Source organism: Lytechinus pictus, chromosome 7 (genome assembly GCF_037042905.1).
Source record: "Lytechinus pictus isolate F3 Inbred chromosome 7, Lp3.0, whole genome shotgun sequence".
Lineage (NCBI taxonomy): Eukaryota > Metazoa > Echinodermata > Echinoidea > Temnopleuroida > Toxopneustidae > Lytechinus > Lytechinus pictus.
In genome coordinates this window covers 7,174,090-7,318,268 of record NC_087251.1, presented here as the reverse complement: position 1 = coordinate 7,318,268, position 144,179 = coordinate 7,174,090, and the positions used below count along the sequence as shown (strand labels likewise).

The 144,179-nt window shown below is 35.3% G+C and overlaps 4 protein-coding genes across 5 annotated transcripts; 2 read left to right on the top strand and 2 right to left on the bottom strand.

Annotated features, from left to right (window-relative positions):
• The first annotated feature begins 24,744 nt into the window (after positions 1-24,744).
• Positions 24,745-40,292, top strand: LOC129265059 (uncharacterized). The gene is made up of 10 exons (XM_064101349.1): positions 24,745-24,762; positions 26,035-26,120; positions 26,917-27,013; positions 27,993-28,572; positions 30,062-30,148; positions 30,556-30,625; positions 31,089-31,198; positions 32,298-32,496; positions 34,220-34,283; positions 35,039-40,292. Exons 1-10 carry the CDS (start codon positions 24,745-24,747, stop codon positions 37,574-37,576), a joined length of 3,849 nt encoding a protein of 1,282 aa, XP_063957419.1. The 3' UTR covers positions 37,577-40,292.
• Positions 40,293-41,890: 1,598 nt separating this feature from the next.
• LOC129265060 (AP-2 complex subunit sigma) lies at positions 41,891-56,513 on the bottom strand. Its single transcript, XM_054903044.2, has 4 exons — positions 56,008-56,513; positions 49,369-49,518; positions 44,473-44,586; positions 41,891-43,957 (listed from the first exon to the last, which is right to left on the bottom strand). The coding sequence occupies exons 1-4, from the start codon at positions 56,110-56,112 to the stop codon at positions 43,796-43,798; spliced, it is 531 nt and encodes a 176-aa protein (XP_054759019.2). The 5' UTR covers positions 56,113-56,513; the 3' UTR covers positions 41,891-43,795.
• A 2,490-nt stretch (positions 56,514-59,003) lies between these two features.
• Positions 59,004-78,429, top strand: LOC129265569 (DNA-directed RNA polymerases I and III subunit RPAC1-like). Its single transcript, XM_064101807.1, has 12 exons — positions 59,004-59,146; positions 64,600-64,893; positions 69,454-69,525; positions 69,923-70,030; positions 70,381-70,513; positions 71,837-71,956; positions 72,494-72,543; positions 73,187-73,319; positions 74,140-74,259; positions 74,750-74,817; positions 75,858-75,906; positions 77,133-78,429. Exons 3-12 carry the CDS (start codon positions 69,508-69,510, stop codon positions 77,255-77,257), a joined length of 924 nt encoding a protein of 307 aa, XP_063957877.1. The 5' UTR covers positions 59,004-59,146; positions 64,600-64,893; positions 69,454-69,507; the 3' UTR covers positions 77,258-78,429.
• A 2,587-nt stretch (positions 78,430-81,016) lies between these two features.
• Positions 81,017-108,393, bottom strand: LOC129265062 (inactive tyrosine-protein kinase 7-like). 2 transcript variants are annotated; one of them, XM_064101806.1, is made up of 12 exons: positions 108,226-108,393; positions 106,061-106,348; positions 98,167-98,335; positions 95,909-96,036; positions 92,040-92,333; positions 91,287-91,420; positions 89,668-89,803; positions 88,843-89,115; positions 88,147-88,413; positions 87,112-87,462; positions 86,126-86,358; positions 81,017-85,623 (listed from the first exon to the last, which is right to left on the bottom strand). In XM_064101806.1, the coding sequence occupies exons 2-12, from the start codon at positions 106,167-106,169 to the stop codon at positions 85,048-85,050; spliced, it is 2,670 nt and encodes an 889-aa protein (XP_063957876.1). In that variant the 5' UTR covers positions 106,170-106,348; positions 108,226-108,393; the 3' UTR covers positions 81,017-85,047. The 2 variants fall into 2 exon arrangements, with proteins under 2 accessions (XP_063957876.1, XP_054759020.2); XM_054903045.2 differs by lacking the exon at positions 108,226-108,393 and having other exon boundaries at positions 106,061-106,373.
• Positions 108,394-144,179: the final 35,786 nt, after the last annotated feature.

Here is a 144,179-nt window from a genome sequence, read left to right as displayed (position 1 = left end):
TTTCAGCTCACGCTACCCGCTCGCATAAAATGTTTATTAGATAAACATCGTGTTTATGGTTCATGTTCATGGGGGGGGGGCGCCATTTTTCGAAAAGTATACGGGGGCACCAAAATCAGGTCGGGCCCTCGGGTGCAAAATCCTGGACACACTCCTGTCTTATCAGATATCTGATCTTGTTTGTGAGAAAAAAAATAAGATGTTCTTAAAACTTCAGACTTTAGTGGGGGCTACCCCCTGAACAAAAAATAAAAAAGTCAGGATTTAGCTACTGGGGAAAATGTGGGTGAAAGTATTGTTTTCGCCCCCCCCCCTAAATTTTGATGCCTCCGCCGCCAATGGGGGGGGGGGGTATAGCAAGCCCAATGCCCAATACTTTAGATAAACTCAGTTTTCGAGAGATCTAAATATTTTTTTTTCAAGAAAACTGAATTATTCGAGAAAAACTATGCATATCAAAATATAAACTATAAGTTTTTTAATTAATAAACTTAATTTATCACTTTGAAAAACCATGTTTATCGAGGTGATAAACAGGAACAGGTTTATCAAAGATAAGCAAAGTTTTTCAAGCGATAAGCTGTAAGTTTTTCAAGGTGATTAACTATAGGTTTTTAAAGAAACTCTGCACATCAATTGAAAATTTTGTTTTTCACTTTGAAAAATTCATTTTATCACAGGAAACCTGTGTTTATCGAGAAAAACCTTGTTTATCATAATCAATGATAAACATAGTTTTCCGCCATCATATAAACTTAAAGGACAAGTCCATCCCAACAAAAAGATAATTTGAACAAAAAGAGAAAAATCTAACAAGCTTAACACAGAAAATTCATCAAAATCGGATGTAAAATAAGAAATTTTGATATTTGAAAATTTTGTTTAATTTCACAAAACAGTTATATGCACATCCTGGTCGGTATGCAAATGATGAGACTGATGACGTCATCCATGAAAATAAGATTTTGATGAAATTTTCAGCAGTACGCTAAATATAGTTTTCTCTATTTATTCATGATGCTATTTAAATCAATTAGCATACATGATTTAATTTATGTAGGATATAATCTATTGTATGCACTGACACAGCAATGCACCTGCCTCACTGCATAACCCATTGAAAGCACTTTAATTCTTGTGTGTAAGCCACCCTCCGGCTACCAATAAATTTTTAAGTATTTACTAGCAGGGGAGAGGGTGGCCTACATAAAAGAACAAAAGTGAGACATTGTTGAAGTCACACCCCACAGTAAGAATTAAAATAAAAAGGCACCCAAACCAAATTAGGGTTGAATCAGCCTTTGATGATAGTCAATAATCATATTCCATCTTTTCTCGACTTCTTCTCGTCTTGATTCCAGGTCACTGGCGTACCGATGGGAGGGGGAGGCTTGGGGCCATCCCATAATTTTTTTCACAAGACAAATAGGATCAAAAAGGGAAAAGAAGTGGAGAGTGGTGAAATATGATATAATATTCTGAAAAGTACGTCAAAATCCATATCACAAAATTTTATTTTTGTATCAAAAAGGTAAATTTTTTGTTCGGTCGTTTCGCTCGCTTCCAACTTTTTTCTCCATGTTAAAATTACTCTACACCCCCCAGCCCCAGCAGGCTATTAGTCACTCGTCACAATAGATGCTTCATTAGAACATATTTTCCATCATATTATTCATCAGCCTCTCAAAAAAAAAACATAATTGCCAGTTGCTCTTTCTCTCAGCTGGCGCCATCGTGCAAGCGACATACAGTACACAATGTTAATGATCTGAAAGATGGAATCACGCTTATGATAGAAAGAAAACGCGTCATATAATAGTGCATTTTTTTCATAAAGTTAATGGTACGAAAAATACTGTATTTTGACTTTCTAAAACACCTGCACCATTCATTAGTAACATGCCTATCCTTTTTTTAAATAAATACTTTGAAGAATATGTCATGGATCAAGAAATACTAATATTAGTGGGAGCATTTCATGATGGACATTAATTTTTAAACCGAAGAAGTATATCCAAAATTGATAGGGATCTGTCAGTGGCTTATTATTATAATATATATGCCCTGTCAGTCAGGCGCGGATCCATGGGGGGGCCGAGGAGGCCCTTGGCCCCCCCCCTTCGGAAAAAAAAAGAAGAGAGGGAAAGAAAGGGAAAAAAGAGGGGAAGAGGGGGAAGAAGGGAAGAAAAAGAGAGAGGAAAGGGGGGAAAGAAAAGAGGAGAGGGGAGAGGGGGAAAGGAAAAGGAGAAAAAAAAAAGAGGAAGAAGGAGGAAAGAAGAGAAGAGAGAAAAAGGGGAAAAGAAGAGGGGAAAAGAGAGAGGAAGAGGGGGAAGGAAGAAGAGGAGAAAGAAGAGAGAGGAAAGGGGGAAAGAAAAGGAGAAAAAAGAGGAAGAGAAGAAAAGAAAAGGGAGGGGGAGGGAGAGGGGGAAGAAAAAAGAGGAAGAGGGGAAAAGAAAAGGAGAAAAAGGAGAGGGAGGAAAGAAGAGAAGAAAGAAAAAAAGAGAAGAAGAGGGGAAAGAAAGAGAAAAAGGAGGAAGAGGGGGAAGGAAGAGAAGAAAAAGGGAGGGGGAGGGGGAAGAGAAAAAGAGGAAGCAGGGAAAGAAGAGGGGGAAGAGAGAAGAAAAGGGAGGGGGAAAGGGGAAAGAAAAGAAGAAGAAAGAAGAGGGGGAAGAAAAGAAGGAAAAAAGGAGAAGAAGAGGGGAAGGAAAGAGAAAAAAGAGGAAGAGGGGGAAGGAAGAGAAGAAAAGGGAGGGGGAGGGGGAGAAAAAGAGAAAGAGGGGGAAGAGGGGAAAAGAGAGAGGAAGAGGGAAAAGGAAAAGGAGAAAAAGGAGAGAGAGAAAGAGGAAAGAAAGAAGAGAAGAAAAAAGAGAGAGAAAGGGGGAAAAGAAAAAAAGAAAAGGAGAGAGGAAGAGGGGGAAGGACGAGAAGAAAAAAAAGAGGAAGAGGAGGAAAGAAAATGATGTTCGAACCAAAATGGCGCCGAAATGATGTTCGAAGGAATGTCAAAATGATGTTCGAACTGGGGACCGAATTGATGTTCGAACGGGGGTGGGGGCGAATTGATGTTCGACGTAGGGGCGCCAAATTGATGTTGGAACTAGGGGGCGCCAAATTGATACTCGAGCTAGGGGGGGGGGGCGAAATGATATTCGAACTAGGGAAGGCAAATTGAGTTCGAAGGGATTTCAAAATGAACGGGGGGGGGGGGCGAATTGATGATCGACCTACATGTAGGGGCGCCGAATTGATATTCGAACTAGGGACGCCGAATTGATGTTGGACCTACATGTAGGGGCGCCGAATTGATATTTGAACTAGGAGGGCGCCGAAATGATGTTCGAAGGGATGATAAAAGGATGTTCGAACTGGGAGCGCCAAATTGATACTCGAACTGGGGGGGGGGGGAATCGATGTTCGAGCTAGGGGGCGCCAAATCGATACTCAAACTAGGGGGCATCGAATTGATGTTCGAACTACGGGGGCGCCAAATTGATACTCGAGCTAGGGGGGCGAAATGATATTCGAACTAGGGAAGGAAAATTGAGTTCGAAGGGATGCCAAAATGATGTTCGAACTGGGGGCCGAATTGATGTTCGAACGGGGGGGGGGGGCCGAATTGATGATCGACCTACATGTAGGGGCGCCGAATTGATACTCGAACTAGGGGGGCGCCGAATTGATGTTCGAACTAGGGGCACCACATTGATGTTCGACCTAGGGAGGCCAAATAGATGTTCGGCGTAGGGGCGCAAAATTTATGTTCGACATCGGGGGGCGCCGATTGAATGTTCGAACTAGGGGCGCCAAATTGATGTTCGAACTAGGAGGCGCCGAATTGCTATTCGAACTTGGGGCGCCAAATTGATGTTCGAACGAGGGGGCGCCAAATTGATGTGAGAACTAGGGGGCGCTGGAATTGTGTATGGGTATGGCTTAAAAAGAGTGCAACTAGTATAAGTTATACAAGTTGCATTCTTTTTAAGCCATATACCTAATTACATAGGTTACAAAGCACATGTTAACATCGTCACGTTCAACACCAATAACAAGCAGGCAATGAATCACCGTGTAGCTAGTTGTAGGTCGGGATAACTTGCGCTCCATAGTTATTTGGAAAGTGGAAATTGATAATAACCGTATATTCAGACCGCCTCGATCACAATACAAGAACTTGTTCAGGCCTTAAGACTATTCGTGTTTTTATTTCCGCATTCATAAATTCCGTCCCGAAGAGACTTCCGAGAAATTCTCGAAGTTCTCGAAGTTACGAGCATGCGCATTATGGTCTGGAAAGCGGGCAAGGCGCGAATTCAAACTCGCCAGTCTGCAACTCATGGCGCCCAGGCGACCACGCCCAACTACAAAGTTCTCAAGTACCATGGCCAGCAAACAATTTTCAGGTTACGAAAATCGAAAAAGAAAAGCGGAGAGGCTAAAGCAAGCTGGCTCCCTAGACAAGTACATCCGCCCAAATTTGAGAGGTAGGAACACATGGTGAAACATGAACATTCATCGATTCAGAGGCGTAACTACGGGGGACATGGGGGGACACGTGCCCCCCCCCCCAATCGGCTGACCCCCCCAAAAAAAAATCACGGGGAAAAGGAGAAAAAGAGGGAGAAAGAAAGAGAAACGTAGTGGGAAAATAGAGATTATTGTTCATTATAAGTTATATTATATCATAACTTTATGAAACATAATTTGCTCAGGGCCTATGTCTTCATTGTTCCTGGTGCTCGCATCGTCTGTTTACCGAGATGTATAATCCTGTTATACTAAAACCTCCCGTTTTCAAGTCAATATACACCAAACTGCCAAACATAATTCCTCGCACTTCGAGTCATTATTGTTTTATGTACAATAGTATGCTTCTTTTTCATGGCTACTTAAAGTGATTGCCCCATTTTAAGGTCTTAATATAAAACATTTCCTGTCCGCGCTTACGTTCGCAGTAGTGGATTGGTGAAATATGTCTGCTCTCCATGAATTCCTAGAATCAGTACTTAAAATGTCCCTTTTTCTAATCTGAATATCACAATTTTTTCAGCTCGCGCTTCGCGCTCGCATCATTTGGTTAGTGAACTACGTATGGTCTTCGTGAATTCCTACAAACAAGCCTTAAAATGCCCCTATTCAGGTCTGAATTTCCTAAATTTTCAGCTCGCGCTTCGCGCTCGCAAGATTTGATTAGTGAGATGGGTATATGTTAATCATGATTACAAGTGCTTTATGTGCATGTTTAGATGTAATTCTAACAAAATCAGCAAGCGCTTATTGGCACTCGCATTAGATGACTATGGTGAGATGTGCATACTCTTAATGAATTCCTAAAATATAGTCCTTAAAATCTTCCTGTTTGGGGGTCAATATTTACAAAAATTTCAGCTCGCGCTTCGCGCTCGCATTATTTAGCGAGACAGGTACGCATCATGATTACAAAAGATTGATTATAATGTCCACTTTTAGGTCTGAATATCAAAAATTTTAAGCTCGCGCTTCGCGCTCGCATTATTTGACCAGTGAGAGACATATCCGTTTAATGGCACTGTCCTTAAAATGTCTCTATTAGGTCAGTATACCTGGCAACTGGGCGCGCTTCGCGCGCTTACTAAGTGACTCAAATTTTTTGCTGGTGCCCCCCAATGCCGTGACCCACGGTACGCCACTGCATCGATTGATAATTTGATGTCTCATTGAGAAGTTAGAATATAGTGAATCCCCAGAAAAAACGAAACCGTAATTCGGTGAAAGTTTTTGCTGCCATAATCATAATTTTTCTTCCTGTGATGTATAAATCGAAATATATGATTTCTTTCTGTCATTTAAAGACCAGTTCAATGGTAATAAAACATGCATGACTGAGTTAGAACAATGGAAATGGTGTTACCAAATTTTCGTTTGCACGTGCAATTTTACGATTTTTCTGGCTTTTACTGCTATCTATTCAATCAAAGTTCATAACTGAAACATCCATTTCTTCTTTTTTCATAATTATGAGACCCTCTTCGTTAAATATGAATGACGCACGGTCGAGAAAAGGTTGCATGAAACATACTTGATTCCCTACCTATTCGATGAATCGTTGGAAAAGAAACATTTCACGTCAAAAAATGATCAGTTATGCCAAATTGAATATTTGTTTCCTTTGAATTATGGCTCAAAACTCATGACCAGTTGACCACCATAGTCATGAATGTATTTCGACCTTAGTGATGTCGGTATGTTATACATTGAACCCTAGGCTATGAGGATAATTGACTGACGGCTATTTTGTTATTTGGGGACTAGATCTATTTATTTAGTTCATATGGGGAGCTAAAAAATCGGCCTTAGAGCTGAGTTCCAGTGTATTTCCTACCCTGCTTTGGGGCCTTCTCATACAATAGTTGACATAGACTCTATGATATTTGACATTTACCAAAAAGAAAGACTGGCAAATTTTGTGCGGACGTCAACATTTTGTGTGTCACTCTGTGGATTTTGCTTGCCAACCGAATATACCCCCCCCCCCAAAAAAAAAAAAGAGCCGTTAATTGCCCACAAGGTCAAAACATTTCTATTGATGTATAATTACCATTACCATTACATACATAATAAAAACATGCATAAAAACATTTTGGACTTAATGATTTCACAGATTCAAGTAATCTATTTCTATAACGGCTTTTGAGGTCATTTTCCAAACGATATTGGATTCGACGTTTTCTTTGTACACTGCAAAATCATCACTACTACATGTCTATGTATTATGAATTATGTATATACCATGTTTATTTAATGTTTGTCGGAAAAATTGTAAATGTTTATACAATGTAATTATGCTTTTTTGAAAATAAGGAACCCTGTGGAAGGGAAAAAAATTGAAAAAAAAATCACCAGTTTGCAGTCAGCTAGTCGGGTAATTCCATGAATATAACAGGGGCAGGGGAAGCGGTGGTTTGGGGGCTTCAGGCCCTCCCCACTTTTGTCAAAACCATGTGCAAAAACGTAAAAATTACCATAATTTTATGAATGTGATTTTTTTGCAGCCCCCCCTCCACTTTGAAAACCGTTGCGCGGCCCCTGTAGAAACTGATGAACCGGCAGAAAGTTAACTTCATTAATTTTGTACTTTGCATGTGAACCAGTTAATGAGGGAACTCTCAATTGGTCTAGGTAAAATACTGTTAAATGAGAAGTCCCCAAAGAAAACGACCAGTCACCGACTGGTGCATATTTCTTTCACAAGCAAACTAAAAATTACTATCCCTACGGAGGGCGTCAAGTAGATCTAAAACACTAAAGAAAAATGCTTAGCACGCCGTATCAACGGCAGGTAATGTTATTTTTAAGTTAGGCCCCCACAATCCCAAATCAACTAAATTAGATCTACTTCAAGTAGGTTTCCAAAAGTTTCAAAACTCCATAAACTCTACATATAAATAAATAAATAAATGAAATAAATGAAATATTATTCACATACAACTAAATCTACATACAAGCTAAAGATCCACTGTATTTCAAGATTATGGTTAATGATTTACATAAACACAATAACGCCAAATGAATTCAAATTACTCAATACATATATTGATATAAAAATAAATATTTACATTTAGCGCATGCTTCCAATTCAAAACACTTTATAATTATATACACTACATGATAGAAAACATCTCAATGTTACTTATACCATCGAACTTGTCACATACACGGCTGTATATAGTTTATATAATACGACGTACATTTTACATATTGTATTTTTTGAAATTGAATACATCTAATGTGGGAGATTAGCTTTAATCTTACACACGCTTTGGAATATCTTATTCTAGTTTTTAATTTTGGTAAGATTTCGATGTTGATGCTCCCAACATTTTCTAAGTTCATTGACCCAGGCGGCCAGGCCTGCAGTGGCCCTAAATTACCTTTGACCATGGTCATGTTACTTTAAACAAACGTAGTCAGGATATTCCGCTATACTTTATTACCCTTGTTTCCAAGTTTCATGAACTATGACATTTCAAAAACTTAACTTTGGTTAAGATTTCAGTGTTGACGCCGTCCCCATCGTCAAAAAGAGGCGCCAATTATAGTCTCGCTCTGCTATATAGGCGAGACAAAAATTATGTTCTGTCCTAGCGACTTTCGTAACATGTTTTAGTAGGGGGCACGTATATAGGCAATTCGTCAATATTTTAATGAGTAATTCGTGAGCTTCACGAGCTGAGCACTCCATAACTCTATTCCTAACAAAAGTCGCTCTTGTTTATTAAAGGCTAAGAAACAAAATATGAATAAGAGTTGTGAATTCTTCTTGCATGAAGGGAAGCACTCTGCACTTTGACAAATGTATGAGAAGCGTCTGATTTTAACTGTTGTTTTTATATTGCTTGCAACACTTAAGCCACTAATCCCAAATGGATTGGAAAATATACTGTTAACAAGTGGAATATAATATTATATATAGGTCCTATGTTTCAATTGGACGGTGAATGGAGTACACGGCCAACAATTATATAACTTTAGCAGTAGTGAGAGTATTATTCTTTGATCTGAGCAGATTGATAAACCGATTTCAAATTACATTTTATACTGACACTGTTTACATTTTGTACTGATACTCTTGATATTTATCAGAACAAATGAGGATTTCTATTCTTAGGTGAATGTTCTCTTATTATTTCTCTATTGGAAAGCCGTTTGAGTAAAAATCGGTCTAGTAGTAAGTCACTAGTTACTAGTAAACGTTTTGCATGTTAGGTGGGTAGACATTCATACCACAACGCATACCATATTCTGAAATAGGATGTGCAGTATACCACCATGTGAACTTAATTGTATATGGATATATTAATATATATTATTTACAGAAATGTAGAAGTTTACTTGCAATATGTAAAGGAATAAATGAAACTTTCATTGTAATGGTGAAAGTTTCGGATGCGTTTTTTTTTTTAACGAATCGTCAAATACTCAAATAACTGAAATAACTCTATGGTTTATATCGTTCCTATATTTTTGTTTCAAGTAGTAATGCGTAAAAGACAGCTAGATACAGTTGATGATACGACACCTTTTCGTTTCCAACCTACAGTGGGAAATCACGTTGTATTTTTTTAAACGAATTCCACTGAAACTATTACGTGGATTTACTCAGGCCTAAACTGCATTGCTATCATTTACATTTCTTGTTACATCTTGAAATAGTTGATGTATACAAGATACATGGGACCTTGGAATTCATGTTTCACTTGTATTGTATGAAAAAGAAAAATAAGAACTTATCGTCCAAAATGATGTGAACTTAAGAGCATTGTTTTCATATTTATATAGACATTGCCAATAAAGTATATTTTTACAGCATATTTATCTTTAGTATCTTATATTTGTTTTATTTACACCGTTTACACGCATTCTGTTTCTTTTGAAAATCTATTTGGAGTATATACAATTTGAGCAAGATTATAAGATACATTTCATACATAACCTTTTGATACTTGATATGATTTTTGCAAAAGCGAAAGATCCAATGTTTGTTGAATAGGATTGACAAGACAACTCACTGTTTTGAATGGATTTCAAGCGAATAACAAAAGATTATATAATATATCCAAACACTTACAGATCTAAGTAGGCAGTGCACTCCCAATTAGTAAATGCTGAGTGCTGACTACTGAGTCTACCTCAACTCTATAATAAAAAGCATGTATATCTTTTAAAGAATATATTACCCAAAATAAAACATTAATTTTTTCTCATGCAGAATATGCAATTTAGTTATTGCACAACCTGTGTTCATACGCGGCGATACAGGGGCGTCATCCCCGTAAGATTTTTCAAGCCCTAAAACAAAAAGTAGAAAAGAAAAAAATGGGGGTACCCAGAAGAACGAAGTATGCCTATACAATGCAAGAGATGTTTCTGTGTGAAGTAACTAGACATTACCCATTCGGCAATGGGAGTCAATATTTTGGCACGATTATTACTTGACTTGAAATTAGGGCCCCCTAAGAAATCCTGGATCCGCGCCTGGCTCCCGCTCATATAATTCTAGCAGGGTCTACTCTGATGAGAAGTTAAACGAGATTGAAAGCATCAAATTGTTAAAATAGAAATCGCTCGCGCTTCGCGCTCGCATTGATTCTTTTTTAAAGTGATATTACATTTATTCATGAACACATCATTATGAAACCATTATTCAATTTCCTCTTCTTCATGTTCCTATGAAGTAAGATAATTTAACATGCATTTAAGGCACTTATGATTGCCTGGGGGGAGGGAAGGGGAGGGGCCGCCATTTTTCCGAAAAGTACACAGGGGCGCCAAAATCAGGTCGAATTTGGGCCCCCCTCCCTACGAAATCCTGGATCCGCGCCTGCTGTCAGTTGTATTTCAGCCAACCAAAATCAAGGAAAGTTTTTTAAAGGACAAGTCCACCCAACAAGAATTTATTTTGAATAAAAAGAGAAAAATCCAACAAGCATAACACTGAAAATTTCACCAAAATCGGATGCAAAATAGGAAAGTTATGACATTTTAAAGTTTCGCTAAGTTTCACAAAACAGTCACATGCACATCCTGTTCGATATGCAAATGAGGAGACTGATGACGTATTCCACTCACTATTTCTTTTGTAGTTTATTACATAAAATATGAATTATTCTAATTTTCTCCTCTTGTCAAGTGAAACAACGATTAATTCCTCCCTGAACATCAAGTTGGTCCTTAATGTCAAATAATTTTATATAAAAAATGAAATATTGTATAATTCAATCAATAAAAAACAAAAGAAATAGTGAATGAAGGACATCATCGGCTATCTCATTTACATGTCACTGATTACTGAATTGTGCATATCTCTGTTTTGTGACAAATAAGCAAAACTGTAAAATATCATAACTTTCTTATTTTAGATCGGATTTTGCTGAAATTTTCAGCGTTATGCAAGTTTCATTTTTCTCTGTTTATTCCAATCAACATTTTCCCGAGTGTACTTGACCTTCAACAATTTGTCTGACAACTTGTCAGATGGCAAATGCGATGAAACGCGCCCCTTTTCTTTTAGAATGGCGATCAGTGTGGGTGCAGGGGTATGGCAAGCCTAAATGCCCAATTATTTAGATAAACTCAGTTTTCGAGCGATCAAAATATTTTTTTCAAGAAAACTGAATCATTCGAGGAAAAATATGCATATCAAATGATAAACTATAGTTTTTTTTTTATTGATAAGCGGAGTGCTTGATTAATTTGATTTATCTCACTTTGAAAAACCATCACGGTTATCGAGGTGATAAACGGGAATTTTCGAGAAAAAAAAACAAGTTTATCAAAGATAAGCCAAGTTTTTCAAGCGATGAATTGTAAGTTTTTCAAGGTGATTAACTCTGCACATCAATTGAAAATTTTAATTTTCACTTTAAAAAATTCAATTTCTCACCGAAAACTTCTGTTTATCGAGGAAAACATTGTTTTGTATAATCATGATAAATATAAAATTTATGCCGTTATATGAACTTAAAGGACAAGTCCATCCCAACAAAGTTTAATTTGAACAAAAAGAGAAAAATCCAACAAGCCTATAACTATAACACTGAAAATTTCATCAAAATCGGATGTAAAATAAGAAATTTGTGACATTTGAAAGTTTTGTTTAATTTCACAAAACAGTTTTATGCAAATCCTGGTCGGTATGAAAATAAGGAGACTGATGACGTCATCCACTCACTATTTCTTTTGTATTTTATTAATATGAAATGTGAAATATTCTAAATTTCCATCCCAACAAAAAAGTTAATATGAACAAATAGAGAAAAATCCAACAAGCTTAACACTGAAAATTTCATCAAAATCGGATGTAAAAAAAAAATTTGTGACATTTTAAAGTTTTGTTTAATTTCACAAAACAGTTTTATGCACATCCTGGTCGGTATGAAAATGAGGCGACTGATGACGTCATCCACTCACTATTTCTTTTGTATTTTATTATATGAAATGTAAAATATTCTAAATTTCTCCTCATTGTCAAGTGAAACCGACAACGATTAATTTCTCCCTGAACATGTAGAATTAGCATTAATTAATACTTATGGTTCAGTCAAGTTGGCCGTCATTGTCAAATGTGTAAAAAAATATGAAATATTGTGTAATTTCAACAATAAAAAACAAAAGGAATAGTGAGTAAAGGACATCATCGGATCTTGTGCGTATCACTGCATTGTGAAAAATTCCAAAATGCCATAATTTTCTTATTTCACCTCCGATTTTGATGAAATTTTCAGCATTATGCTAGATTGGTTTTTCTCTATTTATTCAAATCAGCATTTTCCTGGGATGGACTTAACCTTAAATTCATGACCGAAAGGCATCGTTGACCGCTTGATAATTTAGTTTTCAACAAATCCTGTTTGTCATCTCGATAAACAGGGCTCCCCAAAGTGATGAACTTAGTCTATCTAAAAACTCTGCTTACCAAATTAATTGAAAAACTTCGTTTATGAAAAACAGAGTTTTTCGCCGATAAACTTAAAGTTTATCAACGAAACTAAGCTTATCGAGAGAAAGTATAGTATGTAATACAGAGCTTTGGCTTTGTCATTTATGTCCAGAAAACCTGAAAACATAAAAATAATACTACTATTCTAGTGATTGATACTGCAAGGAATTCATTTATGGCAATGGCTTTCTCTTTTATGAATTGTTTTCTTGTAATTAACATCAAATAAGCATAATTAACTAATTAACATACGTGTGCAACACATTGACATTTTTGTGGATCATCGTATAATTAACATAATTACCGTGATGCGCTGATGACATTTATGTGTTCTATATGCCTAAGTAGATTTCATATTTTGTCAGTTTGTTTTCATCTATCCTGGAAATATGAATAATACAGTTATTCTAAGGTTTTCTACGACGAGGAATTCATTATGACATTAATGTTTCTTTCTAAAAATAAAATCATCGTAACTTGATACCAAAATGCACTAATAAATTAATGCAATATCAATATTTCTTTGTCACTGTTTTATCTTGACCTGAAAACACCAGCAGAGTTTGATTATTCTCATTTTCAAGCTTTTTAGATATAATACAGTGACTAAGAGATCTTATATTGGACATGATATTAGCTCAATATGTTGTGCTTTTTACGGCGCACCCGTCAACTAGTGTCCTCAATGAATTCCTTGTCATAGGTAACCTTATGAGAGCTGCATACATGTTTCCAAGATATTACGGTGACAAAGAATTGTATATGTTATATTAATTGGATTATTATGCTTATTATGCTAATATTAATGATAAAGTAAAAAAAAAAGAGAGAGAACTAGTCTTATAAACGAATTCCTTGTCACGGAAAACCTATAGCCCCTATAGACCAACTTATTTATCAGGGATTAGGGGGTCATGCTATTTAGCTCATTATGCTAATTACGGTGATTACGATGATTACATTACTTAGAGATAAAAAGGTCATAAATGCATTCCTTGTCACGGGAACCCTTAGAAAAAAGCCGAAAAAAGGGTAGGGGAAGGTGGGGGCAAGTTGAGCCACCACCCCAAGGCCAGAGGTTGTGGTGGTGTCATGTATGGATGACCCATTACATAACCTTTATCCCCACCACATTGTTATCAACTTTGAAACAAAAAGTACTTTTTAAAGGGAAAATTACAAACTTCAGCCAAAAAAGTAAAAAAGGGTGTGAAATATATCAGTGCTTTTTACCCACACACGTCTTTAAATATAACAAAGACATACGAACAATATTGTTAGCCCAGGTATGGATTATCATTCTTTTCATAGTCTTTTACATGACGGATGCATAAGAAATGTGTGGATGTGAAAATATCGCATTAAGTTCAGACGGGGGTAATTTGAGCCAGCCAACATGGGGCAAGTTGAGCCATGGTAATTCTTATATGGTAATGTGTAATAAAAAAATAAAAACCCTTAAAAAGCCATTGATATGCAGGCAGAAAGGAGCAAATTCACATGACAGTATTTTTTTTATTTTTAGAGGGTGTTAGTATTTAATAGAGAATTAGCAAGTGAAAAGACTTGAAATAAAAAATTGACATGCTGGTTCTTCCCGCATACAATTTGTACATAGTTTTTGTGGCTCAACTTACCCCAGAAGGTGGCACAACTTACCCCACAGACGGGGCAAGTTGAGCCATTTGACATCGTTTTTTTTTTCAAAGGTGACAATGACTTTCAACGTGGGGGTATAAAGTTATTTATAGGTGAAAAATATTTCCTAAGAATTAAATTTAAAGGCAAGGTAGGGCCTACTTATTACTACAAGATTATTTGTCATATCAATTCTAACATGCAAAATGTAAAAAGTGTCACAACTTACCCCGGCCGCCTTCCCCTATGTGTTTTACTTATAGTCATACCTCGGTCACATTTGTTCTACGGCGGCCGTACGTCGAGTTGAAAACAGCCGTTTTAACATTTTTGTACCAGCTACAAATAGGCGGTTTCAATTAAAATTAATAAAACGGCTGTTTCGACTCGCCGTCCCTCGCCGTACGGCCGGCGTAGAGCAAATGTGACCGAGGTATTATGGATACTTCTGGATGCTTCTGAAAGCATGCAGGGCAAAGACGCAAAGACTCTATATTCAGCTCCAAATTCTGATCCTCTTTAGGTTGGCCGGATCATGTCCTGGCGGGTCAGCGTCCATTCTCGAAGCTGTGGACACTCGGTGCATTTACTAATTCATTACTTAGACTATTCCAATGTTTCCTCATTCTTATAATATGTAAAATGAATTCTTATGTTTCTCAGTTACTGACTTCGGAATGTACAATTTTTTTATCATGACCTCTGGTTTCAGAATTTGTATCATATAAAAACTATGCTATACGGGGGCCGCGGAAGCGGGGGGGGGGGGGGCTGGGTGCTTCAGCCCCCCCCCCCCACTTTTTTTTCCAAAACTGTGTTCAAAAGCGAAAAAATGACCCTAATTATGATTGTGATTTTTTGCATAGTCAGCCCCCCCCCCCACTTTTGGCTCAACCCCCCCACTTTGAAAACCGTTCCGCGGCCCCTGAATTATGCGAATTAAAACAAAATTGCCCAAGGTTGCTAGGGTGACAACCAAGATAAATTTACTTCAAAACCAACTAGATTAAAATCAACCAAACAGACTTTTAATTTCCACGGCCTATTTACTGGCGTTTACACATAGAGGTATTAGTATATATCTATGCGTTTACATTACATATTTTACACAACAACAGTCTTGTGAAATAGGACCCCAGTTTCGCTAGCCAATCAACGGGCTAGCAGTTGATATGCGTGGGATTTTCAAACTTGCAGTGTACACAAATGAAGGTCGAACTCGCAATAACTTCATCTGAAACATGACGTTTTCTTGGGAATTAGACAACGTGGATGCCTTACAATGTGTGGTAAAACGAGATCTGAAATGTTCAGGTATCAGAATTTCTAAGAAGAAGGATGTACACAAAAATCATCAAGCACAAGTAAGTCCAAATTTATAGCTCGCAAGGTCTTGCTGTGACAGGGATTGGGGATGAGGTGTGGTCCCAAGTATTGCAATCCGTGTGTGTGTGTGTGTGGACGAACGCTCGGCCCGGCCTCCTACATCACGTATCTTTGACTTTAAAAGTTTAGACTTTACAAGTCTGCGCACCTAAGTCCTAACGTCGATTTGAGTTAAGATTTAACATGAATTTTTTTTTTCACAAAATCTTTCAGTTGATAATTTTCCTTATCTTATTACTGAGGCTGAGCAGTGGCGTAACACTAACAGCATGAACAGGCGGGGGGGCAGGGGGGGGCAAGCTGCCCCCCCTGGCGGATTTCACCGGGAAAATAAAAGAAAAACGGGAAAAAGAAGAAAAGGAGAGAGAAAGAAAGGGAAAGGGGAAGGAAAGGGGAAAAGGAAAGGAGGAAAAGGAAAGGGAAAGGGAAAAGAAAACGAAGAAAAAACTCATTTTTTTTCATGGAAAAGGAAGGAAAGCGGGAAAATCTACGAAAGAAGAACATTTGAGAAAGTACAAATCATTCCGAAATAGGCCTATGTAATGCAATAACACGGTGGGAAATAAATTAAAAGATGACAAAATGGCAAATAATAGCGGGAAACGAAGATAGAATGTAATTAGGCTAATCAAAAGCTAAATTGGAAAACAAAGAAAAGGGACAAGAAAAAAAAAACATAACACGACCGGGCTGCCGATGATTGAAATTAAAGAGCGGAAAGAAAGATGAACTGCGTACAACATTGTGCTATGTATAAGCTTGCTAAATTTTATGCAAATAAGCTACCGGGGCTTTGCCCCAGACCCCACGCAGTAGGGGCTCTTCATTTATAACCTTCAATTGGCTATATAACGCCCCCCCCCCCCCCCCCCCCCGTTCAATCAATTTCAATTACTGGCATACAGGCGCGCGGGGGGTCTTGGTTCCACACCCAAGAGGAAATAAAAGAAATTATAGGAGACAACGTGTAATGAAATGAATGGAAACAATAAAATGTGTTATTTGCTGAATATAATGGAAAATCTATCACATAATTAGAATTTAATTTCAAAAGGCAATTTTTTTTTTTCAGCTCGCTTTGCACGCTGGCGACTTTTGCGCAACTGGGTTGAATAAATGTGCTGTGTAAAAGCTATATTCTGTATATGCCCGCGATTTGATTAAAATAGCGGCAATCTGCGAGGTTTAAATGGCTTTGATATCAAGAAGTTCCGGGGGCTCCGCCCCGGACCCCAACCGCATGGTTGCGTATGGAATGGTTGGGTCATGGCCCCAAAAAGTTCTACAAACAAGAACAAAAAAGGAGGAAAGAAAAGCAAAGGAAAAGTGTAGGATATGATTTTATTTACTGAATATAATGTCAAAAAATAGCTCAGAGTTAGATTCTCATGAAAAGGTGATTTTTCTCGCTCGCTTCGCTCGCTCGGGACTTATATAAAGCAGCTTTTTAGCACATGTGCTATACTGCGCCCACAGTTCACAGTGGCGTACAGACCACAAAAAAGGAATCTAAAGAGAGAAGAGTTAAATATATTATTAATTGGATATCATGTCAAAATCTATCACAAAATTGGATTTTTGTATTAAAAAGGCCAAAATTTTTGCTCGCTCGCTCGCAATAAAAAAAAAGAAGATAAATCCTGCCCGATACGCAATATCCGGCCTTCTCAAAATAGTCCCCTCATTACACAATTACGCCTGTTCATACCATGATGTGACCGGGAAATTTTTGGCTCTTGCCCCCCCTGGCCACCGACCCCTGTTACGCCGCTGAGGCTGAGCTGAGTAGTGTCTAGTGTCTTTGACTTAGTGAACCAAACTTAAACTTAAAGTTCCAAACTGTCAAACACTGACTGAAACAGATCTATCCAGTAATCAGTACTAGGCCTATCTGATTCTCTCATAAAAATTTGAGAGAAATACCGGTAGATCTATCTATGAATAATGATCTAGACCAAAACAAAGCTTCGCTTCGGTCTCTGTTACTGTTAGTGTATGATGGGGTGTCCAAACTTCGCGCACTTTTCAAAAATATTCATCAGGCTGATTTTTTTTCACAAAATATTCATAATTCATACAAAAAGAATTCAAGAAATAGTTACCACATTGACGGCAAGATCGTAAAGTATAAAATCATGGACGAAAATGTGAAGTAGGTCAAGGGCTTTCGCCGGTATCGCGATCTCAAAATTCTATTCCGATCGGCAAATGCGCGCTGTGCTGGAAAACCGTTCAGAAAAAGTGTGACCTAACTTCGCGGACCAAAGTTTTTGTGGAGATTTAAACAGAAACTCAAGCTGAAAAAGTGAAAAATTTATATCAGATTGATGGCAAAATGCTATAGAATCGGTTAGTACAATATTTAACTCACATTTTTGATGATTTATGCTTGCAAAATGGTGATATCGTGATGCTTGTTGAGAATATCAGATTTCTTCAAAACGGGCGCTAACGGCGACAAATTTGCCGATCTTTTGCCAATATTTTCATGAATACTGAACTCATCCTAAAGAAACTTACACCAAAGGGTAATTTTAGGTCGCTTTTCACGTTGGTGATGTCAGATTTTAAGGATATTGGCTAGTTTTTTAGATAATGACCGTCCGCGAAGTATGGACACGCGCGAAGTTTGGACTCACTGCCATACTGTTATGTTGGTTGTTCCGCTGAACATGTTGTTGGCTCCACTCACCAAATACAGAGTCAGAGACCAAAGTTCTAGCTCGATCTGTAGGATGGGGGGTTGGGTGTCCGGACACGTAACAGAAATGAAGCCTTGTTTTTATCTCAGGAATAAACCAAAAATATAGGTTGAATAGTTTTTTTTCACCATCAATATTTGTTCTTTATAATATTTTCTTATATTCTGTGCTAAAAAGAATTAAAGACATTGCTTGTAAACTTTTCAAAATTGAGAGTAAAAGTCATGTGTCCGGACACACAACCACTGGGTATACTACAGGGACTCAAAAGCCATATGTTTATGTATTAAGTTCGGATAAAACAGGGAAGTGAAGTTGCGCGACAGCCGAAGTAAGTCACTGTTTTTCCCCTTTTGGGTGCATTTCAGGCCAAAACAGAATAATAATCTAAGACTTTATTTTGGTACAGTTCTTTTTATATTTTTTATGAAATAAAGACAAAAATCGATGAGCCCCGTCGGGGGATTTTGCATTGTTAACCCCCTTCGGCTGCACGATAGCGAGCCGTCTGTGTACGAGGAGAAATTAAAAAAAAATTTTTTTAAAAACTCTTCGAAACAGACGGCTGCCAGCTGTCTACAGTAGATCTAGACAGCTGGCAGCCGTCTGTTTCGAGGAGTTTTTTAACATTTTTTTATTTTTCAAATTTCTCCTCGTACACAGACGGCTCGCTATCGTGCAGCCACCATTAGGGGACTTACAATGCAAAATCCCCCCGTCGGGGCTCTTCAATTTTTGTCTTTAATGAATCAAACTTTTGAAAATTAACGCGACCGAAATGCAAATTAATATTCCCTCTTGGCATTAATTGCCAAAAAACGGGGAAAATCAAGTTAAAAGGAACAAAAACAGTGACTTACCTCAGCTGTTGCGCAACTTCACTGCCCTGTTTTATCCGAACTTAATACACATAAACATATGGCCATTGAGTCCCCTGTACAGATCGCGCTAGAACTTCGGTCTCTGTATTTGGTGAGTGAAGCCAACGGAGTTCAGCTGAACAACCAACATAACAGAGACCGAAGCTTTTGGTCTACGGTAGATCTAGCCTTGAGGACTCCATGATGATGTTTTTTTAATATTTTGACATATACTTCTTCATCATGGAGCCTTGACACTCTTCCCATAGAAGGGTAATTCCTAGACAGCTGGCAGCCGTCTGTTTCGAGGAGTTTTTTAAAATTAATTCTCCTCGTACACAGACGGCTCACTATCGTGCAGCCACCATTAGGGGGTTAACAATGCAAAATCCCCCGACGGGGCTCATCGATTTTTGTCTTTATTTCATAAAAATATATAAAAAGAACTGTACCAAAATAAAGATTATTATTCTGTTTTGGCCTGAAATGCACCCAAAAGGGGAAAAAACAGTGACTTACTTCAGCTGTCGCGCAACTTCGCTTCCCTGTTTTATCCGAACTTAATAAATAAACATATGGCCATTGAGTCCCTGTACAGATCGAGCTACAACTTTGGTCTCCACAGATCGAGTGGAGCCAACGGAGTTCAGCGGAACAACCAACATAACAGAGACCGAAGCTTTTGGTAATAAGCAGAAGCGAGACCTACATTTAGACACCCGGGGCCCGTTTCTCAACACATGGACAAGTTAGTCATATCTTTATCCACCAACCACAGAGTTAGTCCCAATCTTACTAAACCTGTTTCTCGAAAGGCTTCCTAACTAGAATACCTTGATATCGATACTATCGGTAAAAAGAGCAGACGAGACGTAGCCTTAGTCACAAAATAGCATAATTTTCAAAAAGAAAAATTATGACAAAATTGCAAATATTGGGATGAATTGGGAAATAAATCTTTTCAAAATAATAGCACAGGTGAATTATGCATCATACATACTTAGACCATGAAGACTGGAGCATTCAATTGCAGAGAAAATTAAATTATGAATAATTAATTTCATGACTAAAAAATCACTTGTGGACGTTGAGATGGGTACCCCTAGGATATCCAATTCTAATAGTTTATGAAAGTAAACCATAAGGGTTTTCTTTGTAAATGATGATAATTATACGGTCTTTTACGATTCCAAACGTCATCAAAATATAGTTTAACGAAACATTTTAAATCATTGATACCGAAACATATGATAATGACAAATTATATGCATAAATTAAAGATAGAATTTATCCAACTGTTAATAGGGGTCTGAAAACAGCAAATACGAGTTCAGTTATGGATGGCCTGACGTGATAGAATCTTTATCGATTAAATTATTTTACTATTTCAAAATGAATGGTTTTGTGGCGTTATACCAACAGTTTTTATATTTTCTTTGTATTACAATTATTGAATGCATTAACCCACTTTTTTTGTGATGTAATTTCAATCTCTGTGATTGATTACGTAAGATTATAATTTTAAAATTTCTAGGCACTTTTGCATGTCATAGTCTACCCACGTGACGCCACTACGTCATTAAGAAAGAAGTTATGACGGGTTCGGAGGTGTCATAAATATTTAGTGAGGTTGTTGTACCTGATCTTGGTAAAGAGGGCTTCGTGAAACGGTTAGCGGACAAGTAATTCACTATCTCCGATTTAGTCAAGAAGTTAGACTTATGACGGTGTTGAGAAACAGGCCCCCGGATGGATTTCCCTAGGAAATCCATAGTTAGAGGGTGAAATCGGTTTGTACGGGTGAATTTTATTGATATTTACGCATTACATGTAGGCGTTTGAAGGTTACAAAAATTGGTTAATAAAAAAGTGAAAATTTTAAGGTTTCTTACCAGACCGATCTCGTGTAGATCCATCGATTTGTTTGTCAACAAAGCAAATACAATCAGTCTGACCCTTGAACCGCTTTGTTATGACGTACATTCGATTAGCGATGTTACAAAATGCCGTTTTGAAGAACAATTTATAGATACAAATTATTATTTAACAAATACTAAAATTTAATACGTGATTATAAATAATTATTATAATAATTTTTTTTTTTTTTTACAAAATGATAATTTATTGAGAAAAATCATCTTTATATGTCTCTATTTCATTTTTTGCATAATTCATGAATATTATCAATCTTTGTTCGGCCTTTATTTATCTTATTTCTCAGGTGATATTTTCTTGACGCCGATGTATAAATTAAGGAAGTTTTTTTTTCCTTCGGGCGATGGTCATTTTTCGACTTCACAAATGTGTCACATATGGCCCTCAAAACTTAAAGTTTAAACACAAGGCGATGTCGGACTAATGAGTCATAATTACTGAGTTGAATCGATTTTAAAATTGGTGTTCGATCGATGTCATCGAGCGTCGGTGCAGATTGTGCAAAATCGGTGCATCAAAAAAAAAATGACAGTGTGATCGAAGAAAAGAAATGTGGCCGTTTCGTTTGGTACACACAATCATCAAAATAAAGAGTAATGTCTAACTTAACTACTACTTACTTTATTTATATTCCCCCAAAATGAAACCTATTGTGACTGTAATTATGATGCCTAGATCTATTCGCCATTAATTTGAAGTTTATTTTGATCCTACAGTAGTTTGAGTTTTAATTACTCGTCTGTTCGTACTGAGATAATTTATGCACGTTGCACGATGAATTCATGAATGGAATTTATCATCATCGATCGCGCATGCGTACTGCTTTAATCAAACCAGATCAAAATTGATCTGAAAAGGAATATTATGACGCGATCAATGTAAAATAAACCTTGCTTATATAAGTTATGACCATAGAATATCATTTAATCGTAATATTCTAACAATAATTTGCATATAATAATTTTTATATAAATTTAGAGCTTGATGTGAAACATTTGTATTTCGTTTCCATTTTAATGACGGACATCAAAAATTCGTGATCGAGAGATGAGCTGCACTTGTCTAAAAAAATATGTCAAGATTGATTCTCAAACATCGTCTTTGCAGAAACTCTTCTCACTATCGTAATATCACCATACATGTAGAATACCATTTTACATGACAAAGCAGAGAAAATGACGTATGATATTTATTTCCATCAATATTAAGCTCGTTGTGCCCAACTCGGCAGTTGAGCGCTGATTTCATGAATGGAAAATATGTAATAAATCGCGCATGCGCATTGTGCTTCTTTTCTCGGAGCTCAGATCGGACGCATTGACAGAGCTCTCAGAGATGGAATAAAAAATAAAAATAATGAACATAACATAACTTTGCTGACAATTGACAATATTTTTAGTATGGGCTTAGAATCTTAGTAAATCATAATAATTTACATGTAACAATAATGTACATCCAATAATCATTTATATAAATTTAGAGCTCGATTTGAGACATTCATATTTATTTCAATCGCTTGCTCTGCACTTGTGTTGTGTCTAAAATTAAAAATGGATTATCAATCATATCAGGATTAATTCTCAAACATCGTCATAACTCATATTCCATAGACTTTCCTCACAATCGTAATGTCAGCATAGAATACCAATTTAAATGACAATCCAGAGAAAATTACGTATGATATTTATTTCCTTCAATTTGGAGCTCATTTTTTATCCAATTACAACTCAGGCTAGTTACACACTCTCTCAACTAGTATATAGCCCTTGTTGACCGGCAAGCACGCCTGTTGTTTCGGGAGAGGGGCGGCTAGTGTGTGGGAGTCTGGACTGTGAGTGCAGTTGACCGAGAGTCGTTCTGATCGACTGCGTGATTTATATCTTTAATATTATTTTATTTTAAGTAAATGTATTATGTTGTCATCTGCAAATGTTATTGTTTTAAATATTTTGGGAAGAATTCTGCAATGGTCCCTTTTTTTGTGATACAAAGGATCTTTGCTCTGTCATCTGCTTGTGCAGTGCTTACACTGTACCCCTCTCAAGCTCAGAGCATATCGTGGCAGTGTGCGCGTATGTGCATATCAACGAGACAGAGCAAAAAATTGACTTGATTTTCCCGCCTTCAAAATTCGATTCATCGATGTTCGATCAAATCAAAGCTGTTGAACACCGGTTTGAAAATAATCGATATGACTCAGGCTTACAACATGATTCTAGGATTTGATGAGAAATTTGGGGATTTATTTTCAGAAGCCTTTGGGGATAAAAAAAATATATTTTGGGTATTAAAAAAAATTGGGATTTTTTGTCTATTTTAGGGGAGTTTTGAAGGTTTTGTTGGAAAGCAATAAAATTTGCTATTTTTCATTAAAGGGGAATCCAACCCAAATAAAAACTTGTTTATAAGGAAAAGAAAAATCAGACAAGTTGATACATTGTAGGTGAAAGTTTGAACAATATTGGACAAACAGCAAGAAAGTTATGAATTTTTAAAAGTTGTAAATATTGGTAATCACTATACCCATAGAGACTTCAAATTGGCTGCATATGGGATGTCATAGTGATGTAAGGCAAGGACTACTCTTCCATGTACTCCAATACATATTATGGCTAAAATGTAATTTTTCCCTTAAGTTTTATTTCAAATTGTATTTTTTTTTCATGAGGACATAAAACAATATATACTACCTGGGTTATATTTAGATTACTGCCCCAGGGGAATGGGTACTTAGGAGAAAACTACAAATCCCTGATAATAAAGTACATGGCCTATGGTAAAGTTGTCCTTGCCCCTTGTCATAATTTACTTACCCAGTTGCCAATTTGAAGTCTACATAGTATTAGTGATCTCAATTTTAAAGCAGAGCTATAACTTTCTTATTGCTTGTCCGATTTCTTTAAAACTTTCACCATTCTGTTTAATTTATTTTTCTCCTTCCCAACACAAAATTTTATGGCCAAGGCTGGATTCCCCTGGAACACCCGGGTATAACCCTTGCATAGAGATATGATTACGCAAACTAGTAATATCTCTATGAACGCTAATATATACGATCTACTTTAGATAGTTAACACAGAGATTGTACATCAGTGCATGTCTTATGCAATTGAACCGATTAATTCAGTAAACTGGACTTTATAGTCGTATGCCCATTGTAGTGTTTCCAACCTAAATGGTGTTGCATCAAAACCTTAACCAAAAAAAAAATCTGCAGCAGTGTGAACAAGCACACATTACAATGTAACTAGTTAGTGGCAATAACCATGATATCAATGATCTTTTATCAAAAAAATTGTGGGATTGGGGTCCATGCAATTTTGGGATTTTTCTAGTGCCTTTTGGGGATTTTCTTCAGCTTGGACCTGGCAACACTGGAGAAAGACTACATTTTGAGGTTACCCTGCAGTGGAAGCCTGGTGGGTGTTTCATGAAGCTGTTCGTAAGTTAAGAGCGACTTAAAGAACGACTGGTGAGCCTCTCTTACGCTTTAAATAATTGCCAATGAACATTTAACGGTCAATATCATTTCCCACAAGAAAGGATCACCAGTCGTTCTTAAAGTCGCTCTTAACTTACGATCAGCTTTATGAAACACCCACCTTCAAAACAATTTTAATTGAGAAAATAGAAACAAAAGTTTCCACATCTAAAGTTACCCTGATTTTTCAGACATTTACAAACATGTACATGTAAGTGTACATGATTGTAGATGTTCCCATGTAGATTTTCCCACCCTGGCGATCAAATGGTATGGGAAGGCGGGGTAAGTTGTGACACTTTTTGCATTTTGCATGATAGAATTGATATGACTAATAATATTGTAGAAATAAGTACCTTGCCTTTAAATATGATTATTGGGAAATCTTTTTCACCTATATTCAACTTTCTACCCCCACACTGAAAGTCGTTGTGACCTTTGAAAAAAACGATGTCAAGTGGCACAACTTGCCCCATCTGTGGGGTAAGTTGTGCCACCTTTGAGGGTAAGTTGAGCCACAAAAACTATGTACAAAATGTATGCGGGAAGAACCAGCATGTCAATTTTTTATTTAAAGTCTTTTCACTTGCTAATTCTCTAAAAATACTAACATTCTCTAAAAGTAAAAGAACTGTCTTTTCTGCCTGCATATCGATGGCTTTTTAAGGTTTGATTGTGTTTTCATTTACATTACCATACGAATTACCATGGCTCAACTTGCCCCATGTTTGCTGGCTCAACTTACCCCAGTCCGAACTTAATGCGATAATTTCGCATCCACACATTTCTTTTATTTATCCATCATGTAAAAAACTGTGACAAGAATGAAGATCCATACTTGGACTGACAATGTTGTTCATATGCTTTATTATATGTAAAGAAGTGTGTGTGTAAAAAACACTTATCTATTTCACACCCTTTTTTACTTTTTTGGCTGAAATTTGTATTTTTCCCTCTAAAAAAGTACTTTTTGTTTCAAAGTTGAAAACAATGTGGTGGGGTTAAGGGTTATGTAATGGGTCATCAATACATGACACCACCATAATGTCTAACTAATTCATTATTGGCCTGGGGGCGGTGGCTCAACTTGCCCCTATGCTCAACTTACCCTGCCTTCCCCTACATGATGACATGACATTATGCATGTGCCATGTTCACACTGTAAGATGGCCAGTTGTTCAAGAATGACAGAACCAAGGGATAAAGAGGAACCATTATGTAGTATGATATGAGTGGAGCCTACAATGTTCTGAATAAAGATAAGAATTTTGATGATAATAGAGAAATATGTGGAGCTGTAGTTGGAATGGCAGTGGGAATTTCTGTGATGTAGAAACCAAGGAATGACAGAAACGGTGTGTGACAATGGTATAGAAATGGGAAGTGAAGAGAAGTATGGAGAGCAAAGTATAAAATAGACAATTAGATTAAAGTAAACATTACATGACATATAATTCAACCCTTACAATACCTTGCAAATGCACACATCGTGTACCTGATTTCTTAAAATGGAACTGATTAATTTTCTCATGTTTAATACTTTTTAATTTTTTGCAGGATGTTAATACATCTAGCCTGTTTGGCAAAGCATTACATTCCTGTCTACTTGTACAAGATGAGGAATCTCGATGCCATATTCCAAGGTGAGAAAAACATTGCAGAAAAATGTACAAAAAATACATAACTTGTATGAAGGTATTTAAAAAAAAAATGATTGTAGGAATTGATTTGGGTTGTACCTTACGATTGGTCTGCGACCAGATTTCAGAATAAAATGTAGTAGAATTTGATCTAATATTGAGACTTGGAATATCTTACTGTGTAATGTTCGAAATCATCGTACGAATACCTATGTTCAAATCTGTAACTATGCTATCATCCTTCTTAGAATAAAAGCGAAATTGATATCTAGTCGTAATGACGTCATAGCAGTCGTACAATTGGCTACAATTTGAAACTAATTTGGCCTTTACTCCAAAATAAAGGCTTGCAATTTTTCAAAATGGTTATATTAGTATTCTTTCAATTAATTTTAACCTCAAATAAATGATATGTTCCATTCACATTTTCAGAAAATGAGCAAAATGCGATTTGTTCCAAAATCGGATCGCGAACAGTCGTAAGGTGTGCGGTGGCCTTTACAGTTTGATTTTATATTGAGCTTGAATACATATGAATTTGAAGTGAAAAATATCAAGTGGATGCATTTGTTATTGTTAATATCTTCTTTTTTTCCTTTTTTTCCTTGTTCATCTAAATTTAGTGACATGGTTCAGTTTGAGCATGCTGCTATAATGATTACTGACCTATCATATATTTTCCACATGTATTTAGTTAAACTAGTTTAGCAGCATGACAAGGACCCCCCAAAAAAAAGAATACTAATTCTTATTAACTTCTGATATTCATATCTGTAATGAATGGAATATTTATTTTCAGATTTCTATTGGAGTGCACAAAGTTTCTTGATGATCATCTGGACATGGAGGGCATATTTCGCATCTCTGGTTCCAAATCTAGACAGAGAGATCTACAGGTTTATATAATCCTATTGCCGATCAGTTATAATTATACACTCCATAAGTTCATGTGTGCATATAGTGTACTTTCCAAGTGTTCCTATTAAATGGGAATGTTCCTATTTTAGGGAAAAGAAAGTTGCCATTTCCCATGAAAAAATATATGTAGTATTGAAAATGAAATTTAAGAATGTTCCTATTTCTGGAAATTTCTTAGCAGCTTGTTCTTATTTCTTGGCTTCCAGAGTAGGCAAGTATGTGTGGATTAATGGATTGAAAGTAGATGAATGACAGTGAAAAGGCACAGTTGAAACAGCTGTTTGTAAGATATGCATAACTTGTGTCCCTTTTGGTGCTAAACTGAGATAGACCCAAGTTTTCCCTGCTTGTTAGGAACAGATGTTTTAATTTTAAGAGATTGAATAATCAATTTTAGCTGATGGTAAATCATACAAATTATTGAGAATCTTTATTTCATGCAAGAATAGGTCACCAGACGCTCTTAAAGTTGTGCACAACTCACAAAAAGCCTTATAAAACATTTACCCTACAGGTATATATAGACAGCCGAAGTGAGACAAGAAATGTAGTCTCTCTGAGCAGGTGATCTTCATGGAAAGGTTCTTGTAATACAAGTTTCATTGAAGAAAATCAAGGAAACCAAACTCATTGGGAAGGCTAAGCAGGTTTGACAGTCTGTAAATGATCAGATCAGTTTAGGAGGAAAGTGGTTATAGTTATTTCCCAAACTGTATGCTAAAAAAAGTAGATGAAAGTTTCTCAAGAAATGTGTATGTCATAAGCAATACATATATAATCTTTGTAGATGAGTATATTTTGAACTTGATATAGGCTTTGGTATACAGTAACTTGCTATTTCGTGAGTATAATAATTTTCATAATTTCTGTTTTTTTTATAGAATTTCATATCTTTGCTTTAACCTGAATATCTGTTCAAGTAATTTTTTTGTTTCTTTTCATCCACCTGACCATTAGAAAAACCTAGAAAATGGATCTTGCATTCCTAATGATGCTAATCCAGCTGATGTTTGCAGTCTCTTCAAATACTTCTTCCACAACCTCCCTGAGCCACTTATATCATCTAAACTCCAGAGTGCCTTCTACAAGTGCTCACTGATTGAAGACATTGCAGAGCAGCGATGGGTCATTCTTAACATCTGCCATCTCTTGCCATCACTCAATGTTCAGACCCTGCGCTTCACTGCATTCTTCCTGCACCGTGTTGCTTCCAAGTCAGAGAAAAACCGCATGGATGTAACCAACCTTGCCAAGGTGTTCACACCCAGCTTATTTGGGTCATTTACAGCACTTGATAAGAAGAACCCAGAAAAGATGATTGGATTACAGACAAGTATGGTTAGTTTAATGATTGAGAATGCTAGGCTGATTGGTGAGGTGCCTGACTGGATGATAGAGAAGATCACAGGACATAACCAATCCAGAGAAAATCTGGATCGTCTTACATCAGAAGATGAGCTTGAAAAGAGTGATGATAATCTAGAAGAGAGTGGGAGATTGTCCAGACGACGCAGAAAGAGTGGACCATCATTCCAAGGTATATCGTATATTACGCTCTTTGTTAAAGTGCTTTGTAGTGTGTAGACCAAAATACTCCAAAGCATTTATTCTGAAAAATCATAACTCTGGGTAGAGCTTCAGCTTGATGTCAAATAACTCACAGCAAATGGGGAATATCACTCTTTTCACCATAAAATGTTTATCCCATGGTGAAAAGCGATATATATGCTAGGCAGTGTAAGTTGGTATTAAAAACAATGAAAAGTAATTGATAAGTGAAATAAAAATGTTTGTCTCACTATGTGATGCTTTTATAAAGAGCTATATAGGTACAAATTAGTCATGGTCTATAATGAATGTTTGCCATAAAACTGACTAACATTCTCCCATAATTACTGGCTTTTACCTATGATATTTTGAGATATTATAATAAATTGAATAGTAATTTTTGAGTTATTCAGTTAGTGGGTTTGGGATTTGTTTCTAGGCCTAGTGAGCATCTTATTATATTAATTCCCTCTTGTTTTTAACATTTTGATTTCACATTAACCCTAAAAGGACTGGGGGGCGCCATGATGGCCCCCCCTCGACGCTTCGCGCTATATTTCCGAAACGCAAAAAGATAGCGCCCTAAAATTGTATGACTTATTTTTTTGAAGTCTCGCGCAACTTTTGAGACCAAATTCTTGACATACGGGTATAGCATCGCGACGTCACATGACTTTTTACGAGACAATGTCATGCCGAAAATTGCTCAATTTTATTCTTTGTGTACAAAGTCTATGGGAGATGAAAATCATATAAGGGTGATTATTTTTCATTCTAATTGGTCTGCTTAATTTAGGGTTTAATTTAGTTGTTAAATGGTCTGTAATAATTTTCATTGAAAAAAACAATAAAAAACAAAAGATTAAAAAACAAGGAAATACATAAGAAATTCTAAAAACAAAGAAATACATAAGGAAAAAATGTGTTTTCACAATTTTTCTTTGTGGAAACCTTTAAATTAGATTACAGAGATGACATCTGCAAAAAAGAAGAAAATTTGAAGTGAAATTAGGTGTCAAATATGCAAATAATGTTTTTCATGAATAAATTTGCATATTTTATTAATAATAAATAAAAAAAATATTATTTTCATAATTTTTTTTATACGAGCTTGTAGTTTATGTGGTAAAGAGTGTGCGTGCCAAATTTTGGCGTGATCGTGTGAACGGCGGCCAAGATCAGAAAGGGGGGCCATCATGGAACCCCCCCCCCCCCCCCGTCCTCAATTCATCTCAAATAGCCGAGTCCTTTTAGGGTTAAAACAGATGACTTCTAAAAGGCTGTTGACATACCCCTCCTAAAATGTTTACAAGATTCTTTATTTTGTTGATTTGTTTTGCCCAAGTGGTCCCATGTTAGGGTATATGGTAGAAAGAATGCCGAAAAGAAAGAAGTAGCAAATCTTGTGATACCAGTACATGTGACAGTTCACTCCTAAAGTGTAACTTCTTCATTATGTTATTCATTCTATTTCAAAGTACTTGTTAGTGGTCTTGGACACAGCTTAGGTATTCTGAAAACAGCATCGTCAACAGAGAACATCTTATCAACAGATACACATGCAAGTGAGTATATCTTTAAGTACTTCAGCAGTTTTACCTCTTTGAAGTTGCCATATTTTGTTTGAAAAGGTGAGGATACATATACTGCAATCATTGAAAAAAATCTAACATTTGAAATGATACTCCATATCCCAGCAAGTTTTGAAAGTCTTCACATTAAAACAATGATCAGCCTGGGTATGAATGGATAGTTCTGCATCCTTTCACTTGGTCTAATGAAAAGTTTATTTTATCCAGTATGTATAGCTAACATTTTATATTGGAATTTTTGTAGCCCCTCCTAGTTGAACCTCTTGAATTTGAACCAATGGATTTTAGCCAAATAAGGAAGCCGATCTGAAAACCAAGTGGTTTTAAACCAAGCATGCATAACAATTTATTGAGTTATTCTAAATTTATTCTTATTTTAGCGGAGTCTCCCAAGATAATGAAGCGAAAAGCCAGTGAGGACCTGGGGAGTGCATTTACTTCTACTAAAAGGTAACTTTCACAGTTCAGCTTTGCCTCAAAATGTTTGTCTTACACTAAATGCTTGTATTATGTTCCATAATTTAAAATCATAAATATTGTTTACAATGATTGTCCATTAATTTGTAGATGTGCAATTTATCCTGTTACAGGAAAAATCAAATTAAATCACAAATGATATATGAAAGACCAGTAGTACAATATCTTAGTTCTCTCTTTTTTTTTTTATTCTACTTCATTTTTTAAATTATATTTCTTATTCATTTTGCTTTATTGCCTTACTTTAAAGGAAAGCTTTTTGCATAAGATGAAACCATCAAACAAAACATGGAATGAAATCACAAATTATCTTTGAAAGAGGCAAAGAGTGATACTGTTATATGTAAAACCTTAGTTTCCATCTGTGTACTGTAATTAAATGTTATTTATATTTTAACATATTTGGGTTTTTCCCCCTCTTTTTTTTACTTTTCAGGAAGGCTTTGTTGCACAAGATGACAACTGATCCTCAGTTTAGCAAACCTGGTTTACATCTTCATAGGACTCACCAAGGAACACCAAATCAACCAGCTCTTGGTGAAAGGGGTAAAATCAACTTTGACCTTGTTACTCTGAAATTACTGCATTCATCACACCATGCTCAGAAAAAGTGCATTACTGATCAATCATTTAAGTATTGTTTGTTAATTTTTTTTATCATTGGTTGGATCCCTTAGAAGACCAGTATTCAGCTGGAAAGGGTGTTCAACCAATGAGTGGAAATAAATAAACAGATAGAAAAGGAAAAAAATGTATGTTACTTACCATGGAAGAATTTCATGAAGAATTTTGTCAGCGATTTTCCTGACTAATTTACTCTCAGTCACTCGGATGCAAGGAGTTCCAGTATCTTAATGAAATGCTCCCTCCTATTGGTACTTATCATATGAATATGAATGACATATAACGCTTTAACTGTATGATCACAATGGGTTTGAACAATGTCCTTTTGTTTAATGTATCCTCTTAAAAATTGATATTACCCTCTTGTTACATTAATACAAATTTTGCATCATTCAGAAAATATTTAATGAAATTAAATTTTGATGTTCAGATCGACACTCTGATTGAATGGAGAGGAATTCAGTGAAAATTACTTCAGATATAGCTATCCCAAGTTTCTACATTAGATGTATTAATGACTTCATTGGCTTGGATCCAATTCAAAAGACAACCCAAGCCTTTAGTAGACCACTCCAAATAGAATCAGAAAAAAAATAGATTCATGAAATTTAAGAAAATTTACTAAATTGAAATCACTGAACAGTGAAGGGAAATCACTTATTATTTGGCAACCTTAAATTCACAAAATGTTAATCCTATTGTTACATAATAATGGTTTGCACACTAGCATAGAAATTTCCAACCTATTCTCAATTACCTTTACCTGAATCAATTATTCTGTGCTCATGATGTAAACATTGCGTGGACATGAGCCAACTTTGGTTGTGAATTTGAGGTATAAATGGATTGTTTGGTTGCTAGCTGGCGCTCTTCATGTTTTATTCATGCCCTCAGAACAACAGATACATCTAACTCACAATATCTTGACCAGACTTGTAATACAGTTTATTTTCATGATGTTACTAGAGTGTATTCTAGATGAAATGTATTGTCTTATTTTGTTTTTAACTCCTGAATACAGATGCTGTTACAGCAGATGGGGAGACACTGTTCAGGTATGATACACCATCCATTGTGTATGCTGATGACTCCTTTGCAGGACACACCCCTGGCAGGCTGGCTGGGAGTGAGTTCACCCATAAAGGACATTACAGGTGTCAAGGAACACCCAAGAGCAAACTCAAGAGGTTCAAGGAACTTAGTGCAAGAAAACTAAAAAGGTAAAGACAAATAATTTTAAAGGTAGATGTATATTCTTACTGATGTCCTTAATTTTCGGGGTGCTATTATGAAAGTATTAATTATTATTGACTTTGGTGATTATTATGAAGGGTTCTTTTTTTTATAAATACATGGGGATCTGGAAGTGAGGAGTGACTGAGGGAGAAAACAAAGAAACAAGTTGTGTAGGAGAATATGAAGATACATAGCATAGAAGTGGAGGCACTCAAGGGAGGGTTAGAGCAATTTCTCTAAGCGCAGATACTAAATCATGTGTGAAACCTGAATTTTTGCTTTATTGATACGATACAATACACAAACAACTTGCTAATTCAAGGCCAGACTACCATGTATAGGTCTAGAGACAATTGAATCTGTTTTGGGAACCAAAAAATTCTTTTGAATTAAGCAAAATATTAAAGCTGGGAATGAAATTTTTTGCATATCCCGGTCTGAGAAGAATTCTTGGAGTAATATCATTATATAGAGGTTTGAACTTAAAGCAGGGGTGTGAGAGTTCAGATCTGATTTCAGATTTTTTTGTTTAGATTTTCAGCTTAATTTCAGCTTATTTTTGGCCTTCCTCTGTACAAAAAGTATGGGAGCTCTTTCTGTTTCAGACTTTTTCAACACTCTTCAGCTTTTTCAGATCTTTTTATTTGTGACCACTCCTGTCATAAAGGACAAGTCCACTCCAACAAAAAGTTGATTTGAATAAAAACAGAAAATCCAACAAGCATAACACTGAAAGTTTTTAACAAAATTGGATGTAAAAGAAAAGTAAGAAAGTTATGACATTTTAAAGTTTCGCTAGATTTCAGAAAAAGGTTATATAATAATAATAATAATATAGGGTATTTATATTGCGCACATATCCACCTTGTAATTAGGTGCTCAAGGCGCTCCTATATTACCCGGCTAAGCTAGGCGTTCATAGCGCACACAGCTTTTTAAGGAATTACTTCCTACCGGTACCCATTTACCTCACCTGGGTTGAGTGCAGCACACTGTGGATCAGTTTCTTGCTGAAGGAAATTACGCCATGGCTGGGATTCGAACCCACGACCCTCTGTTTCAAAGTCCGAAGACTAATCCACTGGGCCACAACGCTCCACATATGCACATCCTGGTCGGTATGCAAAATATTGCAAATGATGGGGACTGATGATGTCGCCCACACACTATTTCTTTTGTATTGTATTATATGAAACATGAAATATACTAATTTTCTTCTCATTGTAGTGTGAAACAAAGTTTGTTTTCCTCCGTAAACGTGGAATTCCCATTGTTTTAACATTTTATGGTTCAGTCAAGTTGTTCCTCATCGGCAAATCTGTAAAAATTGAAAAATTGTTTAATTCAAACAAAAAACAAAAGAAATAGTGAGTAAGGGACATCATCGACTCTCATAAGCATATCACTGAACTGTTAGTGAAACTTTTAAATGTCATAACTTTCTTATTGTACGTTTGATCTTGATGAAATTTTCAGCGTTATGCTTGTTTGATTTTGTCTATTGATTCAAATCAACATTTTTCTGGGGTGGACTTGACCTTTAACTGTACTGGCATAAAGCATGTTTTTTCTTTTTTGCACAATTTAAACTGTAATGTCATGCTAAAGATTAATCAAAGTATTTTTATAACTATTTAAAATTGTTTTGGATATCTAATTTTTGTCTCTGTCTTTCTTTAACCTCCCATCTTTTTATCTATATCCTAGGAGATCGTTGGTAATGAATCTTGATGGAGAACCATTCTCTACCAAATCTCCAAGACCAAGCAAGGTAAGGCTTTAGTTTATCTTGGCAATTTATGCCTTTCCAAATGGAAAAGTCCACCCTGATATTAACTTCATACAGATTATAACAGAATACTGTCACTATTCAAATGGTATGTGTTATAATGTATTAATGGAATATTCTTGCAAACGTTTCGTTTATGAAGTGTACTCATCAAACCATGACAAAATGACAATCTCTAGGCCCCACAAAACAAAGATTAGAGTGCTTGATTTTAGGGTTGATTCTCTTGGTTACCTTGATCATTATGTGAAATCAAGAATACAGATCAACCATACAAACAATCTGTAAATTTATCAAAAATCAAATTTTAATTCATTAATTCATTTATTAATTCAATGCTTGAACAAACACTGACCACTATATACAGAGTGTAAAAAAGGAATTTGCATCAAATTGAAGGAAGTTGAAAAAAAATGACTTAGGATTATTGATGTGATGTTACCCTCAAAATCATGTTAGGCAACAATGAAATTGAAAAGGAATACAAATAATAGGGATTTTACTAAATTACCAGCAAAGTCCGTCATTGAATATGACGCTAAAAAAAAACAGTAAAGAATATTCCTTTTGCTAGAAGACATTGCTTATGTGGCAGCTATTGATAAAGAACATCACCTTCTATAGTTAAAATGTGTTTATAGTATTGTAAATTTCATTAGGTCAAGGAGATTTGACTGACCAAATAACATTTTCTTATTTCCTTTGTATTAAATGTCTGTTTGGTGATTAATTTTCAGACACAAGGAAACAAGAGGAAGGAAAGTAAAGATGTTGGATGGAGACTTGCAAATGCTTCACCACCAGAGGGAGGCCTAGATACCTTGAAACTCTTTGATCATCCAGTCCGACCAAGTCCCAACTTTGATGCTTCCGGAAGACCTCGCAGACATAACAAAACTCCCAGTTCCCCTGCCAGACTCTTGACTGGAGCTTCTCCTGTCCTTCACCCATCTGCAAGGCTCCACACATCAGATAGCGAGAGTGATGTGTGGGATGCCATGAAGCCTATAAGATTCTCAGCTGGGGATTCCCCAAAGGTGGTAATTGTAGATACCCAAAAAAGGGAAATTGCATCGCCTAAGGTTGTAGTGGTAGATACAAATATGATAAGTGAATCAAGCATCACTAAGGAGTATGTAAAGAAACAGCAAGAGCATGCTTCTCAGCTGATTGGTAGTAAGTTAGGGCAGGAGAGGACAAGCCCCTCCATCTATATTCCTGATAGCACCAGGCAGAAGATCAAAGCAGCTCAGATGGTCTATGCAACAAAAAGCTCAATGGAAGATGAACATTTCGCAGAAATGGCAGACCAGAAAATTTCACCTGAGGATGAAGTCCATGCTAAGGACATGACACCTTCTACAAGTCAGAAGAGTCTATCAAGTGTGCTATCTGAAATCAATGTGTGTAGCCATGAATCAGAGGTTGGTCAGTTCACATCAGAACCCAGTGAGAAACAACCTGCTACTACTTATATGGAAACAGCCATCTGTTCTCCCTGTGTTTATGAATGCGATGATGGTGCTATGATGGCCGTTGAAGATTTACCAAAAGACCATACTGATCTCCATAGTGCATCTCCTGTTGAAACGGGAAAACCACTAGATACAACTGATCACAAAAACATCCCCATAAAAGAAACACATTTTGATGATGTCCTGATGGCACATCCGGTTCAACAAGACACAAAGAATAACCGGACTGTAAAGGTATCCTTGATCGTTGAAGGGCACTCGATTGTGATGCATAGACCAGATGCTGGCAAGACTACCATGTCTAAATCTGAATCGATTGATAGTGGAAAGGGTTGTTCAATAGAAGATCTCTATGGAGCTATCACAGAAGAAAAATCAGAAATGCAGCCACCTAAGGTTCCAAATAAGCAAGACAGCCTTGATGCCGATTTAGATGAAGGAAATGAAGAGGAAGAAATGCAGAAAGAACTAGACCTCAAGCAAAGTAAAGACGTTCAAGTACCAAGCAAAGACATACAGGATCACACTGACATTGCTCATCAACAGGGAAATATGAATAGAGTGGTCATAGAGAATATTGAAGTAAACAAAGGTGAAGAAAACCTAAAAACTTGCAATGAAAATGTAAATGATATGGGGAAGGTTATGAGCTTTGGAGAAGGCCAAGTCAATAAAGACGACACATTTAAGGTGCCACTAAGCGTCAACAATACAAGTGATAGTGACCTGCAGAATTTGATAAATGCTGCCCTCAAGGCAGACATGAAGAAATCAACAACCCTGCCTGTTCATTGTGGTAAAAAAAGGAGAAAGAACTCGAGCATTGTCAAAGCTAATATTCAACTCTTTAACTCATTTTCTACAAGTAATAGTGACATTTCTGTTTGCGCCCAAGGTAGTATGAGGAAGAAAAGTGCACACAATCAGAAGGAAACGACAACAGTCTCCAAACCCCTGACACCATTGACCAAATCAACCAGTATGGACAGTGGTATATCTGAATTTCAAACTTCCAGGCATCCAATGTCAACAAGAAGCAGAGACCTGAATGAATCATTCTTGACAGCCGTTGAGACAAAAGCATCCTTAAAGAAAATCAGTTCATCTATGGAGAATATCTCAACCCCCAAAGAAGAATATTCTGCTTCAATTTCCATTGAAAGCCGCCCTATTCAGAGTTCCCAATCCATGCTTGACATCAGTACTCCAACCTCTGTCAACAGACCTCCTGTAAGACCTGTAAGGAATGTCAAATCTATGCAGAATGTTTCCATACCCAACAACAAAGAGAATCTTTCTACTCCAGCATCCATTAGAAGACGACGTCCTGTATCTCAACGTCAGAAAATGGCTTTCCAGGAGAGTGATTCTTTTGCTAAACTCAAAAAAGAGAAGGCTTTCGAGGTGGAGGAAGAAGCATCCAGTCTGCCTCTGGTTAAGCCGCTCAGAGATAACAACTCGCCACAGCTGCACAGGACCAGGAAACCAGCTCCATTAGACCCAAGACTAGCAACCCCTCTGACACCGGTTCATCTTGCACAGCATGTGAGATTGCGTACTCCAAGCAGCAGTAGAAGACCAGTCAACATCAAACACAGATCACCTGTCAAACCAGTCAAGAGACTTGTTAAATCTCCATCCCCAGCAAGATCCAAGGGCAGGCTAACACCAGAGAGGGATAACAGAACCCCAAAGAGATATCCTAGATCTCCAAGGAATCCTTTAGAGACTGCATCACCAAGTGTCAGGAGGCAGAGAAGTGCCGTTCCTGTGCATGTCCAAGATGAATGGGAACTCTAGTACAATCAGTGGTAGCTGAAATTAAAGTATACGTATTTGCATGATCATACATGTATGTCCTGTGTGTTGTAATGTAAATCACTGTTTTTCCATGCTTCATTTCTTTAATGAATACTTACAAATAGAATTATTGTCATTCCAGAAATTAAATGTGTTTGGGGCTGAGGCTCACCTTAACCTATAACATTTAATTTCTCAATATTTGAAAATGTCATGGTACTATTATCTTGATTGAAATGACCTGTATGCTAGCCGTTAATGTAGAGTACCGGTATAGAATCAAACTAAGGCTTGAGAATTACTGAATACAGCCACAGTGCTTGAATAACTACTCGACACATTGATAGATTAAGTGATTAACAGTACTAATTTATGACCTAAATTGTACATTGGTTAATGATGAATTTAATTTCCATTCTGATATCACTTCTTCATAAATACAGATGTATTTTGACACATGGTGAACATCTTTTTATGTTAAAATGTAATGACCATCATATTGTATGACTTTCAGTTTTTGAGCATCCATTGTTTCGCTAAATGTACTTTGCAGTGTTTGTGGGGTGTCTTGGGTTTTGTGATCGTTGATGGAATTGTGTAAAAAGATCATACATGTAAGTTCAAATTGCACTGTGTAGATGCTATGTTAAAAGAATCTTGAGTCTTTTTCATCTCTTGCTCACTGTTTTATGAAGATTGTGCAGTTTTGAGCCTCAGTCATGTGTCATGCTACACTCACTGTACATGTGCTTTGGAGTATTTATGGGGGTGCAGTATGATCATAATGGTTGATGGAATTAACTGTATATAAAAGTTATTTTCAAATTGCGCTTTATTGATGTTATGGAAATGTATGTTAGGTTAAAGAAAATCCAATCTTGTTCATCTTTATGCAGATAGTGCAAATACTGTATGACAGAAGGAATATAAATTTGATGTACTTTCTATGTGCCTCTTGGACCACAATGTGAATGCTATTCTAGTTTATGTATGCTTGGAAAATGCCTATCAAACTGACCTTTGACATTTTTCTTATAGCTCCAATGATTTTCATTTTTTATATATCTCATATTCAATGTATGCTATTTTCAGTAGTACTCTTGGCATCAGAAATCAGCTGTGAATTTTCATTGAAACATTCCGTGTTGAAGGAGATTATTAATTTCTTATAATCATAAAATAAAAGTGTGGCTAGTTTTTCTGTTGAGGAAATGTATTTCCTCTGGCATTCAGTAGATATGAAGTATTGTCTAATGGTTAATGATGATTGCAAAGTATTCTTGATAAGTTTGAATTACTTGTATTTAGCTTTTCATGATTGTTTGATTGGACCAGTTCCTTATCTAAGGAAATAGAATATAGATTGTGTAAAACTTTTCCGTCTTATTCAATCTTCAAGAAAGTACAGTATAATTATATATGGCTTACAATACCTGTACTTTATACACTGTACTTTTGGAGTATTGTTACTATTTTAAATAAGTACACTAGTCCCTAGTAATATTTTGATAATTGCTTTTGAATTATGATGCTTAAATTCAGAGAAAAATATGTGTACATATAAGACTTATTTTCATAAAAGATATAGTTTTATTTGATTTGATGAAAGTTCTATATTTCTAAGACATATGCTATCATGCCTATCAAGAAGCAGTGTAAATAACATGTAGGTACAATGCAATAATGAACATGTGTACAAAATAAAATGATCAGGCGTGATAAGCTTAGGTTCACTTATATGTATAACATCAGAAATCTACTAGTCTTCTTAGGTTGATTTGGGGGAACACAGAAAGCCTTTAAATACTGCACATTTGGTATGGTTCAGTCAACATGCTTTATTAAATCATTTCTGTGATTAATTTCCCTAGGGAAGCACCAACTTTTGTATTTTCCTCGTATAATGCAAAGTAACAATGTATAGTCAGTTTTTCATGGGTAAAGCTATTATATTTTGGATTTATGTTTTGAATCTTTGAAGTTTGCCATCTTTGGAATATGATTTTCAGATTGACAACAGCAAGGAATGGGAAGGTGTTGAATTAATGTATCAAGATAATCTATGATTGGCTTAAATACTGGATAGAAACTGTTAAAATACAAAATTTAATTTGTTTTGTATAAATAAATGCATTGTTTTGTGGTGAAAGAACAATGTGCCATCTCCTGTCATGTTATTTTATTTTTTGAAATACATGATGCAATTTTCAGGGCTTAATTCTTACACACTGGAAGCTCAGTGATTCATCTCATCAGTCATGTTACCATAAAACATATCAGTGAGGACATTAGTATGAGCTGCCAACACAAGGTACCTTTGAGACAGTGTTAATGTGCCCAAGGGTGTTTTGGACTGTTCCTATTTTACAGTGTGGATGAGTATACTGTCATAATGCCCCAACAAAAGGATGTGTATTTTTTTAGAAAGTAATAATCTACATCCCTGTTATTTGGTTTAAAAAAAATCATCTCAAAACCATGACTGGTCATATCACTTCAATTTATATGAGGACCATTCATACATGATATTGTATTATGACTAGTAATGGATTTGATAATGAAAATTGCATGTTTGGCAAAATATAGACCTGGTCATGGGAACATCCTTAATAATTCGATTAAGACTCACCTTATCATTCTTAATAACCAATACATGTATTCATATTTTGTTGCTGTGAATGTCAAGATTGGACAGTGTAAAAGAATGTTAAATGAATACCCACAAGTTATCTAATGTATCCTTATTTGTCCTACATGTATAAGTCGATATGTGGTTTTTTTTTAACAGTTGCATGTAGACTGCATTTGTGACAATTCCACCTCAAAACCAACAAGAAGTTGTTGGGTAAGACTCTTGTAATTAGACAAAAAATATTTATTAATTCTCTAAAAGTAAAAAATCTGGAAATTAGCTCATCTGAAAGAATAACTCAGTTTTCTCCATGCCGTAAAAATTAAGTGCAAAGTGAAGCCAAAAATCAGATCCAAGAGTTTCTTTGAGAGCATTTCTTTACAGACATTAGTTAGAAGTTTTATCGCATTTTCACAGTATGCACATGTCCAAGATTTCTAACTTTGTTTCCTCCTTATTCTTTGAAGCTCTCATCAAATTACTTCATCACATGAAAAAGTTGTTCGTGAGCCAAATTTGATAAAAATATATCCATAATTTTTTTTTAAACACTTGAGTTTTGAGGTAGAGGGTCACATTTACAGAAGTTAAGAAAGTTGAAAGGTGTGAATATGAATAGAAGTTGTTAAGGAAATATTGATAGAATTTTTATAGCTCTAATGATGAGTGTAGTGAAATGAGTTGGAATATATTAAGTTCATATGGAAAGGAATGAAGTGCAAGGGAGAGAGAAAATAGCAAAATAGTGCGAGTAAAAAAAACAACTTCAAACCTCACAAATCCCCAATTTAAAAAAGAAATATGCCATGAACACAATTATTTTGTACAGTTGCTCATAAGATAGTGAACCCCAGCACAAAATGCACCCCTTCATGCCAAGTGTTGAATGTAGAAAACAAGCCCTCAAAACAAAATTTAGTGTAGGTAATACTTTCTCGCCAAACTTCCCAATTATCTCTAAAACATGGCAGAACTAGATTTTCTGGTGGGGTTCCCCCAACTTTTGAGCACCATTGTATGTAATGGCACACTGAAATTTATTACCCCTCAAACTGGAGTTGCTGAACTCTTTTGAGGGGTTTAGTGGATGTGTGACATAAACGACTCCCTCATTGTTAAGCTAAAATAACTGAAATTTGGAAATGCCCCAACCACATTTTTAATCTTATTTTGATGAAAGAGGTGACAACCAGTCATGCATAACTACACTCGCACCAATGAAATAGACTCTAAACTGCCCAATGATCTGTTATAACATTGAAGTTTTTCGTCAATCTAGAGGTGGTTCTGCCAGTGTGATTTTTCTGGGATCCACACTGTCCCACGGTAATTAAGATTAACCAGGGGACAGGTTGATAATTTTTATGACAGAGCGTCCCCTGATCTCCAGGGGATGAGTTGGGGCTGACTACCATGCATGGCAAAGCAACCCATTGTCTCTGCCTTTCCTGTGCGCGCACTAATGACAAAAACAGCTGCACCTCATCAGAATGTGGCACTGAATGGGTACTGTTCATTGAAATGTTGCCTATCCTTCCAAAAACCCGGGAGAAGAAAGCAGGAGACAATTTTTCTGAACAAGGTGTGTAGTATTACAGATACTGTAGTTTCATGTAACATTCCCCTTGTATCATATCTCATGAACACGAAGAAGGAAATACAGACAGAAACAATTCAGGATGTATATTTTCACAAAGCACAAAGAATTTTATTGAATAATTCAGGGAGTATGAACAATCACAAAAAAATGGCTTTGGTGCTAGAACATTGTCACAATATTGAAAATACATGTACATTATATAATAATAACCAACACACGTTTACTCGCTATTGCATTAAAATATAAACTGGATACTAGCAGACATGGTCTTTTCTTGACATATGCTATATTATATAAAACATCATATCAAACTAACATATAAATTACACAGGAATTTATTGTATGACCCATGAAAGTTAAACCTTTCACTGATATTTAAAAAATGAAGGTACTTTTCAATTTAATGATTATTTTCAAAATGTAGTATAACATCTTTCTTTCACTTGAATAAAAAATGGTCTCCAAACTCCCAATTCCTATCCCATCCCTTTTCTAATTTGACTTGGATCTCCGTAAGGACTGGAAATGGTATTATAAATACTTTGATACACACTAATATCATGATAGGTAGAACGATTTCTTAAAAAAAACAAAAACAAACATAACACAAATGTACTTGTTTTGGGAATGATTCTTTGTTGACACTTTTTTTGTGCAAAACTGGTAAAAATTGAAAACCTGGGTTATCGTTTTTCACCTAAGTTTGTCAGCAACATTACTATGACTATAAAAATCAAAAATTAATATATTTTGATCTGTAATACTACTAATAAAATTAATCATACATTAGTGAATTCTAGCTGGAAATTAATGTTGATATGGAATTGTACAAGAAACAATATTTTGAGGAATATTCAATCTGCCTTGTAAGTATTAATCATACCTAACTTAGGTACACCAACCTAAGCATCACAATAAAATAAGGTTTTAAACATGTGAGAGAATGAAAAAAGAAAAAAAGCCCTGAAGTGTAGCTTTGAGAGCCTATTGTGTTACAAATTTATTAAAGAAATGTCATCAGGGCTGAATCAGCCCATTGCCTTTCTTTTTCAAGGTTGACAGAGTAAGTAAATAATGAACCCAAGTTTTCTCTGGCTTATGCAATAGGGCCCTGGAAATGAGTTAAAAAAGTTTTAAACATTTTTCAGGAACTACCAAAATTTATACCTGAATTGGTCTCTGATGTTACAGACATAGTAAAATTTCATTAACCTGTGAATTCATTTGCCATTTCAGCAAATATTCATGATTCAACAAACAGAATAACAATGCCATCAACTAAAGGACAACAAATATGTCTGGAATAGTTGGGAAAAACCACACGATGGTCACATAAAATATATACATGGATAATACAACATACAGTAATAGACTTACTATACAAGTTTCTTATCATATATCTATACATATCAATAATAAAAAGATTGAATATACTCAAAATGTCTCCAAACACTGCATCAACAACCATATCAACTACAATAATCCTTTAGAAGCACTTCAAAAAAGAGTCAGTGTCAGACTTTATTGTGCATTTTAAATTATTAAAATTTCATGATTGATATACAAGGGCAATGTGACAAGTTTACCTCCCAGAAAAAAACATGGTTTGGGCAAAGACAGCACATATTGTATTTGAAAACCCATTGGAATCCACTGCAGTAAGATATGTTGTTTAATCAGAAATTATAATGATTATAAGTCCTAATGCACAATTTTGATTGGTTGAAAATTGTGTTGAATTTGATTTTTGGAATTGTGTTTGATTGAAACACTTTATGAAACAGTCCCATTTCAAGTCCCAAGCAAGATTTCAATAAAAACCTCCAACATTATTGTCAATAAGCATTATTAATACCAAGATGCAACCGTGTGTATGTGTCATGGTATGGTTGATTAAAGAATATTATAGCATACTGGTGAAATCAGTGTAGAAGACATTTTGAAGAATTCACAATTGATTAAACTATTAGATTGGAATAACTGTAATTCATTCTAACTGTCCGAGGATGCTTAATTGTTTAAGAACCTTGGTCTGACTTGTTTCTCTGATCTCACCAGCTAAGAACATCTCATCCACAACTGAGTATACCTTGTAAAAATTAAAGACTAAATCCAGCTCACAAACATTGTGGAAATATTCATTCAAGACCTGAAAAGTGGAAGACAGAACAATAGGTGAATACTGGATTAAACTCTCAAAATGATATAAAGAAATAAGATATTGGAATTGGCTGAGATTATATTAAAAAAACACAAGGGGAGAAAGCAAGAGCTTTTGCAATGTAGTAGAATAAATATGTGGTTACTATTGCGCATATAATTTTCATTATAAATAGAAATATCAAATCAAATGCATAAAAGCTTTGACAGTAAAAATCACAAAATTACACAAAAAAATACAACTAATGTTTTACAGTATCCATAAAATAGAAATAAAAATTTAAGGGAATTATAGCTTAAATAAAACTTTGTCACAATGTATTTATAATAAATTATTCAAATCTATTCATTTTCAAATAATTCAAATATTTCCCCTTTTGAAATATGAATACAATAACTTATCAAAAATAAATTGTCTTCCATAGCATATGCAACAGCAAAAAATACATTTATAACTTGCCACCCCTCCCACATACATACACACACAGGCACAAACCAGCATACCTCCACAAAGTTGTGTATAGCTTCTAGGTAGGCTAAGTTGTTGTCTCCTACATCTACACAGATACAAAAGTATAGACCGGCGTATCTCCTGTAGACAATCTTGAAGTTACGATACTGTAATGAGAAAAGCATTCATTAATTTCATTCATTGCAATTAATTGGGTCAAATCTTCTTGATCATGCAAAACATGGTAAAATGCATGGAATCAAAAGGTTGATAGATGGACCACGGAAACTCCAACTTCCCTGGGTGGACAAAATAATAGGCAGGGACCTGGGAACGATTTTTTCAGTGGGGGTGCTGAAATCTCTCCTCAGAGGTGGGGGGGGGCAGACACAATTGAGTTTAACATAATTACACACACACACATACCACACACACACACACATATATATATATATATATAAATATACATTGGCGAAGAAGCTCAAAAAGCATTGAAGCTAGAGACGTAGCCTGGATTTCTTCAACTTTTATTAGTACAAGCTTTCGGCCATTTAGTAGGGCCTTCTTCAGGTATCTGAAGATGTAAAAGACATAATGGCTTTACAATTACCATGCATATATTTGGATTAATTTACTAAATATAGGTATATCTTAAAAGAAAATGTTTTACATCGGTAATGTTTAATTAGGATTATCCAATAGCTGTTAAAATCAATTAAGTTTACGCAGATTTTTATTACAAACATTTTTTGAAAGTATGTAGACATATTGTGTTATGTGTGCTGTATAATACATATATCCAAAAATGTATAATAATACATATATCTCAAAATAATATATATCTCAAAAGAAGTTGTATTGGTAATGCTTAATTAAGATTATCCAAAAGCTATTAAAATAGATTAAGTTTGCACATATTTTTATTACAAATATTTTATGAAAGTATATAGACATATTGTGGTGTGTGTACTGTGTGTAAAATTTTTGATATTCTGATCTGAAACTCCACACTGAATGTAAAATGGTTTGAACAGATAAAGAAAACTCAGACGAACATAAGAATAAAGATTTGATCAAAATCAGACAAGAATCACAGTTATTGCATTTTAAAGATTAGCATTATTCCCCACTTGTTCTTTTGTATTTTATTATATAAAATTAGGTTTATTCAATATTTTCCTTTCAAGAACCAAAACAGTTGAATTGACAACTGATTTAGTCCATTAGATATTCTTTGCTGCAACTTATTTCATTATAAGGGAGACATATCATTCATTCTGGTATGAAAAAATGAAACAATTTTGATTCCACAAGGAACAGCTAGGATAGTGGGGATGTGACAGCATCAGCCCACCTATTAAATATTCATGACTACATGCATATCACCATTTTCATAAAATATTGCTAAACTTTAGAATTAAATAACTTAATCGTTATCAGATTTTGATAAAATTTATTTATTATGATAAAATGTATTTGATATAAATATTTTCAGCCCGGAGTACCCCCCCCCCCAAATCAAGCTGCGTATCTGAAAAAAACACGCGTGCGCGTGTTTAGAGTTAGACTTAGTATCTGGGCATTCTAAATACATTTTTTATGATAAAAATCAATAATGCGAGCGCGAAGCGCGAGCAGAAAACATTTGATATTCCGATCTGAAAGAGGGTGAATTTAAACACTATTTCAAGTAATGTGTCGGAAAATTATGAAGTGGGGGGGGGGTTCTACAAAACGTCATTCATTTTCATTACATTTCTGTCATTTATCATACCTACCACTAGATTTCCAGGAGGTGCGCTGCCTATATATATGGAAAATAACACACGCAGCACCCCCAAATTTGAATTCAAGTCAAGATTTATCATTTTTTCTGCTGTTTTTACTAGGCCTGGGAGTAAACATCGATTGATCGAATGGTTCGAATGGTTTGCCGCCGATCGCTAATCGATTAGCAAAATTTACACTATTCGAATGTTCGGCAGGTCCAGATTAGACACTTGAAATAACTCGAATACTCAAGTAATAGTAACAAAATGACAAGATAACAATTGTTTTTAAATACTTGATACCAGTTTTAAAACTGATATAACAGATGTAATTTGTCAAAAATGAACAATGATTGTATCACATTCACAGTTAAACACCAACCTGAAAGAGGTCCGAATATTTTAATCCGACCCGGCCTTGCCCTCGATACACAATGTATGTAGGTGTAGGCCATTTTAGGCCTATATAACTCTATCACTATGGTTGCATGTCTGTGTGCTTAAAACAGAAAGTACACACACAATAGCTGACTTCAGCCGATGTGTGATTGGACATTCGATGGCCAATGAAACTTTGGGGAGACAAAGAAGAAGCCATGTGAGTTCCCATAATGGAAAGGTAATGGGATCAAAGGTTGTGACTTCAGAAATAAATTGACCCCTCCCCATCTCTATGTGTGGGTATGAGAGAGAGAGAGAGCGAGAAAGATAGCAGTGGGAACCAGAATTCTTTTCATCTTTCAAAACAATGTAATCTCCATTAGCCCCGGCCCCTCCCTCACTCACACAATCAAAATAACATTCCAACACATGCCATCACCTAATTCAAGATGTCTACTAGTCTCCCAAAACAGACCCAGTTATAGGTTCAAATGATAAACAAGTGGAATGCCTCTGGCCGTCTCACCTGCATCACGCGATTCAATATAGCAGCAGTGCTGATTTTGAAAACTACTATAACTCGCACAAGATGTTCAGTGATACTTGGTTACTCTTATTTCCACGTTTTATGAACTAGACCAATACACTTATAGAGATATGATGGCAATTCAACAAATACCCCCAACGTGGCCAAAGTTCTTTGACCTTACATGACCTTTGACCTTGATCATGTGACCTGAAACTCGCACAGGATGTTCAGTGATACTTGATTACTATTATGTCCAAGTTTTATGAACTAGACCAACACACTTTCAAATTTATGGCTGTAATTCAACAAATACCCCAATTTGGCCAAAGTTCATTGACCCTAAATGACCTTTGACCTTGATCATGTGACCTGAAACTTGCACAGGATGTTCAGTAATACTTGATTACTATTATGTCCAAGTTTCATGAATCAGATCCATAAACTTTCAAAGTTATGATGGTAATTCAACAGATACCCCCAATTCGGCCAAAGTTCATTGACCCTAAATGACCTTTGACCTTGGTCATGTGACGTGAAACTCATGCAGGATGTTCAGTGATACTTGATTAACCTTATGTATAAGTTTCATGAACTAGGTCCATATATTTTCTAAGTTATGATGACATTTCAAAAACTTAACCTTAGGTTAAGATTTTGATGTTGATTCCCCCAACATGGTCTAAGTTCATTGACCCTAAATGACCTTTGACCTTGGTCATGTGACATGAAACTCAGGCAGGATGTTCAGTAATACTTGATTAACCTTATGGCCAAGTTTCATGAACTAGGTCCATATACTTTCTAAGTTATGCTGTCATTTCAAAAACTTAACCTCAGGTTAAGATTTGGTGTTGACGCCGCCGCCGTCGCCGCCGCCGCCGCCGTCGCCGCCGCCGTCGGAAAAGCGGCGCCTATAGTCTCACTCTGCTATGCAGGTGAGACAAAAATTGTAATTTTGAGAGGTACTTCAAATGAAAAATATTTTGCAAAATATTTTTAACATCGTGGGCAGTGCCACAGGTGTTGGTTGGGGCATGGCGTGGGCAATAGATGAAATTTTTCAATAAGTAAAAGGCAAGGCACCACATGCGTGTCTGTCTCAAAGAATACTTCATGAATGAGTTGTTTACAGAGACATAAATTGGACCCAAGACTGTAGGCTGATTCATTCATATGCAGGGGTGTTGCACTTGGAGGGATGCATAATACAAGCATTGATTTAGGAAAGATTTTTAATTGGAACAATAAAGTGAAACTTTTAATCTAATTTCATAGTTTCTTTTGAAATAGAAATTTAAAGAGAAGAGGGAATAAAAGGCTTACTTTCATTTATGAGGAACAGATAATACTTTCGGAGGTCTTCGTAAGTAGGTCAACTACTGGCTTAGAAGACGTGATTCCAGACGACGAACAATCAAATGATTCAATTGTTTTTTCAGGAAATAATTGAATGGTAAAATTGACATTCGCCCGAGGCCTAATTTTTACAATAAACCTTTTTTCAGGGTGAACTTCCACTTTAAATGATATAAGTATGTGACATTTGAGATTTTACAAAGTTTGTAGACCCCCTTCATATAATGGATAATTGATTACAGATACATGGAAAAAAATTAATAACTCTGGCTTTGAGGATACTAAAAATATATATTCATAGTTTCAACATAATTTGTTACCCTAAGCTCACAACCCATACATGTATATATGTCACAAGACAAGTAATAAATATGACTTATTTTTACAATTAAAAAAATTGAGAATTCTTTGATTTTTCAAACTGTTGTGAAATAACAAATTAAAAACAAAAATAAATGAATAAAAACAAACTCAAACACAACCCCCCCCCCTACGCCCTGGTACTATAGAGCTTCATCAGATTTTGTACAATACATGTACGAAAGAAACTCAATGCTAAAACCCTGGTTTCTCTGTGAATCCTCAATATGACCTTTCTTCATTAACCTCTTGATTACTGAATTCATTAATTCAATGAAAGTATTTGTACAGGCACCAAGTTCCATAGGAAAATTCTGAAAATAAAGATGTTAAGGGCCTTTTATAAGGGGCTCTAAATAATTTGACATTTTAAGCCCATAGTCTGTCTTTTATTTCAAACAGTAGCAGTGGTCCAATCTGACCTAGAATTAAAATTACACAATTACGTCTTGCTAAAAGCTTTTTATGCACGTGATTAAGGAATTGGTCTATGTATCATTATCAAGGAATATATTTTGCAAAAACCATAAAGGTTAAATATTCATTTGACTCACTTCTACGAAGTTAGTGTGTTTAGCATCTCGGACTGTTACCAGGGCATGGACTTCTTCAATCAACTTTTGCTTCTCTTCATCATCAAATGCCATGTACCATTTGGCAAGCCTAGTCTTACCAGCACGGTTCTGAATTAAGATGAATCGAATCTGAAACAGGAAAAAAGAGTCGCAACATATCTTGATCAAGTGTTCATCGAGGATGTGCGTCTTGTAGCTTGGTGAAGAACAAAACAGAACAAGATGGCGATGTAATCATCGCGACAAGTTTCCCTGTCTTTTCATAATCAATAGATCTATTTTCCTCGTTTTTTTTTCATGAATTCATTTAAAAATGAAATCAATATCATATAAATGTCGGAAATGAAGTTGTATCCCATTTACATGATTTAGGGCTAGATAGTTTTAGAAGAAGGAAAGTAGAAATCTCGAGGGCAAAAATTTCATTTTTTTTTGCGGTACACGCACATGCACGAATGGGACGCAATCCCTGGCTCCGTGGAGAGTAAGCGCACGTTTCTCGTTAGTGAATGATTTTTACTCTCTAGGAGCCTCCTGGCTAGTGGTGAGTGAGAGAGTTGGCAGTACTCAGGAGACGAAATGGCAATTATCCGGTCAGGAGTCCTAATGCCAAACGGGTATGGTCATGTATTGTATTACCGGACACTATCATGATTCCGGACGCGCATATTACAGCGTCCGAAAACAATTTCGTACCGTAAGCAGAGCTGCCAACCTTGTGCAAGCAAAAAAAGGAATCATTATGGCCAAAAAAAGGAATTTCCAACAAAAAAAAGGAATGTGTTAAAACGAACCTTAAAACCACACGCGACAAACATCCAATGCAAAAAGTATGTATGCAGTGAACAATTAAAAAAAAGTTAATCTCTAGGCCTAGTCTGGGCTAAGTAACGGAGTGTTACAAATTGGACCCTTAGTCTTGGGCCGTTTGATATAATCTACCAACTTTAATTAAGTCAGTAGCAGGGCTTGAATTAAAAATTGAGAGGGGCAAGGCCATTTTTAAATGGGCACTTTCAGCTTGGGGCAACCGGCAAAGTGGCCTTGAATGCCCCAAAATTTCAAGGGGTATCAAGGCCATTCTAAAGGGCATGAAGGCCACTTTTATTCTAGTCAAATGGGCACCTAGGCAAATTTTTCTAAAAATGACAAGTAGCTAGGCCTTTCATTTTGTAGTGCAACCTACTCCGGCACTTATCAAAGTGAAGATCTGTCGAGAAAAAATTCTTTCAGGGGCACCAAAATCAGTTCTGGTGAACATTTTTAGGGCTCCATTTTTCTGGGGCTTTCTTTCCACTTCTAAAATAATTAATTGTTTTATGTTGAGTTTCCTGACAAAACTACCAAATTGTAGACTAAGATAAATAAAAAAAAAAGTTGACATCAATTCAGACTTCTCTTCCCAAGTAACATTGTTTTTGCCAAACAGTACCCTTTAAAATTAAAGTGTCATAAAATGGAAGTGTACATGTAACATTCCACAAATATAGAAAAATTATTCATACACAAATCAATCTAATCTAAAATTCAAATAGATCTATAGATAAGATTAAGAAGTTGAAATCATTCCACAAAAGTCCCATCGTAAATCACTTCACGATGTGCACAGCTCAGCCTCAATCACACTGCACGCACACTCAATCATCCCCAGCAGTGACAGCACTATAGAGCAGACATCTAGGCCGCCAGAACCGGGGAACAAAATCTTCCCATTTCTGCTAAACTGAATGCTAAAGTGCCGACTTTTTTAATGAATTCCAAAGGCAGTAGGACATCTCTCTAGTTTAAATCATGTGAAACTATCAATAAATGTTGAATATCACCCAGAATTATTACTTCAGGGGACAATGAAGAGCTTTCCAGGTCTTTTCAAAGCCGAATTCATCGTATTTGTTTGATACGAGTTGATGAAAATTAACCAGACAGTACCGTTATCCAAAGGGAATTGATATTAATCAATTCAAGAAAATAGCCTCAAAATTTCATTTCTTTATCACTACAATTAATTTTAAAGTATATGAAAAATATCTTTTGATGATTCAATCTTTAATATATATGATGAGTATTTTTGTAAAATTTTGCAGATGGAATAATAATTTCCCTCAAACCTCCAAATCCCCTCCATTACAAATGGACTCTTCTCTTACTACATTTGGGGAATTACCCTACCCAATTCATCGTACTCCTCGCTCTGCGCTGCAAGAACAAACGTTGGCTCCACTCACCTGAAGAGTGTTGGCCCGTGCGTAAAGACAACGTATTAGCAGTAACGTTAGATCTAACATTCGGCGGAAATCTGATTTTCGGATCGTTTTTTTGTACATAAAACATCACTTTATAGGAAAGAAATTACATGCAAATTTAAGATAAAATATATAAAATTCAGAAATATCGTATCTTAGACCGCAGTTACTGTTATTTCCTTTCAAATGATGATCAAAACATAATCATCCTCGATCATTTCGTTTGTCATCGTAAGTTGCCATCTTGGATGACGTCATCATCCTTACAGACGTATTTACCATTCGCTATACATCGCGATTCGTACCATGCATGCCGCTCGCATATTCAACTAACGTATATGTACGTGCACGCTATCAAATTATTAAAGTGCGTTGGAAAACCGGCCGGCGGGCGATTACGCACGCGCAAGTACCAGGCTCATCTCGGGCTCAACACGCACTCCACATACATACAATTATGTACACACATTATCAAAATTGTCAAAAAACGTAATTTGAAAAGAAAAACCATAATGCCGTAATTTGAATGAAAAAACGTAATGATTACGGCAAAAACGTAATGGTTGGCAGCTCTGCGTAAGGCTTCCGCAGTTCAATTTCAGAGCAAACATAGAACAACATTGCAAAAACGAGGAAAAATCAAAATTTTATCTCTAAAATGACAGAAAATGCTTAAAATATCATATAACATAGCTTTGCATTAACAACTGATATATTTTCTGATGGAACTATGAGCCTGATTTGCCGATTTTCAATCTCGTCCGCTCCTTCGGTTAAATATTTAGGTGTGGTGTATTGTGGGTGATCATCGACGGCTAGTTCTCAAGGTACCGTGCGCGAGGTTTACCGTCATTAGAGCGACAGCGCATGGATAAACTTGATGAGCGTCACAATATGAACGAGCATGATATTGGAAAATGCCACGGAACATGCAGTTAAAAAGAAAAAAAAATAGTTAGAAAACACAAATTTATTACCAACATCTGCTCACATTCGATATAAAAAAAAGCAAACAAAAACTTAGAATTTACTCATGATATGCTATATAAAGAGAAAAGATCACACCAATTCTTTCTTACATCATTTAAATCAAAGAATATCTGTACCCGTCCGGCGCGCGTCCGGAATCATGATGTTATATGTCACGCACCAAAACAATTGTTTTTCGTGGCTGTGGAGCTGGAGGGGTACCGTAAGTAACGGTCTATTAACTGCACCTTTTTCTCGGCGGGATAGAAGCAAAAGTCGGGGGTGCGGTTTATCCACGGTGACGGGTCTGAGCCAGCCAGTCGTAACCCCTCCCGAACATGTAAGACGTCTGCCAGTTCACAATACATCGAATCGTCAAATACTTGCATCGGTGGATAAATATCATAAACCAATGTTTATGATATTTATCGACCGATGCAAGTATTTGACGATTTATAATATTTTCGGCCAATGCAAGTATTTTTAAAATCTAAGTTGGCGGCTATACACGCGTGTGGTATCTAGGTATCAATAACAAAGACTTCAAGATGGCGACCATAACAGACTGGGTAAGTGAACTCTCGTGCTCTTAAATTTCTTTAAATTTCACACTATTTATTGAGAAAAAAATTAATCAAAAATATCAAATTCGGGGGTAACCCAGGGAGCCCAGGGGCTTACCGTGTATTTGACCATACTCACGGGACTAGGGTGATTTTGGTCTAAATATTTCTCCAAATGAATTGTGAAAACAGAAAGTATACAATTACCACGATTATATGGATGAAGGTCTAACGAGTGGCAGTTTCCTGACATCTGGGCACAGACTGGAACCTCAAAAAAACGAAAAGTTCTCTCCTTCTACCGGTGGCCAGGGGGGGCAAGAGCCCAAAATTTCCCGGTCATATCATGGTATGAACAGGCGTAATGGTGTAATGAGCTTTTTGATACAAAAATCCAATTTTGTTATAGATTTTGACATGATATCCAGAAAATAATATATTTTACTCTTCTCTCTTTAGATTCCATTTTTGTGGTCTGTACGCCACTGTGAACATGATTCTTTGCGGCAGTAGCGTGAAGAGTAACCAAAAAAATGTGAGGGGCGCAGTATAACACATGTGCTAAAAAGCTGCTTTTTATAAGTCCCGAGCAAGCGAAGCGAGCGAGAAAAAATCACCTTTTCATGAGAATCTAACTTTGAGCTATTTTTTCACATTAAGTTCAGTAAATTAAATCATATACTACACTTTTCCTTTGATTTTCTTTCCTCCTGTTTTTGTTCTTGTCTGTAAAAATTTTTGGGGCCATGGCCCAACCCTTCCATACGCAGTACTGTGCGGTTGGGGTCTGGGGCGGAACCCCCAGAACTTCTTGATATCAAAGCCATTTAAACCTCGCAGATTGCCGCCATTTTAATCAAATCGCGGGCATATACAGAATGTAGCTTTTACACAACACATTTATTTAACCCAGTTGCGTGATGAACCAAATGTTTTGAGGGGCAAAACTTAGCAATGTGGGAAAAATTTATAAAAAGTCGCCAGTGTGCAAAGCGAGCTGGAAAAAAATTGCCCATTGAAATTAAATTATAATTATGTGATAGATTTTTCCATTATATTCAGCAAATAACACATTTCATTGGTTCCATTAATTTCATTATATGTTGTCTCCTATAATTTATTTTATTTCCTCTTGGGTGTGGAACCAAGACCCCCCCTCCGCGCCGGTATGCCAGTGGTTATTGAACGTGGATGAACGGGGGGCGTTATATGAAGGTTATAAATGAAGAGCCCTTACTACGTGGGGTCAGGAGCAAGACCCCGGAAGCTTATTTGCATAAAATTTAGCAAGCTTATAGCACAACGTTGTATCCAGTCCATCTTTCTTTCTTCTTTTCTTGTCCCTTTTCTTTGTTTTCCAATTTAGCTTTTGACTAATTACATTCTACCTTCGTTTCCCCCTATTGTTTGCCATTTTGTCATCTTTTAATTTATTTCCCACCGTGCTTTTGCATTACATAGGCGTATTTCAGAATGATTTGTTCTCAAATGTTCTTTCGTACATTTTCCCACTTTCCTTCCTTTTCCATTAAAAAAATGTTTTTTCTTCGTTTCTTTTCCCTTTTCCCTATACCTTTCCTTTTCTTTCTCCCTCCTTTTTTTCTTTTTCCCGTTTTTATTTTATTTTCGCGATTAAATCCACCAGGGGGGCAACTTGCCCCCCCCTGCCCCCCCCCCCCCCGCCTGTTACGCCACTGCCTTCTACCCCCGTCTCGATCGGCCATTTTTGTTAAAAATCGTAACAAAATGGCCGATCGAGACTGGGGTAGAAGGAGAGAACTTTTCGTTTTTTGAGGTTCCAGTCTTTGCCCAGATGTCAGGAAACTTACCGTCATCCATATAATCGTGGTAATTGTATACTTTCTGTTTTCACAATTCATTTGGAGAAATATTTAGACCATAAATCACCCTAGTCCCGTGAGTATGGTCAAATACACGGCAAGCCCCTGGGCTCCCTGGGTTAATTCGGGGGGGGGGGGGATATTGTTTTGGCCCATTTACTTTAGTTCGGGCTCAAAACGATTTATACAATCTGTGATTTAGATCTACTGTAACCGTGGGAAATCCTAGCCTCTACAGAGAGGAATGATCCCTCGGCTAGCCAGGCGGCTTCTAGCATGTCTAGAGAGTAAAAATCATTTACTAACGTAAGGTTACTCTCATACGAAGCCAGGCAGTCCTCCCCATTCATCTGCGTGTACCGCAAGAAACCCTGAAACTTTCGCCCCCGAGATTCCTACTTTCCTTCTAAAACAAGATCTAGCTCTAAATCATGTAAATGGGATAAAACTTCATTTCCGACATTTCTACGCTCTCGTTGTTATTTTTAAAACAAGAATTCATCAAAAAAATGAAAAAATATTGTGAAAAGACGGAAGAGACTTGCCCGATGTTTACGCCGCCATCTTGTTTCTTATTGTACTTAGAGCTAGATCTTTTTAGAACTTAGATTTAGAAGAAGGAAAGTAGAAATCTCGTGGGTGAAAGTTTCAGGTTTTGGCTTCCTAGCTTTGTGTGGGTCTATGAGATAGAAGGCCTGGCTTCGTATGAGAGTAACCTTACGTTAGTAAATGATTTTTACTCTCTAGAAGCCGCCTGGCTGAGTAAGCCTACATATAGTAGATGACTTTTACTCCCCAGATCCAGAAGCCTCCAGGCTAGGTAGGCTACACAAAATCGAACGTGTGGGGCCATTTAATAAAATCGGGGAAAATAAAGTTGGCAAATACTTCAACAGAGCAATCAAATTTGGACTAAAATTAATGTAAAAATAACTTTAACCGACATCAAACAAGAAACTATGTTTTGTAATGTCCAAAACTACCACAAAAGAAGACAATTACCATTATTCTTTCTGCTCTGTCAATCGGAGGGCGTCTCGGAATCAGTCCGGAAATGGAAAGGTGATTGATTACTTTGATATGGGGTACGGTACGGTTCTGTACCATGCGAAAATGATTTTTTTTTTTTAATAATCTACATTACTAGTGTCAATATTACTCCTTAGTTTGAGAATGACAAAATCGATACATTTAGTAGTTAAGCAGTCGAAGATACCTGCTATCATCAATCAAATATATAACTTTTAAATAGATGCCTATTTTGCATTGGAAGTTTTTAACCTCTAATATAATGGACTCTTCCTATCCAATTCCCAGCCTCCGAGTTCCCCCCCCCCCCCCACGGCCCCGGCCCCCTCCCCCTTTCTGGTGTACTACCGTGCGAGCCGGTGCGAGCACTAGCGAAGCCGGGAAGCTAGTTCAAGCGCTTGGCCCCGGCGCGGCCGGTGTACCGGCGGATCCTGCGCCTGGCAGATACTGTTCTAGGCACCAAATCCGCCGGCGGATATGGTTCTCCTCCGGCGGATTCAGTACCAAGAAAGGCCACTCTCTTCGGAAGATATCGTTCTTGCGATATCCTTCATTCACATACGTCACGTGGTACGAGAAAACTAGTCAAAAAGCGGTAGATTTCATCAATTAAAGCTTGCAGAAAAATATATTCATGATATCTCTATGTGATAGAAGTGAAGAAATAAAATGCGTAATCTGAAAGGGGAAAATAACCCATTTTCTTGTTACAACTCTACGGGAATTACACCACTTCTAACACTACATGACGTCACGGTCTCGGTGCGAGGCCGGTGAAAGCATATTTACAAGAAAGTATATTTTCGAAACCTGATAATTGGAGTTATTCTTAAGCAAAATATTCAGCTGTAAGCGATGACTGCATAAAACTTGCATTTCTGTTTTTAGTTTGAATTAATAGCTTTCGATTTGACTGATTTGTCAACTTTTGGGGTTTGGTCTGGGTCTTTAAATAGTCCACATTTAGTCTTCATTCAACTTTCAATGTCTACTGCACTACTAGTATACAAAGAATTTACCCCATGATATGATAATGCTTGTAGTCTAATAACATGCATTTGTTAATTTATTTTATACCTATTAATTTATTGCAGTATGAAAAGTCCTTCTTATCACAATTTTGGGGATAAATTGGGCACAATATGCATCAATTATGATTAATACAGAGTATTAAATAAAGACAAACAATGGCAGTTTCGATAATTAAAATCAGTATTTGTATAAATTTGTATAAATAATGATCACTGCAAATGAAATTCTTGAATTACGAAATTACAATGTATTATTATTATTTCCTCCACATTTTCTCGTATATTTTTTCTATTTTTCTCTCCCTCCCCTTCCTCTTTATATTTCTCATTTTTTGTGCTATATTACCCTCGCGTATACGCCCCAGATATATTCATAATGTGCAAGAACGATATAGGAAACTGGAAAAGAGGCAAAAGGGGCGAAATGAGCAGGGACAGAAAGAAAGGCAAAAAAAATAAAGAGATGAAAACCAGGAGGAGTTAAGTAAAAGAAACAAAAGATATAAAGGAGAAATTATATTTCACTAAAGATCCCATATTGATCTTAAAATTTGATGACTGAGAGGTAAATTAGGGAGCACCAAACAGTACGTGGCGTATCTAACTTTTGTCAGGGTGATCTTCCGGTCCCCTTCAATCATCATCATCATCATCATATCACCGTCACCCTCACCTTTATCATCTTCATCTTCATACTAAAAATATTGCATGAGTTGATGTTTCGTATTTAAAAATATATATGCCAATTCTGCTTTATAAATGCATAAATTAATTTAATTAGTTTTAGTTTGGGATTGTCATTTTTCTTCAAGCAATCTGCTTATGATGACAATCCTTCTCCTGCAAATTGTGAATATCATATAATAATTTGTTAGTTAATCATTTTTGTCTGGAATAATTTTTTTAGTACACTTTATTTATGATTCATGCCAAAAATGCTAACATAATATTATGTTTATTATGTTATGGAAAATGTATTATACGAATGTTCCATGGATGCAGAAAAAACAATAAATCAAATCAAATCAAATAAATTAATTCAGATTCCTTAACATTGAAAAAAAAAGAATAAAAAAAAAAACAAATTAAAAAAAATACATGAAAATTTAAAGATAGGCCTTCAATAAACTACATAAGAAATTAATCATGTTCTGACATTCCTTTTATGTTTGTTAGAAATAAAAAAATTTTGTTTTCACCAAAAATTAGCATTCTACAAGCAATAATATGAGTTAACAGCAAAAAAAATATTTTCATACACTAATTTGAATCATTTATTTGAAATATGAAAATTTTAACTTGTTGAAATTTTTCTAAAAATTTGTAGTTTCAAAAACCTATAGGCCTATATGGGGGTGCAAATTTTCGCCAAACAGTCTGGCAAACTGACACTAAACATGGTGTGAAAAAGCACAGTTAAAGAGATCGATGCATACTGCGGACTGAAAATAGTATAAAAATTCACAAAACAAAATGATGAAAATTTCATCAAAATCTTATAATAATAAATAGCATAGTTGTATGGTGTGTCAGCTAGGTCTACGTAATACATATCGAGACATTATTTCTCCTATTAATCCTCACCCCCATCGAGCCCTTTGTCAAAAGCTGTATGGATCCGCCCCTGAATAAAAATTCACTAAAGGCGGACGAAAATCCCCCCCTGCGATCGACATTGCCGAGCCGCGCATGCGCGCGCTGCCGAGGTTGTCTGTCCAAATCAATATTACACGTATAATCAATAGAACCAAATCCGCCGAGGAACCAAATCTGCAAACATCAAGCCGCGTCAAACCCGGCGGATATGGTTCCGATTAAAAACGATATCGGCCATTAAGAACGATATCTGCCGGCGGATACGGTATCCGCCGGTGGAACCAAATCCGCCGCTACACCGGCCTCAATCGGGTAGTAGACCCAGCAAGGATCCGCTGCTCTGATCTGGTGCGTATCTTCGAGCACGTGTTTCACAGATCTATGTTGTAGTCGGCCGATCATCCATCATCAGTCATATCATGGCTGCTCCTCACATTGAAGATTCCAAAACACGCGTGCGGCTGCTTGAACATGGAGTTGACAATGTAAGTAGATTTAGGGCCTAATATTGATAATAATATACTGGTAAATATTTTTATAATGAAGCCTAACGTTAGGCCATACCGGTACTAATACTATTTTTTGGATAAGATTTTTAAAAAATCATGGTATGATTTTTGTTTCTAACGACGTTACAAATACAATACATGTTCTACTAATTTTTCAGGGAGAAAGACGCGGTATTATCTATGGCGATGTATAAGACTAAGAGGATAGATATCTTCTCTTCCAACTCATGGTGATAGCGGATGCCGCCGTGAACTTTGAAAGGTCTTATATTACCGACGGAGCTCACTAGCACTGCGTTACTCTCTTACATCGTTTATGATTAGGCCTATATACATTTTATTTTCAACCTCGTGGTGATAGCGGATGCCGCCGTGAACTTTGAAAGGTCGTATTACCGACGGAGCTCACTGCGCTACTCTCTTACCCCCTTTATAATGATATAAATCTTCTCTTCAACCTCGTGGTGATAGCGGACCCCGCCATAAACTTTTAAAGACTGTATGATGGGGGGACCTAAAGCTACGCACTTTGTTTTCAAACAATAAAAACTATCCCAATTTTAATATTTCAACAAATATCTTTCACTAATTTGTGGCAAACATTCTAAAGATCATTAAAGGAGAATGAAACTCTTGGAGCAAGTTAGCTTTTGTGAAAGCAGAAAAATCAAAGAATAAGATCAACAAAACTTTGAGAAAAATAGGACTAGCAATAAAAGAGTTATGAGCATTTGAATGTCGAGATCACTAATGCTATGGAGATCCTCCCATTGGCAATGCGACCAAGATCTGTGATGTCACACACGTACAACTCTCCCATTTGGACACTGAAAATATACCCCAAAACATCTCTTTTTGCTCATTCTAATCATATATGACAAACGATTCATCAATGATATAAACATATTGTTGAAAGTTTGAGGAAGATTGAATGAATAATAAGAAAGTTATGAGCATTTGAATATTGAGATCACTAATGCCATGTAGATCCTACCATTGGCAATGCGACCAAGATCTGTGATGTCACACACGTACAACTCCCTCATTACTTTAGTACTTATTTTACCTATATTCTCACTTTATCTATCACAAGGTGAGGTGTTCTCTTTATGAGAGGACAAGTACATAGGTTTCACAACATTATATCATTGATGAATCGTTTGTCATATGATTAGAATGAGCAAAAAGAGATGTTTTGGGGTATATTTTCAGTGTCCAAAAGGAGAGAGTTGTTCATCTGTGACATCATAGATCTTGGTCGCATTGCCAATGGGAGGATCTCCATAGCATTAGTGATCTCGACATTCAAATGCTCATAACTCTTCTATTGCTAGTCCTATTTTACTCAAACTTTTGTTGATCTTATTCTTTGATTTTTCTGCTTTCACAAAAGCTAACTGGCTCCAAGGGTTTCATTCTCCTTTAAAGACTGTACTATTGACGGAGCTTATTGAGTTACTCTCTTACATCGTTTATGATGATATACATTTTATTTTCAACCTCGTGGTGATAGCGGGTGCCGCCGTGAACTTTGAAAGGTCGTATTACCGACGGAGCTCACTGCGCTACTCTCTTACCCCCTTTATGATATCTTCTCTTCAACCTCGTGGTGATAGCGGACCCCGCCGTGAACTTCAAATTGATTTGAAAACGCTAGCTACCCAAAACATTTTAATAACATATTTCAAATCATCGTGCGTGCTTGCGTCTTCTACTTCATTTTAATTGCACTTGCGACTTTAAGATGATGCGTCGTAAGAGATCATTCCAATAATTCTAAATCGCTAGCACCTAAAAATACTTCTAAAAGATGTCCCGCCGATCATTCATTAACCTGTGATCTATGAGAAATATTTTCATTTTATTTTCCTTTGCGCCTTTGCTCGGAAGATGCGTCTTTCGTTTATCTTTCTAATAAAAATCACTCGGTTTATTTTAAAGCAATAACACCTCAAAACCCCTGGCTTTAAAACATGTTCCAAATGATCGCGCATGTTGGCGACTTCCATTCCAATGCATTCGTCTTTGTGACTTTGTCAGGAAGATGCGCGCGACCGCGAACAACATTTTGATGTATTCCTTTGTTTTTAAACATCGCCGATTCGATTTTTGATTCGATTTCGATTTTAGAAGCTTAACTGCCGATCCGATTTTCGATCTGATTTTTGATCCGATTTACAACATTACCCCTCCACAAAAAACAATTTTCGTGCGCGACGAATTACATCATGATTCCGGACGAGTAAAGATATCGTTCATTAGGCCTATATTGATGTAAGAAAGAATTTGTGCGATTTTTTCTTCATATATCATGAGTAAATTCTAAGTTTTTGTTTGCTTTTTTTATATCGAATCTGAGCAGATGTTGGTAATAAATTTGTGTATTCTAACTAGAACTAATGTTATTTTTAACTGCATGTTCCATGGCACTTTCGTGATGCTCATCAAGTTCTATCAATGCGCCGTCGCTCGTCGACGGCTCCCTTGAGAACTCCGTCGACGATCACCCACAATGCACCACACCTCAACATTTGATCGAAGGAGCTGACGTGATTGAAATTTGGCAAATCAGGCCCATATTTCGGTCAGAAAATATATCAATTGTTTATGCAAAACTATGTTATATGATGATATTTTAAGCATTTTTTGTCATTTAAATGATAAATAAGGTAAAAGTTATAATTTTTTCACCATTTTTGCAATCTTGTTTTATGTATTGCTCTGAGAAATTGATAAACTTAAAATGCTAGAATTACAATTCCTGTTCACTCATGCATCAAATTTCAATTTAGTAACTCATTAAATTTGCCTAAGAAACCAAAACGTATCTCACTCATTAATTTATCATAACTCCCTTAGCTTTGCAAGTTCCAAAGGACTAACATCTCAAAAAACTGGAAGGCTAATTCCTGCCCAAGCTCAGTCTTTCAGGAGAGAAGTGGGAGGGGGGTAGAGATGGAGAAACGGATGGCTAAATGTTATGTTGACCTTTATTCCATCAACCTACTTGAGTCCTATCTTACCCATTATTCTCCTGACTCTCATAAACATTGCTGAGATCCACATGAAGTCAAAAGTCAAAATGCTGCCTAAAAATTGCAATTCATGATTTATACTCATGCATTAAATTTCTAATTTCTGCCCAGCCTCATTTTCATAACCCTGGTTGGCTTTGCAAGTTTGCAAGGAAGTGTTCACTCAAGCATGAATAGATTTCCAACTTTTCATTGTCATTTGAAAGTTGACTTTATTGGCTTTCCATATATAAACTGGCCAGCAAAAGAAAGTACCCACTTCTTTCAAAGGCTGCACACAAAAATTCACCCCATAAAAATAAACAATTTTGTACACAGGTATGGTGCAATATCCATTAGTAATCACATACCCAACAGGAAGTGATTATCTTTATTACAAAGAAATAAAATGACATGTACAGCATCTTGGTCACTGAATCAAAAGTCACAAAATGTAACAGAATGAGCCGTCCATTCACTTTGACATATTGGTTGTTAAAAAATGTTGTCCATTCAGTAGCCATTTTTGCTTGGTGGAAAGTGCTTTTGTGTGGGACTTTTGACTCAGAGACAAAGATGCTATGCATGTCAAGTTCTTCTTTGTTATGAAGATATTCAATTGCTTATGTGAATGTGATTAGTAAGGGGTATTGTCGCACACCTGTGTACAGATATTGTATATATTTATGTCGTGAATTTTTGTGTGCGGCCTTTGACAGGGGTGGGTACTTTCTTTTGCTGTCCAGTTTATATATAAGTCTTTCCCCCAATTTGATATATTTTTTATTGGCAGCCATTTCAAAAGTGTATAGTTTTTTGGGGGGACGCACTGTAGTTAAGTTTATGAAATGTGGACATCAGGGTAATCGAGTATCACTGACAAGTCTTAGTTCACATGATCAAGGTAAAATATCATTATGGGTCAATGAACGTGATATATCATGAATAGTGTTTTTTGTGTATAATTACTTTATAAATTAAAGTAGTTTTCAAAGTCAGCACTGCTGTTATATTAAATTGCGTAATGCAGGTGAGATTGGCAGAAGTGCTCCACTTGTTTTACATAGCCGCTACTAATTACCCCTACGATCTAATGAGTTCCGGGGACCCCTTTTTTGTATGGTCAGTTCCAGAGCATAAAGCATATTTAGCAATCGTTGATCCAAGAGCCGTTCCGGAAACCCCTGTTTTAAAACCAATTTTTAGTTCCAGTGCCCCCTATTTCGACTGTGGCGCGGCACATAGGTATCATGTTATAATTTATCATCAACTAAGTACTAGAAGGAGGGACTGGAAGTCTTGACAGGCTTATCTTCTGCCATACACTGATAATGTTGCAACCCTTAACACATTTGTGACAAGGGTCAGCAAGTAAACAACATCACCAGTAATGTTTTTTTATCTTGAATAAAGACTAAAACAAAATCAATGTTTTATTTACAGAAGTCAGTAGGACATTGCAGACAAGGTTAGGGACAGTGATTTTCCGCGATCGCGGAAACAGACGGAATTCACGGAAAGGGCCTTTTTAAACGGAAAGTGGCATTTCAAACGGAAAATCATGGAAAACATATTTTTCCTCAAAATACACAGAACAGCAACAGAAATTACTCCAAAATCTCAACAAAATATGAATATTAAATGGCCACAAAACCCCAGAAAACACAATCTCACTTCGCTATAATCATGACAATTCACACATCGTGACTGCACTCGATATCACACTCGATCGTACCCAGCGCTCGTAGCCGGCCGGGCGCCGGGTTGGGCTTCACACATCGTTCGAACAACGCGGTCGTGTGTTGCTGCCCTCTACGTTCGAAGATATAACGGCACGATATCGAGGTCTTGAAATCCAAAATGGCGGATAGGCGAAAATCGTGACTGCTGAAAACGATGTCCAAAAAAACCCAAAATTATCGATGAAATTTCATTTAACCATAAAATAATGCTAATATTATGATAGGTGAGGATGTATTCATGTTAAATGTGTTTGTCAAAATATTTTGTGCACCCACATAGATCCGATTAGAACAGATTCTGTTGCGTTGTTGGTACAGTGGCAGATAAAATTTTTGACCACTGCGAGTGTTGTAATTGCTATTCAATGGGTAAACGGAATTGCTACTTTTGCTTGTACACAAAGTCTATTGGGAAATGGAATTTCCGTTTTCTGACATGCTGAAACGGAATTTAGGATTTTCTTAAACGGAAAAGGCATTTTTTTTTAAATGGAAAATAACTGTCCCTACTCTGGTGAGACACCTGCATGGCACTTGTTTGTATCGATTGCATGTTGTAAAAAAAAATAACTGCATGTAAACGAGGACTGGAATACCATTTCCCACTGGCAGAGGTTAGAGACGGTTAGATTATTGAAAAAAGATAATTGAAACCATAATTGTTTCGATTTAGATCATCAGGCTGACTGATACTAGGCCCATAGACCAACAAGTGCTAAACATCTAGGAGAGTGACCTCACATCAGCCAACAGCCAATGATTTTTACTCTCCTAATACCTCCGTGCTAGGGAGGATGTTAGTCCAAAATTTAGCCCAACCAGGTGCCTTGCAGAACCATTTAGAGATTTAAAACTTTGCTAAGGCACAGTTACCAATGTTACCCTCCAAACGCCTCCTCTCCAGCAGCTTGCAGATCATGCATGATCACCCAGCAGTAGGGGAGACCGGGGTTAGTTGGAACACGGGGTAAGTTGAAACATTGTAATTTTCTTTAACGTCTTTAAATAAATTTCTGCAATATGCCCTCAATTTATTGTCATTATCAACAGCCATCCACCATATTACAGACAACACATGTGCAACAAGCCTGGTGAAGTTAGAAAGGAATTTTTGTTTTTTGACCTTCTGAGTAATTTTTTTCTCTTTCAGAAATGTTTTATTATCTCGGAGAAGTTTATAGATCAAGTTGGCCAGTTTGGGGGTATAATAGACACTTGTACCAAGCTACAAAATGAGGTTATGAGTATGGCATGGTGAAGTCCCTTTTTTGTGCTGTAAGCTTATAAACGTCAAATGGGCCTCCGGGGTTAGTTGGAACAAAATTGAAGGGGCTAGTTGGAACATGTTCCAACTTACCCCAAACATAATTATGAATAAAAACATTGGATATGAGAAAAAAATATATAAAGTATTTCACACTCTTCTGAACATGTATTGTAGATACCATGCTTGTTTTGTTTATCAGTCAGGTCTGAGTGTGCATTTAAGGCCCATTGTAGACCCTTAATGCAATATTAACCCTTATCAAACTGGGGGGGGGGGTCAATTTAATTATGCCTGTGTGCGTGGTATCAAAATTACGCAACATTTTGTACGTGCATGACGGACCCAAAATTGCTCAAAAACGTGATTCCATGTACAAGGTCAATGCAAATTGTTTTTTTCAACCAAAAGTCATAAATGTATGATTATTTTTTACTTTTGTTGGTTCAAATAGATTTATTTTATGCTATTTATGATCGCAAAAAAGTCCCGACAAAGTTCATCGGAAAAAACAAAGGTTCTAAAAAACAAAGAAATAGAATTTATTTTAAAAAAAAAATACATAAGAATTTATATTTTTCGCAATTTTTGGTGGATATTTGTTATAAATGTGAAAATTGATACTCTCACCAAAAATTAGCATTCTACTAGCTTAATAAATAGAGTTAAAGGCAAAAACATACCAAAAAAAATTAGGGCAAATTTCATATGCTTATTTGCATAATTAATGAAAATAATATAAACAATTCATTTTTGTCTTGTAAATTTGATGCAGAAGTACATGAAATTGCTGATAGTACACTTTATTGCATGTAAAATCAAACGCACCCAAATACGCAGAATTCTACTACACAGTCTGCTTGCGTGAGTGGCTGTATAATAGAAAACATAAAGTTCAACAAATCCACACTTTAAATATTTTGAACTTGAAAAAAGTAAAGCAAATAGGCTAAAACCATGTAATATTACAGTTTTAAGTAGTTTTAGTATAATTCTTAATTGACCATGCAGTGTTCCAACTTACCCCATACCATGTTCCAACTTACCCCGATATGGGGTAAGTTGGAACGTTTGCGATGGTCTTGTTCAAGGTGGATTTTTTTCAGTAACCATAATAGAGTTAAAAATTTTATGGGGTACATTTTAAGCCCTTAGATATATGCTTCAAGCTGATATATTGATTGTTTCTTGAATAATATCTTTTGGGATTTTACAGCCATTTTTGTCAAAAATGTTCCAACTAACCCCGATCTCCCCTACTCAGTAGTAGTCAGTAGTTGGTAACGACAAGCAAAATAAGTCTTTCACACCCTCGACAGCATGCCCTAAAACATTTCACATTTTTCCTCTAGGGGTTGGAGCCTTACCCCTACTGCATCCGATACTGATTCCACTCCAGGCTACTCCAGTTTTCAATTCTGTGTCATGTCATCATCACCCTTATATTGTTTTGTGAAATTGTGCTGAATGTCACTAGCAATGCCAAGTTAAACCTTTATTGGTTGAAGGGTATTGCTTGGTTCTTCTCCCGGTTCCCTCACTTTCATTTCACCCCAATTTATATAACTTTGACACTGACTTTATTGACTTGTCCCTAACAAACTCCCATATGACCTGAAGGCTTTTATACTATAGTTGTGCAGGACATATAATCACTACATCATTAGACTATTGTTACATGTGGGTGATTCCATACGTGTCGTACGGGACATTTAGAGAACATTTGACAGTTTTTTTACAAGAAAAATAAAAAATATTCCAGTAACTAAAGGTGATCATCAAGTACTACCAGAGTGTTAGAAAAACCAAGACTTAACATGACTTGAATTCACATCCTGTATAATACAGATTTAAAATAGTGATGTGTCGTACGGACGCAGAAAAAGTTGTTTTTTCGAAACCTCAAGTTTGTACTCTAAAGTCTGTGAGTTGGACGGATAATTTTCATAGAAACTGAACTCAAATTGATATTCAATTACCCAAGAACAAACACATCTATGAAAGAAAGCAAAATAGACATTCATGAATAAATAGAGCAAATTACAATTTTCGAGAACATTGTGGCGTACGGGACACCTCTAAATTGAAGCCAAACTTTCTTACTTTATGTCTCTTTGACTTTTTCAATCACTCTATTTGGCTGATGATAATGATAGTCCTATCAAACTAAAGACATTCATTATGTTAGAAACCGCAATTGGCTGAATATTTCTGTCAATATATCATAAACAAAATAATGTGTCGTACGGGACACTTGTGTGTCGTACGGGACACTTGTGTGTCGTACGGGACACTTGTGTGTTGTACAGGCACTTGCGTGTTGTACTGGGCAGTCTGAATAAAACAATGAACTTTTATCAATTAGAAGGGGAGCATTGCCCCTAAATTCTTCATTTTTAATGAAAAGTCTTTTAATAAGTAGTCATTCAGGACAATATAATTAAGTAACCTCATTATATACAATCGGGAGCAATATGTTATCATTTTTTTAATGATGGGAAATGTACAAGGGTTCGCAGCATTTTTTCCAAGCTGAAGAACTTGAGGTTTTGTGTGAAGTTATATTTTAGTGAATTAATTGATGATTTTCAATACACTATTTAAACAATGAATGAATGAAACTGTTTGTGTAAATTATGGGGCTAAAATGTTATATTTTTTCATATAAAATGTATATATACATGATATATGTCACAACTGTCACTTATAATTCCACAAAATATTTTTTTCTATAAAGAAATGCGGTTCTACTTTTTCAAACCTTTCTGCATTTCATGAAACCATATGGTTTGTCTTATTTTCCAGATTTTTTTTTTACAACTTGAAAAAAGTAAGGAGTTTCAATACTGTATATAAAAAAAATAGTGATCATCAAGGGAAGTCCAAATAGTTGATTGATATGTAATTTTTTTTAGATCTTATAATAATTCCATGCAAGAGGAAGTCATCTTCCAGGCTAGGGCGAATCAATTATAAAAGTTTTCTTTTCATGCTCAATGACAAAGAAATTAACCTGCTCTGACCAGTGGAAATCACCAGTTTAGCTGAAGGGAAAAGAATACAGCTACATGACATCAATTAAAATGATTAGAATCACCTATTTTATGTTCTATGGAGATAAAAAGGTATTTTTTCAGTCCACTTTATGTCAAATCAATTACTTAAATTAAAATAAGCCTACTATTTACAGTTTCTGAATAAAAATCCTGCCATTAAATGCATTATATATTGTGTGTCGTACGGGACAACTTTTAATAGGACAATTATTGAAAAATGAAGGGCTGTGATTAGATCCTCATGGGATAAATCGATCACCCATGGGTCAAAGATAGAGAAACTGATTCTGTGAAATTGCATCATCAAAAATAAAATTGTAGGACAAACTTTTGCATCTTTGTGTGTCGTACGGGACATTGCCAAAAATAGGTTCGGAAAAATCAGGGCTGCCCCTATTATGGATCATGAAAATGTTGTAGATATCATTTGGAACCATCAATGATACATTGTTCCATTGACCTGCAATATTTTCAATCTTCTCGTGCTTTGCCAATAATTGTTTCAGGCAGTGTTTGTAATTGACTATTTAATTAGCAAAATTATTGAAAATTGAAAATTCCATTATTCTTCCCCAAAAAAACTAAATCTGATTTCACTTTTGGTTAAAACTCATAATTTTCATAAAATTTAGGTATCATAGTAAAATATTACACTACTTATGACTTATTGAAAGCATGTTGAAATTTATGATATTTTTGAAGTTCTAGTGTGGAATCGCCCATGTAATGAATCAGTTGTTGATTGTATGATTGGCCCATTTCACTAGTGCCATGCATCTTTGTCTTGTAGGGGTCTTCTTTAACCCTTTCCACGCGTACTTCGCACCAATGCACACTCGGTGCCGTGCGAACTTCGCATTTCACACTCAACAAACAATGCATTGTTTCCCTCCCTGAAAATAATTCAGTATAGATGGATTCATGGTCCAGCGCACAAAGAGTTAATGAGTAATAACCTAGGTCATGCCATTCATGTTTTGACCTTGGAATAGGAAATAAAAATAAAATAATTCAGACTTGACTCTGCCCTAACCTAGACTGATATTTGTCCCCACCCAGTTTTACACATACATGTTCTTTTTTAATATCACTATGTCAGACAAAAAGTTTGTTAGATTGTTCACCTTTTGAACTAAAAGTCGCATGGACCAATGTGTCAAAAGATGCACATCTATGTCTAAATTAATTTTCTACTCTCTAAAACAAGGTTCACAGTTCAAGTTTCCCTGGAAATTATGTTGGAAGTGATGATTCTTGGAGCATGGACAAATTTACCAAGGTATGATGATTATTTCATACTAAAACTAATGAGATGTGACTTTAAATTGTATGTACCTTGTATTATTATTTTTTTAAAATATAAAACCCCTATATACATTAAAACATACAAGATACTAAGTGGAGCAGGTAGAACTTTGTTTGAACTACAAATCTGTACAGAACAGTTTCACTTGAAAGGAAAACTATTAACAGCTCAAGGGAAACAATTTCATGGTCTCTATTTAGCATATCATCACAGCAGGTTTGAGTGTAAGTCTACTTTGTCTAATAATGAAATCTTTGCCAAAAATCGGATACATTTTCCGACTGTCACAATCTTCATGTTTCATTGTTCTTCTATAGTAAGCATAAAACATATTTTTACTTTTTGTTTGTTTGTTTTGTTTTGAAAATAGAACTTTCGTATCGATGTGATTAGGCTGACTAAAACTGAGCTAGAGTTTGACATGGTAGGAGTAGATCCAGCAGTAGCTAATGCATTTAGGAGGATTCTGCTTGCAGAGGTAGGTACAACAAATTCACCTTTTTTAAATAGTTTATAAAGCAGAAGGACAGTGATAAAGAAGGACATTGATATAATGAAGACGGTTGAATCATGTGTTTAAAAAATAAAAGAAGACAGAGGGTCTTTACTCTTTATAGTAGTACTTAAGAACTTTTTTTTTCAAAGATGATATCTGTTTGATATTGAATTCTTTGCAAAAATATGGTTCAGTAAGAAAACAGATCATTTAATAAAAAATAAAGTTAATTGTATATCTCAGTATAAATAATATATCTTTGTAATTATATTGTTATTATCTTTTTTATTATAATTATATTTTTTTATTTAACTCTCCTAAATCTTGATCAGGTACCAACAATGGCAGTTGAGAAGGTCTTTATTTTTAATAATACATCCATCATACAAGATGAAGTTCTCGCTCATAGATTAGGACTTATTCCTATCAAGGCTGATCCAAGAATATTTGAATACAGACAGGAAGGTAATATTGAAACCAAGTAATTGTTAATCCAAAATTCCTTCTCTTTTAGGAGGAAGTGAGGGGGTGGGTAATTTATAAGATAAGATAGATAAGATATTTTATTCATCTTTCTTTCCGAACATTTTGTTTTACATGTGTGATTTCACATTCTATAAATGCAAATCAGTTAATTATAAACCATTGTTACAGTAGAAAAAGAAACACACCAAATAACGAATTACGTATTGAACGAAAGACAAGGAGAACCCCTGAAAAAGCAGGGCTTATAGTTTTGCAGTTTCTTTTCTTTTTTTTTCATTTTCTTAGTTATTTACCGGGTTTTAAGAAAAAAAATCCCCTGGGTATTCTATTTATCATTCAAGTGTTTTTTCAATTGGTTTAGACTTCATTCATCTACTATATATGAACTCATACAAACCTTCAATGTCCAAATACAATAAAAGACGAAGATAGTTGGAAATTTTCAAAGATTTTGTTAAAGACATTAACAAGTGATAGAATTTGAACTTTTATTCCAGGAAGTAGTGCTAGTCAGTGATTTTACAGTTGACAATTAAACAGTTGATAGGAATTACAAGTGAAGAAGTTATCATATAGAGGAAATCACCTTTGACACACATGACATATATTACTTGCTTAAAAGGGGTGATATTTTGTCCACATTTGTGAAGTGATCATGGTCTTGAAGAAATGTATAATACTTGGAAAGAAAAAGATGAAACACATGGCTAGAATGAAGATCGACACCAATTTCCATATACTGCCATTCTCGAAAGGCTTCCATTTTTTTGGGGGGGGGTGGGCAATATTTTGGAATTATTACCGGTACATCTAATTTCTGGAAATCATAAAAAAATAAAAATGCATGCTTCCAAAAATTTACAATCTAATATAAGTTATGAAGTAATTTTGTTGTCCGCCAAATACTACATTTAGCGACAGCCATTTTACGTCACTGCAAAATTTGTGTTGATCTGAGATTTTGTGGTGAGATCTTAAAAGCTTAGTCCTAAAAATGTTGGTTGCAATGAGGTTAAAAGAAGTAGTTCACAATAGAAGGGTTGGGGAAGGAAGTGAAAGGGGTCACAAGATATTGGCCACAAGACGTAGGCCACAACCTGATCCTTGTTTGACCTAAGAAATAAGCCTATTAGTAGTTGGAAAACACAAGGAATACAAATCTGGGGACCATTTCAAAGAGAACTATGGTAACTTTGCCGTAATGTCAACTACCATGGTAACATGGAAGATTCTAGCCTAAGTGGCTTTCTCTATCTAGCAGGCTAGTCCTAATGCTCTATAAAATGTGAATTTTCAATGTAGGTGATGAAACAGGAAGTGAAGAAGACACAATAGAATTCCAACTGAAAGTGAAATGTACAAAGAATCCAAATGCTTCTAAAGATGCTACTGATCCTGATGAACTCTATAAGAATTCCAAAGGTTAGTAGTTTCTCATCATTTATAATAGCAATCTTCTCGTAATAATATAAGAATGATGATGATGGTGACATTTATGGTTGGCAATCATGGCAATGCTCATGGTGGGAAATAATTAATGTTGATATGTACCTATACAAAGTTTTCATGTAAGGTCCAGGATATTATTGCCAGAGGTGCAGTTGATTATATGATGACTTCAAAGTACATGTAAGATGTGAGATATACAAGAGGGAATATAAATATTTTCCATCTTCATATCTTTCATGACATATTTCAGACAAAGCAGTGCCTGTCATCTATAGAAAACCCAATAATGTACTAGGTGTATGTGTTAAGGTGATTGTTGGCATGGATTTTCATTAATTCCACAATCTCTCCCCAACTTTGTCTATTGAACATGAAAGTTTACAAGATGAAAATCACAATATACCAAACACAGAATATTTTGATGCTGGCTAGGCTATTGAATTTTTTGATGTGTCATATTTTCAAGTGTTATTTCATGTATCAAAAGAAATTTCTTTTCATATTTTACAGTAACAACTGAACATTTCAAGTGGAATCCTATAGGGAGCCAAGAGCAAACGGTAAGCTTTAATTCTTTTCCTTATTTTGTTATTCATTCTCAAGTAATATGTAAGAAATTAATGAGGTAATATGCTTGATTTCCAAGCATTCTATGAAAACCCCACAACAGTCTTCTCTATGTCTGTTGTGTCGTATAATGAATGCTAGAGAAATTATTGAATACATTCACTGGATATTCAATGTGACATGTCTATTACAATGATGTGACACAATTTCACCCCATGGACATTGACTATTTTCAGGTTAGCAAGAGTGTTTCAGTGTACCTCTTTTCTGTCTTTTTTGTTTATAAATATTTACAATCAATTTGCCTTTCCAAGTCTTTAAACATTCTACCCTTATATTGTTGAAAAACAAATTCACAGGAAGTTTATTTGATATTCTAATAAGTGAAGTAAAAGGTTCAGTTTATTATAACTCTGAGACCGTCATAATGCCCATGTTACAGCAATTTGTTGTGAAGTTTGTCCAGTAGGATATAAGATGTTTGGTTGAATGTCCCTAATAGAACCAAGAGCAGGATTTGGGGGGAATGATCTTGGATTTTTTCCCCTTTAAGTACCTAAACTGGGCAGTTAAGTTTGACTAATTCCATTGCATAAGATTTTGATAACTCAAATATGCTCTGAATTTCTTGTTTAGCATGGACCTAAAGCATTTGCACCAGTTGACAATGATATCTTGATAGCGAAGCTGAGACCAGGCCAGGAGATTGATCTTAAAATGCATTGTGTGAAAGGAGTTGGTAAAGATCATGCTAAGTTTTCTCCAGTAGGTCAGTTCACCTTTCACGTTGCATACTGTACTTGTTTAAAATACAATTAATTAGGGTTCATTCAGACACAATAAATATTAGTAAGAAAGCTCAGCAACATTTTGTGTACAAAGTCAATGGGATATGAGTGTCGGAGAATCTGAAGTTAGATCACTTATTTCTATCTTTTCTAAAGGATTTCTCAATTTTTGTCTTGCCTACATAGCAAAGCGAGACTATAGGCGCCATTTTTCTGACAGCTGCGGAGTCGTCAACAGTGAAATCTTAACCAAGGTTTTGAAATGTGGTAACCTACAAAGTATATGGACCTAGTTCATGAAACTTGTGTGCAATATTATCCCTTATTTTCAGCCATACAGTTTGTGAGTTCTATTACTGAGAATAGGACACATTGTTTCTCTGTAACAACTAATATAATCCATTCCTATCAAAGATTCATGATATTTCTCTGTGATATTACAAATATTCAATTAATACAAGTTTCATTCTAATTAATTTCAACTATTTAGAAATCCCAAATTCATCAATTTTGTTACAGACCCCATGACCAATAGACAAGGCCCTGAGTCTGCTCATTTGATGTTTTTATTATACACTGATTGACTGACCAAGGTCTTGGGATGAGTTGGGTTTTAGTTTTGGGTAAGGCATTGTTCTGTCAAACAAAGGTACCGTTATGGCCATGCAGACACGGTTTTATACAGCTAAACAACAAAACTCAACCTAATTTTTGTGTTCTAAAGAACTCTTCCTTATCAGTATTATTCAGAATGCCCTTATTATTTGGAACTATCCCTATTATTTCTCTTTGTCCGTGCAGCAACTGCCTCGTATCGTCTTATGCCCGAGATCAAATTGACCGAGAATATCATAGGAGAGAGGGCAAAGAAACTTCAACAGTGTTTTTCTCCTGGAGTAATTGAGGTAGAGAAAAGAAATGGTAAGGAAAGAAGAGAAATGTTAAACAAAATATCGACAGATAGGGACCGTTTCATTAAGCTATGCATGGCTAGATGAAATATTGGTGACCATTTAGATGCTTTTAGCATATGCAGGAGAATTTCTTATAAGCCTAATCAAATTAGAAAAATATGCAATTTTCCATTCAGAATGCTAATCTTACTCTCCAGCTTCAAAAGGAAATGGTAATTAAAGTTTCAGCACTAACCAAACTACCCCCCCCCCCCCCTTCCAATAAACATTGCTAGTTTATATAACGAATAACATTTGTTTTTTGTATTTTTTTTTTTTCTTTTTACTTTATTTATCGATTAGATTGGGTCAGCATGATGTTACATCTGGGAATGATTGAATACCAAAATATGCATAACAAACCAGACATAATTTGAAATCATTGTGAAGCAAGACATTCGATTTTAAAATGTATTGAATCAAATATTCATTAAGAGGTTAATATGATGTTATTACAGGTGTTCCTGTAGCAGTAGTAGCTTGTCCAAGGAAAGATACGTGTAGTAGAGAAGTCTTCTCACATGATGTAAGTATATTGCCTGCCCACAAACAGGAAAATGTACATCTTTTACTAAGTGTTTTCCTAACATCACTGTGAAATTGTACCTTATCCCATGTTGAACTATGAATCCTGTTTTGTTGAAAAAGGCATCATTGTAGATTTATTTTGAGTAGTAATCTGTGTGTTTGGTACGTTTCTCTGTAAAGTGAGGTGGTAAATGAGACAATTTTGTTTAAAAGTGCATAATATGTGAATTGATATATTCATTCTTTATAAAAACATCAGGGTACTGTAACACAAAGGTTAGCCATTAATCGTACTCTTGATTTTTACGATTGATTGTACATTGTAGTCAATGCAATCAATCATAGACAAATGTGTCTACGATCATTGCTAAGCATCGTGTTACGGGCCCCAGACCAAATTTTGGCACTTAATATTCCAGTCATTTGTAAAGAAATGTGTAATGTTACAAACAGCTTTTTGACTTATTCACCACTCAATGTAAGATACCAAGGCAACTGGGCAAGTATATTCTTATCATCAAGTAGTGCATTCTATGAAAACCCCACAACAGTCTTCTCTATGTCTGTTGTGTCGTATAATGAATGCTAGAGAAAGAATGAATACATTCACTGTGGATATCCAATGTGACATGTCTGTAACAATGATGTGACACAATTTCACCCCATGAACATTGACTATTTTTGCAAATTTGATTCATTACTGTTGTGTGAATATATTAAATATTATTTAGTTGTTGCTGAAAAATGTCCCTATATTCCTCCAGTTAGTTTTATGTGTGATCAGTTTGTGTGCTTCTTGCAGACGTGATGAACTGAGAACTTCTCTCTTTTCTCTCATTTACATTGTGCCTTATAGTCTAGTAAAATATTGACATCCATATATATGGTATTAATTGATACCTAGTTTGATATATACTTGCACATTTAATGCATTTTTAAAAATATTTTGGTTAGTTTATTTCACAGTAAATTAAGATATAAAATTATTTTCAACCATTTCTTGCTTCACATATTTTCAATTTCATTCCCTCAATTTAGGACCTCAAAGATTGTGTGAAGTTGAATAGAATTCGGGATCACTTCATATGTAAGTATTGCATTATTTTGATGTCCTGTTTTTATCAATTCACAAAATATATGTTTAAAAATGATTTTGAAGTTAGTAAGTGGGATAGAATCAACCTTTATAAGTTTTATTGGTCAAGAACTAAGAATAATTGTAATGGAAAAGTGGTACCTTTTGAAAGTATTTCAAATAATCATTCTCAGTTGTTAACAAAAAAATATATAATAGTGAAGACTTTATATCAAACGCATAGTAGTGTTGCTACTAGTTAGAAGAGAGAAAATAAAAAAATTTAAGGGCTTCAATCCATTACATAGCATTCTATGAAAACCCCACAACAGTCTTCTCTATGTCTGTTGTGTCGTATAATGAATGCTAGAGAAAGAATGAATACATTCCCTGTGGATATCCAATGTGACATGTCTGTAACAATGATGTGACACAATTTCACCCCATGAACATTGACTATTTTCAGGTTAGCAAGAGTAATTCTGGATCAGTGTACGTCTTTCTATATTTTACATCTATACTAATGTTTTCCATGTATTGTTACTGTATAGTCATTTAAATTTCTCTGCCTAGTTTACTCATTTCAACTTGTAAATTAACTTATAAATATGTCTTTATTGTCTCATGTTTCTGTGCATTATGACATTAAGTTACATTTAGAAATATTTGAGTAGTTCATGAATGTAACTTTTAGGAAGAATTTTGCAATGTCTTTACATTTGCAGTCCTCAAGTTTCCTCATGTACAACACAATGGGTGATAGTGAAGGCTACTGTGAAATGTGCGAATTTTGTCATCGAACCTTCCTTACGCCCCTGTTCCAGCGTTCATATCTTGCTACGATTTAGCAATCCTACAAATTACACAGGATCTGGGAAAAATAAACTATCACTGGGAGAATGTGACTTTCAAAATAATGGGTGTCGTAGCTCGAGCTAAAGCTGGGGTAATAATAGTTGCGCTTTCTATCAGGCAAAAAGCGCTGAATAGGTCCATCTATTATTATTGGGAAGGTCGGTATGGAATTTTGAATATTTCAGATTTTCATGCTTATCTTTCTGATTTGCATAAATTCCTGCTGTCACCCAGTCCTCACAGTGTTGTTGCTACACTGCTCCCAATTTCAACCGATTACTATTCCACCCTCCAAATCGTGGTAGTGGAATGGTCCCTTTGATACTCTTTAAGTTGTATGTAGTAACCGGATGGGTATTGGTATCTCTTATTTTGTATTTCAGTCTCTGTGGAGTCAACTGGAGCTCTTCTCCCTGATGAACTGGTCTCTGAGGCTATCAAGATTCTGAGAGCAAAGTGCAAGACATTCCAACAAGACCTTGATATGCTGAGTAATCAAGATACATGAACTCATCTTTGATTTGTCTAGAATATCTGACTCAAATGTTGCTGGATGAGAATGTGAACTCAATGAAGTAGAAGCTAAAGCAATAGACGGAAGCAGTCAAGCAGGACTTACTGAGGATCCAAGATACATGACACATGAACTCTCCTTGCTCAATGTAGTTATCCATCTCAATTATTGCTTGTTGAGAATATGAACTAAATGAAGTAGACTCTAAGTAAACAAAGCAAGAGAAGTGCGTAACAACAGAGACACAGACACCTAAACTCGTCTTGCTCTATCTAGAATATCTATGTCGACTGTGAGTTTGTGAGAACATGAACTCAATGAAAGGAGAATCAATGCAAATAAAGGAAGCAGGAGACACACTGAGCAACCAAGATACACAACATCTAAAAAAAAAAAAGAATACTTAGAAAGAAGTGGTATAATGCTCTGATTCTGCTCTTCTGTAATCCAAAATTACCAGAAAATATAACTTTAGTGGGTACTGTCCCCCACGAGCCTAACCTCCAACCATCATGTAATGTGGTTCTGCGAAAGTTCTGGAAAACTTTATAGTGCCTTTTGGCATCTTAACCCTAAAAGGACTGGGGGGGGGGGGCCATGATGGGCCCCCTCGACGCTTCGCGCGATATTTCCGAAACGCAAAAAGATAACGCCGCAAAATTTTATGACTTTTTTCTTTGAAGTCTCGCGCAACTTTTGAGACCAAAATCGCGACATAGGGTATAGCATCGCGACATCACATGACTTTTTACAAGGCAATGTCATGCCGAAAATGGCTCATTTTTATACTTTGTGTACAAAGTCTATGGGAGATGAAATTAATAAAAGGGTGATTGTTTTTCGTCCTAATTGGTCTGCTTGATTAATTGAGCGTTCAGTTTAGTTGTTAAATGGTCTGTATTAATTTTTATTGAAAAAAACAATGAAAAACAGAAGGTGAAAAAACAAAGAAATACATGAGAAATTCTAAAAACAAAGAAATACGTAAGGAAAAAATTGGCTTTCGCAATTTTTCGTTTTCAAAACCTTTAAATTGGATTACAAAGATGACATCTTCAGGACATTGTCAGTGATGTTTTGATATTAAATTATTTAATGTTTATCTTACAAAGTATTAAAGGAAGGTTCAATAAATCATCAACATATCTGTTGATTTTCAAATATTATATTGTGTAATGATTCTCAATCTGAATGTATGCACTGCTATGTTACTTTAATTGCATATTAAAGTCATTTTAAAAACAATTCTCATTAATTTTTTTATTAATGAAGTTTTGTATAAAAGCTGGCTGACATATTGAACAAGTAGCAAAGTGGTGGAAGTTTATGATATTAAAAAAAACTATAATTTTACAGGTAATAACATTTTATGGAGTTGGTATTTGAAATTTGAGATTTTATACATAAATTAAAGCAAGATTGAGAATATTGAAAAGGCAAGTGGTCTGGAACTTAAGTTATGCAAGACTTTACAAATGAATGGGCCAGACTACCAAATAATGTCAGGTCGAATCGTAAATATTCCCTGATGTCTTACAAATTGGGAATGAATTTTCCTCAACTTATTTAAATTTTGACAATTGATTTTGCAGTGAACGCTTGTTAATGAGAATTTAAATCTTTAAACATATTTCAAATTTTGTAATGTGAAATAACATGAAAAATTATTTCATTTAGCACAAGAATATGTTCCAGTCAATTGGAAAGTCATGTGTAAGTATGTAACAAGTTGGGTTCCATAACATGAAGGTTTGCATTAATCACTAAATGATAATTAACCTGTCGAGTTAATTGTTGCATGAGCACTTTGTTCATTGACCAGGAACCAATCAGAATGGTTCTTGATTCATTGCAAACTTTTGTTACCGAGCCTAACTACTAGGGTCATGGGACTGAAAGGTTGGATTGGAAGCAGTGATATCAGGGGAGTCGAGGCTATGATCAAAGGTGATTTAGGGGGAATTGGAGACAGTAATCAATTTCTTGCTGGTTAGATTTTGTAAATGGGCTGTTTGCCATTAATTTCCTTTGAACGTATTCAGGGTGGTGTCTCGTAAAGCTGTCTGCAAGTTATGTATGACTGGTGACCTATTCCTATACTAAACCCCTCAAAAAAATTTCTGCAACTCTAGTTTGAGCGGTACTAAAATCATTAGTAAGCCTTCGAAAGGAAAGCATGAATATTCCTTTTTACAGTCACAATCGTGTGTAATTTGTAATGCTGATGTTATCATGGAATGCGCAGACATAAATATGCAGCAATGTCAAAAATGAAATGTTGCAAAATTTGTTCGTTCCAATAGCAAATTTCCAATTGTTTCGAGGATGGACCAAGTTTGAATGATGTTGATGAATTGATACCTGGAAATATACACATTGTGTATTCTCATTTGTGCAATGGATTGAATGTGTTTGGAATAATGTTGAACCTTGTCATTTCAAAAAGTTTTAGGTTGAATTTAAAAAAAATGAGATGTTAGTTTCATTGTTACTGAATTTTTATTGGAAGCTTTCACTCCAAGCAAAACATTCACCGACGCCCGTCTGCATGGTCAAAATTCTATAGAAATCGAGACTCTGGTTAGAAAACAATGCATTTTACAACATTCCACTTTTGACTTTTCCCTATATTCAGGGTAACTGCACATTCCATGATTACATAATCACAGCAGATGGCACATCATAGTAAAGAGGAATAATTAAGCCTTTCAATGATACCAGTTTCATCTTCTGTACCTCAGTAACAAAAAATATATCATCTCCCTTGAGGTTTTATAATCAAATATTGATAACAAATCTTGTCAGAAACAAGATTTTTAATCTACAAAGTTCAGATTTCAAGTTTTGCTATTGAATGGGAATTAAAACGAGAATATGATTTGGCAGCAAAGAACAGGTCATCAGTCACTAATGATTTTATAACAGTTTTATGAAACCACATCTTGGTCTGTCCAGCGGTTGTTGCCCTAAATGAAGTTTTGGTTTTAAGCTAGCTTATCCAACACCAGTAAGTATTAGTCCAACAGGTAACATTTGCTTCTACAACATTGCTCCTCTGCTTATTTCTTTGATGATTAAGGTTGGGATTTTTAGGTTTGAAGCTTGGCTTTTGTTTGGCTTCATGCACAAATTTTTTATGAGAGTAATTGTCGGAGAAGCCAATGTCATGGAACTCATATGGTGCGCAAGCTTTCTCTGCTTCAGCACCGTCTCTCTGGAACAATTTGCCGTTGAATTGAAAAATCATACCATCACTAGAGACCTTAAACTCTAAATCGAAGTCTTATCTTTTCTAACAGTATTAGTTATTGGCACTTCGACACATCCGAACTCTCATTCTTTCTTTTCTTGTGCGCCTTTGAATAGAATATTTTTAGATAGATGGCACTATATAAATGCCTATTATTATTAACACTACTGAAAACCACTGTATTTTGAACTATGGTTTAACCTAAACTCTGGTATAAAGTTTTTGTTTAAATGTGGGTAGCCAAATGTGACAGGCATCTCTTCTTGTAGAGGTCCAAACAATGGGCATTTTGCACTTGATATATCAGTATTTCCTAAGAATGGTAAATAACATATTCTCCCATTTAAAGCATACGAAATGAATCAAATCTACACAGGTTGAATAAAGTTTTAAAAAAGCACATAATTAAACTATGGTTTAACTTAAATACCCGATTTCAAAATACAGACCATTTGGTTCATCATCATAACATACCACAACAAAAACAGGCTAAGTTGGCCTCATTTTCTTAAGAACATGACTTTTAATTCTTGTTTGTCTGCATTATACAAACAAAAACATGGAAACTTGACAATGGGATACATGGTTCTACTAGTAATGTTGCATGCACACAATCTTGGAGGTCAGTCAAACAGTATGTCAACTAGCCTTTAATATCTATCCAATTTATACCAAAAAAAAAAATCTTTTTTATTTTGTCTTTTCCAAAAACTTCACAGACTTGACACAATAGAAAGCATAAGTATAACTACAGCATGTACATAATTGCCCCACCTTGATATATGATGAGTTTTTTTTTCTTTACAAATAAATAAAACAAAAATGTAGGAAGAATGAAATACAGTATTTAATTCCCAAGATCAATACTACAATGAGTCTTTGGTTCTTATAGCCTCCTTCACTAAACTGTTTGATTTTTGCTTTCGTAATATCATATTGTACTTTAAAAATAACTGATAAATAAAATAAAATAAAATAAAATAACAGAATCAACTAAAAATTAAGTCATCAGGTCCAATGTAGCACAAACACTTCAAAGGACAAAATAGACTTCAGGGATTTCATTCTTAAATTACACTTTTACCTATAAATGGCAATTAAAAATTTTGCAATGAAATAATTTCCATTATTTTGTAATGGCCTATGATCCAAATTAACCTTGATGTAATTTTGTTAAGTAGCAGATCATGTAAAAAGAAAAGACAGGTGACTTTATATCTGTATACGTCTTGAGCACTATAAAATACTAATGAAAATTCTTGTAAAATCTTAATTTTATGATAAATTTGTGACTTGTTGGTATTTCAGCAGTTTATTTTTAAATGAAATGTTGAATACAAAGTTCTTTTTAAAAAAAATTTAAAAATTAAATACTCAATGAATAAGGACTTGAAAACAATGAAATTATAATAAATAAACTTGATAGGAGACTATCTCAAAACACACTAAACTGAACCTATTAGAATCTCCATTGCAAATGCGAGTGCAGATGGCTATTTGCAATGGATACATAGCAAATTAGCAACTGTCCATAAAGTATTACACAGTAAGTGCTCTTTATAAAAGACAAATGTACACATATATACAGTTTAAGCTTTGCAAGCATAAATAAGAATACATTATTACAAAGATAAGAAAGCATGATAAAATTCACATGAGTAACAAATAATTATCTCCAACTGGTATCCTCTCAAAATGCACATTTTTTATCATTAAAAGACAATAAATTAGATTAATAGAAAGACAATATTATCCATATCTCATTGAAAAGGGGTATGATATCCATCAATTAAAATTTTACAATTAACATAATGAATCAATATTTTAATCAGTATGAGCAAATAAAGAAACCAACTAAAATTTATTAGAATGCACCCATCCATGATCAAATATTTAAAAAAAATAACTCTAAAGAATAAAGTGAGGACTAATAATTTCGTCAGGTGGGTATAAAAACTAAATATTTTACATTTTTCTAAGTTAACTGAAATTCCTCTTGATTAAAAGCATGTGCAAGTATGGAGTAGTAAACAATAAATTGCATCAAATAATTAAATAAATATGGAAGGATTGTTGATTACTAACTTGGAAAAAGAATTTTTATTTTACCAATATCAAAGATCTAATAGATTTCAGAAAATTTTTGGTAGTACTCCAACCCATTAACAAAATGCAAATAATACAGGAATAGAAGACAGTGCTCTTCTTACTTCCATTTTCTGTCATCTGTCAAATAAAATTTTGAACATCTTCCCTTGACTGTATATGAGATAAGAGTAAAATTACTTTTTAACTCATTTTGTATATAAACATTAACAAAAAAATCATTTAAAATTGAACTTATGATTATGTCACAGATGTCAATACAATTTCAATAATAGTACTAACGTTAATAACAAAGGACAGTAGTAAGTACAAGTCAATATAAACAAATAAAGTACTGTTGTTTGATTTGGTATAGAATTTAGATTAAAGGTATTTCATCTGGAAAAGAGGTGGGGACAATAATGTATAAGTAAAAACTGCAATGGAATTTAAGAATATATTTAAAATTGATTTAAAAAAAGAGTTGAAGGAAGAAAAAGCTAACATATATTTGACTAAAATATATCAGTGGGTAATTCCTAGTACAAGAAATATTCACAGATTGTTTTTAATTTGTTCCACTAGCACCTTTAATGTTGTTTCAACACAAAAAACACTCTTCTGATATAAACATATTTGGCCCATGTGTTGCAGCATACTGAGGAGGAATATACTAACTTTTTTTTAATCTTTGTTTTGCACAGTTTGGGGGAGGGAGCTGTTTTGAAAAGAATTGCAATTAATTTGATCAACTTAACAATAAATGATTAATTTCTTTGACAAAATGATATGGATGGACAGAGTGTCTTGAATTTCATTTAATACAGGAAAAGGATAATTCAAAGCTGGTCCAAGAATATTTGGTCTGATAACATCAATTAGTATGAAAACTACAGGAAGTTGGTCAATTAAATCTTTAATGAATTATTAATTTCCCTTTGTCACAAGAACTACATAAAAATAACTAGACAATGACTTCAATGCGTTTTCACTAACCATGTGACTTCAGTTAACCAGTACATTCAATCAGTTCTCTTTGGGTGGAACTCGCATATAGACACTGGAAGCATATACTACCAAATGTTCATTTCAATGAACATATATTTCATGAATTTCATCCATATCTCATAATTTGAGAGCAGTGTCATAAGAAACCTGATATTAAAAGATACATATATTCCTACAAGGTACTTAATCTATACTACTGGCAAACAAGTGCAACTATTTACAAATATTCATTTCATATTTTTGTGCTATGACGTTATTAGCTTGTACTCTGCAGTGCATTGAGCTGTTGAATAATCCATAATATTAAAGTCACACATCAACAGGAATATTGAATACTGATTACTAAATGAGGCAGTAGTCTACTCTGTGTCATCAACTATTATTGTTTCGTCTAGATTGCAATTTACACACTCATATAAAGAAACTTTATAATAGAATCTTTCATTTACAAAATCAGAGCACTTTGGAGAACTTCCTTTATAAAGTTCTCATGCATATTTGTAAGAACCTTTGTTGTGATATCTGAAAGGTATTTCATGAAGCTCTTTGTGAGAGACAGGTGACCTGTTCTTGGTTGCTACAGCAGATTCACAATAATTTTGAGTTCTTAACCATCTACCGTAAATGCAATGTTTAATGTTTTTCTTTTGTGAGGTTTATAGGAGATTCAGTCCCACCTTCAACAAGGGAAAATTGGGAAAAAACAGGTCACCTGTCATGCTTTTAATTTGTGCATAACTTACAGTTTTCAGTTTTATGAATTGCAACATTTATACGTCACGTTAATCATCTATCAATTTTATATAACATCTCCATAACACCATATTTTAGACAAAATTCATTTACTCCCATTATTTCACTGTTAATGCTTCAAATTTTCATTTGTACCTATCTCCCATTTTGTCATACCAAAAAGTTGCATACCGCTCCTTAAGTCACATTTCCACATGTCTGCTACAAGGATCTATCAGATAAAAAAATTTGAGTTGCTCTTGGTTTTATGAATTAATAAAAAATACTGGACACGTTTACAATTATTACATAATCACAAATACAAATTAAAACACCACATGATTTTTCTACTGTATATCTTTTCCTTTTCATAGTACTTTACAATGTATGTAAAGGAGGATGGATTGCAAACATAAGACAGTTCATTTACATTTTTGCATACATCATTTCAAGTCCAATTAGTTGGTTTGCAGTCCTCACAGAACTTTTTTTCTGCTCTATCAAGCAAACAAAGTTATTAGCTTCAAGTCCTCAGACTTGGTTCACACGACTACGCACTATGTTGGTTTCTGCTTGACTATTGAGTAGCCAGCACATTGAATATTCTCAAGTTTCTTCAACTCGCTGAAAAAGATGCGCATGCAGAACACCTGGCTTCAGAGATCCTTGATGATATTGCATAACAATAACCTGTACTGTATGTAGGTAGCTATACACGGCTATCAGTTGAGATGCGTCCAAGGTGATGGGTGATCTCGGAGAAGCTATGACGATCTTTAGGACTATCAGCCCAGCATCGATGCATCATCAGCTCTATCTCCTCTGGTGTATCCGATGGCGTCTCCAGCATCAACTCACCATCTATCATGGCTCTCATCACAGCATCGTTATCCAGCTGTGAATAGGGTAACATTCCCTGACTGAATACCTCCCATACAAAGATCCCATAAGCCCAGACATCACTCTTTGCAGAGAGCTCATCCTCAAAGATGGCTTCTGCTGGCATCCAGCGGACCGGGATGAGCTTCTGGTGGTACTCATGGTACTCTGGGCGGTAGAGATCTTGACTTACAGACATGGTACAGATCTTCACCTCCATTGAAGGTGATAGAAGACAGTTACGAGCAGCTAGATCACCATGAATAAACCGATTGGCTGACAGGGTCTCCATACCTAGAGCTACTTGGTTGACTATGTCTATCTTCTGACTAAGGGTCAACGGAGGTGGTACGTTCTTGGTGCCATTCTCACCACGTGTTGCCTGCAAGAACTGCTTCAGATCACCCTGTTATCAAACAAATCATAAAAAAAATAATTAATCTACATTCAGAAAGACAAATATTAAGCAATATGACAACACATAATCTGCTTTATTCAGCACTGCCCGAGTTCATAAAGAATTATTTTTTCAGATTTGAACAATTTAAATACAACACACACAAAATTTGCTTTTTATCTATTTCCACACACTATCAATTTTGCTAGATATTAAAAAAAGCAACGATATAGACTCACCTCAATCATTCTATTAAATGAAGTATTTTGGGATCAAAGAGTTAACTACATGAACACTTGGTTAAATCTTGAAAAATTAATTATGTATCAATATAATACTCCATGCTTTTACAAAGAAGGTACTTGGTGACATCAACATACCTACACAAGTTATATAAATGTTCAGCAATAGCAATATTTTTCTTCAAAATCTCATCTTTTATGTCTTTTAAAGCATCTATAAATCCAGTTGAAAATGTCTTTTCAGTCATCCTTTCCTACAATGCACTCACCCAATCTAAATACTCTGTGATCATGAGTTGTGGTTCACTATCCCTACACACACCCAGGAGTTTCACAATGTTCTCATGATTCAGCTTGCCTAACATCTCAATCTCTCGTCTGAAATCTAACTGTAATGACTCTTCTTTGGTCTGTAGAGCTTTGACCATCACTGTAGTAGCCTCCTCACCATCTTTGATGCCTGCTGCCCTCGCTAGCGTTACCTCGCCGTAGGCTCCATGACCTGAAATCATCAGATAAATGCTTCATTATCATTCACACAATACAGTAACTATTTTGTGATCTATAATCTAGGCTTACAGAGCAATATAATGAATAACAGATGAACAATGTCATCATTAGCTTGAACATAATTCTTCATGACTTAAATCTATTGCATGTAATTGAATTAGATTAACTAATAAACATATGATTACTTACATCAGATGCTCTATAGCTGTCCATCCATTCCAAAGGTATGTTCGTGTTTTTTTTTTTTGCCCTACTCATTTCGGGGATCTTGGGCAAATAAAGAAGCTTTGTTGCACAAAGCATAAACACATGTTTTTTTTTCAATTCCCATAAAGATTTTCCTCTGTATGTTGCCTCCCTTCACCAATGGGGAATTTCTAAACATCATCTTTACAATATTGCACTCTTTCAATCTGCACGCGCATTAATTATGATTAACGTAAACAGCTCTTGGTCAAGGTACCACAATACTATTTGTCTCCTCATTGTAAAAGGTTGTCTTGTTTTAACTTCATTGTCAATTACCATGATGAAATTCTTGAATTTTGATTTTTATTGTACGAAAATGCAGGAGTTGCAGGCTGAATGCAAAGTATATGTAGCCCATTTTATATAATCATTATAATCATAATCTCATTCCAGAAAACATTTCACTTTGCTATATCCTGAACATATGACAATTCTAAAGAAATCTACCTTTTGCTCTAAATCAACTTTAGTTCAATTAACCAGCATTAAGTTTTACCTATAGTAGTGATGGTCTGCATATCATGTCTTGGGAACTGGAGTTTATCATAGCTCCCTCTTTGATGATTCTTAGATGGAGTAGGATTCAAAGCTATCTCTCCATCAGCAACCTTCCCATTCTCTCCATCATGACAATCATTTAACATCTTATTATTGGCTCCTCCTGCTACTGTCCCATTGGGTTTCTCCATGTTCTTCATCTTTCGTCTGTACCGCCGACGTCTCTGACGACACCACAGCATGAGACCAACTACTAGGAAGATGTAGGCTGCAGCACACCCGACGGCGATAGCTATGGTTCTAGTCATGACCTGAGCTGGGACTGGCTGCTGATCAGGAGGTGTACCCTCTGAAATCATAACAAACAATAAGTTAAAAGTCTTGCCCATCCCTCATAATCTCTTATTCCCAATTAGATACCTACATTGTCACAGCCTCTCCTATATTAGCAGATAGATTTGAACAAAATTAGACAAACAAAAAGACAGATCAGTAGGAAGTTTAAAATTTTTTATCCCTACACTTGTTTGCAAACTCGATTTTGATTTTGTGAAGATGCAATTTAAGAAATCAGCACCCTTAACTCTGATAAATTCAATAGATACAATTTTTTTCTGCAAATAATACCCTCCAAGTGTTATGATGTATCAGGGATTCCATGACATATGCTCCAGTGACAAGTGCTCCAATATACAAATTCAACACACAAATCAAATGACTTGATACTTCAACCCTGAATTTAATACTTTTCACTTTCCTTAACCTAACCCTAAACATAACATAAAAACCAATTGCAACCCTAACCCTATATCTTAGAAAAATTATAGCCTGGAGCAATTGTCACAGGAGCAGTGTCATGTCAACGTATCAGGCATCTCATGGGCATGACCTTTAGATTTGAGAGGACTATTAATTGGCCAAGAAAGTTTGTGAGAAAATGAAGTAATGAGAGACAGAACGACAGCATTTGTCTCACACGTACACAAATCTAAAGCTCCGTACTGACAAGACGAGGTGTAAAACAAGAACTTACTTTGAACAGATAGTGTTATCTCTGTTGTATTGAGACCCGCATCACTACCGGCAATACACTGATATCTACCAGCATCATTAGCAGAAACCTCTTGGATGATGAGGGTACCGTTAGGTAGATGAGTGAAATGATCAGGGTAATTTATGATTGGTTTACTCATCCAGGTAATTGTTGGTTCAGGGTCTCCATACGCTGTGCAGTCAATCTTCAGAGAATAGCCCTCAAATCCTATGGTGTTGTTCGGGATGATTCTGAACTTGGGTTTAACTGTTAATGGAAATAAAACAATAAGAAATTATGATTTGTCTCCCAATCTATGACATACGAGAATAAGTACTCTCAAAATTGAAAGAAGACACCAACCATAAGATATTTTTCATAGATTATGCATTTCTTGTTTACTCTTGCAAGTATTCTTGTTAAGTCTTACAAGTATTAATTGCATGTCATTGTATCTGTTTAGTCCATTACAATCCCATATATAAACATAATTCACCAATTAATATACATTACAGTTATAACCATAAGATATACATATAATGGGATTCAGATAACCAATGTCATGTAAAGAAACTTGAATATATCAACTATACTAAAAAAGTATACAAATATCTTATCTTAGAAACACTGTAACTCTGCACATGAACAGTATCAGTGATTCCTCATCTAGTCAATATAATTCAATGTTATACCTACCAACTACTTCAATTCTGACAGTGGAATTAATCCTTTCAAGACCAGTGGATGCAATACAGATGTATGTTCCAGCATCACTCGCTTGAGCTGGGTCAAATTCCAGAACTCCTAGGTTAGGTTCAGAAATGTGATCTGGCCATGATCCAATCAAACCTTTCTTGTACCAGACAATATGAGGTTGGATACTAGCCGTAGCATGGCACACTAGGCGATTGACCTCACCACGGTCTAAAGTCGTTGCAGTAATGGGGCGTGGATTGAACCTCAAAATAGCTGTAAAAATACAGACATAAACAACAGAACATGTGATTACTAAATGATGAAAAAGTATTTTAATCTGAGAATAGACAGGCAATGTTCCTTGACAATTGCTAGTTCATCCAAATATACAATCATATATAATTTCCGCTATGTTTTCAAAATGAATGCTTGGCATATTTGTTTAACGTCCTTCTTTTACAAGGAAGACTTTCTTGTACTACTACTTAAAGATATAGACCCAAGCTTAATGATCGACCGAGCTCTTGAAATACAGTTCTGACTAGTCTGAAGTCAGAATTCAAAGCTTGCTATGCTAGTACTTTGGCTATCTGATAATACAGAAAAGTTATTTTCATTGAATTTTTTTTTTTAAGGGCATTTTTTTTCCACTCCTTCAAAATGCATTTTTCATCACATTAAAAAAAAAACTTTCCCCTCCTTTATAATGTCCCCACGGTATATAAATATAAATTTTCTTAATGTGACTATGTTAAGTAAAAATGTAAAGCAATTTTTAAAGATAGTTATTTTTTATAAGATATGGTCCGGTTAAGAATATATTACCTTCAACATAGATGGTAGCAGATGCAGTTTTTATTCCTGCTACTGTTGTAGCTCTACATGTATATGTCCCATTGTGTCGAGTTGTAGCACTGTTGATTACAAGGGATCCATCATCCAGTAAATCAATACCTTGCTTCTGTAAACAAAAAATTCAAAGAGACCTTCATACATGAAATCTGGATACCAAGAGTCAATCTCATAAATTGCTTGTCTTTTGTACCTGGAGGGGTGAATTCACACTCATTCTACAGAGAACAAGACCGCTGAAAGACCTTTGAAAGACCATGAATTCTGGTTGATCTTTCAGAGGTCTCTCACTGAACCTACAATGGTCTTTGAAGTCTTACATGAGCCCTGACCAATCTTTCAGTGGTCTTTGTGGTCTTCATGGGCTCCAAAACTTTGAAACGGTTCAAAACAGTCTTACAGGAAAATGGTCTTTCAGTGGTCTTTCAGCAGTCTTTCAGCGGTCTCTCGATGAACTTTCAAAGGTCTTAATAGTCTTTCAATGATCTTTCGGCAGTCTCAAGATTTTTGCGGAGATCACTCTAAGACTCATGAGAGATCATTCAAAGATCATTCAAAGATCATTGAAAGACCAGGCAAAGTCCATGGAAAGAATTCTGAAAGATAACTTGTTGCATAAAAGATCTCTGAAAGACCATTGAAAGATCTCTATCGGACTAGTTTAAGACCAGAAAGACAAGAAATATCCATCAGTCTTTCATAGTTTTTTGAGGGGTCTTTCTGAGCCATTCCATAGAGATGACGAATTTCAGTGATCTTGAAGATCATGGTCTCCGTTCTGTGGAATGGGGGCCTATTTAGATAATAAAAAATATATCTTGCATGGAGCACCTGAAGTGCATTCTAGCAAATATCAAGTAGAAATGTTTGATATATCATATGATGTATTGATGAAATTCGTCTCACATACTAAAATAAATGAAATTGTAGATTTGTGGAAATCAATTTCATTTTCATCCAAGTGGATGTGCACATGACTGTTTTAAAAGTTACTCTAAGATGAAATATGATTATCCACATCCCTGCTTCCATTTTTGTTGAAATCACCTTCATTTCCATCTGAATGGGTATGCATATCAAATTTTAAAGAGGTACTCTTGTCTGAAAAATTAGCATTATTCACATTGCCACTTTCCTTTTTGTTTTTTATAAATTTAAATCTGAATGACTTATAAAAGAAAAATCTCCCTTGTTTTGCAAAAAAAAAGAAAACGTTACAGCAATGAGGAGGATTAGAATAGTTTACATGAAATACAATAGAAATTCAAGCAGGGAGATAACATCAGCTCGCTCAACTACATATTCATGAAAACATGGAAAAGATGGTTTAAACAAATAATACTAAAATTAAGAATGACACAACTCTATTTTTCATCCAAATTCAGTGTGTTTTAACTTCACTTGTTAATTCTTACTCTATTCATTCAAATAATTTTCAGCCTGAATTGTCCCTTTAAATTTTATCAAGGTCAAATATGACTAGAACAGCACTAAAATGGCAACAAAAGTTATTCTCCATCCTCTTACATTGTATGCAATACTTAGCAGCCTCATCATTGGATATAATTCATACTATAAATTTGACTACTTACATTTGAGATAGCTTTATTTCCAAATGTCCAGCTGATGGTTGGTGTAGGTGTCCCAGTAGCATTGCAATGAAGTGTGGCCTCTTGATTCTCTCGGATGTGGACATCCATAGGTTTGGTGGTAATCTTTGGTACAGCTGAGAAATGATTAGAATCATAACTTGTTGATTATCAAGTTTATAAAAAGTATAAATGCTGGCTATGTTTTCTTTTATTGGTTGGGTCACTTCATCTGGTCCATGGCATTTTGTTTTATTTTCACAATAAAATATTTAAAATTAAATTTTTAAGTACATTTGTGTGAGGTAAACCATATATAAAGAGTATTGGTATTTGGAGCATCTCTCTGTATGCAGGCATTATCCAACACATAAAATCCTGTATTTCAGATTATTCCTCACTTAGAGATAGACTGATAAACTGGAGTAGAGTCATTTCAGTGTGTGTGTGTTTAATGTTCTTGTATTGTAAAGATACCACACATGCATTGCCATTGGTATAGTATTCATTTTTACCAGAAAAAAAGTATTAATATGATTATTTCAAGGAATCAGTCAAATGAAATTATTGTTTCACTTTAAAAGCCAAGGCCTTCAATTAACAAATTAATCTTATGAGGTTATTGAGGTACTATAAAATGCAGTTCTAATTATGACTTCAAATTCTAACATACTTTATTTTGAATGAAACGGTAATACACTTTTCACCCCTTCAATCACACATAAATCTTTGTGGAACACCCTGTAGTATACTCACTAGCAACCATAACTTGAAGTATCTGTGTAGTTTCACCAGCCATGTTACTGGACACACATGTATAGTTGCCTTCATCAGATTTCTTGATAGGATCGAAGACGAGAAGATTTCGTTCCTCTTCCACACGTATCCTCTTGGTTTCATCTAAAGGTACCTCACGCATGCTTGGTTTCAGCCAATGTATGGATGGTGCAGGAATACCAGACTCTGTTCCTTCTGGATACAAGCAGTTTATGCTCTTTGTGTTGCCTTCTGGGATTAATTGGTCTTCGAACTCTGGTAGAGGGTTCAACGCTGAAAGAATGAGATGCCATTAAGAATTAAATTCGGAAAACATGTACAAAACTTTCACATTTTCTCATTATGTTAACATTTCTGTGATGAGATAGAGACACAAGCTAAAAAGTCCTCTCACAAATTTAAGCATCAGCAAACAAAATAATATTTCCTTTAAAAAATAAAATGAAATTGAAAACAAAATTATATAAACATATGAATAATGTTCATTGGTACATGACTACTCATTTCCATGATGTTATGTATATTCTATTATTGAATAGAAGAAAATTTGAGTATCAAATGAGAACATTGAGATATTTTTTTTATTTTTTTACATCATAGGTATTAATTGGATTCAAGTGCAAGTGTATTACTTAAATTATCCTTCTTCCAAGTATATTTCAACTTCAAAGGAAATAAAAACATTGGGCACAACTACCCAGTGCACAGCCCCCTGTGACACAAAGGGAATAGGTAAGATGAAAATCAAGATTACATAGAGTGTAAATCATTTCAGCTCAATATCTGTCCTGGATCTATCAGAGTTCATAATCCATATTTTGGGGGCATGTTTTGATCGTGTGATTGGATTTTCAATTTAATATGGCTACATGAATTATGTGACAGCTAGTTTCACCACTATAAATTCCTTTCATTTCCTTTCCTTAATTCTTCTTTCCCTCACATTGTAATTCTTCTAATAACTCAGAATAAATTTTTTGCAAATTTAATGTGTATGCTGGGGCTTTACATACAAAATATGTATTGTTTAAGGGAGGAAAAAGCCTTTAAACTTATTTTGAATTAAGTAATAATTCAATGAAAATATAATCTGCGCTCTCTTGTTCAGGTAAAAATGAAATCAAGAATGTACATCTCTGATGCAAAGCCAAAGACGTTAGAGCACATTAGAGGGATGCCATGAATGTTGTCACTAAGAGACAGCTGTTCGGAGTTTAGATATCCCAAGATGCCTTGCTGGGGTGGGTCAAGTTATTGACCTTACTGATGATAGAATAGGTTGAGCATAATGTCCTCTAGGGTTGTACATAGTTGTGGGTTGAATATCAAACAAGGGAACACTACTTTTATACATTCAATATCAAGCAAAGAAGTCAACCAGATGGTAGGAAGCTTATCTCATGTTGGTTGTATAAACAATGAAAGAGAAAGAGACAATTGTGGGAGAAAACTTCTGGGGAGATATGTACAGATAGATTGTCCCATTAGCAATTGAAATAATAGGCCAGCACTGAAGTAACTACCTCTTTTCAAACGTAATATAACTACTGGCATCATCTTTTCATTTAGCCGTAATTATCTGAATTATAATCAGTGATGTGAGAGCGAAAGAGTCCATAATGCAAAAAGGAAATAGAAAGAGAAGGGATCATGGGAAATAATAAACAAATATTCAGGAAGTATAGTGAAGAGGAAAATCAAAAGATCAAATCTTGCAAATTGAGAATTCTACAAGAAAAAAAGGTGAAATAAATCCCTGCCATTTTTCTGTTCCCAAATCTCAAAGGATATTTCACCTTGAGGGGTTTATACTAATCTTGATATGATTTGGATGTAAGGTCAATATCATGACCCCCTAGAAATAAGGGAAGGGGAAGGAGGAAGGTATTTGGATGAAGGCTTGTTTGGTTTGACACTATTGTGACCCCAAGTTCATCTACAGTGAAATCGCTACGAAATTTAATAAATACATTTTTTCCCCTTCAAAATATGATATCAATGGTCTAGATCTGAGTTTTCTGGAGTGTTTGCCAATGATCACATGTCCTACAGCCTTTCTATGGCAAAAACAACCTATGATCTGACCTCAATATCTCATCCCAGAGAACTAACCATTGACCTTTGTCCTAAATATAAATTGATTCACCTTCACCTCTTTATTGGATTGATCTACCTTGATATGGCTTTCTTATTTGAGTTCTATGGGCATGAAAATATGGTTTATCAGTGTACATACGGGGGGGGGGGGGGGGGGCACTTACATTGACGAGTGGATATCATGCGCGACCAAAAAAACACGTAAAAAAGGATGTCTTTTTCAAGATAGGGCACGTTACATACTTAACGTAATAAGGGGGTCAAAAACACTTAAATAATGAAAAAAGCGTATCTATTTTCGCTAGGAAAGCTACGTGTTTAGGGTCAAATTTGCTAGGGTACAAAAACTTAAGACTAAATGTTTTATAAAGGATGTATTTTTTGCCCCAAGAGTCAACACTACGTGTTTAGAGTACGATTTGCGCGAGATGTGGGGAGGTGGGGCTGTACTAAACCCAATGATGTAGGTAAAGGTAAACCGACGACCGACTGAAATATCGCTGTACTTGTTTAAGGGTCCAATTCAGGGGATACTTGCCAAGAGTATCGTTTTGTTTCCAATACTTGTTAAGGGTAGGGTTATACAGGCCAATACTTGTTAAGGGGTGCATTTTCAGAATATGGAAAATACGTGTTTAGGGTGCTTTTCGAGACCTCATGGTCGCGCATGGTATCCACTCGTCAATGGAAGTGCCCCCCCCCCCCCCCCCGGGTGTACATACCATATGTTTCTTAGCTGACAATAGCATGATGCTGTCGGCAAAACTAAAAAAGTGAAGTTGTGATTCCATCTATTACAGACCACTTCAAACATGAATGTAGAGCTAATATCCAACCAGCTGTCTCATTTGCCATGTAGATCTGGTTCACACCTGAATCAACAGCATTATAAGAATTTGTGGTTTGATCTATTGCTCTCTGTAATGTCAGAGAGAGATAAGTACCAGTGCAGCATTACTTGAACCCCGTTCTCATTACCGTCCTAAAACTAGTTGGAATTAGTTTAGTGGAAACTAGTTTAACATGTAATGAGAACGGTCTAAGCGGTCTTGGAAGCGATCTTCCAAACCAGTTTGTAAAACCACCTCACGATGTAGTTTTCAAGATCGCTGTCCCTCGTTAAATTGGTTTTAGCTTAAGTGAGGACACCACTGTTCTTCGGGAAGCGATCTTCGCACATTTTGAGCGCGCTAATCCACACACTGTATGGAGAATATCTATGGTGCGGTTTAAAATTTCGCGCGAAAAATGTCGCCCCCACTTTCCATAGCAACAAGGCCACTTTATGTGAAGTGGGTTTGAAAACCACTTTCGGCTGGCCAAATGGGAACGCTAGCAAAGCGATCTTCCATACTGGTTCCTTGAACCGATTTCCAGTAAATAGTTTTAGAAAGTATAATGAGAATATGTCTTGGATAGTGTGCATATCCAATTTGCACATGGAGTGAGTTGGGGAGGGGGGGTGAGGGGATGGGATGATCCTGACCACTGAGTTACCTGTATACAACTGTTGCAATGTCATATACAGATGTATGGTGACTAAACGATATTGATTGAATGGTTTAAGTACTTGAGTGAATAATTGATCACATATTCACACAATTAAATTACGTTGAATCTACATGACCCCCACCCCCCCCCCCCCCTCCAGAAAATTCACACCAGAGCTAAGGGTACAAGTGATCTTTTACTACAGATACTACCTCCTCAGTCCTTCCTGATTCACTAATTAGGAAACTTTGTGTACTTACTTGCTATAGTCAGTCTGGCACTGGCATGCGGTCGTCCATGAGGGCTGTTACATACGCACTGAAATACGCCCTCATCATCAGCTATTATATTGTCAAGACTAAGACTTCCGTTCCCTTGGATGTATGTCCTAAAAAAGATAGAGAAAATAATTGAAGTCAGAAAGAAAATTAAAATGAGGGACAAGAAGTCTACTCGGTACTGGTAGAGTAGATCTGGGCTCCGTAACACAAAGGTTTGCGATGAATTGCAAATATGAAAGAACTGCACTGATTGATACCTGGTCAGTATTTTAAACCTAATGCGCGTGTAACATTGATATTGATTGGTCAGTTCATTTAGCGATTGATCCCTAATCTTTGTGTCATGGAGCCCTGGAGGTTTTTCACAAAAAGTTCAGTATGAATTTAATAAAGTCATACAAATGCTAACCTGCACTTAGTATTCAACATGTTATCTCATTGATGAATACACAGTAGTTTGCATCTCTTGTGCGTGATCTAACAAGGGAATCTAACCAATGCAGCGATGGGTTATATACATGTACCATATGCAACAGGAAATTTAGAAGCGATTTTAGTCAACACTTAATTCTTGCGAAACACCACCAAAGTTCATGTCTTTACATTCTAGACCCTGTAAATTAGAAAACACAATGGTATTTTATGTACAAAATAATAAAATCAATTGTAAGGATTGATTTTATCTCTTTGTGTTAAGGTTACCTTGGGCCCATAACACAAAGCTAAGCGATCATCGCAGAGCCTTTTTTTAATGATTGATTGCTGACTACAATGTACAATTAATCGCTAACATTTGTGTTACGGGACCCCAATTTGGTAAAATGTCATGCAATAATAATATGATTTTGATCTATTGTCCTTTGGTCTTCATTAAACACTTTGAACTGCATTATAATGTAGAATATTTGGGTCAAACAGGCAAATGGCTTGAGCACTCTAGAAAGAAACTTCAAATAACTTTTAGGTTAATGGTATGATTATCTTACATATGACTGTTTTATATAGGTAATGAATGCTCCTAATATTGAACAAGGCAAGTTAAAGAATGACCCTGCATGGTCCTGGGAATTCTCGCTACCCCAAATAGCGATTTCGCCGAGATCCGGGAAAATCCCTGTAACGCGCATTGCATTATGGGATAGCTTTTCGGTATTACAACTTCCTGTTCGGAAGTCCAATGCAATGTTTTGCCATTCAGATCAACAGTTCCGTCACGCACAACAACACAACGTCGCTTTCGCTCGGAAAGTTTGTGATCATAACCCTCTCTTTCACGATACAGTTTAACGGCCTTTTCTGCTAAAGTCATTGATTCTGCCCGACGCTTTCTATTGCACGGTATTCCTCTGTCAGTTAAGATTTTTTTAGTTCCGAAACTGATTTTTTTTCCATTTTGTGGTCGACGAAAAATTGAACGGAATGAATGCTGAATATATTTAGCGTCTAGTCGAATACGATTGTGATGTCAGGCCGGTCGCTAAATGCAAAATTTTAAGATATTCATTTTTTGTTTACTTTTTTTATAACCAAATAAAAACATTAATAAAAATTATTTTCACGTAAAATATATATATTTTTTTTAATTATAATTCAAATGGAATCAAAACTGACCAAATTAAATAAAAAGTATTATAATTTGTACATGTAATGTTGCGCTGTTGGCATCGATTTCAGCGTGGTGGAAAACCATAGAGATATGTGTAATTAGTATACATCTCTATGTGGAAAACTCAGTATCGCGAACCTCGCGCGAGCATGACTCTGAACCGGAAGTGGTGATGACGACCCGACGGAGTGAAAATTATCTCGTCTCGCGCATTATGAGATTTTTGTTCCTATTTGGGGTAGCGAGAATTGGGGGTGCTTTAGGGGTGCTGCAAATGTTAAACATCATAGCCAGCACCCCAATGGTATGCTTAACAGTAAAAAGTTTATCCAAATCACCTTCATTTTGGGATGAGAACCTTTTTTTTTTTTGCTTTTTTTTTTTGCTTTTCAATTCTTTCTGACCAATATTACTTTAATTTTTAGCATTTCCATGGCCCTGCGACTTATGATCTTACAGGGGTTTTTTTTCCAAGCGTCTGATTACTTAGTATATGACTAGGTTGAATACTGGTACAATCTTTACACAACGTGTTTATTTATGGAAATAAATATCTAAATATTCCTTGGTCAATATTGATTTGATACTTATTTTACAACATAGTAATATTTGATGAGTAGAAGTTACTCACCCAGTTTCTGTGTCATTCATAAGGGCTAATGGAGTCTCTCCATCTTTGATAAAATACCATTCTACCGGTGGCGTTGGATCTCCACTAAACTGACAATGGAACACGATAGAGTCTCCTAGAACACGCAAAGCATCAGCGGGTGCCACCTCAACAACTGGCAAATTGGAATCTGTAGAAAACAGAAATTAACATGTCAAATGAGGAGTACAACCAAATGGGATACATTATGAAAGGAACAAAATAGGGAATCTTCTTAATCTACGTACCATCTTGATAAAGTCAATATATTCAGTTAAAGGATGAAGTTGAACCAGAGTATATCTCATCTCTGTACATACAACCAAGGATGTATAACAAATACTTAGTATGAGAATGAATGAATAATTTGAAGGTCTTAAACATTTGAGAGTCAGTAAAAAATGATAGGAGAAATATGAATGGAACTTGCATTCAAGTGTGTTTCTTTTTTTAGGTTTCATTTATATTGTTTTTTCAAAATCAAGTTTTGACTACCGGTAAATTAAAGAATGATTTGAATTCTGGTTTGCATATCCTCCTCAACACCAAAAAGGATGAAATAATGTTTTTTTTCAATTCACTAAATACGTTTATCTGTTTACGGCATTTTTAAAATATAAGATTGGCCCATTTAATCATTAAAATACTGTACAAACAAGATGTGCTTTTCAATTGAATCTATTTTTTTGATAAATATTATGTCAATGGTTGGAAAAAACATGGAGTAACTACATGTATAAAAGAAGCAGGATGAACCTGTATTTGAATCTATACACCCTCCAAAACAAGTACAAATAATAGAGGTTTATTCAACCATCATTCTTAGATATTTCAATATGGAAGGATAATGCAATCAACCACAGACAGAGTGGGTAATTATCTGTTACTTGTATTTCATAATGACAAATTTGGAAACATACATTTTATTATGAGAGAGGACAAAATGAAATTAAAGATTGAATGGTGCATGAACTCTGTGTGGAATCATTCACAGTTCAAGGTTATCACGCTCATTCAAACTAATTCAATAGAATAAAAACCCCTACTCAATTGATGAAATAAATCGAAATTGGGAAAAGGAGCCAAAGACATGGATGGTTTAAGTTACGTTGAGGATTAATTGCATGTTTAGTTTTCCTATGGACACCTAGCTAGAAGCTGTGGCCGTTGAGAGTATGAAGTAGGCCTACAGCCCCATGACTCATATATGGTGGGTTCATCTTATTCTATGAAGTGACTACTAAAAGGCATATTGGAAAGAGAAACGAGTGATAGGGAGTACATGACATGATGAAAGATTCATGGAAGTGTCATGTGAAGTGACACAAGTATGCACTATTCCACACAAATCTCGGTAAAGTTCATCAAAAATCAAAGAGGGAGGAGGGGAAGGGGAACCACAAGACTGAGTCATAAAAAATATTCAACATTTTTAAATGCCAAACCAGGAAGCTAACTTGTGTGAAATGATGTTGGAATAACATAAAAAGATGAGCATACTTCTACTGATGTATCTTGCCAAGCATATTGCCAATAATATATCATTATTTTGTGACCCATGAAAAAAACATTCGCTACCCATTACTTTATACTTAGGAAGCTATAATACGGGTAAGCATGAATAATTAAATAATCTGTACAGGTTCCCAAAATATTCATTAATGTATCATACAAGCATATATTTTGAAGCAGTTCGATTTTTGTGCAAGTCAACTGAAATTATGAGAATGGCGATAATAAAAGTTAAAGAAATGAAGAGGCGCTTTATTAGTAGAGAAGCACATCATCTAAAGCACAAAATTCACAACTGAGCAATATATTTTTTTTCACACACATTTGAGATCAAGCAATTTATTTGATTATACTAAATACAATTTCACAAGAGTTTTGAACTTAGACTAGCTTGTCTGGAGCAATCAACATTAAATTTAGAACAAAAATTGGTTTTCAAAAATTGTAAGAAGAAAAAAAATTGATTTTGTATTTGTTTTTTACACATACACACTGATTGAAAACAATTCACTTCTGTAAATATGTTCATAGCCTGGTACAGTCTGTCATTTTGAATAGGGGGATAATATTTGTCTGGCTTAATCATGCGAAATGGATAGACTTACTTAACAAGCACTCAGCAAAGAACGCAGGAGATTCAGTGTGGTACGGAGCGAACTTCCGCCCATTATCGTTACGATTGCCGTACAAAATATGACATGGCATACATAGATGCACATACTTGGTTGAGCATGACTTATCAACCAAGGCATACATTAAATGTTTGCTGCCGGTTGGGTAACCTGGACTCTAAACGCATCTTACTCCAAGCATGAGTGAGCCTTCCCTCAGGGCATCTTTCTCCTATCAATGAAGGCGTGCTGCAGCGAAAAACATCCCCACCATTGCCGCCCCGCTGCCCTTCCGATCTAGACAACTAGCATGAGAACCTAACAAGTTCTAAATCCTAAACACTCCCATTTCTATTCCCTAGGCAAATGCAAATTGATGAGGAATTGGATTAAACATGGCTGTTCAACATTCTCAGAGACTGAGACTGAAGTGTAGAACATGGTGGAAAGTGTAATAAGCTTTAAATTTGGATTGATGGGTGAGAGACTCAGGTTTCTTTTGAGCCAAGGTAGATTAAAGACCTGAGTATGGGTTCCTTATATGGCTGCTCTTACACCACAAACACATCTATTGAGGAGAGATGTCTGACTCATACTAGTGAGCTCTTTACTTCTCAGCTGCTCCATGCATGCATATACATGAGCAGTCAATATTTCCAACCTCACTATTTCACATTCATTGTTACCATTAAAACTTGTCTGCAATACTTCTTCCTCAGCAATGTTTTGCTAAAATCAATCAATCGATAAGGCAAGGGTTTAACTATAATGTTCCATCAAGCACATGACCATAAAAACAAGTAAAAGGATTCTTTTTTTATGGTTTTTAGAAGTCACTGTTTGTGAAAAAAATCAGAAAAAAAATATCTAGATCTATCTAGAGGTAGGACCTCAACATCAACAAAAAAGGTGGTGTCCCTGCCCCATCAAACCTTTCAAGTAATACAATTTGTTTCCAAGTTCAACAGAGAACTACAGAGAATTTCAAATTAAAGAATAAAGTCAATATTTCTTTCTCAGCTTACAATCAGGAATTAAACAACTCCGCATAAAATTTAACTCTTATTTTAAAACACAAAAATTGCATTCATGTAATTATTTATTCAATCATGACAGAGAACAAAACAAAAATTCAAAGATCCAAATTCTTGCAGAATCAACATTACTATTTAAGTCTTTATTTAACAAAGAGAAGATCTCAACTTAAATGATGACTGCCCTGCAATGAATTATAAGCAAATCATCCATTTCAAACCAATGCATTATCAAAAACAGTCAAAGTTCAAGCAGTCAAACTGCATCAAAACCAAAGTAAGAATCAGGCAGGAATCCAAGTTAACAAAACAAATAGTTTATTACAAAGCTTTACATTTTGTACCATGACTCTAATTTGTGTTCTTGCATGGGTTCCAAATTTGTATTCTGAATGCAATCCCATTATCCCTTTTTCTGTAAAGATAGAATCCATTTATTTTATCATGCAGAGCCACGCATTTAATTATGGATACTGTATCACCAATCGAGACATAAGCCTAATATTCGTGTCTACACACACAAAGACTCCTGCTTGTCTCAAGTAACATATAACCCAACACTAGAAATATGTTCAACAATCGTCTCAGCATTTCTGTATATGAAGTGGATTATGCAAAGGCATAATCCAAGGCAGGGGCGGATCCAGGATTTTCCAAAGGGGAGGGGGCAACAAGAAAAAACAACTTTCAAAAGGGGGGCACAATTCTGTTTTAACAGCATTTTTACATTACAAATTTTAATTGTGCCTCTCAAAAGGGGGGCACGTGCCGGCTGTGCCCCCCCCCCCCCCGATCCAGCAGTTTTCCAAGGGTTTACACTGGATACAACCACTAGAGTAAACTTATATGAGATAGATTGAAAGGGGAGACAGATGTCTAGGTAAAGCAGAAGTCAAGTATACCCAGTAAGCAATTATTTTGGGATAAATTTTCTTATGAAAGTGAACTGTTTTATTACCATCAAAGCATACTGTACTAACAAAGGCCCATATATAGTCGAGCCCAATATGAAATAATGAAACTCGCTGAAACTGGGGAAACCTACATGTAATACATTTGCTGAAAATTGCCAACATGACTTATCACATGTGGGCATGTGTAACCCATCTAGTATCAACAGATTGTTCTAATAATTTAGCTAGATGATTATAGTTGTGCACTAGATGTAATAGCATTCTTTTTAACAGCTTTGATAGAAAAGTTTATTCTAGTGCTAAAATGATATTTATCATTTTGATATTTAAAAATACAACAATATTACATGTAACAGCATAACAGAGAAAAATGAAAATTATTTCTTGAAATAAAGTAAATTGATATTAAAAAAGGGTATATGTTAGTGTATTTGTGAACAAAATAAACTTAAAGATTTAAATGGAAATTTGATCATTGCTCTCTTTGATATAATTGGAGACTTGTTTTGGAGGGTGGGAAAACATTATGTTTCAGTAACGTTTAAATATATGTGAGCAGGGAAACTGTACAGAAGTATAGCTTGGAAATTAAAACACATTCAAAGAATGATTGACTGAGAAAAAACGAAACATAAAAATGCATAGTGTCCAATATATGCCAAAAGGAAATGAAGTATTGCTTTGTTATTAGCTCTGCTGCATAGATCTCATACACAAAGGGTTTCATATCTGACACTCAATATCCATGCCAAAATACATACCAAGCATACAGGTCATTTCCATGCAAATTGGCCCCTTTTAATGGCCATTTTATCACCCAGGGACCTGCCTCTGAGATGCTGGTTGGTTCATAGAGGAGGCAGGATAAAGAACTTGAAGAATAGCCAGGAGGTAGAAGCAGGTCATTCACATCATCACACACCATAATATTCACGCTCTTATCCATTTAAAGCGACTACACTCACTCTATGGATACATGTACAATACTACAATCGTACATTAGTATTACATACTACGTTTTAAAAAAATCTGTATTTGAAGGGAAAATCCAGTCCAATATCAATGGTTTTAATAACATATATATTAAGCATATAATTTCAAACATTCTGTACATGTACCAACTTTGGGTTAACTGTAAAATTATATTACAATATCATCCCTTATCAATGACTGAGGATTGAAATCTTATTCTAGTGTTGGAATACTTCCATTTTTCTACAAAATAAAGATACACGTATTCACGTTCAAAGTACCCATCACCAAATATTATTGTGAGTTGCGATATTGAGAGCTGTCAATGAAAATATCATCCCCAGTGTATAAACAAAGATATCGGCTGGATAAGATAAGATAGAAAGAAGAATGATTCATAACATATCAATTCAGTGGATCTAATTCAATTTAACTTGACACTTCTTTTCAGTAGTTATTTGCACTACCCATAGCAACAAGCATGGAATAATCAAATGAGTTTTCATGTGGGTGGTACATATTGGATAGGACAATGTTTCATGTACATGTTCAGAAGTTACACAAGATTTCATGCACAACTGGGAAGGGTTTTTTAATGTTAAATGCTAATTTACACTCTCAATCATTTTAAATCCCATCAGCTATATAAAGTTTATATCCAACATTTGCAGATTAATTTCTTTTATATTAAAAAGCATCTGAATACCAAGTTTGATTACAAAAATTATCAGGTTGAAACGAAATTCACTTCCACCATATTAAAACAGGAAAATTTTTGGAGTATCTAATTTAACACGAGAACAGGTCACCAGTCATGCAGAGAGTTAACTTACGAATAGCTCTATATGAAACAGAAGTAATGCTTTATATTGATTGGTTATTACTGATCAATAAAACACTCAACTACATCACCAGGATCCCGTAACACAAAGGTTAGCGATTGATCGTACGCTTGATTTCACGATTGATTGTACATTGTAGTCAATGGAATCAATCGTAGAAAAATGTTCTACAATCATTGCTAAGCTTTGTGTTACGGGCCCCAGATAGTATCCATCCTAATACTCATGAGATATTAAAACTACCACAACGGTTGTGAACTAATTAGCTGGTAACACCAGTTATGACAGCTGCAACTCCATTGATTTCTTTGCACTTTGAAAAAAAGATGTATAATCTTCTCACAAATAAGCCATCAAAATCTCTAAAAAGATGGATAAGTTTATTAAGTTACCACCAAAATATAGGCCCGAAGTGACTGTGGAGGTCTAAGTTGGCCGGTATACGCTTTTAATTTTAGATTTAATAAATCTCAAAGAAATATTTCTAAATCTGGACTTTTTACCAGTCAATCTCTGGATTTGGATCTACATCTTAAGACTTCAATTCATTTCATTATAAATTCAAAAATACATCTTTAGCATTAATCATATTAATTGTACATCCAGGGTTTGACCAGTGTAGTTAAGGATTCTTCCTTGCATGGGATAGTAACCATGGGAGTACTAATCATGAGCCAAGTATGGCAACTGCAATGTATTTGATTTGTCTAATGTGACGTGACTTAATTTTAGCTTTTTTAGTGAAAACCAAACGTCTAAAATACACATTGTATTTAAATTCATCCTGGCTTTCACTGACTACAAAAAAATGCTTTCTGTTTTTTTTTCATTCTCTTTTATTCAAAATGAGTTAAAGCTAAATGAACGTAGTTGCAGTAAAACACTGATTTCGTGAGAAAGTCTGTAAAACCAAGGTAAAGTATTGATATATCATCGTGGATCTAGATCTGGTACAGTTACATGTACATAAACTGAACTTTGTGAAATCATAATATCTAGCTAAAAAACGATCACACTGAAGATCGCCAACACAGATAGGCACACGTGGGACAGTGTATTATTATTGCTGGAATAAAGACCCGACGGAAGTGACCGAATCCGCGCTTATTTTGCTTATTTCTCAGCAATTACACAATTTCTTCCAGAATCCTTTGGCACATATTTTTTATTCATACAAACAGAAACTTTGGTGATCATTATATTAAATTCTGTAAAAAGTCATTTTGAGATCGTTCCCACAACTGGAATTTATCTTTAAATCACAAAAATGCCTGCATGTACAGCTCCATGATCTTACTAACTTGTGTAAAAACACATTCCAATACTTCAAAGTGCCAAGCTAAATCACATCGTGATTCTTGCTAAAAGTAAGACAACAAATAAAGAGACTTCAAAGCACCGAGCCGCACCACAGTCAGACAGTCATATCTGATCATAATATCTGCTTATGACCTTCCAACATTCTCAGAAACATTTCATTCTTGTTCTAATCAGGTTAGCTAGCTAGCTAAAGGCTGTATCACAGACTGTACACCACAGGCAATGGAAAGATGATTCATACATTGATCACAAAACGACCATTCACGATATGAATGATGATAAATAAGCCATGCTACTTGATAATTCATACGTATTGATGTAAAACTGGTGAGAGCGGATGAGCAAAGATAAATTATAACACTTTTTTTTTTTGCTTCTCAATCTTCTATTTTAATGATGACTAATATAGAAACCTTTCAACAAAAAGTAAAAACGAAAACAGGAAAAAAATGATGATGATTTTACACGAAAGAATGGATGAATAATTCATCTCAAAGGGCTTCCTTCATACATGCCCATAAATATGCAATTTGCAGCAATTTAAGCTATTGAAATTTAAATTTTCATTTCTTATTCCTATAAATAAATTCATTATTGCTACAGTAGCAATCCTATTTCTGCTTTTTTAAAATGATATCAGTTCAACAAGAATTTTTTTTCACTGAACTTACCCACAATATTAAACTGGATATTATCTGTGCTGGGTGTGGTACCGGCTACATTGGATGCCTGGCAGGAATAAGTACCACTATCGAGGGCGGTGGCGCTCTTGATCTTCATCTTATTACCAATGAAATCAATGTTGGAACCAGCAGTAACCAGTGTTTGGTCATGGTACCAGGTGACTTCCGGTTCAGGGTTACCACTAGCCTTGCAGATGAGGGTAACCCGTACCCCTTCTTCTACCTCCTCTGGAAGACTGGGTGATTTCAGCTGTACCCGTACCTCTTCAATGATCCCTGCAATAGTAACATAGGCAAGCATGCTATTATCTTTATTTTCATGCTTCCATTAATAAGTACAGTTATGAAAGTACAATTTCATGCATTGAGTAATGACCATTGTCTCAAATGCAGGAGTGAACAAGTCATGTTCAGGTTAGTAATAGTCAACAATCACAACATACAGTGTTGGCATTCCATATGATTATGATTTTCTATAGTGAAGAGCAAGATACCACTCAAAAAAATGTACATAGAGTCTACAGGTAACAGGTATCAACTGAAATAACAGAAAACTGTTTGACTATACCAAAATTTAACTAAGAACTTTATTTTTTATTAAAAAGTCTCAGATGTTTCATGTTAGAAGCACAATGACCCAAAAGGCGGTGCTGCACCATCCCGAGTTTGCTCAATCTCGAGATTTTAGCCCGATCGGCCCACTTCGCGATTAATCTCGAGATTCAAGAAACCCCGTCTCCACCATCGCAAGAAGAGCGATTCCTGCTCGAGCGAGGCAACAAGACCGATATTACGAGCATGCACACTTTCGGATCTTGGAGTTTCAACGGCCCGCGCTTTTGAATAACTTCCCGCGATATGCAAGCAATGTACTCCTTTCACTAGCACTTTCGCCGAATTCGACCGGTGTTATGCAACAATCCTCTCAGCTCAGCGAGTGAAGAAGTGATGTATTCTTCGTTAAATATGATGGCGGAGTAGGAGGCAACGACAGAGAGAGAGAGAGGGAGAGAAGGAGGAAAGAAATGCTATTTGCTCACATTTTGCGAAGGAATAAGACAACACTGCTGTCAGTGTTGTTATTGAATATGACCATCATCGATGAGCGCCTCCCCCTTCGGTCTGGTCTCTCCCAAAATCCATTCACTGGTGGGACACCATCGTTGCTGATTAGGCAATTGATGAACGCTATTCGCGATAATATCTATTCGCATGTATAAAGTTGACTTTCGCACGTGTTTATGTTTTGACCAAGGCGGAAGTGGAACGCGAATTGCATTATGGACTGACGTCATGAATAAATTACCCCGAGTCCAATCTCGAGTGCGTCTGCACCGACGAATTAGCGGGATAATTCGTAAAATAGCGCGCTATTTTGCAAATAAACCCGAGTTGACTTGGGATTGCAATCTCGAGATTAATCCTACGAACTAGCGCGATAATTGCGTCTCCACCGCAAACTATCTCGAGATTTTTTAGATCGGGATAATTTGCCGGATCAGAAATAGCGCGCTAATTTGAAAACTCGGGATGGTGCAGACGGCCCTAAAGAGTGCTTCCAAGGATGGCAATATGGAGTTGGGTGACAGAGACTAGAGCTGTCAATGAGAATTACAGGGGAATCTTATGATGAAATTAATCTTATTTGAAAGACGAGTTTCACTGGATACCAATTGTGATTTGGACGCAGGGTAACCTGCCCCTCAAGTGTCAAACAAGCCGACAGCATAGAGGGGATAATTTGGAGGTTGTGTTTCTGTGTAAGTGAGTCACGGTATCATGCTGCTTGCGTCACTTTCACTTCATTTACCAATTTCAAAATGTTACAAACTCATTGCCTATATCAAGATTATGATTGTTTGTAATGGATCATGACAGCACCTTCCACTCACAATCAAATAAAAAGTTAACATTTGGGCTTTCATACAGAGAGAATGATTTCATACCTACAACATGAAATAAGACAAGATGAAACTGCCACATCTTAGGTGTAATTCAATCAATAATTTTATGGTGTTAGCAAAGAAAAGACTGAGTCCAACCAAAAGATTGTTAATAACATACAAATGGGATTCATTGAATTAAATCTGTATTCTGAAACGCCTATGCACAGCTTCAAATAGTACAAGAAAATAGCTAATATTCTTACTCACCTGAGTAATAAGAGCTTCAAAATTTAAAGATCATACACGGACCAAAATAGGAAGGGAATGGGATGGTTATAACATTGGTAAATTCAGAAGTAAAGATAAGGTGGAATTTTTAGGATCCAAGACTGGGATAGGGATTGTTATTTGAAGCTAACATTTGTATCAAAGAATAAAAGTAAAATATAACCAGAGAGTGGGGGTGTATGTTAAGAGATAAACAAAGGTTCTACCTGTGTAAACTTAAAAGCTACCAGATGAAGAATTTAAATCCTGACCTGGATAGAACTTGAGACTTGAGTAAGCCGCTTTGGATTAAACTTGGTATGTGAAACTATTATATTCATTTCTTGCTAAGCACAGCCTTGCTATTCAGTCCTCACAACTACAGGCCGGTATCACAAGTCTGAACTGTTATGTAGTCTGTAAGACTACTTTTACTTTATTCCACCTAAACGGGTATCCAAGGCCGAGTTTAAATTTTCAACCAACTAGGGATATCTCTGCTTTACTGACAAAAATTAAATGACATGTTTTCATTTCAATCTCAATATAGATGTTTACATATAAACTATCATATAAAGTATCAAATGCAAAGCCGTCTATATTCTTAATGTCCTTGCCTATTTCTAAGAATCTAGATTGACAAGTTTTAATATATTTCAAATTACATTCCATGAAACCCTACAGATTTACAATCCTTTGTACATAAGGTCAAATGTCAAATGGGATGGTCTCTCTTTATCATATACTTTTGGTAAGCTCTATGACATCTATCAAGCTCTATCCTGGAGATATATAAAAACTACCCATCATACCATCTCCTAATACCATGGACCTATAGTACTATCGTAATATCAAACATGTTACTACATTCCCTGGAATGCTATGAAACACACCACATTACCTGAAGGACAGTATGATTACAATTATGTCCCATGTGGACATTAAGTAGTTATCATTGCCATATTAGGGATAAATTAGAAGCAAAACATTCCTGTTGGAACATTGTCCTCATGGAAACCAAAATCAAAAGGGGGCCTCTTTTTCATTTTGTTGGGGATGTGGATACAAACACACACACAGATGAATTACAGTGGATAGAACAAGAATGACTAGGCCTACAGACAGACAAGTAGGAGTTTTATGACTCTTTCTTTGATCAAGATCAACTTAAAAACAATTGACCATGATTGAAATTAGGAGCAAAGTCCTCTCTAAGGGATAAAATAAAAGAGATGACATATCCACCAGCTATATGGTAATGCTATGACCGCATGGTTTAAGTTTAACCTCAACCTATCTCAAAGTTATTCAAATTGAGTACTTTTTAAAAAGAATCTGTCCTCTCTTCAGAATGAACTATCAGCAAAAAAAAATACTTCAACAAAATAAGGTCCTTAGTGTTTGACATAAAAAGAAAATTAATACATTTAGTTATTTTATCTTGGATATAATTTCTTCATTGCGATGCCACAGACGGTGTCAATATCAAGTCAATTTCCAAGTCAATTTCCAAGCCAATTTTATGAAAAGCTCAAGTTAATACAGCTCTGCAAATGTGAGAGAGTGAAGCCAACATGAATGTGACAAATAGCCTATACAGTATTGAAGGATATATGCAACTGAGCAATAAGTGTTCAAAATAGCAGCAGACTACCATAGGCCTATAGTCCCTTGCTGAGAGATGTCATTTCAATTGAATTAGATATGCAATCACCAAATTCACCCTTCAAATTCCCTCTCAATTGAAAATATCAAATTACTTCAAGGGCAGGGAGAAAGCTTTAGAAACCTGAATACGAAAAGGAGTATAGCCTTTGAATCAATATAGTCAGATCTACAAAGAGCAATGGCGGAAAGAAATAACAATTGAAGGTAAAATGTGTTGTCTGGAACTGAATGCAAGAAAGTAATCACCAAATCAGATGCCCAGACTATTTTGTTCTGGAATGTATTTTTCATAAAAGGTTGGAAAACAACCAAGGCAATGGAAGGCTGTAGAACATCATTTACAGCAAGAGAAAGTGACAAACAACCAAAGAATTTGATTGAATGGTCTTTTAAAGTAATTTTGATTCATATAAATGATAATTGAATGTGTGGAGTAATAGGTTAATGATAGTATACGAAGCATGGTGATATGACTGAGTGAGAACCATGACTCTATGAGCAAAGTCTCCATCCAACTCATCATCTGGTTAATGAACCAAAGAATAGTTCCACTCTGCTTGCTTCTTATAAAGTCAATCTTTATCATATCGGTTCTGTTCACACTGAAACCCCAGTAACACTCTCATAATAATTCCATGATAGTGTTAAAGTTCAGTTTCTTTGCCATAAAAGCTAGAGTAACGGGATTGCGTATTCAATTAAAATGCATTCAACATCATGTTAGCTCTGTTCATATTCATAATAAAACACCATTTGTAAATGTATTACTATACTAGTTCCACTTGAAGTGTGAAGGATATTACTTTATATAAAAATGGCATACATTCTAACATTATTGTCAGAAATAAGCATATCTTTAAAGGGATGGTCAAGGCTAAAGATATTCATATCTCAATAAATAAAGTAAAATTCACAGAGCAAAATGCTGAAAATTTGATCAAAATCGGATAACTAATAACGAAGTTATTGAATTTTAAAGATTACCATTATTCCAGTGAAACAGTTCTAGACATGTCTTCATGAATATTCATTAGGTGGGCTGATGATGTCATATCCCCACTTGTTCTTTTGTATTTTATTATATGAAATTAGGATTTTTCAAAAATTTTCTACCAAGAACTTTAATAAACAATTTGATTGACTGATTAAGTGCTTTAGTTATTTATTGCCGCAACGTATTTCATCATAATGGAGACATATCATTTACACATGTATGAAAAAATGGAACAATTATGATTTCATTTAATAAAATAAGAAAAAGGAAAGTGGGGATGTGACACCATCAGCCCAACTAATGAATATTCATGACGATGTGCATATAACTGTTTTCACAAAATATTGCTAAACTTTAAAATTCAGTAACTTTGTTGTTATCCGAATTTGATGAAATTTTCAGCAATTTTCTCTGTGAATTTTACTCTATGTATTTAGATATAAATATTTTCAGTCCGGACCATCCCTTTAAATCTGAAACCTTATATTTCATAGTCTCCTGCTGTGAGATTATAACCATACCTCACGCTCTCCTTTTGCTATATATTATTCATGTGATATCATGAAATATTTTATAATCCTATATTTTTCGGAGGCTGCAAAATGAAAGTAGATATTGCAGTCAGTCATGAGATACCCTGTGAAGAATGTGTGAAGAAAGCTACTAGCTCCATGATATAACCACATCTAGCCACACTATAACCACAATGACTATTTCAGGATATCACTCCATCAAACAACCGATGAGGTAGTCATTTCATTTTTATGAAGAAAAAAAAGATAAATTACTTTTCATGATACTACAAGGAGCACAAACATGTATCTGCAAAATATAGACCCTATGTCATTCAAGATATACTTGCTTTTCAGCAAAATTTCTTCTAAATCTAAGACTAATTGAGTTATTAAATCCATGTTATTTCATCCTGTGTATAATTACAGCAATGAATAGAAAATCAGGGGTGCTTATTGAATCAATTTCAAATTTGTTTGATCTAATTCTTATTGTGATATAAATCAATAATCCCTGGGGGTCTCTAGGCCTACAATAAGTTATTGACCTATAGATATATACCTAAGGAAGGTTGTAGATATTTTTTTAACGATTCATTAGGAAATAATAGTTGCCCTTGACGAGGGAGACAGATATGCACATAGAACAGATGATGCAAACTGAATTCTTAATGGACCGTTACATTAGTATAGACTCAGCAGACAGACTTTGCTTGGAAAGATATTAGCATGAACTTGGATGATATTATTTGATGGACATTTGCAATGATTAACAGCAAAGATAAAGAATGTCATGTTAATAATATCATCAATTTCACAGGGTTTGCCATGATAACTGTATAGTCTCCATAAGCAATTTCCTTTTCATATTGCAGCAATAATGTTAAACCAACTCCCTGGATAAACTATGTTTCGCTTGACATTGTAGGCCTTCATAATTTGGGTGTTGGAACTTGGAAGAAACATACAATCAATTGCAAAGCTACTTTGTGTCCCTAAACCTATCATATCGTCGGCGGTCATCCAAACCGTCGTATCACACATACGAGACGGTGCAAACTCATTTCAGAGAAAATCGACTTCAAAGTTTACTATGATTTTCACACTTAGTTCCCCAGCCTTACAACATATTCATTGCTAGAAAAATACATGGTTGGAAAGACCAAGACAATTGCTTGACATTGGTATCTTTATTTGTACACAAAACTAAGAATCCGAGAAAATATCGCAAAAGAGCTACATGCTTGTAACTTCGGTTTGAGCGGTTTCAATTTTCCCTGTACAAAAACGGCATAGGGAATACAACAACCCTGACCGCGATTTCAATGCATGCGGTCAGTCAAAACGTTGTACTGCTTTTCACGTGCAAAGTCAATGCAGTTCCCAGTGCCGATACAACGGTTTGGCTAACTGCGCGCATTGAAATCGCGGTCAGTCAAAACGTCGTATCGCTCTGTTACAGTACACGTTTCCAATGGGACTTGCGCATTTTATTAAAATTTGTATGGCATCGCCGTGAAAATCCTCTATCTCAGAAAATAAAATAAATAGCTGCCTAGAAATTCAGTTATGAATAGAGTAGGACTTGTACTTTCATTTTATGAAAAATCTCAAAATCGATTTTTGTTGACCAAAATTGACTGATACGATAGTTCGGATGACCGCTGACGATATGTCATGCAATTAATCAAACATTTGCAGCTGATTACTGATCTCCTTCTTGCAACAAAGTGTTAGTACAGTTAAAACAACCTATCAATTGTAAAATTGTAATGGAAATTTGCAAATTGATTGCAAAGATATTTGCATTTACATTTGATGAATGAAAATTGAATTGCAGAATCTTGAAGAAAACAAAGAGAATGAAGCTTCTGAGTGACAAAAATAAATTTGAGTAAAACCAGAAATATCACTTAACCCAAGGAGATAATCCATGCCTAGTATATGTCCTGCATGATTTCTCAAGACCAATGGGTGTGCAAAATTACATTGCTTTTAAAATTAGGAAGTAGTTCAAGATGAAATTAAGTATAATTCAATAGGCCGATATCTTTGAAATCTCCAGCACGAAACCATTAAGAGTCCCAACATTGTGGCCTTTGTTAAAGATAAATTCCAGTTGTGGGAATGATCTCAAAATGACTTTTTACATAATTTAATATAATGATCACCAAAGTGTCTGTTTGTATGAATAAAAAATATGTGCCAAAGGATTCTGGAAGAAATTGTGTAATTGCTGAGAAATAAGCAAAATAAGCGCGGATTCGGTCACTTCCGTCGGGTCTTTATTCCAGCAATAATAATACACTGTCCCACGTGTGCCTATCTGTGTTGGCGATCTTCAGTGTGATCGTTTTTTAGCTAGATATTATGATTTCACAAAGTTCAGTTTATGTAACTGTACCAGATCTTGATCCACGATGATATATCAATACTTTACCTTGGTTTTACAGACTTTCTCACGAAATCAGTGTTTAACTGAAACTACGTTCATTTAGCTTTAATGACATGACTTCCATTTCAGAAGTATTGCTTGAAACCAAGGAAGTTCAATCTGGAATATTTGTATGCCAATCCCTCATCAGCCTCTATAAACTTTTCAAATTTGGTTTACATGAGTATATTGAAGAAAATGTATATTGCTGAAGATTTAAAATTGAACCATGGAGCTACTAACAGAGCTCCATGAATAGAACAGTCAAAAGGTATAGCAACCAGATTAAGGTTTGAAGGGTGCATAAATTTCCCCTAGGACAGATATTAACCCTTGTCCCCTCTCACTGTGACCTCTGTAAGTTTACTGATTACCTTATAAGGACAAGGATCAACTGGTACTCCAGAGACAAAGCTTCTCACCTCTTAACCAGGTCAGATGAGGACAGTCTTCATAAAAGATAAACTGTGTTTATTTGATAATCAAATTAAAATTCAGTCTTTAAAACTATAAGCAATAACATGACATTTCATCACAAATCTCATTTGTTGAAGGGCCAAACATCCCCATTACCACCACAAAGATAAAGAAGACATGCATGCCTTGTCAAACCTTTTAAGCTAACCGACCAATCAACCTACAATCCCCTGTCCATCAGCCAAGCCAATCCTTTAACTCATCACCTGAAGAAAGTAGATAGCCTGTGTTTTAGAAAAGAGACAATCTGATCCATTCTACATTTTCATCAGCAGAATGACTGATTCTCATGTGGCATGGCATTCTAGGTCTATGTGTATCCCTGTTCTTGATGTCAAGTTGGCCGCAACCACAAAAATGCATCTGCTGCAATAAAAGAAGGACTTCACAGCCATTAATACAGGATCGAAGTAAGCACTTTCTTGCAGGGAGCTGATGTAAGGGGGGGGGTTGTAGTTGTCCCACTCTTGGTCCCATCATCTTTCACTTCTACATAGCTTCCCTGTCACAATCAGTAAGATTGGCTACAGAGCGGCACCCCTGAAAGCATAGCAGACCATCACATATCTCTTCCCGTCTCATAAATCATAACCCCAAACTATGACTTATATCGAGTCCAACAGCAGCTGGCCAATCTTCATAAAACCATAAAGAAGTATGTGAAATTGCAAACAAATTCTTTGAGGTTTGATTGAATTCTAACATACTTCCTCCTTGCATCCTTTGATAGTATGAACCATCCTCTGAAAGTGGATGGTATTGTGACAAGAAGTTTTCATAAGAAGTTTCAACAAAGAGCATCATCAACTAATATTCTTCTTAAAACATTTGCTTTTCTCAAAGACCTTTCCATATATTTAGTGTGTACTTCAGTATAATGAATATATTTCCCCAATTACTAAAAAATAATAGGAAGCTTTATATGACTTTAAACTAGAAGATTAATGATTTGACTAGCACATATTTTCATGATAATTTTCTACTTATAATAGAATTGGTAGTTGTAGGTCTACATGGTGACAAAATAAGATTTGTTTTATTAAAAAAACATAAGAATTTTTTTTGAAATTCTTGCAGATGGAGCCCATTCTCACTTCTACTCTCATGTTTACTAACCACTCTTAACAAGAGCACTTGAGTCATGTGATATAAGTACACATTTCCTACTTTCGAGTGTACATGGTTAGCATTTTAGAACCCGACTTCAACTCTGACTTTATGACTGCATGCACTTCATTTTACCTGGATAAGGTATACATTTATTTTAAATGTATTGATAAGTTTAAATATCTCAGATGGATGAATATATAGGTTTGGTAATAAACAAGAGGTGGCATATTAAAATTAATCTTCTTGCTCTGGTAGGAATATGATTATATAGAGAAGTTAAATATGATATCATCACAGTAAAAGATAAACTGTATTTCCACAGACCCATGCCTGGTTTAACTTGGGCTTCATGAACTAAGATTCAATTCACTCAAACTGAATGAACTAACCGTTATGGGTAGACAAAAATAAAAGCCATGGTTCATGCACAGTTGCATATCAATAATGCCTGATAGTTCCCTTTAAGCATCTATTGTTCTGGTTTCAAGTTCAGCAGGGCAGTACTAAGGCGTCCAACGAGGGCCGCTAAAAAGGGAAAAGCATGGATATTGTTGGTGCGTCTAATGCTTGCATGGCAGCGGCAAGCTTTGAACCATTAGTTACATGTAGCTTCGTCCGCCATCTGTATGATAAAACCTTCATCATTGTCTAGTTAAAAAAAAAAAACTAACAAAATTCTGTTATCCTATTTTGGCATGAAATTGGGACAAAAGATGAGTAGTGGCAACTTCCCATGCAGTAACAAATGAAATTCTGGAATGACCTCATAATATAGATTTGTATTTGCTGATCCTTGGTATTGAGTCAACATTAACGGCTGTAAAACTCTGGTAATTATCATTTTAAGCCAAAGTAGACAGACAATGACACATGCCTGGAGTCCATGTTTGAGTTGACTGACATTATGGTTTTATCTTTTTTACAACCAAAAGATTATTCATATGGTATAGTCAAGGCTCCACACTAACTTTTTTTCTTCAGTGGCCTGATCAGTCCACCAAAATCATCAATTTCATATTCTTGGTGGCCCTAAAAGCAAATTTTGTGGCCCTAAAACAATAGAAAACATTGTAATTTATCAAAACTTTGATTGCCCAACTGGGCCAGCAATTGCAGGCTTTAACAGAATTTTGTGGCCTGACTCTCATTTTTGGTTGCCCAGGGCCACCGGGCCACTGCTAATGTCGAGCCCTGGTATAGTTCTTTAGTTGAGTATAATATGATAAGGTGCACATCAAAGTAACAAAGAGTGGAATTGTTGCTTTTTAAGTTATATTGATATTGTTTATTATTATTATGAAGTCATCTTCTGACAAAGCAAAATTTACTTCTAGAATATAGTTTGATATCATCTTTGAATTTATCAATAATGTCTGTTAATTATTGTATCCACAACACATAATGACCCACATGTACATACAAAGATATGTTTTAGCTCATTTAAAACATCATTTGAAGGGTAACTTAACAGATAAATAAATGTCTAATCAATACGCCCAAATGAGTTCAAGAAATACTTCAACAATTAACATTTACTTCTTGATAATGTTCACACTTTAAACTATTAAGAGGTGTCAAAGTCAAATATTTACATATGATATCTCAGTCAAAATTGTTGTAGAATATGTTGTATCAATAATTAAATGGTATTATAATCTTATATAGCTCAATATGATACCATCAACATTGATTACTAAAGCATTAGGTAAGCTTAGAGTATAATAAAATAATATTGATCAATGAAGATCATAGGTCAAAATTATTTCTGTGATGGGCCCATGCTGTGATTAAGAACAAATAAGCAAGGTAACTGTTTGCATTCATGCCAAACATGATTTATATTAATTATACCCCCATTCCCTTTCTAAATTCATGCTTAATGCAGTCAAGTTTAAATAATTATATTTTTTTATCTCGTTTGAAATTCTAACAGTAAAATAAGCATTATTTGAGAAAAAAAATTCTCCTTAACATGTTCTAAAATTCTTGTTTTCTTGAATCAACTCTGTTGAATTCACCGCAAAAATGTATAAAATGCTATGTGTAAACATATTCCTGTATCAAGGGATGAATACAGTATATATTTTTAGTTTCAAGCAAATCCCCCCTCTCATCTCCAATTGAAATCATAAACTGTGAAAAATGCTTCTTTGATATTTCACCGACATGAATATTCCATCAATACATGCATGTAGCCAACCGAAGCAGCATGTTCTCTTTCAATATTTGTAAAGAAGACAAAGACAGACATCATGCTTAGTGAGTCATATGACCTTTTCTTGGTAAGAAAGCAAACAAGATGATCAGAATTGGACATGCTCAGGCATATTACCCGGCTGGCTTCATTAGTGATAATTGGCAAATTTTCTCTTCCAGCACACCATAGATGTAGAAGGAGTATTCTTTTTATGTATCGAACGTCTCATTCCAATCCAAATACTCAATTTGATTAGGTGAATGGAATGAAAGCAAGATTGCTTGTAAATGTGCCCTCTAGTCCTACATATATTTAATTGTGTATTTGAAATGGTGAATTTATCATGGAAAGCTACTTAATAACTAAATGCCATTTGCAGAGCTATATATCAATTTTTTTTTCCTAATACTGCATTACATACAATGTACTCCACCAATTTTGTTACAAATATGCACTCTCTCTCTTCAAAAGAATTATTTACCTTACAGGTCCTAAATCATGCAAATTAATTAATACAAAATAAACAAGAAAATTAATATGCAAATAAAAAAGAAAATATCTACTCAATTAGATAATAGTAAGTACTAAAAACATGAAACTAACAGTTGCTATATGTAAACATACCAAGGTAGACTTCATATTCAAATAATTATAATTGTGCTTTTTTCCATTTGCTCCATCTTGCATATATTATGCTGTGTCTTTTTATCTTCTATTCTAATATCAAAATGATTTTAAGGGTATGTAGCACACAGAAAAACTAACATGCCAGTTTTTAACAGTTTAAATACCTTAGTGATGAAGACAAACATATATTCATAATGAATCTTGATAATTAAGACATAATTGATAATTTCTGTAAGTTCATTAAAGCCATTATAAATAAGAGAGGTGAGTTTTGACATCAACTGCATATTTTTTCTTTCATTCAAGCTATATAAAATCCAATGTACACCAACGGTATATCTCTATCAACACAATAGTTACTCAGTTCTTGTTTTATTATATTGCATTATGCTATACTTTCTCTAGGTTAAATTTCAAAAGTCATTTCTCTTTGAATATAGATGTATATATGTATGATAATTGGAAATCTATGGAAAATGTATTGATTTATTCCTGATTTATATGATATACAGTTATAAATATTGTTGTTTATGTTATCATTGTATATATTGTAAAACAAAATGTTAATGCCAAATGAATGAAGTTTGTTAATAAATTTAAATTCATGCCACACAGCCCCCTTACCACTATATGTATGAGGCATATAGGGTATTCAAACACTTAATCATCTTCATTAATAAAACTTCAACCAGCTCCCCTTATGATTGATACTACTAATTAAAACACACACATGACCCCCATAGGTAAACACTGAATAGAATACACTATTTAAACACCTTACATATATGAGTACATGTAGTCAGCTTAATAAACAGATGTTTTTAGAGGAGTAGCAGACAGCGAAAGCAATCAAATATGATGCACACTACAGACTAATGGGACACCTTGCACATGGCTATAAAGTTAAAGAAAGGATGCACCAAGATTATCTCTCACAGACACAGATGCACAAACGAGATTCCCAGTCTCCCGGTGATCGAAGGCGGCAAGAAACGAGCGTCTTACGAGTGTCATTACTGCTATAATGGAAATTGCTTCACAACTCAATTAGAGTTGAAGCGTGTCTCTGCCAGGATATGACTGTGTCACCTTAGATAAGGGACGTTGAACAAGAACTATGATTATTGCTACAGTATATACATGTAGGTCTACACTTGTTCTATTTGAACTAACAGCATTTGAAAGTGAGCCTTATGACTACTATGGTTCATAGTTGGTTGCATAATTTGCCAAAGATACAAATTAAAACAACCAGAACTAGAAGAAGATATGTTTTAAAAAAATCACTGCTATAGCATAAAATAACATTGTTATTGTCCAGTATTCATCTATCATACTAGTAAACCATAGGTACATGTAGCAGACGTATAAACGCCACCCACCCAGAATTTAAAATTCTGTACAGCAGCCCTTTAAAGATAGTAGTCTCATTGTCTATCAACTCCTGAGCTGTGATGCCAAATCTTAAGATATCACCACAACTGTACATGTATCTATTCTAAGATTTCTGACCTGGTGATATCCTATCTGAAATTAAAAACATCCTTACTCATTACCATTGCAAACAACATAAAAGCCAGTTGTATATCATCAAATACAGTCAGTCCGCAAGCCCTGAAAAAGTAGCTTCTTTTATCCAAGTGATATTCATGACAAGAGGGTTTTTGCATAGTTAATGAGCTTGGTGCGAACCAAAACACCTCTTTTTATTCGGCCATTGCTGCTCTAAATATTGACCAAATTTCATGTTTTTGGTATCTTTGTAAAGAAGAAGAATCATTCTTTTAGGTCATGTGTTTGGATTTTTAAAAGAATGTTGTAATATAGGAAAAACTTTTGATCAAAAACATGAAACAAAATATTTTTTTTCATGCAACAAAAGTTGTTGTTTTCACACTTAATTTCTGTTTAGGCACAAATGATTTTTAAATCATGATAAAGCTGAAGATCTAAGCTTTAATGTAATATAATTTTATAAGAAGATGTATTTTAGATGGGTCAGCAGCCAGCTTTTCATAGGCCAAGTACATTTGGCAGCTCAAAAACAAGAATACTGCGCTCTGATTGGTCATAGACCACACACCCACGCAAATTCCAATGTTCCCCACACTGGGCCTCTGCAAGGTCACACTCACCATGTGGTAAATCTCTTCAAATTACCCGCGTCTGTTTGTTTTGAAAACAGTATTCAGCCAATCAGAACTCTGGATTTTATGTTACTCAGAAATTTCAGAAATCTCGTCTTGCATCTTGATGGAAATAACTGGCTGCTGACCCATCTAAAAGATGCCACATATCAAGAGTGACATTGTAAGAAAGTATAGAGTTTGAGCTTTCTGATGATATAAATAATGTTGGTGCCTAAAACACAAAATGTTGCACAATTTGCAAGTGAAAACAGAGGAAGAAAATTATGTTTGATGCATCTTTTCAGGTAAAAAATTCACTTATTTATCAAACTATTTCATTCAAAAGAAATGACCAATATAAAAGGGTAACATTTACTCTTGCCCATGGTACAAAAATAATCAATATTACTCAAGGAGAAAGTGGTTAAATTTTTTGAGAAAGAAAGTCTCACAATTCACGAGATTTTGCAGGGACATGAATTCAGCCACGAGAGGACTTGGATAAATCTTGCTCATTTGCTCATTAACACAGGGGCTTGCGGACTGACTGAATATCAACATGTGTTACGCACGTTGTTAGAAATCTTTTATCATGAAACTAGAGAGTAATGAGTAGTTCCAGAAATGTCACCATTACTTCTAATAGACTATTATGCCAGTATAATGTTACTTCTCCATCTTGAGTTGATCTACATGTACCTGAAAATTGTATGGTAGATTACATAGGCAGATTCAGAGCCCCCCCCCCCCCTATTGGCAGAGCAAAAAAAAAGAAAAAAGGGGGAAAGAAAGAAAAAAAAGAATGGAAAAGAGAGGAGGAAAAAAAAAGGAACAACATAGAGGAGAAATAAGAGTGAATAAAATAAGAAGAGCTATGAAGGCTTCATGTCATTATATGAAATATTCGCTCGCGCTTTGCGCTCGCATTGCCTATTAGGTGATTTACATACATGTATTTTGCTCAATATGGAGCTTAAAATATAAAATTTTGAAGTCAATATACAAAACATCTTTCAGCTCAAAAATCGAACTTTCATTATCTAATTTGATTTTTTTTAAGTGCTTCGTAAAAATTTCAGTTTTATGGTCTGAATATTAACAATTTCTGTGCACGCGCTCGCAAAATTTGATTTGCCAGGTACCTATTATTTTTCTGTATTCCATAAAGTTCTCAAAATGTCCCTATTCAGGTCAAATTGTCAAAATGTATCAGCTGGTGCTGCAAGCTCGCATTTTGATTGGTGAGTTATGTATATCTCAATATAAATTCTATAATAAACTACTTAAAATCCCCATTTCATGACAGTTTATCAAAAATTTAACTCATGCATCTTATTCTTAATTACAAAAGTGCTTTAAATGTCCAGTTTTCAAGCCATGATATTAACAGATTTTGCACTCTCATTAGGCTTATTGGATTGATAAATACAATATTAATTTAATAATCAAATTGTCCCTTTTTTCAGAATGGAATATCTACAAGTTTCATCTCACGCATAGGAAAAGAAATAGGAAGATAGTCATCATTTTCATATGATGACATAGTGTTCTTAGAATGTCGCGGTCCTATGTCAAAACTCAAAGTCATAATAATGAAACATATCAGCTCTTTTTTAACTGTGATCCATATCCACCGCACAATTTTCCTACAAAGTGCTTGAAATACAGAGCTTAAATTGACCCTTTTCAGATCGGAATGATTTTCATGATAAAAAGGGTATTTAGAATTCCCAGATTCTAGGTCAAAATCTGAAACAGATATGCAGCTTGTTCTCTATTTAAATCATTATCCAGTTTCAGATCACGGACAAAAATTTTCTGCTTGTGCTTTGCATTCGCATTAATGTTGGAAGATTTCCAATTACTCATCCTTTTCATGATTTACAAAACATGAATAGAGTGTCCCATTTTTAGGTTTAAATCTTGAATTTTTCCACTCTCGCATCAATAATTGTTTAGTTATATACTTATCCTTTTCACGATTACAGGAAGTGCTTAGAATTTCCATTCTTCAGGTGGAAATGTCAAAATTTTCAGCTCGGGCTTCGCGCTAATTACTTCGCGCTCACATTATTTGATTGTTGAAATGTAATGTCTTCATGGCTAACTACAAGCAGCCGTTAACAGATCCTTCTTTGATCAGATCAAAACGTATTAAAAATTTTTGTTGGCACTTCGCGCTTGCAGTTATTATTTAGTTGGATACACATCTCGTTTACGATCACAAACATTGCCCAGAATGTTTAAATTTTAGGACAAAATACATGGGAAAAAATAATAGCTTGAGCTTCGCGCTTGCACTATCTAAATAATACTTATGAGATTATCATATATTTATGTTGATTTTAAAAGAATAAAGCTTAGAAGTGACTATAAGGACCACCCATTCAAAGAAACAAAAAAAAATAAACTTCGAGCGGCCGATCAGGAAAAAAAATTCCAGGCTCCCCCCCCCCCCCCATTGGCGAAGGCTGGATCCACCCCTGGATTACCATTAACATATCTGCTAAACTGTAATAAGATATATTACCCCCCCCCCCCCGCACACACACACACACACTCTTACATGTAAAAAGTAGTCTACTGGGCAGATTGCAATACTACATTTCCTTCATCTCAATCTCTATAAATAAGTCTTCACGTACTTTTCATAATCACTTAATATCTGTATGAAATTCAATTATCCATATTGTTCATATCATGAGAAATAATGATGAATGACCATTAATGGGGGTAACAAGAGTTAAGCAAAGTCAATCAACAATAGGCTAGAATACTTTCAAACCAAAAGTTGAAAATAATATCTTCAAGGAGAGCATATAGAAATGACTAATATCTTACCAGTATACTTTTTACACCAGTTATAAATTGAATCACATCTCCAATTTCAATTTTTTTAAAACATTTTCACAGAATTATAGCCACCTCTGCGAATCATTGCTCCAATTTCCATGATAAATTGGTATGATCTTGATTTATTATATAAATTCTGAATATTTCATATCTCATGAAATATGATCCTGACACTATGAATGATATGTTGGGCCTTTTACATCACACGGGGAGCACCTTCGTCTTTTGGACTTGATTTCAGAATGTGTGAAATCTGAGAATGTCCATAGTACCTTTTCATTAGAGTGTGTTTGTAAAGGAAGACTGCTCATGGTGTGATTCTCACCATCACATCCATCCTTCATCTCACACCAAACACCTAAGATGACTCATATCTTCTACATCTTCAAAGAACAGTATCAATCCATATTCTTTCATTACACTCTAATGAAATGTCTGTGCAATACAATGGCTGTTTGATGAATTAATTTATTATAACACAGTCTGTTTAAAACATATAGTCTACATGTACAGTGTGTGTACATTCCTTTCCTCATCTTATCACATCTGCTTGTCTTGCTGAAAGGACTATTTACAACTAATATCCCCATAAGATGCCTTACACCATTAGTGATCCATATTTGTTTTATCATTACATCTATAGCATTGTCTAAAAAAATGAACTGTTTTATAAGCTAGCTCTGTAAAACCCATTGTCCCTCATAATAGGCCTTCATCTGCCTTTTTAATACTTTCAGAGAGGTATAACTCAACAACTACATGTATTACCACTCTGCTCGAGCAAAGAGAAAAAAATAGGGAAAGCAAGGGCAATTCTCCCCCAAAACTATATAGCCCTCATATACACTGTAAGTTGTAAGAGTGTTTGGATATTGCCGTTGGGTTCAATGAAAAAAGAGTAATTCGGGTTGAACAGATATGCACAATTGAAATATCCCTGTAGAAAACATTGTTTTGTCATTGCTTAAACCGCTCTGCTCTAAACCATGGACCTATGTATGGTCCATGTCTAAACTAATGATATTCTCAAATCAAGCTATTGGATATATTTAGCCTGTCCCTCTCTAAATCTGAACATCAGATCTTTACCTATTGTTCGGTGTGTACCAAGTGTGATAAAACCTGGTTGCCATGGGAATAAGCAGCCATGTAAGTGTGTACATATACATTTCCATTTTTATTGTTTCTACAGTGTTATCCTTTTCTCACACATAGATTTTACAGTACAAACATATCCAACATTTTGAACTAGGTGTATGTTTATTATTATGTGAATCATAGTTATGAATGAAAGAAATACATTAAGTTGAAATGGGGAAAAAAAGTAAAAATTTTATACAAGGCAGGTGGGGTCATGCCACATGAAGGCGACAATTTTATGTTTAGTATTCAATGACAATATGGCTCCTACATGTAGATCTTTATTCATTGATCAAGACGGTTTTCCTTCAACATTGCTTCAATATCAATGGCTTACCAATACAATGCAACCCCAAATCAAATACACATTATGTCAATAAAAGCTTCTAGCAAACAATATCTAAATTTTATCACTGGTGCTTATAGGCCAACTCCTCCAACAATTAGACTCCTACCGCAATTGTAATTCATAACTGATCTTTTTATACAGTAACAAGCTTCAATAAAATGATTTCATTGTGTTCTACATGTTTTCAAATTTGCTTCCCCCACAGAGATTTGTAAGAGGTAGATAATCTAGATATGAAGAGTTTGATGAGAAGTTGAGTCTGTTAATTCTTTCACTTTGAATTGAGTTTCTGACTTGCTGCCCCAATTCAATGGCACATATGAATGCCTTAAGGGAAAACAGCAAAAAATAAATGCAGGACTCGCAAATAAGAAAGAACAGAAACCTCACCAAAGCATAAAAAGCAAAGCATATAATTGAACCACAAAAAAATAAACTTGAATACAAGTATAACTGATAACTTATACTATATACTTAGAACTAAAGAAAAGATTTTTTGCTTTAAATTGGATATAAAACTATGGTATTTGAATATAAAATGTTAACATTACTGATTAAGCTTATAATGTTGAAAAATTTATAAAATCCCTGTGGAGGGAGAAAGATAGCTTTGAAAAAAAAAATGAAACAAATACAGTACACATGTAAATGATAAATCACCTTTAATTTTTTAAATGAATAGCAATCATGAACAAGTTCCTACATAAAATGGAATCTCAAACATACATAGTGTAAACATTTAAGTCACATTATAAGATAAAGAAAAATGTAACTTTAAGTTCAATCTATTTTTTCAGAATATACGTTTTCAGTTCTTCAAAATATATTCAAGGTCACTGCTAACTTCCAATTGAAAAATGACTTATTCTCATGTTGGCGACACAGGTAGGAAATGTACAAAATGCCGTACTTCAATTTCAGTAAGGACTTGCTTCCATCTGATGACATTTCAACAGCTCAAGTTTATACATCAATTTGAAATACTGAAATACTAGTTCTTGGAATGACTCATAGCACTAGACTTTCAAAAAATAAAAGATTTTTTCTCGTATGCAATTGGATGGACACTACATCTACATCATATCTCTCTCACTCTCTCTCCCTCTCTCCCCAGTTATAACAAAGGCTTGGGTATCAATGCGTTCATCTGCATTCACAGAATATAGGAAACATGGTATGGTGATATGTTTCAAACAGTGATAACAAAGTCAATCAAAATTTGTAAATGCAATAAGCTTTTTAAAGGGAGTCTATGACTTAAGTAGCACAGGTTACAAATGAATGTATTCCCATACCCTCTACACCTCACAAGATATATGTGAATAAGCTGGGAAAATCAAGAAAATTGAATATTTCCTTGACAAATTCCTGTGAAGAAAGAGCAATGACCCCCTTACAATGATGCCCACATCAAACCACAAACTGGTTTTAGAATAGTAATCCCCAAGCCCTATAAATGAGCCTGTGCATAGTAATCCTGTCAGAATGATACTAAACATTATAAAAGAAAAACAATCTTGAGAGAAAAACAATCGAAGAGAAGAATTTCTTTCCCCACCACACATTCACTCATGCAAGACATCTTGTCTCTGGAAGGTAGTCAATGTGTATACATATCCTGTCTTTTCTTATGCAATCACTAAATAGGTCTCCCATTGTAAACCTTATTGATTTTTCAACTCTGTTTTATGGATTGTTTAAATACTGCTGACTACATTGACACACAGTACACACTTAAAAACTTTTGAGTTTTTGACAACTGGGGCATACATTATACCAGTAGATGTGCAATGTACACTGTGTACATGTAGTTATTATTCTTTGCTTTTCTTTAAAAAAACAATTTTTAAATGCGCTAGTATAAGAAATATAAAATATTACTCCCACAATGATATAGACTGCTTTAACATTTTTGAAATTGGACAATCTTTCAATTTTTGCTAAATTCGTATAATCAGACCTACATACTAAGGCAAAAAGACTAATAAACGATGCTGGATATACCAATCCTTCACACTTGCTATGATAACCTTGTAGAATAAGTCATTCTTTGATTGATATTCATATCCATAAAAGGATTGTATCTCAACAGCATATGATAAAAAGATGTTCCTAGCTGAGGAAAGTACATGTAAAGGTCTCACTGGTTCAGGGATGCAGAGAGAGGATGGAATCTTGGTTGAGATGAGAGGAAGAAACAGGGTGCGGCATGGAAAGGATGCAATCTTGAAAGAATTTGATCCAGGTTGGGTGAATCATCCCTTTCTGTATGATAATGCAGTAAAGCCCCTGAAGACAACATGGCTACCGGGTCTTCTAAAAACACCAATAAAAGACGGCTTGACAAGCAATACTTTGTCTGGATATGATCCCTTCAAAGAACGCTCTATCATACCGCCCGATGAGTATTTCATAAATAAAAGGAATACTAAGGAACAGATCATGTTATTATTTCAAAATGATTTTAACAAAATGAAGACGAGATTTATGAATTGGAAATAAAATTTTATAATGATTTTCTTTAATTTCTAGCCAATGATAATCAATTATGTTTGGAGAAGGGGAAATACCTGGGGCTAAGGGCAATTTGATTCCAAAATTAAAAGCCCTTGTTGTAAGTTACGCCTTACAAATGATAGTCGTGAAAATATTATTTAAAGGACAAGTCCACCCCAGCAAAAAGTTGATTTGAATAAAAATAAAAAAATCCAACAAACATAACACTGAAGATTTCATCAAAATCGGATGTAAAATAAGAAAGTTATGACATTTTAAAGTTTCACCTAATTTCACAAAACAGTGATATGCACATTCTGGTCGGTATGCAAATGAGGAGACTGATGATGTCATACACTCACTATTTCTTTTGGATTCTATTATATAAAATATTCTCATTTTCCCCTCATTGTCAAGTGTAAAAACAATCTATTCCTCCCTGAACATGTGGAATTAGCATTATTTAATACTATATGGTTCAGTCAAATTGTTGAATCTGTAAAAAATGAAGTATTGTATAATTCAAACAATAAAAAACAAAAGAAATAGTGAGTGAGGGACATCATCGACTGCCTCGTTTGAGTTGTGCATATCACTGTTGTGTTAAAAATAAGCAAAACTTTGAAATGGCATAACTTTCTTCTTTTACATCTGATTGTGATGAAATTTTCAACCTTATGTTAGTTTGGTTTTTCTCTGCTTATTCAAATCAAAATTTTTCAGGGGTGGACTTGACCTTCAATTTTTCATCAAGTTTACTGGTTTCCAATAAATAAATAGGCCTATGAGACCTACCACACCAACACAAATACAAAACAATGTAACAAATTGCATCACCCAAGGTACAGGTATTGTATTTTCATTATAACTATTATCTCTTCTTTTTACAATTCAATTTTGGAATTATTAATGTGAAGGCCTACATACTTGGGGGACATGTTTGCAATCCCCCACTTTATTATTACAAAATGAATGACAGTTGAAATCATTAACTTAAAATAAATAAGTACAGCAAAAAAATAACATATGGACGACTAAAGTCCGTGTAAGTCATATTTTCTTCTCGCTTGCCTATATCAGTGTAAATAATCTATGCAATGGAGTTGTAGGTCTTGTAGATCCTGTATGTCTTTTAAAACCCTTGTGATTTTATGTGCATAATTCTGCTTATAAATCCCTCAGTAAGACTTCACCAAACTGAGACTGGCTGTTAATCCCAAACACCTACTCAGAACCATGATAATCCACTATACTCCTGATTCAAAGGCACTTGATGCTACAAAAGTAGTACAAACATATAAGAGTTGAGCAAAGATATTTGCATTGCCAAATTAGCTGTAAAATTGATAAATCACACCTCATTGGGTCATAAGTTCAAATTCTTTTTCAATTTCTTTTGGCTATACATCTCATCCACACCTCCTTATATGATGTGATTTTTATTCATTAATTATTTCTGCTTGAAGAGAAGTGTAAGCACACAATATATCTCAGGTCAGGTCAAGATCTATAGCATTTTCCCAAACTTCTATAAATCAGATGCCCGTAGACTAACATCTGCTGGAAATTTTCAAAATTGTTATCATGAAAATCTTAATTGTGATTGGCTGCTGAGCCCTGTTACCATAGTTAGTTGCTATAATGGTAAAGTTACCATAGTTGTTACTATAACAGACCCCTGTATAGCATTAAGATAAAAGTTTCTGAATGAAAAAAAAATGCTGTCTCAACAGTAATTCTTCCTTTAAAAGTGCAGTTGGTAAAATAAAATAATGAACCTCCAGTCATGAATAAGACTTGAAGTCAGAAAAGACAGTCATGAACAATCTATTGGATCCTATTCCTCCACAAGATATGAATCCTATCCCAAGACAATTTACATCCCTGTATCCTCTTTTAACAAATCATGATTGAGTTTAGAATGTAATTTAGTTGCAGAGAGAACCGTCACTCGTTCCATCTATTCTCCAAGCATGGGTGGATGGATGGATGCAAATCAACCATACACTTCAAAATGTGCGCATTACACAATTTCCTACAAATTTGAATCAATGAAATTGAAATGCGAGTGACATTGACAAATAGAAGGGAGTATTCTCTCTCTCTATCAAGACAATCAAATCATCTCCATCTTATTTTTGTGCAGCTATCCTTTCCCCCCTCAAATAGCCCCACCTTTCTCTCAATAGTTTTATTTTCTGCATTTTTAATAGACTTCAAAGAACATTTCGAATTATTTTGCAATACCCGGAAAAAATAATTACATTTGAATAAAAAGTCAGCAACTGACATTACACTTTGTGAATGAATTAGAACTAATTTCTTCTTTAATTCATTCCCAATTGTATTTTCGATCATCCAATTATTCCATTTTTTCTTTTTTTTTAAGGAAGGGGATGATATTTGTGATAGAGATGATGGATGAATATCAAATCCACTCAGTGATTATATTGTGTAGTAAATAAAAAAGAGTGTCAAGGGCAGGCATAAATATCACCTCCTTACAAATTCTGACACCAGCGGCTACTTTGCAAATTAAACAGTAATATTAAGTTAGTTTTATTTCTGTGCTTTCACTTCCATTGACGAGTGGAATGTGGATACCATGCGCGACCATGGGGTCTCATATTATGAAAATGCACCCCTTAAAAAGTATTGGCGTGTGAAACCCTACCCTTAACAAGTATTGGAAACAAAACTATTGGCAAGTATTCCCTGAATTGAACCCCTAAACAAGTACAGCGATATTTCAATTGTTACGTTACGGACGTCGGTTTTACCCTTACCTACATCATTGGGTTAAGTACAGCCCCACCTCCTACACCTCGCGCAAATCGTAATCTAAACACGTAGTGTTGACTCTTGGGGCAAAAAGTACATCCTTTATAAAAGATTTTAGTCTTAATTTTTTTATACCCTCGCAAATTTGACCCTTTTTTCATTATTTTAGCATTTCGGACACCCTTATTGCGTTACGTACGTAACGTGCCCTATCTCGAAAAAGACATCCTTTTTACGTGTTTTTTTGGTCGCGCATGGTATCCACTCGTCAATGTAAGTGCCCCCCCCCCCCCCGGATGCTTCCTACATGGACATGCTTTCAAAGTCATATGCAGTCCGACCTCTCCTATTCGGCCTCCCCTTATCCGGATCTCTCTATTATCCAGACGCACACTTCCCAATTTTTTTTTTTTTTTCAATCTAGTACGTTGGGAAATGAGATCTCACTCTTTACTCAAAATTCCTACACAAACTCACTTTGATTATATACATTTTCCAATATAGTCTACCTAGTACAACCACATTATTTATCATGAAAATATCTTACCCAATTCACTGAAAGAACATAGACAGGATAATTTTCCAGTAAATCAGGGCGCACCTCAGCCATTTTATCATGTTCTCTTTTTTTCTGGGAAAAACAACACATGTCTCACTAGCTAGCGCTTAGGCCTGTATACAGACAGCGCCATCTATCATGTTTGAGCCTACAGTCATAACAATGACTGACTTTGCGAAGCTGCGACACTCGCCGCGATGATCCAATTTTAAAACTTAGTTTCATTGATTCATTCTCTTTCTTTCGAGGTATGCTCAATTTCGATTTATTCAATTTGTATACCTCAATCATTTCGGCAGGTAAATTATCCAATGAGTTTTGGTAACCAATCGATTTCACTTCCGTTAAAAACGCCTATAATTTGCACTGGCACTGCAGTGAATACTACAATAGATTACGTGTAGCTACCATAGGGGAGGCTTTAATATTGGGTCTCCCAGATAAAATCCCTTATCCGGATTGGTGCTGGTCCCAACTTGTCTGGATAAGAGGCTGTTCTCACTATGTTCCTAAAACTAGTTTACTGGAAACTAGTTTAGTGGAAACTAGTTTAACGCGTAGGTCGAAGCGGTCTTGGAAGCGATCTTCCAAACCAGTTTGGAAAACCACCTCGCGATGTAGTTTTCAAGATCGCTTTGCCTCGTTAAACTGGTTTTAGCGTAAGTGAGGACACAACCGTTCTTCGGGAAGCGATCTTCGCACATTTTGAGCGCGCTACTCCACACGACAGGTGTAGAATGGCCATGCTGCAGTTTCGAATTTCGCGCGAAACGGGTCACCCCACTGAGAGCGTTTCCATAGCAACAAGAGCGCTTTACGTGAAGTGATTTTGAAAACCACTTTCGTGTGATCAAGTGGGAACGCTAGCAAAGCGATCTTCCAAAGTGGTTTCCTGAATCGGTTTCCAGTAAACTATTTTTAGAAAGTGTAATGAGAACGGCCTCTACGAGAGGTTGGACTGTATATCATTGCACTTTTATATATACTGATTTTTGTTCTCATTACAATGGATATGTGAAGGCTTACATAGATACCAAAGGCACACACTTAAGTTCAAGTTTGCATCATTGGAGAGTTTTAGGAGCAGTGAACGAGAACGACGTAGCAGTCGTCTGATCGTTTGAGTCAACGTCGTCGTCTGCCCTTGTTCACTACAATTGCGAATACTTTAGATTTCACTCGACTTGTACGTGTACGTACGTCCACACAGCACGATAACCAGCGGGTCATGACACGCTGCCCGTCCCGGAAGATCTGGCGTACCATCGCCTGGCGACCCGGTCGGGTGATGCGAAAGTGCAACTTGTGCACACGTGCCCTTTCACTTGCTTTGATTCCTTTTTACTAGAGTTAGGATATATATCAATATAAATTTTGGAGGTCAGAAAGCAATTCCAAATATGATAAACATAATGCATCATACAACTTACATTAATTTTGTGAAAAGTCACTAAAAACTGTGTTTTAAAAGGGAAAGGTTTATCTTCATGCTGGGCTTGAACGGTCAAAATGACGTCACTCACGTACACGTCCACTATGATTTAGGAGAACCACAAAATGGATGTGGCGAGGTTCTCGATTCTGATAGTGGACGTGTGTGAGGACCTGAGGCATATGGAACGCCAAAAAATGACGTCATGTCGTACCAGTTAACTATGTGGACGTACATTTCTAAAAGTGCTCAATGTAAAATGGATGAGTGAGATGAAGGATGAGGGAGAGATAGAGAGAGGATGGGTAAAGGATGATTCATCTTCAAACTTCTCTGGTGTATACACTACCAAGCTTACATAGATGGTTCTGCATCCATCTCAACTTCCCCCCCCCCCCCACACCTATCACTCCCCATCTCATCCCCTCTCTGTGTAGTTACCATAGTAATAAAATCTTACTTTTTTTTCTAAAGTATGCTTTGCACTCAACATCCTAAAAAGTGACATGTATGCCAAATTTTATGAACATTGGTCGAACATTGAGGAAGCAACTTGTTCCCCACAATTGACCACACAATGATTCCCATGATTCTCCAAACATGCTGTAGTAAGGCAGGATAATACTAAATTATATTAAAGACAAAAAAAACCACCTTCATGATAAATAGAATGAATGATTTTTTTAATCACAAAATAACATTTTCTTTTTAATAGGAGCATGTGTCAACTTTTGTCGCTTCCTTCTCTTTGTTCCAATTGTATTCCCTTTCATTTCCACAATTTTTACTTTCATCCTGAATATTTGCTAATTTGTCATTCTTTCTGTAGATTCACTCCCGAATGATATTCACCTCCACTCCCTCTCTGCAAGCATGAGGTAGAGCTCTTCATCATACATGAAGCCAACCTGGGGAGTTCTCCACACCACTCTTCTGCACGCATTCATGAGCTCTTTACTTGCATGAAGCAAACCCTCTGCAAGTAGTAAGGTGCATGAGCCAAGAGACTCATCAATATGGACAGAGAGTAATGTGTGAGGTCAAGAGATAAAAGCAAGTGAGCTAGCCATTCCTTTTAACTTATTATCATATACCATACCATCATGTAGGCCTCGACTTTGACTCCGCTTCATAGAACACAGAAGAATGAAATACACTGAATCGCAAAACTGACAGATATAATTGATATAATTGATAAAGATAGGAATAGAATAGTTTATATAACAGAGACAGTATCTATTAAAGAGACCAAGCCTAAATGAAAATCTTAGCCCTATTATCATATACTTTTCTAGATTTATTATTGATACCATCCTTTCACTTGATATCACAACCCACAGACCCTTTACATGGATATATATTTTTCCCTTTTGGCAATTCATTACATCCTCTGGAAAGAAGATGTAAAACTCACTGCATTTAGGCATATCCCCTTTCCTGACTTTCCATTTTTTTCTTCTTTTTTTTCTTACAGTTTAAATGAAGTATGCCCTTTAAATTTCCCTCCTAAATACTCCATGCCGAGTTTATTTGCTTTTAATACCTTGATACCATGTCCTTCATCTTGCATGCAAATATTATAAGACAAATTCACAGCACATTTCTTTGAACTGAGTATGACTCACAAAAGACGAGCCTTAAATGGTCTTCTGCTTAGAAATTGCCAAAAATACGACTTTGTATTTTTTCTGTTGTCTCTAAAAAAAAGCAGACATTACTGCAAATTGTAAATATAATCAAAGGCATTGCAACTAATTAATTTAAGCAGATATCCTTTCCTAATGATGCACATGCTGAAGATTCTATGACAGTAATGTTACTTTTGATGTCCAATTTGCAATTCATCAACATGTAACATGCAATTAACCACTCTTATATTCAATTTTTTCTCCATTATTACTATTTTAACCAAAACTTATACAAATAGCACACACCCTTTTATTATCTTCATCCATACAGTTGGTGCCACAATTAGGCCTTGTCATGATCAATACTTCCATGTATCATCTACTGCTGATAAAGAGATACACGTAGCACACCAATTCTCTATTGAGTTTAGGTTGAGATTTGTGTCCAAAGCCAATTTTATATGGACACACTTCCTTCACCCACTCATACTTCAAGTAAATCCAATAAGTAGCTTGGTGCAAGTAGCTACAAAGATAATCCAATTCTTTCCTATCCAAGCAGAAACGATTCATCTTTCCCAATAAATGTCTCTTACGTTTTTACCGTGGACTATGCCCATGATTTTAGGGCTCTGCTGCATAAATTGCTCATCAGCTCAATTCTCCTTCATGTACGTGGAACTTATTACACAGAAAATAATAGGTCTACTTGAAGATGAAATGAATCATAAACAAGAATGGAATAGGACAAGATGCATTAATCTGTAATTCTTTATATTATGCAACTGATACTGTAATACATGCTAACACCTATTTTAAAGTGTACCATTTGATAGCAACTTGTCTGTTATTCATATTTAAAGGTCAAGTCCACCCCAGGAAAATGCTGACTGGAATAAATATATCAAAATCAAAGTAGCATAGTGCTGAAAATTTCATCAAAATCAGATGTAAAATAAGAGAGTTATGACTTTTTAAAGTATTGCACATTTTTCACAAAACAGTGATACATATGCACAATTAGGTGAGTCAGTCGATGATGTCCATCACTCACTATTTCTTTTGTTTTTTATTGTTTGAATTATACAATATTTCATTTTTTATAGATTTGACAATAAGGACCAACTTGACTCACTGAACCATATAGTTAAATGCGATTCGATATAGCAGCAATGCTGACTTTGAAAACAGCTATTGAATAATTATTCACAAAAGAAAACATCTAATAAAATACTATGTCAATTGACCCAAACGACCTTTAACCATGATCATGTGATCTAAGATGTGTGCGAAACAATCATTTATACTTGATTACACTTATGTCTATGTTTCATGAACTAGATTTATAAACTTTCAAAGTTGCGATGGTAATTCAACAAATACCCCCAACATGACCTTTGGCCTTAGTTATGTAACCTGACACTTGCACAGGATGTTCAGTGATACTTGATTACTTTTATGTCCAAGTTTTATGAACTAGCTAAAAAAAATTAAAGTTATACCCATAACATGCCCAAAGTTCATTGATCCTAAATGACCTTTGACCTTGGTCATGTAGCCTGAAACTCAGGCAGGATGTTTAGTAATACTTCATTACCCTTATGTGTAAGTTTCATGAACTAGGTCCATATACTTCCTAAGTTATGATGACATTAAAAAAATTTAACCTTAGGTTAAGACTTCTATATTGATTCCCCCAACATGGTCTAAGTTCATTGACCCTAAATGGCATTTGACCTTCGTCGCAGGGGCGTCGATCCATTTTTCAGATTGGGGGGGCGAAATCATTAACGTTCCAAAGGCGCTCGATCGTACAAAACACCCACCCACACACACACACACACACACACACATACATATATATATATATATATATATATATATATATTATATATACACACACACACACACACATATATATATATATATATATATATATATGTATATATCTATATATATGTATGACTACACAGATAGTACGAGTGCCGAGAGTGAGCTCAAATTTCTTTATATTCTGAGCTGAAAACTTGATATTCTAAGCATTTTTGGTACCAATGATTAAGATTTGTATCTAAAAGAGAATAGATGCGAGCGCGAAGCGCGAGCTGAAAATTTTGATATTTCGATCTGAAAAAATGACAGTTTGCTGGACGTTTTTGATAAAGAACAAGCTATATATCCAAGAAAAGATGATTGCAAATTGAAGCAGTTCTTTTGAGGCTTAGAACTGAAAATGGGACATTTACATTCACCAATTTAATCATGAAAAGTATGGGTTTTTGCTACAGAAATGATGCGAGCGCGAAGCGCGAGCTGAAAATTTTTATATTCCAATCTGAAAAGCGGACATTTTGAGCACGATTTTAAATAAAGAACGAGTTGTGTATCTCAATCTCGCTTGCTGAACATTACAATCTTGTTTTTTTTTTAATGCATATCCGGAATTATTGGGGGGGCAAAATTATATGTTTGCCCCCCCAATATTTTCATTGGTGGGGCGATCGCCCCCCCTGCCCCCCCAGGATCGACGCCTCTGCTTCGTCGTGTGACCTGAAACCAAGGCAGGATGTTCAGTAATACTTGATTACCAAGTTTCATGAACTACATGTAGGTCCATATACTTTTTAAGTTATGATGTCATTTCAAAAACTTATCCTTAGGTTAAGAATTGATGTTGACGCCGTCGGAAAAGCGGCGCCTCGCTTTGCTTTGTAGGCGAGACAAAAATGAAATAAATAAATAAATACATAGATTAAAAAAATGAATGAATGAACGAATAAATAAATACACAAATAAATGAATGAATAAATAATTAACAAATAAAAAAGGAAGAGAAAATTGAGCAATATAGTTTAGTTTTTACATTAGTTTGTAAGGAAGGAGCTAAAAAGATAAACGAAAATGAAATGAAATAATAATAGAAAGAAGAATATGAAATAATCATTCTTTGGGGGATTCATGTTTTAAATGAAAACCAAAAACAAGTTAACTACCATGTAGAATACTAAATAAACTTCTGTTGATGTTGGTCAGCCATACAGGTATAGTAGGGACATAGCACCATATAGGCCTATACAGTGCTGAGATGCTTCTCACTCACATAAAGTCATTTCAAACCAGAAATGTTCAATTCCAAACTACATTACTGGTGACCTTTGACCTGTGTAATGCAACATTCTTCAATGATGTTGAAACTGAAAGTCTGAGGTACATCAATAAGATACCTCTGTTATCATATTTGGATGATGCTGTCCAACAGTAACTGATGATAGCGTCCATGTGTAAGGAGCTGTTCATGTTGTTCTATGAGCAAATTAATCTCAATGTCGGCTGATGTGTGTGGTTTTTCACCTGCTCGAAAGGAGACAGGGGGGGCTTACATCGGTCACCACATTGATATTAGTTATTACACAAAATAAACTGCACATCATCACTCTCAGGAAACGCCAAGGAGATGCTAAAATTACTTTGAAACAGACTTAAATATCTTTGTTAAAGATGATGGTCCAAATCAAAAGGAATTATTAATGGTAAGATATGTTTGCATCTGTATGATATGATCATTTTGTACTCCAAGAAATGAAGACCTCTTGACTTTCCACAGTAAATGAGAAGCTTATTATTCAGTCATTTGTGATCAGACTCTGGACAAAAAGCTGAAAGGCCTTATAAGGTGGATTCAGACCGCTTTGAAGTTCGTCAGTTCCAGGTATTTTGGTAATGTGAAAGCAAATTACGTGTAATATCCCCGAAAGAAAATACCTGCTAAATAGTAGGTACTTGTCAAAATTACGAGAACTTTCGCGGGGATTTTTCCAAGGTCACAGGTATTTTGGCAATGTGAAAGCAAATTACAGGAACTTATAACACAGCATGTACTAGGGCACAGGTGCCGTGGGTGGCTGCTGAGCTAGCGATTTTGAATTTCGCGCCTTGCTTGCTTATCAGACCATATACTGCGCATGTTCGTAACTTCAGGAACTTATCCCGAAGGGTATGTTCCGGGGCGAAAGTTACTGGAAGAAAGTATTCAAGCGATTTTCATCAAAGCTGATTCTCCATACATGTTTATATTAAGACATGCCTCTGCACAAACTATTAATCAGTTTGACCCTATGAAGATGTACAGGTCAACTAAATGAACATGAATAGTCATTCTAATATGATACATGTACATTCAATCGATTTTCAGCAATTCATCTTGAAAATGCATCTTTTACAGCATTCACTTGGAATTCCATTCTCTTTCTGACAAGACAGATTTTTTTAATTGCAACCAGCAAAAAAACAAACTTGTCTTTGAAAACTGTGATCCTCAGGAGGAAAATGGATGCATGGACATAACCAGACACATACCACAGCAAGAGAGAAGAAAACATGTACTTATTAGATATTGATGTCTGATCATTAGAAGACTGTGATACATGAGTGGATGAATCATTCATTATTAATAATAGTTGAAATGCTATTTGCCTACACGAACTAGAGAGGGGGGGGGGGGTATCCACATAAATGGGTTGAGTCATATCATACATGCAGCCTATATTAGATTCTTATAATCAATACATGATGTGACATACCAGACATCCATATTTCAGCCCCATTGCATTCATGTTGACAATTAATGTAACATGAATATGAAAGAGAGAAATATTGTATTACGATTCAAAGATGAAAATAATCTTTTGACAGATAAAAACTGGCCTCAAAATACAAGGGCTACTGTAGGCCCCATGTACTTTGCTAATGATTTACAAAGTTCATACAGTAATATGGGGGTTTTTCCTTAATAGGAAAAACATTACAAATTAAACTTCATGCAGCTTATGCAGTTGAAAATAAAAAGACAAAAGACTTTTCATCAAAGTAAATTAATGTTCCTTGTGAATTTTATTTGTCAAAAATACAATTTTCAAACATCAAACTTCAAATAAGCCACTTTAGATGATATGAGTACATGTCCTTTGTTAGCATTTGGCATAGCACAAACCAGCCAACCAACAAAAGACTTTGTAAAGATTGAATGAAGCATGTAATTAGAAACCAGCAATCATGGTCAACTCAATGTAACATTAGCCTTTTGGTATGACCTCATATGCACCTAGACTGACCCTGCTAACTTGACCTCATAATTGATTAATGGGTACAAACACCCCAAGGCTCAACCCATTACCTACATGCAGCTTATTTGATTGTTATCTTGATGGTACACTGCTTGTATCAGTCTAGCCCAAGTGTTCCATGTATATTAGATATTCTATCAATTTTCCTCATTTTTAACTCTTTTTTCTTTTCAAAACGTGTAAATATAATTTTTTAAAGAAATGTTATGAACAGAATCTACTGATAAATGCATAAAAATCAGAAAGTAAATAATTTTTTTCCTATCACAATTCAGATGCTTTCATCAAATTCACAATTTTGGAGGCTTATTTTAAAAGATTTATGTGCACTCTAAATAATGTATGCCAGTTCATCAAAATTTGGAGAAAAAAAATTAAATTCTGAAGTGCTTCTTTGCCTAAAAATCAAGCTCCCCCCCCCCCCCCCCAAAAAAAAAAAAACATATATTTCTTTTCATTCTCAACTTTAATCATTCTACTTCCATGAAGAGGCAGCTTAATAAAAAAAATGACTATCATACCGTGCAAAAGAAAAAATATCAATATAATATATTTTCATACACAATTTGTCATTCTGTTTTCCGATTCTCATCAATCTAAATGTTAGTTCAAGAGCACAAACTCTTTTGAATAAACATGAATCAAGAACAGCCATAACATTCTGAGATAAAAGAAAAGTAAAGTGTACAAATCATCATTGTACAGGAGCTCTAGAGACCCATTTTGAGCTGAATAGTTCAAAAGGTCACAGCCATAAAAACACCAAACAGAACTCATATCAACTCATATCAACTATTAATTTCATCTATTTTGACAGTTACAGTGAGTTTTGTCTCTGAAAAAGATTAGTATCAGTGATAATTAATGTGGTTAGGCCTATTTGCAAATGTCAGTGCAATCAGTAAAAAAGTTACTTTATTTTTTAATTAAGTTACTTTAGTTTCTACTGCACAATGAGATAAAACTGGCCTCAGTCCTTTGTATGCAAAGCACAAATGCAACTTTTGAAGGAAAAATAAATCATCTAATGTATTCCTACACATGAAGATTTAGGACACCATACAGACCAATGTATCATTGATATGAGGTAGAAGAATATCAATCATGGTACTCTTGGGTGCATCTAAGACCATCATGCATCAGTAATATGAGATACATGATGATACATGCATCAACATATGGCAAATCCTCTGGAATGTTTTTCTGGACTCCTAACTTCTTCGAATCCATCACCTACAATACATCATCTTGTATGTTTGTCTCATTGTCCGTCAGTACATTTCCATCTCTTTTTCTTAATCCCACATCAGGCAAATGTATATAACAAGGAAAAACATAGTTACATACCTAACCAATTTTTTCTTTCTTTACTTCTTCTTCTTTCACTGTTGTGTTCAAAGTGAGATGAATGGGTAGGGGTTTGTGTATGTGACTTAAGACAATAAGCCTACTACTACATGTACATGTAATTAGGCATGTTATTTGAGGGTAAAGCAATCCACTGGAGAAGATTTCTGATTTTTTTAATGTTATCTCTCATAATGTATGAGAAATGAGGTCCAAAATTAATCATACGAGTACAAATCATGTTGGAGACAAGATGTGTAAGTATGCTTAACATTTGAAAGGCAAAATGAATGACCAAATTTCATACCACTCTATCTGTTTAAGTGGCATTTTTTATTTAAAAAAAATTGTTCATCTACCGTTTTGAATAAAAGGGTGAAGCTTTGGCTCTTTTATGATAAGAGTATATAGGCCTAACCACTAGAGAAAACACATACCTCCTGATGGGAATTGTTTATTAGTAGGCCTACATCTATTCTTTCACCACCCTCATAATGCAAAACTGCAATGATGAAGATTTTTTTTTTAAATATGGGAGATCGTCATACCTGGTACCAGGCCTGGTATGGGCCCGTTGCATAAAGTTACTATCATGGTAACTTTTCCAGCCAATGGTAACTACATGTACCATGGTAATGCTGATCAACAGCCAATCAGAATCAAGGATTCCATGCAAGTATACCATAATAGCAACTTTTATGCAACGGGGCCCCGGAATATCCATACCACCGGTGATACAAAGAAGATCACTGGTTTTGATATCCAGCTTATTTGTTGTTATTGCGGCCTTTCTATTGAAGCTTTAAAATACATCTGTAAATCACATTGTACCTCATAACATTTCAGGTTACCAATAAAATGGTAAGCAGGAAGGAGGGCCAGGAATTAGGACTGGATACAAGGGGCTGGTGAACAAGTCTACTCAGACAAAGAACCAACTTTTCAACCCCTAATCAAATCTGTCTGTATGGGCTGGAGGAGAGGTTGGCTACAAACTCCATGTTTGCGCACCAAGAATGTTGAGATGGGAATAGCATATGGGAGAAAGTTCAGATAGACAGGGACAGCTAATATTTCATCATGGTTACTTTTGATGTTAGCTGCCAGGATAAGGCTTTTTGCTAATAAAAGTCCTTTTATTCTGTCTGTTGGACAGGATTTTCAACCAGGGATTTATAATAATTTCATATTCAAAAGGCATTAGCCACGCTCTACAGTGCATATCAAAAAAAAGTTTACACTTTGAAAAAGCCCTGGGGATTAAAAAATATACATGTGAGTAATTTTTTCACATATAATCTTGGGTTTGGGTCTCATCTATCCAATGAAAGCAAAAGTTTTGACAGAATGTTACACTTGAGTGAGCACTGTCCATTTTTGTAAAGCTTGCAGAAATCTGTTTGCGCAGAAATGCTCATTTTCACGCTGTGTCAAGGGAAAAGGGCGAAATCAAACTTAACCTGCGAAACATTTCTCATACATTTCCCTTGCACTTTTAGTCAATTGAAATAAAATGGATACATTCAAGCATTTTGTAACAATTTTGCCACCCAAATTGAAATTTCAACACTTAGTAACCACAACCTTTACCCTTTTTGTGCCAGCTGGATCTGAGGACATAATTGAATCTGAACAAAAGTTTATATCAGACATCACCAGCATTTTTTCACTAAGTTTTTATCATTTAAAGTGGGTTTACATTTCATTTTTCATTTGATACTTGGTTCTCCACACTTTTTCCAAGCTTGACAATGATTAACAAAATGAAAATCAAGCCTAAGCCATTTCATGTAAATCACAGCTCAGTGTAAAGCAAATACTGTCATGATGGCCTCGGTGTTTGGGGGAGTGGGGTGGGGCTCAATGTCTCTTCGAAGTGTTTTGGGCAAGGAAACAAGTTTAAAAAGGTAAAAGATATCTTCAAATCAATTTTACTAGCTAAATTCCACGTGTTCTTTATGATTAAGGTCTACTTTTATTCGCATAACTATTTCAAAGTCCTGCACAAATCATTTTTCAGTAACTTTTCAAAAGTAAGTAGTGCTCACTCAAGCAGAAATATTTTTCAACAGTTATATCGTCATTTGCTTAAATGGATCTGTACCAATGTTAAAATGTAGAAAAATATTCAGGATATTACAAATGTATAATTTTACAGGATTTTTTTTAAGTGTAAACTTTTTTTTGATACGCACTGTATAATTTCAAGTTTGTCTAATGATAAATCTTTGTCAATGGCAACAATATCTGATGTCAGTTTCATGCTAAAAAATATCTGTTTTTTAATATGAAAGAAGACATAAATACATAGGCCTATTAAACTTTGATAAAATGTGGGTTTTTTCTCCTTACCAGACATAGGCCCATTGTTAAAAACAATACAACGGCTTCCTGTGCATGCCTTTAAGAATTTATTTTAAATAGTAAAAAATCAATTTTGTGGATCCCTGATACTAAGCAATTAAAATATTTGCTGGTTTGACAAAAATGGTGCAAATATTAGCAAGATTTAGGCCTACTGTATGTGCTATTACCTTGGAATGAACATGATGATAACAAACCAAACAACCGTTTAGAGGATATCTATTATCTTGCAACATATTTTGTCATAAAAAAGTTTTTTATTTATTTTAAAAAGATAGCTGCAGGCGTATAAAAAATAGGTCATACATGTAGAAGTACGTATATATCTATTCTTACAGATATTTCATATTTCGGAATACCATGTCCATCTTCATTACTGGGTTATTCTTCCATACTGTAACTATTCCATAAATATTTGATAAGGATCTGCAAACAACAACTAGACTGGCTTCTATAATCAGAGGAGAGATGATTGCCATTCATTCCATTAGCTTTCTATCGGTTGAGATGGGGCATGAAATATTGGGCAATCACATATATACTGAGTGCTTTAACCACGCATTATGTCAGCTCAATTTGACACCCGAGATAGGGTCTGGGAAGTTCATATCTTGGCAAACATAAAAAATCAGATTGATAAGTGGAATTAACTGATTACACTTAAAATAACCATTTGTTTGCAATAGTTGTACAATGTACAATGAGGATAAGTGAAGATTTTATATAGCAGAGAGAAAAAAAATTTAAGCCTACTCATAAAACTTCTCAAATGTAATAGGCCAACAGTTTCAACTTCTATTTTTTTTTTATGTGTTTTTCTCCAAAGCAGCAGTAATCTTGTGGACATGGATGTTTGAAAAAGTGAAGTTCTAATTTCTAAAGCAACATGCCTTACATGCAGTTTGAATGTTCTTATTATTACCTTGATACTTGCCATGTAACTTAACATCCAACTAAATCTCTGTGAAAAACCTGTTTGATGATTTACACACACACAACTTCTAACAATCTCTCTCAAGATGAATGTAGCAATAACCTTTACTCGGTTAGTCAATGAATGAATAGCTTTTCAAAATATTTGAAGTTGTTGATGATAAAGAATAGTATTCTTTAAACTGTCTGAGTGTAAGAACATGAATGTCAAACAAGATGTTTCAATCATCAATCATCTTGTCTGTTTAGAGTAGTTGGTGTCTGAAAGAGTTTATATTTTCACCAATCTATTCTCCTTTCATTCACACCTCTGTGTATTGACCTGTGTATATATATCCACCTTAGAGTAATGAGTGTAAATGATTCTTGTAATTGACTGGACATGATGATTGATGACCAGGAAACAAGCCTTGACTGATGGATTTGAATCTGACAGCTGTATGGGCTATTACAACAAGAATACTCTGGCAATTCTGAGACTGGACCAAGCTACATATACCAGAGAGTCTAGGGAGTTTTAACAAAAATGGTATCAACGTCTTCTGATCATGGTATCAACTTTGTTGACTGCTCCTGTTGGCTAAAGATTGAAAGATAAATATCAGTTGTGGTAACAATCTCAAAATGAGTTCGAACAGAAACCAATAAAATTACCATCCAAGTGCTTGTATGTATAATAAAAAAATATGTGACAAATGACTGTGGTAAAAATGCGTAATTGCTGAGAAATTAGCAAAATAAGCACAGAATTCCATCAAATGTCTGGTATTTTTCGAAGCAATATTAATGCACTGTCCCACA

Coding starts and splice junctions, on each gene's coding strand:
- LOC129265059 (XM_064101349.1), top strand. Junction 26,121..26,916: donor TCTCGATGCCATATTCCAAG/GTGAGAAAAACA, acceptor ATTTATTTTCAG/ATTTCTATTGGAGTGCACAA. Junction 30,626..31,088: donor GCATTTACTTCTACTAAAAG/GTAACTTTCACA, acceptor TTTACTTTTCAG/GAAGGCTTTGTTGCACAAGA.
- LOC129265060 (XM_054903044.2), bottom strand. CDS start 56,112: ATGGTACAGAACCGTACCGTACCCCATATCAAAGTAATCAATCACCTT. Junction 44,587..49,368: donor AACACACTAACTTCGTAGAA/GTGAGTCAAATG, acceptor TTCTCATTACAG/TATCGTAACTTCAAGATTGT. Junction 43,958..44,472: donor CTATACACAACTTTGTGGAG/GTATGCTGGTTT, acceptor TCCACTTTTCAG/GTCTTGAATGAATATTTCCA.
- LOC129265569 (XM_064101807.1), top strand. Junction 70,031..70,380: donor GGAGGATTCTGCTTGCAGAG/GTAGGTACAACA, acceptor AATCTTGATCAG/GTACCAACAATGGCAGTTGA. Junction 74,818..75,857: donor GAGAAGTCTTCTCACATGAT/GTAAGTATATTG, acceptor CCCTCAATTTAG/GACCTCAAAGATTGTGTGAA.
- LOC129265062 (XM_054903045.2), bottom strand. CDS start 106,373: ATGCTTGCCTATGTTACTATTGCAGGGATCATTGAAGAGGTACGGGTA. Junction 98,336..106,060: donor TATCCAGTTTAATATTGTGG/GTAAGTTCAGTG, acceptor TGTTTTCTACAG/ATTCCAATTTGCCAGTTGTT. Junction 91,421..92,039: donor ACTTCAAGTTATGGTTGCTA/GTGAGTATACTA, acceptor ATCATTTCTCAG/CTGTACCAAAGATTACCACC.